The sequence below is a fragment of the Euprymna scolopes genome, chromosome 37, assembly GCF_053919585.1.
Source record: "Euprymna scolopes isolate OS-2025 chromosome 37, ASM5391958v1, whole genome shotgun sequence".
Classification (NCBI taxonomy): Eukaryota; Metazoa; Mollusca; class Cephalopoda; order Sepiida; family Sepiolidae; genus Euprymna; species Euprymna scolopes.
The window spans coordinates 32,471,000-32,615,178 of record NC_136518.1 but is presented as its reverse complement, the minus strand read 5'-3'; the positions used below and the strand labels follow the sequence as shown (position 1 = coordinate 32,615,178).

Below are 144,179 nucleotides of genomic sequence, written 5' to 3'. Positions count from 1 at the left end.
ATATGCAATCCCAGAAGGGCGCGCGTTCATTAGCCTCACAAATGTCGCTTGGGAATTTCTCATTCCGAATGGCATCACGCGATACTGGTATGCTCCCTCTGGGGTTACAAACGCCTATATTTGCTTTGCCTTTTCTGTTAGATGCACTGCCCAATATTCCTTCAGGACGTCACATTGTGTGATGTATTTGGCCGGCCTATTTTGTCTATGCAATCGTCCATTCGGCGCATAAGGTATGCATCTGCTTTAGTCACTGCATTTAATTTGCGGTAATCTGTGCAGAATCTCACCGTTCAATCAGGTTTATCAACCAGTACGCACGGCGATGCCCATTCACTTCGGCTCGGCTCTATTATCTCATGCTTTAGCATGTAATCTATTTCTGTTTTTATTATTTCTAATTTCTTCCGGCTTAAGCGATATGTGTGTTGTCTAATTGGTTTGGTTTCCTTTAGGTCAACGTCGTTCATTACTGTTTTTGTGTGCGTCTGTGCGTCGGTATATTCCATTAGTATTTCTTGTAACCTCTGCCCCTCTTCTAGTGGTAAATGTGCAAGTTTGCACCCCAAGTTTCCTAGTATCTCGGAATTCTTCAACTTGATAGGCGGGTCTGTCTCTATGTGAAGGTTTCCTTCCGGATACCCTTCATCTGTGGCTTTGTTGTGGCCTAACGCTACCAGTACTGCTTTTTCACCCGCTCTCCTGGAATATTTCTTCATCATGTTGATGTGACATATTTGTGATTTGTTTCTACGCCCAGGGGTAAATATTCGGTATTTTAGGGGACTTATTTTCTCAGAGATCGAGTATGGTCCTTGATACTTCGCTTTGAATGGTTGACCATTTATGGGTAGGAGGATTAACACTTCTTCCCCTTTCTCGAATTCTTTACTTACTGCCTTTCTGTCATATGTGGCTTTCATAACCCTCTGGCTATTCTCTAAATAAGTCCTAGCTAACTTCTGTATTTCAGCTAAGGTTTGTCGGACCTTAGTGACGTAATCCGCCATATTGTTCGGCATGGGTTCACTACTGACCCATTGCTCTTTGATCATTTTTAACGGTCCTCGCACTTGGTGACCGAAGACTAATTCAAATGGGCTGAATCCTAGTGATTCCTGGACTGCTTCTCGAGCTGCAAAGAGCACAAACGGAATCCCCTGATCCCACTCGGCGTTGTGCTTCACACAATAGCCTCTTAACATGGGTTTCAGAGTGGTGTGGAAGCGCTCCAGTGCTCCCTATGACTGAGGGTGATAAGCACTGGACGTTATATGGGTGATTCCCAACAGCTCTGTGACCTGCTTAAACAGTTTCGATGTAAAGTTGAAGCCTTGGTCGGTCTGTATAATTCTAGGTAGCCCCATTCTGGTGAAGAAATTTATTAGGGCGTCTGTCACTTTCTTTGTTGAAATATTGCGTAATGGGATCGCTTCGGGAAACCTTGTGGACGCACACATTATAGTTGATAAGAACTTGTGGCCTGTCTTCGTTTTGGGTAATGGTCCCACGCAGTTCACAATTACTCTACTGAATGGTTCTTCCACTGCCGGTATAGGTTGGAGTGGGGCTGGGGGAATATTTTGGTTAGGTTTTCCAGTCCTTTGGCACGTCCCACAGGTTCTACAGAACTTCTTTATATCTCCCACGATTTCTGGTCAGTAAAAGTGTCTGGTCAGCTTTTCTATAGTCTTGTTGACTCCTAGGTGGCCCGCTAACGGTATCTCATGCGCCACTTTCATAATATCCTCCCGATATATGTTGGCCACCATTACCTGTTCTCGCGTAATCTCTTCCGTCACTTCCATTGTCCTGGGAGCCTTCCATTTTCTCATTAACACTCCGTTATTAACGACGGCTTTTTGAGTTACGAGAATACTCTTCTCCAACTCGACAGAACAGGGATTTTAGATCGCCATCGTTCTGTTGCTCCTTGACTAGCACTCGCTGTGGCACGGATAAACCAGATTGGGGTGCTACCACAGGTCTCAGGTGTTTTCCATCCAACGACCTGTCGTCTGTTTTCCTTCTCTGTCGCTCTACTCCTCGTGGTTTCCCCTATGGGTATTTCATTTTGGTATTTAGCGATATCATTTTCCAATATCATTGGTAAGTCGTCGATTACCCCTATTGTGGCCCATCTCGAGTACCAGTCTGATATTAGGTGGACCTTAAATAATGGGACTGTCATCGGTTTGTTTCCTATACCCTTTAACGTAATCGATTTGCCTATAACTCTCACTGCTTCCTTGGGCATCTGTTTTCTTTTCACTAGGGATTGGGATGCACCCGTATCACTGAGAATGCTGATGGGTTCCCCTCACTCTCACTATCTACAGCGATATAGCCTCTTGATATGAAGGATTTATATGTCTTATCTACTCCCTAGGATATCGCCCCTTGTGGTTTGCCTGGGATATTCTGATTCATCTCAGTGAATCGTTTTACCTGGCATTTCACAGCTATATGACCCGGCTTTCCACAGTTGAAGCATACTATGGGTTTCACTTCCCGTCCCAGTACTGGTCGGTTGGTTGTGTTGAGGGGGTTATCTGATAGGTGCCCGCGAGTTGTCGTTGTTTGTACAACGCTCCCTGTCCTGTGAATGCATGTCCCTGGAGTTTTGCCCTGCTTCTCTTATGAATCAATACGTACTCGTCGGCCGACGTAGCTATATCGAGCGCCGTTTCGGCCTTTTTGTCGGCTAGGTGCATCCTCATGTGATCGGGTATACAGTTTTGAAATTCTTCAATCAACATGAGTTGTTTCAACCTGTCGAAATTACCATCTACGTTCTTGGCATTGCACCACAGATCAAAATAATTCTCTTTTAATTTAGCAAACTCTACATATGTTTGTCCCTCGCTTTTTCTTCAGTTCCTAAACTTCTGTTGGTAAGCTTGTGGGACGAGCTCGTACCCTATCAATATGGCCGCTTTCACTATCTCGTAATCGGCGCAGTCTTCTGCTGGAAGTGCTGCATACGTCATTTGGGCCTTACCGCTCAACGCTGTCTGCAAAAGCATTGCCCAGCATTCTCTCGGCCAGTTCATGTTTAGGGCGGTCCTCTCAAAATGTGCGAAGTAATCATCGACTTCTTCCTCCACAAATTTCTGGACTGGGCGCACCTGTTTTGTCATATCAAATCTGTTTCTGTCTTCGCGTGGCTGATGAGCTATATTCAGTTTGCTCATTCTCAGCTCTTGCTCGATTCGAGCTTTCTCTATCACCATTTTCGCCATTATTCTCGTTTTTTCTAATTCGACTTGATCAGACGTCATGGTCATCTTCTTCGCTGGTAATCCTTCCAGCGTTTCTTCCTCTAAGCTGTCATTATCTACCATGTGTTCAGCTATTACTCTTATCAAGTGACTTTTTCTCATAGCTCCCTAACCTCTCAGTCTAGTTTTTTTCCTATTATGATTAACTAATCTTTCTTGAACCTATATAACCTATCTGGGGGTGGATTTCCTATGAATTCGTCGATGTCCGTCATTCTGCTTTAATTATCAGTGTACAATGTTCGGGTATTCCAATGAGGATTATTATTCAAGCAAGGGGGTGGGTCACACTTGTTTGGTGTGTAACTGATCCTCCGGCGGTTCACTATGTGCTTGGTGAATACTGATTCTTCGAACGAGCCCCCATGTAACGGTTTGGGTCTAGCTCAGGGATTTGACGTGTATTGGGATCCTGGATAGAAATCCCGTGCCTCAGTAGCCCGGGGTTAGGAATTTCAAAGGAAAATTCTCCTCCCAAACGCACGTACCCACTTCACCGTCGTGTACATGAATTTTTTTTTTTAAAATGGCGGCCAAACATAACTATACTAGTAACCACGGGTTAGTGAATGTGTTGCTTGTGTAAATAATTCTTGCAGTGACAAAATAAGCTGTAATATTTGTTCGCAGCAGACTCGAATACACCTGTAAACAGTTGAATATTAAAAAAATTTAACTTCTTTAGGGTAAATCTTCGAGTAGTCCCCCAGTGCATTTTCACCTAAATCTTTATTGAAATTTTGTCCCATAGAAAAGAGGCTTTCAAAGATATACTTCAGATAAACGGCGTTGAATTTTGCGTTTATAGTTATAGAAAATAAAATTATTTTGTAATATTTAGCTTGCTAAATTCTATTCAAAGATTTTAATTTTTTTCTTTCCAAAATGCTATCCTGAACTTGTAATGTTATGACCCTTTAGGCTGTGATCATAGCGTAGTATCTGTTTACTGTGGCAAGCAGGGTTAATGGTCAAAACATTATTATTGTAATTGTATTTTTATTAATTGATTTGAGCGGCGGATGCTCGCTGTTTCAGTTACTATGATTAGAAGAATAAACAATTAAATTGCGGAAGAAATGATTGACGTGTGAATTGCAAAAGGAATGTGAAAATAGAAAATATATGTAAACATTATTTTGGGGTTTTGAATAAACAAATAACTAGCTGTGGATTAGGTTGGTCTGAGACACGTGATTAGGTGACGTAAGAGAACACGTGATGTAGTTAGTTTTGGAGAGATTCAGTAAGTTGAGGATTGACCACCAGAGCGGACATACGTCTAGACAGGGGTGAACAGACAGCTAGGGAGCGAGCTGTGAGAATAGAAAATGTAGACAAACTGCAGATCATGTGTAAACCATTTGAGACAACTGTAATAAATTTATATTATAAAAATATAAAGAGTTGTTTTAATGGTTTCACAAATAAGAACAAATGTCTCAATCGGATGATGCTGATCACTTCATGGTTCGTCACGGAGCAGCGGGAAAATACAGAAGAACTCTTCAAGAAAAAGTTATGAAGTATATATTATTCTTCCTATATATGAACTGTAAAAATATCCCGTGTGATAATTCTGATACAACATGATTCAGTTTACACGTCAATATCCTATCCTCCTCGCTATACAACATGCATACGATTTATACGTTTATTATTTGTCTGTTAAAAGAACAATATCTTACATCCACTAGATAACACATGACACGTTTTAATATATCATCTCCTCCAATATAAACCAATATGCAACCTATATTGATTTTGGTGTCCGTTGACCAGTTCGGATCGACGATGCGATATCGAACCTGGGCTGTGAAAAATACAACGTGTGAGCAGGTTCTGAAAATAGAATGGAGATTTCGTGTCAAGAAAAAAAAGACAAGAAAAATACATAAAACACAATAAAATGTCTGGAAAAAAAAGAAAATAGAAAGAACAATAGAAAAAAAGCAATACACACGTACAACCTTTTCACGAAGAAAGAAAAGAAAGACATACAGACACACAGATGTAAAACTTTATATATAGAAAATTGTTAAGAAAAAACGTTTATCGTATTAGAAATAAGCTCGTTATGAACAGAAGAAAAATATCACTTAATGTAAAAATTAGAAGGAAAAAAAAGAATTACGTTATTCTGTTTAAAACAATGGACCGATAAGAGAGAGAGAGAGAGAGAGAGAGAGAGAGAGAGAGAGAGAGAGAGAGAGAGAGAGAGAGAGAGAGAGAGAGAGAGTAAGAAAATGTAACGGGAGCATGTAGAGATGAAATTGTTTTGAATTGTGTCAATCATGATTGAAATATTTACACCGTAGCAGAAGTTTATAGAGGAACTGGCCATCGGTTGTTTTGAACTGGTTAAAAAAAAAAAAGAATTGATGCTCTTTTTCAGGTCAGAAGCAATGGACAGTTTCTGTAAATCGTGAACATTGTTTTTCCAGTTTTAACGGCATTTTTGAACATTTTTTTAAGGACTGAAGAAGGTTGTTTTATGTAATTACTTAGAAGTTGATGTTCATTGTTAAAAAATTTGTATTGATGACTGTATATTGTATTATATAATGTATAATTGTTGTTTTCCAGGAGTCTGCAAAATATTAATTAAAAAAAAAAGAAAGAAAAAAAATCAGAAGATTAGATTAAGATAAAATAGTCAGTCTAGTCAAATTAGAATTTTAAAAAGGGGACAGGATTAAATTTACGTAGGCGATTAACTATTTTTTTTTTTTGAAGAGATTCACAGGACCCTGCAAGGGGGCTTTTTAAATAGGTTTTTCGATTATGAAAAATGCCATTTTCACCGTCTGTATGTAGCTTAATTTAACTGACCGGTGTTACGGTTGAAAGATCATATTCTTCCCATACAATAAAGACGGGAGTACTGCAGGCCTATGGGCTTAAAAGGCTTGTTGTAGCTGCAACGAGGGTGCGCGAAAGAATGCACCCACATAGATTAAGCTTGCAGATGGGGCCGTTTGTGAGCCTCGGCTGATTGAAAATGCTCAATCTTGGGAGGAACAGAACTTCCAACACAAGAGCGGACGTGTAGTGGTGACGTGGCCACTATGTAGTGAATCTGAAGTAAAAGAATAATAATAAAAAAGATAGAATATATGCCGCCGATACGTAAGAGCTTTAGAAGTAAAATGTTCCTCTATTGTGAATTAAAGGTTTAGAGAATAACGCCTGTATAAAAGAAGTCAGAAATCTGTCGGATGAGATGTCAAACTTTTTTTTGAGATAAGGCGGGAGGCGCCTTGATATTGGAATTGGCATAGGATGGCTAAGTGACAGCTGTTAACGAACATGAGGTTACTTTACCCACATCCCTAAATGATGCCATATGGGCCGTGAAAAAGGGTCCGGCCGAATAAATTATTTAAGATAGGAGACATAGAAAACATATGTCTGCTCCGTATATTTATTGTAAAAAAGGATGAAAATATATTGAAAATGCATAGCGGAGATATTATCTGACATTTTTATCTGGCTCGCAGGTGTGAAGAATAAGGTGAGAATAGGGTGTATAGGAAAAATGTATGCTGTACATTTTTGAAAATAGGTGGGAAAGGAGTGTAATGTTATAAACCTTTAGGCTGTGATCATAACGTAGTATCTGTTAATTGTGGCAAGCGGGGTCAATGGTCAAAACATTATTATTATTGTTATTGTATTCTTATTAATTGATTTGAGCGGCGGATGGTCGCTGGATCAGTTATTATGATTAGAAGAATGAAACAAGAATAGAATAATTAAATTGCGAAAGAAATGATTGGCGTGTGAATCGCAAAAGGAATGTGAAAATAGAAAATATATGTAAACATTATTTTGGGGTTTTGAATAAACAAATAACTAGCTGTGGATTAGGTTGGTCTGAGACACGTAATTAGGTGACGTAAGAGAACACGTGATGTAGTTAGTTTTGGAGATATTCAGAGAGTTTATGATTAACCACCAGAGCGGACATACGTCTAGACAGGGGTGGACAGACAGCTAGGAGTGGGCTGTAAGAACAGAAATGTAGATAAACTGCAGATCCTGTGTAAACCATTTGAGACAACTGTAATAAATTTATATTATAAAAATATAAAGAGTTGTTTTAATGGTTTCAAAAATAAGATTTATACGTTTATTATCTGTCTGTCAAAAGAACAATATCTTACGTCCACTAGATAACACATGACACGTTTTAATATATCATCTCCTCCAATATAAACCAATATACAACAAACTCAGTAAAGCTTCCCTTTTACAGAGCCTTGTATTCTCGATACCTGCACTGGACAGAGAGAGAGAGAGAGAGAGAGAGAGAGAGAGAGAGAGAGAGAGAGAGAGAGAGAGAGAGAGAGAGGAGAGAGGGAGAGAGAGAGAGAGAGAGAGAGAGAGAAATCAGAAAAGGAGGGCAAGGTGAATTCATGGTCAACTATTCGGCTCGTGTGTTTTACAGGATTTTTTATTTCGTTCTTCTAAGCAAGACTACCATTTTATCCTTATATAGGCATATAAAAAATAAATCTAAAAGTGAAAGATTTTTTATTGGAAGGGGTAGTGCGTTTGCATAAAAAAAATACTTAGTTTCATAGTAAGAGTTTTGACACTACATATATTAATGGAAAACTAAATTTGATGCGTTTGGAGTTAAGCACAAAACCGGTGGGGATTCATTTTTTATTGAAATGTTGTCCCGTACAAGGCGGCTTTCAAAGATACATTTCAGATAACGGCGTTAAATATATCAATAAGAAATAAGAAAAAAAAAAACATTTTTCATATTTACCTTTCTAAATCTATTCAAAGATTTTTTTTCTTCCGTTTTTTACTCTTTCCGAAATGCTGTCTTAAACGCAGTAAAGTTTCCCTTCAACAGAAGCTTGTAATCCGGGTGCGTGGGCAGGACGGGCAGAAGGAGAGATAAAGAAAACGAAAAATCAGAAGATTGCGTCAAGGTGAACTCATGGTCAGATATTTTTTCTTTTACATCATTTTTGTTCCGTTCTACTAAGCAAGACTAAAAGTTTATACTTATATGGAAATAAAGAAACCTAAAACCGGAAGATTTGGGGGGTGGGCGTAGCGCATGTGCATAAACAAATATATAGTTTCATAGTAAGAGTTAATAATACAGATATTTAGTATAGACAATTAAATTTTATAAATACATAAAAATTAAGCACAAAACAGGTGGAGATTTATTTCTTATTGGAACTCTGTTCTCTACAAGGCGGCTTCAAAAGATACACTCCAGATAAGCGGCGTTAAATTTGGTGTCCTTTAGTCAACAATAAAATAAAAACATTTGTAATATTTACTATTTAACTTATATTCAAAGGTTTTTCTTTTTTCCTCGTTCCAAAATGCTGTCTTCAACACAGTAAATTTTTCTTTCTACAGAGTCTCGTATTCAGGGTTCGTGCACAGGACAGAGAAAGGGAGCTAGAATGTAAGTGAGAGAGAGAGAGAGAGAGAGAGAGAGAGAGAGAGAGAGAGAGAGAGAGAGAGAGAACAGGAAATCAGAAAAGGGCGTCAAGGTGAACTCATGATCAACTATTCTGCTCGTGTTTTATAGGATTTTATTTATTTCTACTAAGCAAGGCTACCATTTTATCCTTACATAGGAATACTTAAATAATAAACCTAAAAATGGAGGATTTTTTGAGGTTGTGTAGAGCGTTTGCATAACCAAATATTTAGTTTCTTAATATAAGTTTGCATAAACAAATATTTAGTTTCTTAATATAAGTTTGCATAACCAAATATTTAGTTTCTTAATATAAGTTTGCATAACCAAATATTTAGTTTCTTAATATAAGTTTGCATAAACAAATATTTAGTTTCTTAATATAAGTTTGCATAAACAAATATTTAGTTTCTTAACATAAGTTTGCATAACCAAATATTTAGTTTCTTAATATAAGTTTGCATAAACAAATATTTAGTTTCTTAATATAAGTTTGCATAACCAAATATTTAGTTTCTTAATATAAGTTTGCATAAACAAATATTTAGTTTCTTAATATAAGTTTGCATAAACAAATATTTAGTTTCTTAATATAAGTTTGCATAACCAAATATTTAGTTTCTTAATATAAGTTTGCATAAACAAATATTTAGTTTCTTAATATAAGTTTGCATAAACAAATATTTAGTTTCTCAATATAAGTTTGCATAACCAAATATTTAGTTTCTTAATATAAGTTTGCATAAACAAATATTTAGTTTCTTAATATAAGTTTGCATAAACAAATATTTAGTTTCTTAATATAAGTTTGCATAAACAAATATTTAGTTTCTTAATATAAGTTTGCATAACCAAATATTTAGTTTCTTAATATAAGTTTGCATAAACAAATATTTAGTTTCTTAATATAAGTTTGCATAACCAAATATTTAGTTTCTTAATATAAGTTTGCATAAACAAATATTTAGTTTCTCAATATAAGTTTGCATAACCAAATATTTAGTTTCTTAATATAAGTTTGCATAACCAAATATTTAGTTTCTTAATATAAGTTTGCATAAACAAATATTTAGTTTCTTAATATAAGTTTGCATAAACAAATATTTAGTTTCTTAATATAAGTTTGCATAAACAAATATTTAGTTTCTTAATATAAGTTTGCATAAACAAATATTTAGTTTCTTAATATAAGTTTGCATAACCAAATATTTAGTTTCTTAATATAAGTTTGCATAAACAAATATTTAGTTTCTTAATATAAGTTTGCATAAACAAATATTTAGTTTCTTAATATAAGTTTGCATAACCAAATATTTAGTTTCTTAATATAAGTTTGCATAAACAAATATTTAGTTTCTTAATATAAGTTTGCATAACCAAATATTTAGTTTCTTAATATAAGTTTGCATAAACAAATATTTAGTTTCTTAATATAAGTTTGCATAACCAAATATTTAGTTTCTTAATATAAGTTTGCATAAACAAATATTTAGTTTCTTAATATAAGTTTGCATAAACAAATATTTAGTTTCTTAATATAAGTTAGGCCAATAAAGATATGAGGAAAGAATATTAAATGTATTAATTTCCTAAAAAGTTAAGCACAAAACCGATGGGGATTCATTCCTTATTGAAATTTTGTACCCTACAAGGCGGCTTTCAAAGATACATTTTAGATAACGACGTTGAGGTTAGTGTCCTTTACACAGACAGAAAATTAAAAAAGAAAAAACATTTGTAATATTTACCTTCCTAAATTCTATTCAAAGATTGTTTTCTTTTTCCTTGTCTTCAACGCAGTAAAGTTTCGCTTTTACAGAGCAGGAGAGAGAGAGAGAGAGAGAGAGAGAGAGAGAGAGAGAGAGAGAGAGAGAGAGAGAGAGAGAGAGAGAGAGAGAAATAACAAGAAAGCAGAAGAAGGCGTCAAGGTTAACTCATGGTCAACGATTCGGCTCGTGTGTTTTACAGGATTTTATTTTCGTTCTACTAAACAAGGCTACCAGTGGAAGATTTTTTTTGGGGGGGCAGGTAGCGCGTTTGCGTAAACAATTCTTTCATTTATAGTAAGATTTAGGACAATACAGATATTAAGAATGGAATATTAAATTTAATAGATACAAACATTTTTAGCACAAAACCGATGGGGATTAATTCCTTATCAAAATTTTGTCCCCATTACAAGATACACTTCACATAACGGCGTTGAATGTAGCGTTTTTTAGTCAGCAAGAGTATTAGTATTAGAATTAATATTATCAATAGTAGAAAATTACCACACTGTTGCATTGTTTTTTCATTTCTTTCTTTCTTTTACACGCTTATTTATATCTTCTCTTTTTCAGGCGTTAATAGCGAGGACCGTGTATCGAATTCAACTTCAATCGCCACCAACGCTCGCAATAGTAACACAATAACCTCGTGACTGTAAACGACACTGTCCCTTCCTCTCACTCAAGCTTGTTTTTTTATGTAGTTTTTCACCGTGTCTCATTTGCCTGTGTGTCCTCTGTTTTCTCGTGATCTCGCGAGACCACAGTTTATAAAACATCAGGCGCCATCTTTTTTTCTCTTTTCCCACCCAATATTTCCTTGCAGCAAGTCTACCCCTCCAGCGTGACACCACTGCTAGCATGCACATCCACACAATGTACAAATACGCGGACGCTTGCTACTCTGGTGAGTATTACACTCCCTCCTGATCTGATTATCACACAGAGTACACTGCAGGGTTGGTCTCCTAGTCTGCTTACTTCTGTGAAGGGACACATTCATAGGTTCTGGTTCCGGTTCTGATTCAGATTCAGATTCAGATAAAGGTTCAGATTCAGATTCTGGTTCTGGTTTCGAGTCTGGTTCTGATTCTGTTTCTGACGCGTCAGATGAACTATAATCCTCACTCTCTGGTCTGTTGATTTCGTTCATCAGTAGCTCATCACTTGAGGATTCATTGCTCTCCTCTGTAGTTGTATGATGCACCTCAGAAGCCGGGCGAAGATCGCGCATATGGCGTGGCGTTCCGTTAACTAGGACCAACTGCTGGCTGATCACCGCAGAGATTCATCCTCGCTTGAATTTGGTGGTGCACCGGTTTCCATGTGGTCTCACCCAAACTGGATCCTCTACCTTATATTTGGCATGTCTTTTCTGGTTAACTGGCTGTGCAGCAACAATTCCCTTTAGTCTAACACGATATGTGTATATGGCATTGGCCAGCGCTGGTGTAGGTAATTTCTCATCCTTTGGCGTGACGTTATACCAATACATGGCCTCCGTAATGGTACATTGCTTTCTGGCAGCAATTCTCTTAATGCTACTATGTATCCTCTCAGCAATGCCATTCCCTGATGGCACATGAGCGCATTGCAGCCGTAGTCGGACGCCTCATTTATCTAGCAGCTGCCGAACTTGTTGGCTGCAAAAAGCAGCATCGTTATCCGTCAACATCTCTTCCGGCGCACCCCGTTCAAAAAAGAAGGATGACTAGATGCAAACAACACTTGCTGAGTCCTGTCTAATCATGTGTCGCCATACCGCAAAGTGTGTGAGTCCACAATCGATAAGAGTTAGAAAGGGTTTACCACTGTAATGGATAATGTCCATCACCATCCGCTGCCACACCTTCTTGACGTCCAATCGTCCTTTTCGCCATTGCTCTGATGCAGGATCAATAGACTGACATGCCTCACAGTGCATGTCAATCTGCCTGACATCTGCTTTTGTCACTGCTGGGTCCACACGTTTCGCAAAATACACTGTTCTTTTGACACCTGGATATCCGCTCTGTGCATGAATCTTCTGTATTTGACATGGGGTAATTGCGCCAATTGCAACTGCGTGAGATCGAGCAGTGTGCTCCACACCCATCTTGTTGGTCGGTACGATTACAATGTAATGTTTACAGCGTTACCCCACTGATAGTCCATACTCAGAGACCAGACTCTTCCGCATGTCTAGCTTTCGCCAGATCAACATCTCGCTGGCTGCCTTAGTGCGGATTCTTGTCCATCCTGAAAGTGTGTCAGACACCCAGTGGTAGACGCAGAGAGAATCCGTGTACAGGTGCAGTTTCTTCGATTGCCATTACAGTGCGAGATTTATTCCCTTTACAACAGCGTCCATCTCTGCTAAGTTGATGTGCTGAGCATCACTCACGGGTCGCAGCCAACATACATCTTCAAACACATTCCCTCCTTGCTCTAATGCGACTCCCAATGCCAATGAACTAGCATCGACCCACACATTTACGTGGTCTGCATCAACACATCATTTTCCACGGGCAGGGTCCTCCTTGTTGATTCTCTCCAGAGTCTCAGTTACCATCTGCCTTCTCAGTGGCACTAAGTTGCTGATATACACTCAGCGCCCCCAGCCAATCTCATGGGAATCACAGTGCGCACTCTCTTTACCTCACAGAGATTTCAGGTCAAGACCCTCTCAACCCAGTCAACGACAGATGTGGACCCATCAAACTCTAGAATCAGTTTCAGGTCAAACTTTGAGTCGGTCATTTTTCACAGCAATAGCCGGAATAGCTTGTATCCAATTCAACTTCAATCGTCATCAACGCTCGCAGTAGTAACGCAATAACCTTGTGACTGTAAACAACACTGGTCCTTCCTCTCATTCATTTATGCAGTTTTTCACTGTGTCTCATTTGCATGTGTTCCCTCTATTTTCTTGTGATCTCGTGATCTAGCGAGACCACAGTTTATAAAACACCACTTTTTTCTCTTTTCCCACCAAACACTTCCCTGTGGCAAGTCCACCCTTTCTCCGTCACGCCACGGCTCGCACGCACATCCACACAATGCACAAATACGCGGATGCTTGCTACTCTGATGAGTATTACAGACCGAACGATAACAGCAGTGAAACGAATGAAAAAAATCATCTTTCTATTCTTTTGATATATTTTATATATGCATAGTATCGTTTAGAAAGGACCTTTGTAATAAATAATGGACAAGGTTGCAGTATCATTTCATTAGTTTCTAGATCATAGCCCATCAAGGGCATAAAACGTGTTATTGTGCTTTAGAGACCAGATATAGTTAGTAAGGGACGTGAGTCTCTCTGAAGGCTTTGTTTTAAGAGACTGTTCTAGAGATTCTCCAACTAATAGGGTTCACATTAGCGCCTAAGCATACAGTTGAAAGAGGACTCGTTGGAGACGGCATAGAATTATTGTTCGATACAGTGAAATCGTCAATAACATAATCGGTACTATTACTATCAACGCTAATACAACTGTTATTCTGTTGTATGCCTTACTTTACCTTGTGGGTCCTTCGCAGTGTGTCCTAGTGTGGCAGGTCCCATCAATCGATTTCGTCGGTCTTAATTCCGCAACCGGGTTGACATGTTGCCTCTATCGATCTGTAACGCTAGAAGAAAGTCAATTTCATACATACAAAAGAAAAATAACTCAGCGCTCTATTCTATTGATTAAGTTCAAGAAAAAGATATACAAATATATGGTTATATACAATTGTCTACAGTTCAATGTTGATTTTGATCGACTCCGTTGAGTCGATAGGTAAATTTCTGTTGGTATTGCAGTGGGGATGTGTGGGAAGAGACGAGGAGCATTTGGCGATTCTAAACCAGTCGTTCTGTCTCAACTCTCAATAACTTCAGCATCAACTCCAACTAACTAACGGGTTCAACTCTGCGCCCCGTTCATATATACAGGAAAGGGGTGAAAACGATTGTGGATTTGCAGGCGGTTTTCTCATAACCGCTGGGGTCAAACCCATAACCTCGATCAGGGTAATCGTACCAACAGGCTAAACATCTCTCCTCTAACCTTGAGTCATCATTCGTTTGCATTGCAAACGAAATCATGTTTTCGTTACATGTTTTCTCAAAGTGACATTGAGTTGTCGCTTTTCATAAAACAATGAAACTTGCAAATCCAATCTTTCTCTCAGCAGGATTCTTTGCCGTCACCCCGGCTTATTATTCTTATTTGCACATAAGCAGTTCTAATGGATGTATATAGTTGATATATTACAAAATCCAAATATATAATATAGTGTTTTATATATATATATATATATATATATATATGTATATTTTACAGTATCCAAATATATTATATAAAATAATTTACTACTAAACTAAACTACACACTTTCAATGTATGTATTGATCATATATATATATATATATATATATATATATATATATATATATACAACATGTATAAATACATTTGAATCTAAAACTGCAACGCGAAATTTTTTTATAAATAAACGGGTGTTTATTTTTAAAAAAAATATATTTTCGAGTGAGACTCTTTGTCAATCTTTTTTTTTTCCTAATCTTTCTCGACATAATGTAGTGGAAGGTAGGTCGGTGAAGAGTCCACGTGATGTTGTTAACTGTGGGGATTTTATGAAGCCGGATAGGTGACGCAGGGTCAAGCATTTTGAAAATCTGGGTAGTTTTTTTTTTGTTTATATCTGTTAGAAGCGCTGAGTGAAATTTGAACAATAAAACATGTATAAATACATTTGAAGCCAAAACTGCAACGCGAAATTTTTTTTTATAAATAAACAGGTGTTTATTAAAAAAAAATCTCTTTCGGATTAAGACTCCTTTGTCAATCTTTTTTTTCCTCTTCTTCCTCGACATAATGTAGTGGAAGGTAGTTCGATGAAGAGTCCACATGCTGTTGTTAACTGCGGGGTTTTTATGAAGTCAGATAGGTGACGCGTGGTCGCGCATTTTTAAAATCTGGGTAGTGTTATATTGGTAGAGAGTTTGGTTGATATCGGTTGATAAATTAAGAAATAATCATAACGGAATAAGAAATAGTCTATTTTTATCTCTTAGGGAACGCCTACGGCGAACGGTGAATTCAAATTCAAATATAAATATGAAAGCATGCACCCCCTCGCCTTCGGCAAATGTGAATTTAAATTCAATAAATAAAAAAAAATAATAATAACAAATAAATAAATGCACTAGCGTTCGAGGCGTACACACACACCCCTTCCTCCCTCTGAAAATGCAATGCGTGAGAGAACCCACTATCAGCGAAGCTGATGAAAAGGGAAAGGGAGAGAAAGAAAAGGGGAAATCAACGTGGACGAATAAAGAAAGCAGTTTTTGCACTGAGCGTTTTTTCAACGTTGAAAAACGATAGCGTTGGTATAAAAAAATTCAGAGCCAAGGAAAAAAAAGATGAAAAGAAAAGAGACTGGGGAGAGCAGTGAACGGTGTCAAATGGACCGGTTGTTTTGTTTACGTTTGAGCGAATAATGAATCAAAAAAAAAAAAAAAAGGAAAAATAAAAAAAACCCGCGATCAGCAGGTGGTGCTCAGGAATGCCTAAAGTGCAGCGTAAACAGATTTCCCTGAAATAAACAGGAGTTGAATTCTTTCGGCTGAGAATGGACATCATGGAAAGTTCACCGCGAAGACATTAAAGATGAATAAGAAGGGGGTTGCAACGAACAAAAATATCGTAATGTGACGGGCGTCCCCATCCAAGAAGAAACCAAACAGGAAAAATCTCGTGAATGATGAACTTTGCGGAGACATTATGAAACACGAAAGTCCAATTGGATAAATTTAAGTGACTGTTATGATTTCCCCATCCCGATATCCCCGCTCCTTGTCCTTGGCCGAACTGTCATACCATAATGGAAATGGTATATATATTTCCTCTTATATTATTTTTGTTTGTTTGTCACCTTGTTTTCTTTTCTTTCTTTTATGATGTTTCTTTTTTATCATCCGACCTCACCCCAACCTATTGCAGTGTGATATTAAATTTAGGGATGTTGAATAAAATTTGTGTTTTAAGATTCTAGCGTTGTGTCATTCTTGCTTTGAGTTTGAATCATTTGGGACAAAATGTGCTAATGAGAACCTCAGACAACGTGTCAAATAGATCACAACTCGTGGCCGACACTTTACTTGTCATTATTTTATTTTTATTTTTATATTGTGTTACGGACAACGTAGGGTGAAGCGCTGACCTAGAGTCATAAGATACTTACCAGGGGACATCCACCCCGACTCAGCTTCATACCGGTCCATAACATAAATTGGGGGATCGACCGGGAATTTTTCATTGGCTCATAAAAAAAAAATTAAATAAAAAAAAATCCCTGAACGATTCACAAGGCAAGATGGCGAGCATAGAAAGTTTTCTAAAAGAGCCATCCCCGGATAGCCTTGGTAAACTCAAGAAAGAAGAGTTAATAAAAGTAGGGAAAAGTTTAGATTTAGAAGTAAAGGGAGCGATGAGAAAAACTAGAATAGGTAGAATTATCACGGAACATATGGTAGATAATGGGGTGTTTGAGCAGGAAACGCTGGAGGAATTGGCAGCAGAAATGGCAACTATTACTCCAGCCGAAGTAGAATTAGAGAAGGCAAAAATATCAGCTAGGATGGAGATAGAGAAAGCCAGGATTGAACAAGAAACGCGGATGAGTGAGCTAACCATAAGGCACCAAACAAACGAGAATAGACTGAATAGCTTCGACGTGACGAAACACGTAAGGCTGATCCCTAAATTCGTCGAAACTGAAGTGGACGAGTACTTCGCCCACTTTGAAAGGACAGCTCTTAATATGGGCTGGCCGAAGGAATGCTGGACCATGCTACTAGAAACAATGCTGTATGGGAAAGCACAAAGGTCGTACGCGGCGCTCCCAGCAGAAGACTGCACAGATTATGAAACCGTCAAGGCGGCGATTTTAAAGGCGTACGAACTAGTCCCAAGAGCATGCCAACAAAAATTCAGGGGGTTAAGGGTGAGCGAAGGCTAGGCCTATATAGAGTTTGCAAATCGAAAAGAAGCACTCATCAACCGTTGGTGTAGCTCTAAAGGTGTGGAGGGAGATTTTGAAAAATTGAAACAGCTCCTATTAATAGAAGAATTTCTAAACTGCGTCCCCGAACACATGAGGCTATACCTGGCCGAGATAGGGGTAGCGACAGTACTCGACATGGCTAAATTAGCGGACGAGTATGTCATCACCCACAAGGGTAGACCAGGATCGCATAAGCCTACAAATCCACGTAGTAGAGAGGCCTATCCACTCCATGAAAAACAAAGCGGTCCGCAAGTGCTTAGGGGTAGTCCGGCATTCTCAGCCAAACAACCGCTATTCAAACAGGAAGCCAGATCTATCACATGCTTCAACTGTAAGAAGCTGGGCCACATAGCTGCAAACTGTTGGGCGAGGCGAGGCCCGGAACAAAGTTGAAATCCCCCAGCTAAACCACAGTTGATGGTACACGCAAATGTAGAAGCGGCGTATAAACCCTTCACATAGAGAGGATACATTGCCCGAAACAAAAAGAGCCAGAGAAGGCCCATCAATATCCTAAGAGACACGGGTGCATCCCAATCCTTAGTGCTAAGGAACGACGTGCCCACGGGAATAAAAACAACCTCCAATAGGACAGTCAATAATATTACAGGCATAGAAGATAAGCCTATGAAAATTCCTCTAGTTAAAATTTACCTAGAATCAGATTTGATATCAGGCGAGATCATCGTGGGAGTCATTAGTAGCTTACCTATGACCGGCGTGGCGATGATAGTACATAACGACATTGCCAAAAGCTGAATCAAACCCTCGAGTCAAATGAAGCCTGAATCCATGGGGGAACTCAGAGCATCAAAAGATAAGGCATCGGCAATTGTAACGACGAGGGGAAGAAGAAAGAGAGGGAGAAGTCTACTACTAGGTCACTAGAAAGGAAGGGCCAAGCAAAAGAAGAGATAGGGCTGCGATCCAATCTATTAATACCGTAACAGGAACTAATTAGGGAACAACAAAACGATGTCGATTTGAAACCTCTGTTTAGGCGGATCGGAAATGAAGAATCCGATGGCAGGGCAGGACAATACTTTCTCGTATTAATGAGAAGGTTGAATACTCCCAGTTTGACGGAGGGGATAGACCGGAGTATGCGCGAGCAAGTGATAGTGCTGAAAGCGTACCAGGAGGGAGTGCTAAAAGTTGCACACGAGATACCATTGGTGGGTCACCTGGGTGTCACTAAGACGCACGAAAAGCTCACGAGACACTTCTATTGGCCAGGAATCATGGGGGACGTGAAAATGTTCTGTCGAACATGCAAGATATGCCAAGTGACAGGAAAACCCACCCAGAAGATTCCTCTCCACTCCAACCAATACCAGTAGTGGAGGAACCTTTCGGTCGAGTGATTGTCGACTGTGTGGGACCGTTGCCTAAAACTAAAGCCGGCCATAAATATATAATGACTATATGTGCGTCCACCAGATTCCCTGAAGCGATCCCATTGCGGAATATATCGGCGAAAAAGATAGTAGATACCCTGATAACTTTCTTTACAAAGGTGGGATTACCAAAAACAATCCACACCGACCAAGAATCTAATTTTATGTCAAAGATAAGGAGTGCTGGAACGCTTTCACGCCACACTCAAAACTATGCTAAAAGCATATTGTGTGGAACATGATAACGAGTGGGACAGAGGTATTCGCTTCGTGTTGTTTGCAACGCATGATGCAGTACAGGAATCACTAGGGTTCAGCCCATTCAAGCTAGTTTTCGGCCACCCAGTACGGAGGCCACTAAAACTAATAAAAGAACGATGGGTAAACGATGAGCCCATGCCGAACAATATGTCGGAATATGTGGCTAAAATGTGAAAAACCCTGTCAGAAGCGCGAGAGTTAGCCAGAGATCACCTAAAGAATAGTCAGAAAACCATGAAAGCCGCATATGACAAGAACATGATAGAAAGAGAATTCAAAGAAGAGGAGGAAGTCCTACTACTGTTACCCCTAAACGGTCAGCCATTTAAGGCCAGATACCAGGGACCCTATACAGTAGCCAAAAAGATTAGCTCCCTTAACTACCTAATAGATACTCCAGAACATAGAAAAAAGACGCAAGTATGTCATGTTAAAGTATGCGAAAGCATTTTAGAAGGACGGAAGAGAAAGCGGTGCTGATAGCACCACGTATCCAGGGAGAACAGGAACTGACCAGCGCTGAGGGGGAAGCCGGTGTGGCCAAGGACCCACCTAGGAAGTTAAACAACTCAGCGGTCTTGGGAAATTTAGATGCCAAATTTGCCCACCTACCGTCGAAGAAAGGGCAGAGTTTAAAAACAATACTCTCAGAGTACAGAGACTTATTCTCAGATGTGCTCAGGTGCACGAATGCAGCAGTGCACGATGTAAAACTGAAAGAGGATAAACCGATTAGACAACACCCATATCGCCTAAGTCCGAGAAAACTAACAGTTCTAAAGGAAGAGATAGACTATATGTTAGATCATGGGATAATAGAACCCAATCAGAGCGAGTGGGCATCACCGTGCGTGCTAGTAGACAAGCCCGATGGGACAGTGCGATTTTGCACTGATTCGATAATCAGTGCAAAATCGCACTCACCAAGGCCGACTCATATCCTATTCCCAGAATGGACGACTATATAGATAAAATAGGGCGAGCAAAATATATCACCAAATGCAATCTCTTGAAGGGGTATTGGGCCAGATACTATAGGAAGTTTTGTAGGGATTTTGCGAGCATCGCCGCGCCCCTGATGGAACTATTGAAAAAGCGCAGTAAATTCAGATGGTCAGTGGAATGCCAGGAAGCATTCGAAACCATAAGACGAGCTTTACTCAACCAATACTGAAAGCTCCTTCATTCAGTCAACCCTTTAGCTTAGCCATAGATGCCAGTGACAAAGGCATCGGAGCAGTGCTATTGCAACTGGGAGAAGACGAGCAGCTTCATCCAGTTAGTTTCTATTCAAAAAAGTTTAATGAATTCCAGAAATCCTATTCAACGAAAGAGAAAGAAGCATTAGCCTTCTTCACTTTGAGATATACGTGACCATAATCCGTTGGTCTACGTGAATAGGATGAAGAACAAGAATAGAAGATTAATGTCTTGAAGTCTTCTAACGGATATAAACAAAAAAATTACTCAGATTTTCAAAGTACACAACAACGCGTCACCTATCCGGCTTCATAAAAACCTAGCAACATCACGTGGACTCTTCATCGAACTACCTTCCACTACATTATGTCAAAGAAGAACAGGAAAAAAAAAAGATTGACAAAGGAGTTTTACTCCGAAATATATTTCTTTAAAAATAAACACCCGTTTGTTTTATAAAAAAAATTCGCGTTGCAGTTTTGGATTCATATGTATTTATACATGTTTTATTCTTCAAATTTCACTAAGCACTTCTAACGGATATAAACAAAAAAACTACCCATATATATATATATATATATATATATATATATATATATATATGGTAATTATATTTATATATTGAGGTAAATTCTAATACGGAATCTCTGATCAATTTCCTTTTATAAACACACATATGTACACGAATAGGCACGTATATATATATATATATATATATATATATATATATATATATATATATATATACATGTATACATGTATATATACAAGAACAAAATTTAAGACTGAAAATTATAATTTACGAGAAATTATTCTACAGGAAACTCAGAAATAAACATTAAGTATTTGTTAATCTGTGAAGTTTAAAAGAAATTATAATTAGGTCTTAATTTTCTATCTATCGATCTATCTATCTCTATATCTATCTATCTATCTATCTATCTATCAATCTTTCTTTCTCTCTCTGTCCCTCTCTCTCTCTATGTCCCCCTCTCTCTCTATGTATATATATACATATATATATATATATATTTATTTTGCATATATTTATATATATATATATATATATATATATATATATATATATATATATATATATAATCATGCTGTTTTAACCTTTAAAACTATATAAAAACCTTTTTAGGTTTTTATAATTCGTTGGTAAACTATCTAGTCAGTAAGTCATTTGATCACCTGCATCAACTTGTTTTCTCGAATTTACAATAGTCCTTATGTTATTTAAGAGATCATTGTCCTCTCTCCACCCGTTCTTTACAAGGGGAAGTTGGGAGTATCCATTCCATTAGCCGTTCTTACTATGAGGAGTTGGGGTGTGTATTCCGAGAGCTGTTCATAACATGAGGAGCTTAGGTGTTGAACAACAACAACAACAACAACAACAACAACAACAACCGTCCTTTATTTTTTTTTCACGGGATGGGGCACGCTTCCACAGTGTAACGCCGGCATGTGGGTTCTGCTAGTTAAAAATATATAAAAGTAAAAAATGTGTGTGTATATATATATATATATATATATATATATATATATATATATATATATATATATATATATACACAAACATTACTAATGTAGTTTTATATTTCATTTATTAATTATTAATATATACATATATATACACACACATATATATATATATTAATTATTAATATATACATATATATACACATATATATATATGAATATATATATACACACATTGCTAATGTAGTTTTATATTTCATTTTTTAATATATATTAATATATTGTGATCAGTTTTATACGATTCAAAAGCATCAGGATAACAAACAAATGCTTTATTTAATTGTTTAAATATTTTAGTTTTATCACAACCTCGTTTAATCATCCTTATTACTAAATTAGAAACTTAATTTTAAGATAACGCGAGCTATTCTCAGAAACTCAAACAATGCTTCCGTAAAACATATATGTGTTGGGTAGGTACTATTTTTTGTGAAGCGTATGAACTATTTGAAAAGGAAAGGAGTTTCTTTTCTCTTATATAATAAAATGATAGCAGAAATTCCACCCTGGACCAAATACTGCAGGTTTTCAACAAATGCCAAATACAAATTTAATATGTCTACACGATTAGTCACTATCTTATGTAACTTTAGAACCCCATTTTTTTGACACATTTAGTCATAATAAAATGTTACATTGCATCCTAGGAGTAACATCATCACAATCGCAGCATATTTAGAGGAATAAGTTCTTATTTTCCCGTATAGATATTTAGTCCTCCGACCACCACCAGTCAATACCACTGAGAATCGAAACCAAAACGTTCAGCTCACGATTTATTTTGCCTCTGCCGTCAATGACTGTGCTATAAAAGCATCTTTACTGCAAGGCTAAAAATTAAAACATGAACTAATAGCTACAATGTTATGCATCCGTAATGCCGATGTTCGACCTTCACGTGGCAAATTTCATTTTTTTTTTAATTTTTACACTTTTGCACCGATTTTTCCAGGCTAAAACCCAAATATAAAGTTTTGCATGGATTCAAATACCTTATATATGAAGATTCATGTCTGTAGACCAAAAACTCTTGGAGGAGTTTGGTAGGCAAAATTTATTTAACAAAAACATATACGTATACATAAATATATATGGAAACAATTTTGTGTTTTCTATAAACTTTTTACGAAAATATTATGCAAGTATAAATCATGTAGAATATCTGCATCAATATAATTATACGTAATAGTTAACTAAAGATGATTATCCCATTAGAAAACCGAAGCAACTAATAGGAAATTAATTAAAATGAATCTTTATGCAAATTAGCTAGATCTTTTGCTAGTGAATGCAATTCCATAACCCATATATAAGAAAATTGTATTTTCTTTGTAAATAAATAGAAAAGGGTTTTTAATATGAATATCAATGCACACAAAAGAAAAACGAATCCATAGGAGTATAGATAGATATATAAAGTGAAACCCTTGGTTAGTTCGGCCTAAATAAACTAGAAAACGATAGGCCCATTTTCTGTCATATTTTGCGATTGTGTTTTATTCTAATCAAAGTGTATTTTTATATATTCATAAGTAAAAAGATATTACAATATTAAAAAAAAACTTTTTTTCGGCATCGTTTCTTTTCGGTCGACTATTTTGAGATGACGAAAAATAACGATTCTGACTACACGTGCATATAAAACAAAATTTTTTTTTACAAATCGTTAAAAAAGTAAAACAGAAATTGCTAAATTCAAGTAATGAAACGTAACTGAAAATAAAATTATTTCGTACATTTGCATTTAATGAACCAGACGTAACTCAGCGTTCGGCTCGGATTTTTCCGGAAAACATCAACCGCTCGTTAACCTCTTAGCCACCGTCACCTCCATGACGTTGAGTTGAACTTTTACATAAAGCTCACGACTATCGTGCCTCAGGATTGTCTGGTCTGCATGAATTCCTCCCCGTTGATCACGCCTCTCCCTAAATTTCGACCTTTTCTCATCATGGGATGACGACAAGTTAGTAGTGTCTGAGGGACATGACTAATGGGGTTTTGGTAAAAATCTAGATGGAATCAGCATCAGCATCCATTGTTTTCTCTGCTTTTATGTGTGACAAACAAAGATGTTTTATGCGTGGAACTATGAATCAATAGAATAAAAATGGCAATGTTGCTTTTGTGTCATTTCTTTCTATATTCTGAGACAAATTTTCCCCAACTTCGCCTTCAATCGCTGGACCTGGGTGTCTCGATATCAAGTGTCAAAATCTGCAATCTTGCAGGTTTCTAAATATCTGTGAGTAACTTCATGTAGACACCAGACAAATCTGAAGCAAGGTATTCATGAGTAAAAGTCTGACTCGCTTAACAGCAACATCAGCATTCGTACTAATTGTGAAATACCATGTTCTAAAGTCTTTCTGTCACCCCTCCTCCTTTTCACCAGTAGATACATATTGAATAGGTCTAGTAGTTTGGATATAGAAGAAATTACGCAAGTTTACTTCTTTACTGAAATATATGTTTTTGTTTTCATTTTTTAATGTAATTAATTACGTTAAATGTCTATAAGCGAAAAACGTCTGAAAGGAAAAGTCCAGTTAGTTCCTCTAACAAAATAATCAAACGTTAATATACGACCATAGTTTAGTGGGAATTGAAAAATGGTGCTAAAAATAAAATCTTATCATGAAATGAAAAGTTAAACGACGTTTTAAACATTTCGAGGTTTTAAGTTGAAGTATATGCTTTAATCGCTTGCGAGTAAAGTAGAAAATTGTGAAATAATATATTTTTTAAATGGCTCACTACTTCAATTGTTATACACGAAGAAAAGAAATCAATAGAATAAAAATTACAATGTTGCTTTTGTGTCGACTTACAACCTGGGTGTGCCAAGTTCGAATCCAGTTTATTCCACAGAAATCATTTTCATTTCATGCAAATGTATATTTGATTGTTCTTCTGGCAGATGTTTCTGCAGGTCTAAAGACTTAGCCTGTACTGACATGTGTCAGTGCAGCAGCCAGTGCGAAAACGATGAAGATTCCCAAGCTGTGATGTATGAAAGTGATGTTGATGATGATGATTATGCATAGACTATGATCAAATACTTATGTTTAAGATGGTCGCACAAACATTCAAAGTTAAAAGGCATTTCAATAAAAATAACTGATTTAGTATCTGACTAACTGCCAGGGTTGTAAAGTTTTTAACCCATATGGTGGATTATGTGTTTCAATGATGGAGGGGGAAGTTAAAAAAGATGAAATGATAACTTGGACCATTGACTTCCTTGACACTGAAAATGTAGGTTTAGCAGTTAAAATCAGTGTTCCAGCTTATTTAGAGACCAAGATATGACAAAACGTACATCTTACGGCGGCCATTTTGTAAATCCAATATGGCCGCTATATACGCATCTGGGCAAATGAAAAAATTATTTTCTGATTCCCGAGACAAAAATCATTCCAAAAATGTATAGGTTTGCAAATCTCCAAAAAGTTCTCACAAAAGTTAAAATTGTGCCATAAGGAACCTGGCTAATTAAATCGCTTTCATTTCTGCTTTTGGTTTTTCTTTTAACGAACAGCTATATTCCTCCAACAATAAAAAACGACCCCTTTCCATGGTTTTGATCTCGACTAAAAATGGAAGAGGAAATACAAATCGAAAAAGATTATATACGTAAGTATATGCAGCTCCCATATGTATGCGAGTAAAAAAAGGTATAGATGACGTGTGTATAGATGTAACTGTTTTTTTAAATATGAGTTTGTGTGCGTCAGTGTTAAGGCTAGTGTGTGTGATAAAGAAAAAAAGTAGATTAAAAAAACGGATAATAAACAAAAATAGAAAATAAAACACATATGAGTATTCGGATGCGCATGAGCGTAAATGATCCTTTCTTTGTACATAAAATACAAATAAGACAAACATATATCAGGGAAAAGGGCGTAGAAATAGGGTAATCACCTAAAGGAAACTTTTGGGGTTAGGGTTAGGGTTACGTAAAAATGCCATCTAAGATTTAACATAATTTATGATATCGCAAATCAAACTCGAAATACTACTACTACTACTACTACTACTACTACTACTAATAATAATAATAATAATGATTGTCATATTGTCAGGTTTGAAAGTGGGGACAAGCTCCCAATCTCCTATAAAGTTCTCCCAAGGCATGCTTAATTCTATCATCTCTGATATTCTAGTCCTACTCCTGGCCTTCTCGTGTGGGTTAGTCACTAAGCTCTACGGACATGTGTGCTGACAGGAGGGAGTGCACCGTAAAACCAGCGTCTGGGTAGATAATGCTCGACAGTCTGGCAAGAATAACAATCTAGGAGAAAAAAAACTAGGCGATTTCAATGGTAAAATAAATAAATTACCGTAATTATGTGCAATCTAAAATTCACCAAACTTTTTATGAATGAAATATCAAATCAAAGTATTGAGAATAATGGTGTGAATGGAACTGGAACTTGTAAAGGGAAGGTTTATTTTGGAATAGCAAGAACCCGGTCGTCATCTTGCAACTGTTAGAATGAAATGAAGTAAAGAGATTAACAAGGTAATCAGGGAGTGCATGATGAAAATGGAAAGTCTATCAGAGAATACAAACAACGTATGTTTAGAGAATGGAAAGAACATTTGAATGAACAAAACAGCATTGTCTGATAGGGTCAAGGGCGGAGAGCAAGAACCCCTCTAAGTTACGTGAAACGGATTAGGTTTAGTGGCAACTTAGGAAATAGAGCAGTTTGATTTGTTAGTGATCAGGAGAGAGATAATTTAAGTAAAAAAGAAAAAAAGGTTTGTCATGCAAAACAGGTTTTGACCCTAACAGACTCGTAAATCGATACCCATTAACACCTAAAGATTTCTTAGGCATGCTCCTGATTATAACTCCTAACCCATAACTAAGCTTCTAAGTAAATACTTACTAGCCATAGTCCTATACATAGGTTTAAAGTAATCTATAATGAACAGCAAACTTTAATATCTCTTAAGAGATAGTATTGCAATAATTATTACACAAACTAAACCGGTACTCATTAAAATACAAACTTCCGGATATTAAGAGAAAGGCGAAGTCATTCTCCTTCGTTGAAGTCTGAAGGCAACTCAAATTGTCTAAAATTCCATGCATTCGTGTACAATGAAATATGCTACTTATCCATCCATCTATATTTAACTATACTTACAAAATACGCAATAACCTATATCTATCAGGTATAACTGTACTCCATATCAAATGTTCTCTTGTATCTATACTGAGCATATATCTTATCTTTCAGTCATATTAAATATTCAGTCTGGGCACCAAATAATAATTTCTAATAGCAAGTAAATCATACTTTAACATTTTATCCTAATTCTAAACTTACTAAACCATATCTAACCATACATTCCTAAATTTACTAAACCATATCTAACTATACATTCCTAAACTTACAAAACTATATCTAACCATACATTAACTCGTCTCTCTGTTGCAAATTTAGTTGTTTCCACTGCATGAATTTTTACCTATACCCTCTCCCAGTAAAAATGAAAATGGAAAGCATAGTAATGTCCTTTTTTAACCAGGTTTGAGGAGTGAAAATTGTCTGTAGATGTTAACCTAAATACCCGATTTTTTCAGGAGATATTAACCTAAATAACCAATTAATGTTAACTACCCATGTGGGGTCGCAGAAATACCTGGATTAGGACCCAGGCGCGGGGCAAACCCCCTCGGAGCTGATGGACCCGTAGATCTTCCCAGGTCATCCGTCTAGGAGAAGGAAAACTCTGAAGCTAAACCTAGGGGAGGGAGGCCTCTTCAGTCCTGGACGACAACCTTCTTAGAGCTGGTGACTCAAAAAATCACCGGTTGGCAAACGTAAACTGCTTAAGGAGAAGATAGGCTCTGTCTATCCCCCAGCTTTCATACTCTTTCTTTGCCTATTGGCCAGGCGTAGAGGTACTATCATAGGGACTCGTCTGAATCACCCAGTGGTTACCCTTGCTTCCTGAATAGGGCAATGAACGCCGCTTTTCCCCACTCCTGCCACATTCCATTCCCCTAAACTGGACACAGTGGGATGCTTCAGTGCCATATATGTCGGTGCAGTTGGGCTGGGCTGGCTTTGCCTAATGGATTGAGGGTACTGGATTAACAGTTCCTGGCTGCTGTTTCCGACTGATAGTACAGGAACCCTAACTCTTTGGTAGCGCTTAGAGCGGCTGCTCCATCAACAGTTGTATAATATCGGGATGTTTGTAGTGCCATGTCGCGCATGGAAAGGGACCCTGCACGCATCCCCGGTGCGCTTTCCTGAGCCCACAATCCTGTGGGTGAGGACAGCTGATGGTCTACTTGTATTGCATGTTTGGTATTCTGCACAACTACTTTTCAGCACCCCCTCACTCACTCACCCTAACTGAAACTTTTAAATAAAATGAAATGACAGCTCAAGCAAAAGTTACGTTTAAATCAGGACCAAACTCAAAGAAAACCAACCTACCTCCTCCCTTGAGGCTTGCATTTACTAATATCCGCAGGCTTAGAACTAACTTAGATGATGTTGAGTCATTTCTCCTTGTAAACACCCCGGATATCTTAGCATTAAGTGAAACTAACCTTCATTCCTCCATTCCCTCTAACCACTAACATGCCTGGTTATCTCCCACTCTACCATAAGGACTTGGACAGACATATGCATGGGCTTGGAGTCTATATTCGTAACACCCTCCCCCTGACTAGAGAAATAAAACTAGAATCAGACGACCAGGCCTTTATGTGCTTCAGACTAAATATGCAACACAATATTAGCTACTTGTATTTTCTCTACCGCTCTCCCTCAAACCAAGACGGTACCCTAATAAACAAAGTCTCAGACAGCATAGATATAGCACTCTCCCTCGATACTAGTGCACAAGTACATGTATTTGGTGACTTCAATGTCCACCACAGTAACTGGCTAGGATTCTCTAATCACACAGACGTAGCTGGGAGCACAACACATAGCCTCTCTATATCCCATTCCCTATCTCAGTTGGTTACATTTCCGACACGTTTCCCAGACCAGCAAGATCAACATGCCTCACTTCTAGATCTCTTTCTGACAACGGTTCCCGATGACTGTACAAAAAATCCCCACAGCCCACTCGGGAATGCTGATCACGCTGTGATATTATATATATGGTAGAAATTAGCCTAAATTCTCGCCCTAAAACTGAAGACCCACTACTCAAAACAACGAGGTATTACAAAAAGGCTGATTGGGAAGCCATCAGGGAGCTCATCAGAGATGCTCCATGGCAAAATATCTTTACTCTTCCAGCGGAACAGTGTGCAAATGAGACCACTGAATGATTCAAAACTGCAATTGAAGCACATGTTCCCACTCTCCCCAATGGTTTACTTCTGCTTGTGCAGCTGCCATTTGTCAAAGGCAGCATGCATTCCGCAGATTCAACCGACATAAGTCCAGCTCAAATAAACAGAAGTTCATAGAAGCTAGAAATAATTGTAAGAGAGTGATAGAGACAGCTAAGACAGATTACTCTGAAACCACCAGAAAACGCATCGAAACACAGAAATTAGGAATCTGGGATTTTTTGAAAATCTACAACAGCGTAGTAAATAAGGGACAGTCAACTATGCCCCCACTATCAAACAATCATGAGGTTGCTTGCACGGCAACTGACAAGGCTAATCTGTTTGCCAGTCGATTTGCCTCGACCTCCACACTGAACCCGGTACACCACTCCCTCCCTGATTTTCCTCTGCGGACAGACGCCACACTAGACGATTTGAAAATCACCCCTTCTCAGGTACATGCTATTATAAAAAACCTAGACACCTCAAAAGCATGTGGACCAGATCTCATCCCGGCTGTGCTATTAAAAAAATGCTCTGCCGAGGTTGCTCCAGTTCTCTCCAAACTTTAGAATAAATGCCTTAACGAATCTTGCTTTCCCGACTGCTGAAAAACCGCCTCTATGGTACCAGTCTTCAAGAATGCTGGTGAAAGAACTGACCCACTAAATTATCGCCCCATTAGCCTCCTCCCGCTTTTTGCAAAAATATTTGAGTCCTTAGTTAATCAAGCCCTAGTCCAGCACCTAACAGCTGCTAAACTCCTGACTGACAAACAATATGGATTCAGGCAAGCCCGTTCAACAGCAGATATCTTAACTGTAGTTTCTGAATGTATATACCGTTCATTGGACAAAACAGGGGAGGGTAGAGCGGTGGCCCTTGATATATCTAAGGCTTTTGACAGGGTATGGCACAATGGTCTTCTAAGGAAAATTAGATCATATGGAATCACTGGAAGAATTCATAATGTAATTAAATCCTTCTTAAGTAAGAGAAAAATCAAAGTTGTCCTCGACGGTCGTACATCTAAACAATATGACATAAATGCGGGAGTACCTCAGAGGTCTATCCTTGGACCTCTATTATTCCTGATATTCATAAATGACCTCCCTGATAAAATTGTTATAGAGATGGGTATATTTGCCGATGACACAACTCTCTATAACAGATATGAGGGGAAAACAAATGAACACATATCCAAGGAAATGGCAGAAACACTAAAGGATGACCTCCAATCTGTAGTGAAATGGGGACAAAAATGGTTGGTCACATTCAATTCTGCTAAGACTAAGCTTGTTTCCTTCAATAACTACAAGAAACCTTCTCTACCACCAATAGCAATGGCCAAGAATACATTGCCTGAAAGTATTTCTTTTAAACTCCTCGGCCTAATGTTTACAGGGAATATGAACTGGAATAGATACATTGAGAGCATTGCCAAGGCTGCTGCAAGGAAGGTTGGCTCCCTCTACCGTGCTAGAAAACTACTTACGCCTGACAGTATCCTATACCTCTATAAGGCCACCATTCGCCCATGTATGGAGTACTGTTGTCACATCTGGGCTGGTGCATCTGCTGCTTGTCTCTCGCTCCTGGACAGGGTTCAAAAGAGAGTCGCCAACCTGATAGGTCCTGAACTGTCATCTAGTCTTCAGCCTCTATCCCATCGACGAGATGTTGCATCCCTCTGCCTGTTCTACAAATACTTTAATGGTGAATGCTCTGACGAACTGCAAACACTTGTACCACCCTGATGTAACTACCCCCGACAAACCCGACAAGCTACTAAGTCTCATCCATTTACAGTAGAGATCCCTAGGTGCAAGAAAGCCTTTTACTCCAATAGTTTCTTCCCCAGAACTGCGGGTCTTTGGAACTCCCTTCCGGGATTCTGCTTTCCCAACTGCACTGATATGCAGAAGTTCAAGTGTTATGTTAACAAACATCTTTCTACTCATCTCCCTTCATAATGACTCTGCTAATTAAATCCCTGATAGTAGCCCCCTGCTTCAAAGTGGCACTGTGCCTTGTTTGGGGTGAAAATTGAATAAAAAAAAAAAAAAGAACTGGAGTAAAAAATGTTCAAACTAAATCTTAAATAAACCCAAGTGTGGCAATAACAAACCAATTAATATTGTAATCTGCATTGGCAATAACAATGGTTGGCGATAACAAACTAATTAGTATCATGATCTGCAACCACCAGACACTAGATAGTGATAAATAACTTATTAGTTTTGTGTTCTGCATCCACTGGATACTGGCTGGCGATAACTAAGTTATAAATATTGTGACCTGCATCGGCCAAACTGTGGCTGGTGATAATTTATTATTGTGATCTGTATTGGCCAAATTATGGCTGGCGATAACAAACTTATTGATATTGTGATCTGCATCGACCAAACAATGGCTGGCGATAACAAATTTATTAATATTGTGATCCTCATTGGCGAAACAATTGCAAGCAGTTACTAATAAATATTGTGATCTGCATCGACCAAACAATAGCTGGCGAAAACTAACTTATTCATATTCTGATTTGCATCAGTTAAACAAAAACTGGCATGACTCACTTATAAGTATCATGATCTATAACCACCAGACACTGGATTGTGATAACTAATTAGTATTGTATTCTGCACTTAACGGATACTGGCTGGCAATAAATAACTTATTAATATTGTGATCTGCACCGACAAAACACTTGCTGGCAATAACTAACTTATTTTCATCTTTAGCTGCTATACCCTGGCTGGCAATAACAATGTAGTATTGTTATCTGTACCGACCAGACACTGGCTAGCGATAACTAACTTATTATAGTGATCTGCACTCACCATACACTAGCTAGCTGTAATTAACTTATTAATATTGTGATCTGCAACCCACCAGACACTAACTTATTAGTATTTTTATCCGCAGCGATCAAATACTGGCTGGCGATGATTAACTTATTAGTATAGTTATTGCAAACGCTGTCTGGGGATAAATAACTAATTAATATTGTTATCTGTACCGACCAGACACTGGCTGGCGATAAATTACTTAATATTGTGATCTGCACCCACCATAATATAAATTACATATTCAATAAATTAATGCTTTTTTATGTAAAATTTAAATGTGATTAATAACTGAAATGCAACGCTTTTCAACTATGAATTGTTTTCTTTTAAATTTCTGATTTTTTTTAATCTGCAACTCACTGTCAGTCATTACTTATCATTTGTTTACATTTTGGTAGTGGGAAAACAAGTCAGTTGTAAAATCACAAGTTAAAAAATATATCCAACCTCACAAAAAGGGAGTGATAATAGTCTTTTAAAAAGTTATAATTATGATGGCCTATGAACTTTCACTATACACACTATCCCTCTTTGAAGCAAAACATCTATTATGCAAACTAAACAAAACACAACTGATAGCTGCTATGAAAGTTCAGATGACGCAGTACTCAAGGGTGTAGCAGAAATAGAACATAACGTTTTTGACGGAGGGCCTCTTCTCCATCGACTGATGAGAGAAAAGGAAGACATCTTGTTCAGTCGCTGACGACTATGCATGTTTCACAGTAAAACTCTATGGCAACACTACGATAGTATTTGATGGTTACATTGGGGGACCAAACACTAAGGATGTTACCAATCAGAGACGCCGCGAAAATTAAACAAGTAACAACGTGAACATTGCTGAAGGAATAGAATTTGTCGGGAAAAAGGATTTCTTTTCGAATGTAGAAAACAGTTTCTTATCAATCTCATTTCACAACATATGAAGGACAGAGATTGCCGCATAATACAATCAAAGGTGCAGATGTGGAGATTATTAAGGCAGCAGTGTCAATTTCATCCAAGAAAAAGCACTAGTGTCATTGGCGAAGATACAGATCTATTGTTGTTGTTACTTTATTATGCGTCAACCAGCGATGCGAGTAAGCTTTATTTCTATTCGGAAAAAGTAGTCCTGCAACAGTATTCGACATTAAGGTTATGAAGAAGTTGCTTGAATACGATGTATGCAGAAGTCTTCTGTTTCTGCTTGCATTCGTTCTACACAAAGCTCTTAAAGTGCTTTGCTAAGATGTTTTCCACACCTAATAAAAACATAGCTGAGATTGAAGACGCTGGGTGTAAATTGATGGTAGCATTGTTCGGATGCAAACCTGGACACAATCTGCAATGAGGTATTGTAGTCTCTGTCAAAAAGTTGGTTCAGCCAAAAGCTTTGTTTCACCTGAACGACTGCCACCGATCTCGAAGTCTCATACCTTTCAGAGTTACCTCCAAGTGATGCTTTGGATGGACAATGGTGAGGCTATGGACACTACTGAATGGTGCTGGGAATTTCAGAACAACAGTCTAGTTCCAGTGATGATACTTCACTTGTGCCAGAAACACTTCTGCAAATAATTCACTGCAACTGTTCTGATGGTTGTAGTACACCTCGATGCACTTGCAAAAGACACAAACTTATCTGTTCACGGGTATGCGGACCATGTCAAGAATGGCATTCTGACAATATGAGTGAGGAAGCAGTGTCTGATGATGAAATTAGTAACTATTGAACTTGGGGTGTAATTACTATAACTGGTCTTCTTTGTACATGTTAGAATCAGGATTATCTTCAAGGGAGATAAATAGGTCCGACGATAGGAAGCAATGCGATCACGTAATGCGTTTTTCTCGTTATCCGAAATTAAAAACGAGACTAACCCTCTTATGTACATGGCTTAAAATGTCTATCCGACGATTTGCCTTTTAGCATGTCCTCAAATCCAAAAAAACTTGCCCGCCATTTCTTTTAGTGACAAATCATAGCAGCTTAGATATATTAAATTCATACATATTAAGTTGAGATATATTCAAGTGATACATACTAAATTGATACGCATTACATGGCATTTCGTGCATCCGCATATTTTCTCCTTGACAACTCAATGTAAATCTATACTTTCCTCTATTATATTCTTTGTATTTTTATGTCGCTATTAACTAATATATTTTATATTACGTTGGCATTAGTAATACAACGCCAACATCTATAAATATACTTTAAACGTTATGATTATCATCTATACCAATAATTTTCATTTTTCTGGTCAAGTGTACATTTGATTCGATAAACACATTGTACAGAATAAAATAGTCCCCATCACGCCCAGAACTATTTGTGAATTGGATATCAAATATTCAAATTCATAAATACAAACGCATGTATCCGATAGTCGCCAATTTTACATCAGGGCGCGAAAATATATCTGGCTTTTTGATAGAGTTGTCGAGATAAAAGTATACAGCCAAACAATGGCTGGCGATAATTATTAATATTGTGATCTGCATCGACCAAAGAATGACTGGTGATAATTGTTAATATTGCGATCTGCATCGGCCACACAATGGCTGGCGATAACTAACTTATTAATATTCTTACATCACCCTCACCAGTAACAACAGAAAATGAGAGATATACAGGCAGACATAAATATTTCGGCTTTGTTTAACTTTGGCATCTCCGTTGTTCTTCAAGACTAAACATGGCGGTGTATGCGAAAAAAACGTCCACGACAATGTTTTAAGTCAAACGTTTCCCCGGTTTATTTGGAAATGAGATCTTTTCAATCGGCTTTTTGGGACATGAGATTTAATTATGAAAAAAACAAAAAAAAAAAAAAAAAAAAAACAGGTGTTTTTTCTTTTCAAGATATTTTTTTTCTCCATTTGAAATTTTATTCAACAATAAAATGATAAACCAATTCACAATAAAAAGTACAAAATTTATTTTTTGAAATTAGATTTTTGTGACGAGATTTTTACTAACGTATCTTTTTAAATTTTCGATATTGACTTCTCAAGAGATTATGAATATATTAAAAAATTCAATAATGCCAGCGATAGAACTGGCAACTCAGTGATGTGATTAAAGGAACGTCCTCTACAAATACACTGTGCACCATGAAATGGTTAGCATGACGTGGCCTAATCGCCAACCAACACACTTGTCCGAAGTGTACTGACCCATGTCAAACTATGAATCTTCAGAGCAGAAATGGGAGGCGCTTTATCGACGGGTATTGTTGGTCTTGCTTCAAATGCAAAAAGACCCCCTCCCCCAAAAAAAACAATAAATGTTAGAGCTGGTTCCTTCTTTGAAGGAAGCCATTTACGGTAACAAGAATTAATACAAGTTTTGCATTGGTGGTCATAAGGGTAACCACTAGAAAAAAAACTGGCGTCTCCAAGAAATCATTAGTTGATTGGTTCAATTACATTCGCGATATATGCGCAATGAGCATGCTGGAAAGTCCAGTACAATTAGGTAGTCCTGAACGAACAGTCGAAATCGATGAAAATAAATTCATGCACAGGAAACAACAACGAGGAAGATTCCGTCCAGGCCAGTGGGTTCTTGGCATGGTCGAACGAGAAACGAACTTGACAATGATAGTGCCAGCCGAAACGAGAGATACTGGAACCCTATTGCCAATAATTGCACAGTACGTTAGACCAGGCACACGGATTATGATAGATAATTGGCGTGCCTATAATGCATTACGGAACCATACTGTGGTAAACCATCAATATAACTTTATTGCTCCAAATAACCTTAGTATTCACAAAGATCGTGTGGAAGGTAGCTGGAGTCTTTGTAAAGTTAAAGTCAGGTCCATGGAGGGGACTAGTAATGCAAACTTTAATATTAATCTACAAGAATTCCTCTGGTGGCAGCGAATCAAAGACAATTATTTAGTGAAATCATTTATTAGATACGTTTTTTATAATGTTTGATTAAAATACATGAAACATGTAAAAAAAACATTTTCTTTAAAGAAATTAAAAAAAAATATGTTATAAAAAATCTATAAATCTATTTTTATGTATGCAAAAGTTTGTTAAAAAGTTTAAATAAACAAAGACAATTATTATTATGGGATGCGGTTTTATTTACGATGTTTGGCTAAAAGACATGAGAAATGTAAAAAAACAAAAAAAAACGTTTGGTTAAATAAATTTTAAAAAAATTATTATAAAAGATCTATAAAGTCTATTTTTTATGTAAATGTTTGTTAAAAAGTTTAAATAAACAAAGACAATTATTATTATGGGATGCGGTTTTATTTACGATGTTTGGCTAAAATACATGAGAAATGTAAAAAAAAACAAAAAAAACGTTTGGTTAAATAAATTTAAAAAAATTATAAAAGATCTATAAAGTCTATTTTTTATGTAAATGTTTGTTAAAAAGTTTAAATAAACAAAGACAATTATTATTATGGGATGCGGTTTTATTTACGATGTTTGGCTAAAATACATGAGAAATGTAAAAAAAAAACAAAAAAAAAACGTTTGGTTAAATAAATTTTAAAAAAATTATTATAAAAGATCTATAAAGTCTATTTTTTATGTATGTAAATGTTTGTTAAAAAGTTCAAATAAAGTTTTTAATGTAATTAAAAAAAACATTCCCTTTTTCTTTTTTTCTTTTTTTTTAAACTAACATTGCTGGGGACGTTTTTTTTTTTTACATACACCGCCATGTTCACAGTCTTGCAGAACAACGGATATGCCAAAGTTAAACAAAGCCAATATTTTTTTAGATATTTCACAAATAATTTATCTTAGTAAATCTGATTTCACACAATTTCTTTTTAGCATCATAAGTATTACTTTGCAACCCAGCGCTGTTGACTTTGCAACCATTATCTGCGTGAATTAGTGACTTTATTCGCTGCTTCGTTTTTTTTGGTAACGATCGATTGCAGCCGTGTCATTCGTACTTTGTTCTTCTGCATCAAATCCTTCATTTACAATGTATTTTCTGCCCTCTCCTGAGTTTGCTGTTTTCGTATGGTGTGATTCCTCTACTGCATTCTTTGACCATTCTTGCTCCTCCCCTTCGCCAAAAAAGACGAACACGACGGATCCGAAAATATAGACGGCGACGCAGTTTAGGAAAACACTCTGCCATTCTTGCTGGGTGCCCTGGATAGAAAAGAACAAGAAAACAACAATAATGTTAACGTCGAAGATGTAATTCTATAACAAAACCTTTGATATATTCATAAGCGAAGAGGATAAAGAAGACGAGTAATTTAACTTAATGAGAATTAATGGTTCCTTTCTACGTGATGCATTCGATTATTTTGCGACATTTCGATCACGCGAAGCATGCACTAGGGAGACTAATCAAGTGAACGGCCGTTTAATTCAAATGCGACACGAGTCAATAGTCATTGCTTTTTGACTCGGTATCCAAATAGCCATTTAAACTATTGTAAAGTAAATGTTTGAATAGAAAGATTAAACCTGTTTTATATAAATCGAACGAATTGTCAGTTGAATGACAAAATATATTGCACAAGTGTTATCTGAGCATTTCAGTGGCGATTATTTGAATATATGTTTAATATTTGACGAAGGGAAGTAAAGATTTTTGTTTGAGTTTTGCTTGCAATGAATGCGTGGTTCCCGACGCGTGACAAGAGCAGGACCACTTTTATTTCTGGTTTGCGAAAAAACACCTTCATTTTAATATACGCATAAACGTAACTGTTTTCATGAACTTAAAACTATTCTTGGTTTTCAAAACCATGTGAGTTTAACATGTTAGTTGAAACATAACCCCGTTACAATTTCATAATCAGGAAAAATGAAAAAAATTGGAAAAATAAATGTATTTCAGTTTAGGCTATTACCGCCGTTTAAATGATTGGATGTTTTCTCAAGAAGGACACGAGTCACGTGGCACGGTTAAAAAAAAAAAGTGTATAAAATACTTACATTCGGCGTCAGAATTAATGTTATGTAAGGCATTATGATCCCTGGTAGTTGTGAAAAAGCTAAGCAGATGCCCGATATAAGACTGGCAAATCTAAAACAAATATAAATAATAAGAATAATAAGGTCAAAGTTTGTGAAAGTCTGTTTTTCTTATTCGTTTCGTAAATGAGAATGCCACGTATTTGTAATGCATCTGCAGAGTTTTATTATAAAATTAGTTGCATTTGTCTTACGCAGTATTTTATAAGATTGTAATTTTTTGCAGTTTTAATCATGGCGTATATTTTCCTAAATGTCGCTTTCCTTTGTTCAAATTTGTTCTAAACAAAGAAAAGCGACTCTATTGACGAATGCATGATCAGGGCCCCTCAGAAGGTGTTCGGTCCCTTTGTTGTTAAGGAAATGCTTGTTGTTAAATCTTATGTCCTATTGAACTGTATCAATATGTATCGATGTGAGAAATATTGAACATTAACAGATGTGAGAAATATTGAACATTAACAGATGTGAGAAATATTGAACATTAACAGATGTGAGAAATATTGAACATTAACAGATGTGAGAAATATTGAACATTAACAGATGTGAGAAATATTGAACAGTAACAGACGTGAGAAATATTTAACATTAACAGACGTGAGAAATATTGAACGTTAACAGATGTGAGAAATATTGAACGTTAACAGATGTGAGAAATATTTAACATTAACAGATCGCATCAGTCTAGAAGGATTTCTCCATCACAGATGAAATACAGCATAAGAATACACACTCCATTTTGATTTTAGCCAAACTTGTATAAGCATTAATATTTAAAACAATAATGTAATGCAATTATAAATTGTTTACGCGAGCAAAAAACAAAAAACAAAACAAAAACACACACACAGCAGATGGGAATTTATTGATGCATAGATTATTATTAAGAAATAATGATATTCCTAAATTCTTCACAATTCTATAATATAGACATTAATATATATTAAAAGCGAAATGTTACGTAATGTATGCACCAAATGAAATGCTTAAAATCTACATTAATCTATATACGGTACGAGTGCAAATAGGAACGGAAGATACATATGAGAATGCAAACATAGAAGTTACAGAATGGATGAGAGAAATAAGGAATTGATGTAAAGGTCAAGTAGCGAATTCGGAGCGCATACAGAAGACAAAGAAGAAATAGGAAAATCAAATCGGTGTCATTTATCATTAGCACGGAGGATGAAGTCTGGCAGAGATCGATCTCAATACAAGGAGATAATTTTTTTTAATATTAATTATTATTTATAATTAATAGGATATTTAGCAGGAAAAACACAAATATGAAAACAAAAAACAGAAAGTGGAGAAACTTACTTTGGAGCAATGTCCAAATGGTTTACCCTAAATGCGACATCACTGAAAGAATTGATGGTTATGGAAAATGTTAATAAAACGATAGTAACAATTCGGTTTCTCTTGTCAAGGAAGCTGATACCAACTAACATAATTGCAGGAATCAGAAAACCTGTGAAAATAAAGAACATAATGATATGACTTTATTAAGTTATATTGGATTTGTTGAGGAAGTAGAATTAATATTTATTCTTCACAATATTTTCATTAGTATAGCTGTTATATACTTTTATTTTCATTAGTATATCTGTTATACACTTATATTTTCATTAGTATATCTGTTATATACTTATATTTTCATAAGTATATCTGTTATACACTTATATTTTCATTAGTATATCTGTTATACACCTATATTTTCATTAGTATATATGTTATATACTTATATTTTCATTAGCATATCTGTTATATACTAATTTTTCATTAGTATATATGTTATATACTTATATTTTCATTAGTATATCTGTTATATACTTTTATTTTCATTAGTATATCTGTTATATACTTATATTTTCATTAGTATATCTGTTATATACTAATTTTTCATTAGTATATCTGTTATATACTTATATTTTCATAAGTATATCTGTTATATACTTTTATTTTCATTAGTATATCTGTTATATACTTATATTTTCATTAGTATATCTGTTATATACTAATTTTTCATTAGTATATCTGTTATATACTTATATTTTCATTAGTATATATGTTATGCACTTATATTTTCATTAGTATATCTGTTATACACTTATATTTTCATTAGTATATCTGTTATACACTTATATTTTCATTAGTATATATGTTATATACTTATATTTTCATTAGCATATCTGTTATATACTAATTTTTCATTAGTATATATGTTATATACTTATATTTTCATTAGTATATCTGTTATATACTTATATTTTCATAAGTATATCTGTTATATACTTATATTTTCATTAGTATATCTGTTATACACTTATATTTTCATTAGTATATATGTTATATACTTATATTTTCATTAGCATATCTGTTATATACTAATTTTTCATTAGTATATCTGTTATATACTTATATTTTCATTAGTATATATGTTATATACTTTTATTTTCATTAGTATATATGTTATATACTTATATTTTCATTAGTATATCTGTTATATACTAATTTTTCATTAGTATATCTGTTATATACTTATATTTTCATTAGTATATATGTTATACACTTATATTTTCATTAGTATATCTGTTATACACTTATATTTTCATTAGTATATCTGTTATACGCTTATATTTTCATTAGTATATCTGTTATATACTTATATTTTCATTAGTATATCTGTTATGCACTTATATTTTCATTAGTATATCTGTTATATATTTATATTTTCATTAGTATATCTGTTATATACTTATATTTTCATTAGTATATCTGTTATACACTTATATTTTCATTAGTATATCTGTTATATACTTATATTTTCATTAGTATATCTGTTATATACTTACATTTTCATTAGTATATCTGTTATACACTTATATTTTCATTAGTATATCTGTTATACACTTATATTTTCATTAGTATATCTGTTATATACTTATATTTTCATTAGTATATCTGTTATACACTTATATTTTCATTAGTATATCTGTTATATACTTATATTTTCATTAGTATATCTTTTATACACTTATATTTTCATTAGTATATCTGTTATATACTTATATTTTCATTAGTATATCTTTTATACACTTATATTTTCATTAGTATATCTGTTATACACTTATATTTTCATTAGTATATCTGTTATACACTTATATTTTCATTAGTATATCTGTTATACACTTATAATTTCATTAGTATATCTGTTATACACTTATATTTTCATTAGTATATCTGTTATACACTTATATTTTCATTAGTGTATCTGTTATACACTTATATTTTCATTAGTATATCTGTTATATACTTATATTTTCATTCGTATATATGTTATACACTTATATTTTCATTAGTTTATCTGTTATATAATTATATTTTCATTAGTATATGTGTTATATAATTATATTTTCATTAGTATATCTGTTATATAATTATATTTTCATTAGTATATCTGTTATATAATTATATTTTCATTAGTTTATCTGTTATATAATTATATTTTCATTAGTATATCTGTTATATAATTATATTTTCATTAGTATATCTGTTATATACTTATATTTTCATTAGTTTATCTGTTACATAATTATATTTTCATTAGTATATCTGTTATATAATTATATTTTCATTAGTATATCTGTTATATAATTATATTTTCATTAGTATATCTGTTATATACTTATATTTTCATTAGTATATCTATTATACACTTATATTTTCATTAGTATATCTGTTATATACTAACACGTTGGGAAGACAAGGTTTAACATCGTATGTAGATGTGATGCAAACGCAATAAAACTAAAAATAATATCTATTGCAGACAGAACACGTATGCTGTGACAACAACAAGTATGACACCATCATTTCCCGGGGATAGTTACTTGGTTGAAGAACGTCATGGGAACGCAACCAGGTCCCCGGGGGAATAAAGGATATCAAACGATAGGCACATGGAAACATCAACGCAACGGGTCGAGATGTCGTCAACTATAACCGGCTGGCATGGGTCGCTTCTTGTGTCTTCATTGTGTCGTTACAAGCAACATTTCAATCGTCGGCATTACTGGCTGGGACCTCATGCTGAAATTGAACGCGTGTAAAAAAATAGCGAACAAAAGCATTTTTATAAAAAATATATAATTTATTTTTACGTTTAACACTGGCGAAACATTTCTTATAAAGACCAGTTGAAACCAGACGCGTGCAGCTAAACGGCTATCTCGCGTCCGCCGACTCTAGAATCCAAGCTTCAACTGTTTTAAAACAATAGAATTATATTTAATTCTCCCTTTCTTCAGAGAGAGAGAGAGAGAGAGAGAGAGAGAGAGAGAGAGAGAGAGAGAGAGAGAGAGAGAGAGAGAGAGAGATATTCATACATAACGTTTAAACATTGGTTTGTTTTTGTATCTCATAATGATACCTTTCGGGGTTGACCTTTCAAATCCTAGATTTGAAATCGTTTTGACTTAATTGAATATTAATAAACGACTGTCATTCAAACCCAGCCGACAATCTCTTACCTACCCAAACCCATAAAGCACCTGCTTAACACATCTGCACCTCGCAAGTACAGACAAGTTAGGCACAAGGTTCATTAATGTAGAAACCCCCAACTCCTCCAAAAGGAGCGCTCTCCATTGTGCCATACAAGTTGCACAAATCAGATTAATCAAAGGGCTACACGCCATAAGATGACGTAGGAATTTATTTTCGTGTTTCTGATAACGAACGAAAAGCAACAAAATTGTGTCTTTTCGTGCAAGAACGACTTAAATGTCCAAACTTTGAATTGAAACAGTTGCACGTACTTAAAAACGACAATCTTTTTCTTCCATACTTCTTTGCACTGGATTGTATTTTTGTTTTATTTTTCAAAGATTTTACATAATTTTCTTGTGAAAAATCAAGTGTGATTTCACTTTCTTGCTATATTGTTATCATTGACAAATTATCAAAAGCATATTACGGACGTTTTCGGCAACTTCTGTAGCATTCTCAACCAAATACAAAGTTATGAAAGCAAAGATGTGTTTGATTATGCCAAAGCAACATCGAGTGTTCTTGCTGATAGTCGATTTTCTAAATCGACTATTATTATTATTATTATTATTATTATTATTATTATTATTATTATTATTATTAACAAGTAAAATGTTAGACCATGAACATTATTATTTTGTTAAGTGTTATGTAGAAAAAGGTATACAGAGAGAATATTTGAAACAAGGAATGTTTACTAAAATGTTTAGGTTAATTTAGAAACAATAACAAGGAAAGGATGTGGTCGATACAAGCAGAGTGGGGTTTCAAATCCAGGGACAAAAACAATAAATTCCGTCAGAAAATGTGACTGAAGATCACTTGCTGGGTCCTTGTGCGATCGAGTGGCATAAGCACAAAGGAGTAGTTACATATATACAGAGTTAGAAGAGAGAGAGAGAGAGAGACAGTCAGTCAGTGTCAGGAGAAGGACAGAGGCGGTCCTCAGATTTAAGATAACTCCAAGTAGAGGAGTCAGAAATGGCGATAGTCACAACTTTTCAAAAGTTAAAAACACTCTGGAATAAAAAGTTGCCGAAAATAAAAACCCGAGGCTCTGTCATTTTCTTGGAAAGAAATTTATTGTAACTTTCCGTCAAACAATACCAGAGATGAACCAGATATGTTCTTAATTGGCCGAGTGTTGAAACCCACCAAATGCGTGTTATTCGTCCTTTATGGTGTAAAAGTATTTATGTATATTCTTGTCCCGTAATCAAAACTGTAATTAAATGTACATACACATAACGAACTCTAAATGCTTAACTAATTTCCAAGCTTAAACTAACTTTTGTTTAAAGCAATTATCGTAACAATTATCACCATCACCGTGCACCCTACTCACAGGAGAAATCACGTTACACGTGTACGGTAGAAGCTATTCTAATCCCATTGCTCTAGTCATTATACAAAAAATAATAATAAAGGTAATAACACTCCAAAATTTGTACTGAATCGACGAAAAAGTAACGAAAGATGGCCGTCTATTGCTGAAAATAGGAATAATTCTTTGCAACAACGCTGTAGAAATATAATCCAATCTAAACAAATATAATCCAATCTAAACAAATATAATCCAATCTAAACAAATATAATACAATCTAAACAAATATGATCCAATCTAAACAAATATGACCCAATCTAAACAAATATAATCCAATCTAAACAAATATAATACAATCTTAACAAATATGATCCAATCTAAACAAATATGATCCAATCTAAACGAATATAATCCAATCTAAACAAATATAATCCAATCTAAACAAATATGATCCAATCTAAACAAATATAATCCAATCTAAACAAATATAATCCAATCTAAACAAATATGATCCAATCTAAACAAATATGATCCAATCTAAACAAATATAATCCAATCAAAACAAATATAATCCAATCTAAACAAATATAATACAATCTAAACAAATATGATCCAATCTAAACAAATATGATCCAATCTAAACAAATATGATCTAATCTAAACAAATATGATCCAATCGAAACAAATATTATCCAATCTAAACAAATATAATCCAATCTAAACAAATATAATCCAATCTAAACAAATATAATCCAATCTAACAAATATAATCCAATCTAAACAAATATTATCCAATCTAACATATATAATCCAATCTAAACAAATATAATCCAATCTAAACAAATATAATACAATCTAAACAAATATGATCCAATCTAAACAAATATGATCCAATCTAAACAAATATGATCTAATCTAAACAAATATGATCCAATCGAAACAAATATAATCCAATCTAAACAAATATAATCCAATCTAAACAAATATGATCCAATCTAAACAAATATGATCCAATCTAAACAAATATAATCCAATCTAAACAAATATGATCCAATCTAAACAAATATAATCCAATCTAAACAAATATAATCCAATCTAAACAAATATAATCCAATCTAAACAAAGATGATCCAATCTAAACAAATATGATCCAATCTAAACAAATATTATCCAATCTAAACAAATATAATCCAATCTAAACAAATATGATCCAATCTAAACAAATATAATCCAATCTAACAAATATAATCCAATGTAAACAAATATAATCCAATCTAAACAAATATAATCCAATCTAAACAAATATGATCCAATCTAGACAAATATAATCCAATCTAAACAAATATGATCCAATCTAAACAAAGATGATTCAATCTAAACAAATATGATCCAATCTAGACAAATATAATCCAATCTAAACAAATATAATCCAATCTAAACAAATATAATCCAATCTAAACAAATATAATCTAATCTAAACAAATATAATCCAATCTAAACAAATATCATCCAATCTAAACAAATATAATCCAATCTAACAAATATAATCCAATCTAAACAAATATGATCCAATCTAAACAAATATAATCCAATCTAAACAAATATGATCCAATCTAGACAAATATAATCCAATCTAAACAAATATAATCCAATCTAAGAAAATATGAATGTAGATAAAATAAAAATGTTTACCTATGCATTGGAACATCTTTCGAACTCTGGCTGTTTTGAAGATATTCTTTTTTAGAACTGCGTCGGCCAAAAAGCTTACGGATATGTGAGCGAAGAAACGGCTGACGAATGGAACCATAGATATTATGCCATTCTGAAATGGAATGGTGAAAATACTGCGCTTGAATAAGTAAATAATTTAATATATGTATACAATCATAGCATTGTTTTTGATATTTTGTTAAACAGATTTGGTGTTTTCTGAGATGACAATCCATAGTAAATATATAGGAATGACATCAAGATAAATATTCATTCAATGATAAAAATGTATCTGAAAAAGGAATAACATTTTTCATACAAAAATGAATCCCACAAAAATAATTTACAAAAAAGCAAAAATGGTGTTCACGTGACCTCGCTTTCAACTACGTCTGCTGCACATCCAAATCATCTTGTGCGCTCCAAATTGCTTTTGGCGCCAAAGTAAAAATCACTCATTTCGAATGCAAAGACTGCGTATTTAAGAACTAGAACTTTCAATACTAAGACCGTTAAGCCTTCCCTCCCAAAACCATTGCTATTTTACGCTCAGCTTTCCTGTCCCTTTCTAAATATAGGCGAGTAAGTAAAAATTCTCAACTGACGCACACACTGTCACGCATATTGTCACCCATTGACAAAACTAACTCTCACAGAATCTCGAATTCTGCTGGATACCCCCTGTAGTAGCAGCTGCACGTGTTATTGTGAGGCAAGGGTTGTGCAATCCTCAGCACACCTCTCCTGAATCGGCACTGTTTGAGTCCAGTGGCAAGGAGAAGTCCAGGACGACTGGAAACAATGCCGAGATATTCGGAGAGCACATAGAGCACCTGAAAGTCCCAAATGGTCACTCATTTAGTACTGATCAGTTTCCACGCTGCTTAACTTTGGTGATGCAGCGGGAAATGGTGTGTCATCATGATTATGCCGTATTCACGTATGTAATACACTCCCAGGAAACAAACTATAAACACATCCACTTATTATTCAATTATTATTAATTTCAAACGAACCTCTGTCAAACCGTTAATTTTATATGCTGGGTATTTCTGCTCGCGCGGTAATAGAACTTCTCAAATGCATTTGTAATGTTAGACTGTATAATGCGTTAACTTTAGTCAAAATTGCCATTTCCTTTTTTATTGAATTTTTTTTAGATTATCGGTTATCAATAGTTATCGAAGTATTCTTATACAAATCCTATCTAAAAATACTGCACATAAATTACATTTGAATAAAAAAATTTTAAATCAGAAAATAGAAGCCAAGGAGTCCATAGGGAAACAACTCGAACACACACACACACGCACGCACGCGCACACACACACACACACACACACACACACACACACACACGCACACACACACACACACGCGCGCGCGCGCACACACGAACACACACACGCACACACACACGCACACACAAAAAGCTTCTTATTTATATATATAAAGTAGTTTGTGCATGTGTGTGTGTAAACTCTCCTATAGCCCAAACCACTAGATCGATCATGACCAAACCTGGCATGATGAAGGTCCCCTACCGAGGGATGGTATACATAATTTTCAAGGCCTATGTATAAGTTATAACCTATAGCCCATATATTTTTCAAGGTTAAGGTTAAAGATCACGGTCATAGCCTATGTATATATATTCTCCTACGGCCCACACCACCGAACTGATCATAACCAAATCTGACATGATGAAAGTCTCTGACCTAGGGATGGTGCACACTATTTTTTCAATATCAAGATTAAATGTTAAGGTCGGGACTTTGCTGTACCTTCAGATACTCGCATACAGCAAACATACCAGCGCAAAGTGCTGGTATGTTTGCTAGTATATACATATATATATATATATATATATATATATATATATATATATTTAGGCAGCATTTTTTCATTCAAGCAAATATTATTAAATTAAAGAATTATAAGACAAAATGTCTCCGTTGTATTTAATAATATTTGCTTGAATATATATATATATATATATATATATATAATGTAGTTTTAGCTATGTTTTACCTCTTTTCTCTTCATGTTTTAATTATCACTGTGGCTCTAAACATCTTTTCTAAGATGCAATAAATGTCAACAGATTAGCGAAACTACAGTCCATGCTGTTGCAATAAATGTCATTTTATGCGGATTTGTTTTGATATTTTAAGTAAAAGTATTTCATGAAAACACAAAAGTAATTTTTTTTTTAAAGATTTTCAAAATTACTTGCAAATCAAAGTGATGGATCAGGTCATTTTGAATACTAAACAGCAAGAAAATATAACTCAATCAAATAAAAAAATATTTAGGTCTAATCTAATTATCTTTTCTTGGTTATAATAACTTAAGTTTGCGTTGTCTTATGCAAACAATAAGATGCAAAACCCATCTCTCTTCAAAATCTTTGAATTTTTCTCAGATGGTCAGCATCTGATGATGCAAGTTGTTTCAAGTTGTTTTAAACCTTTTCTTGGTTTATGTTATCGCTTTTAATCTTATCTCGTGATAAAACAGCTGTTTAGGGAATCTTTTGTCCTCCAATGTTACCAAATGTCCAGTAGAGCGCATCTAATTTTGAACGATTTTCTTTTTAAGTCCATCATTAATCAACATCACCTTACAGTTACTTAACTTCTGTCCGACCAACAATACGGATGTAGGCAAACCCGTTCTACTGCAGATATCCTAACTGTAATTTCTGAACCTATATACCATGCACTGGCTTAGGCAAGGGTGGGAGAGTAGTAGCTTTTGAGACGATGGTTTTCTTATGAAAATCAGATCATATGGAATTACTGGACGAATACTTATAATTGAATCCTTCTTAAATAAGAAAATAATCCAGGTTGTCCTCGATAGTTGTATATAAAAAGAATATGATAAAAATACAGGTGTACCTCAGGAGTCGATCCTTGGACCTTTATTATTCCTGATATTCATAAATGACCTCCCTAATAAAATTGTCTCTGAGATGGGCATATTTGCTGACGACACCACGCTCTATATAATGCACACATGTCCAATATGATGGTGTAAACTTTAGAGGAAGACCTCCAGTCTGTAGTGGAATGAGAACAAAAATATATGGTAACGTTCAATGCTGCCAAGACTAAGTTCGTTTCCTTTAATAATTACAAGAAACCTTCTCAACCACCAATAGCTATGACTAATGATATGTTACATGAAAGTACATTGTTAAAACTCGGCTTAATGTTTAAAGGAAACATGAGTTAGAACAGATACATTCAGAGCATTACAGCAGCTACTGTAGCGACTCTGTCTATTGTGCTAAAAAGTTACTTATGCCTGAAAGTATCCTATACTTTGAGAAGGCCACAATTTGCCCATATATGGAATATTGTTGTCACATTTGGCTGGTGAATTTGGTACTAGTCCTTCACTCCTGGACAGAATTACAAAAGAGGGTCACCAATCTAATAGGATTAGGTCCCAAACTGTCAGCTAAGCTTCAACCTCTGTCTCATCGACGAAATGTTGCATGTTTCTGCCTACTTTACAAGTATTTTAATAGTAGATGCTCCGACGAACTACAAACACTTGTATATCCTCTCGACGCAAATACCCCTGAGAAACCTGACAAGCAGCAAAATCCCACCCCTACACAGTAGAAATCCCTAGATGTAAGAAAGTTTTCTACTCTAATAGTTTCTTCCCCAGAAATACTAGATTTCGAATTCTCTTCTGGGTTCCTGCTCCCCGACTTTACTGACATGCACAAGTTCAAATGTAACAGACATCTTGTTGCTCAACTCCCTACATAGTATCGCTGCAATTTATGTCCCAGATAGTAGCCTCCTACATCAAAATGGCACTTGCCTTGTTTGAGGTGAAAATGCAATAATAAAAAAAAAGAACTAGTGTTAGACATGAGCGTGTTACCTTCTTCAAATAAATCTTTGATGGGATCTTTCCAATAGCTTGAGGTGTCTTCTATATGTTGTCTAAGTCCTGGATAGTGGACAGCTATTGTTGCAAGAGAGCTCGCTAGGTACAGCATAGACATTGCGGCATTGTCTGAAACACGATTGAGTGGTGAGGATCAATTGGTGGAAGTGGGCTCAGGATACACCTTTTTTGGAAAGGAAAACTATTGGGGGCTGAGACGAGAGGGTGGAATTGACTTTGCAGTGCGTTCTGATTTGGTGAAGAGGATTGAACAGCCAAGCTGTGTAAGTGACAGAATTATGATGATGCGCTTCCCTCTTGCACACAGTAGGTATATGACGATTTTATCTGTGTATACCCCTACCATGGGTCATGATGAAGACACCAAATCTAAACATCAGGATTGGTTTGATGATAATGACTCTGAAATTACTCAACTCTTAAGTGCTAAAAATGAGTTGCACCATAAGAAGATGTCTGCCTCTCATGGAGGTCGAGAGTCCCTCTAACAGTCACTTAAAGTAAACAAGGGTATTCTCCAAAAGCGACTCCACCAAATGAAGAATCAGTGGTTGGCTAAACTCGCCAACCAAATCCAGATGGCTTTGATTGTAAAGACTTCAAACGCATGTACCATTTGCTTAAAAAAGCTTTTGGTCCTCAAACACTATCTACATCTCCCCTACTCTCAAGTGATGGAATTGCTCTTATAAAGGATCCTAACAAGATTCTCTTCATTGGACCGAGCATTATTCTGATCTCTTTGACAATCCCTCTAAGAAGTCATCAATGAATTTTTATTAAAACAGAAACTTATCCATGAAATGTCTGTGTTCCCATCTGAGAATGAAATTAAAGATGCAATCAAGGAAGTGAACGTTGGGAGGGCTCCAGGGCTTGATGGTATTCCTGTGGAAGTCCTCTTACATGGGGGTGATAAACTTGTTTATGAAATTCTTCATCTTATCACTGATGTCTGGAAGGGTGTTCCTGTCCATCAGGATTGAGTTGATGCAATTCTTATATCACTGTACAAGGGAAAGGGGCCCAGGACCGACTGTGGAAGTTATCGTGGGATAAGTTTGTTGGAAGCAGTTGGCAAAATATTTTCCAGAGTTCTACTCAATAGATTGTTAAAGTATATTTGTCTATCCGTCATTCCAGAAAGCCAAAGTGGCTTTCGTCCAGGCAGAGTAACCATGGACATGATCTTCTCTGCTTGGCAGTTGCAGGAGAAATGTACTGAACACTGTGTTCCGCTTTATCAGGTTTTTGTTGATTTGACTAAGGCTTTTGATACGGTGAACAGAAGTGCCCCATGAATAATTCTGGGTAAGTTGGGATGTCCACCTCAATTTCTATGATTACTCAGGAAGCTCCACACTAATATGAAGGCTTACCTGAACTTCAACGGATACCTATCGGAACCCATTTTAGTTGACAATGGTGTGAAGCAGGGTGATATCCTAGCGCCTACACTTTTTTCAATTTATTTTGCAACTATGTTATCGTATGCCTTTAGGGAATGTTCTCTAGGTGTTTATTTGTGTTTCAGAACCACAGGTAGGGTCTTTGATCTTCGTTTTCATGCTTCTACAAGGACCTTTCAGCACCTGGTTCGTGAACTGCTTTATGTGGATGATGCCGATCTCGTGGCCTATGGTGAGAGGGATATGCAGGGTATCATGGATCTGTTTTCGGGGGCCTGTGCGTCTTTTGGGCTTACTATTAGTCTTAAGAAGACTAAGGTCATGCTCACACGTCCACCCGGTAGTTTGTGTGTGGAACCAAATATTTTTGTCAACAACCAGAGACTTGCTGTGGTTGACACATTTGTGTATTTGGGTAGTACTCTCACCAGAGATGGAACCCTGGATGCTGACGTCAACTATAGGATACAGCGTGCCACTAAGGCTTTTGGTGGCTTAGAGAAGCGAGTATTGTCTGACAGGGGTATAACTATTCATACAAAGATCAGTGTCTATCAATCTTGTATTTTACCATCCCTGCTTTACGCTTCTGAGGCTTGGACAACTTATGGTAGACACATAAAAGTCATGGAGAGAGTGCACCAGAAATTCCTTTTCTGGGCATCAGGTGGAGCACTTTTATACCTGATATGGATGTTCTCATGCGGGCTGAAGTACCTTATATTGAGAAGTTGATTATACGCAACCAGATGAGGTGGGCTGGACATCTAACAAGGATGGACGACGATAGATTGCCAAAGTGCCTGTTCTATGGTGAAATTACAGAAGGAAAGCGTCCACAACATAAACCGAGGAAACGCTTTAAGGATAATATCAAAGATAAAGCTCTTGGTATTGACGTGTTCAGTTGGGAAAGTGCTTCCAATGATCGTAAAAAGTGGCGCTCCTTGGTCTATCATGGCTGTGATAGTTTTGAGAAGAAAAAATATGAGCATGCAAAAATGAAGCGTGATATCTGGAAGAAAAATCTGTCAGATATATCAGGTCTGTCGGAGGATTTCATGCAGAACCACACCTGTGATTTATGTGGTAAAATGACTTTATCCAGAGCTGGCCTAGTGAGCCACAAGCGTTCACATGGAGATAAATCTTTCTTTGATGGGGAAACCATTGCAGAGCACAGATGTTCTGTTTGCTCTGTGGTTTGTAAATCGAGTGGAGGCCTGAAGTGTCATATGAGCGTCAACCATTGAGCAGCACCAGTTCGTATCCCTCAAGCTCAGTTTAAGTGTGACCTTTACAACAGACCTTTGCAACAGACTGTGTAAGAGCGGAGTTGGTCTGAAGAGCCACCTTCGTTCCCATAGAAAATAGGAATTGATGAATCTTGATCACATCCCCACATGTATATATGTATGTGTGTATAAGTGTATATATGTGTATATAATTAAAAAAAGAACAAAGAAAAGATATATTTTAACAATACATGAAAATGAATGAGTAATCAGCAATAAAGCAAGGGAAAGATGGTCTTCTTCTGTCAAGAAGTTACAATCACCATATGTATATATATGTATATATATATATGCATATATATATATATATATATATGTATATATATGTATGTATATATATGTATATGTATATATATATATATATGTATATATATGTATGTATATATATGTATATGTATGTATATATATATGTATGTATATTAGACCTCTTCAAAATTTACCTTTTTCTTCAAACATATGGAAACTGATATTATTCCCATTCTCCAAGGTCTAAATTAGCTAAATATACCAGTTATTGTGATCTTGGACCTTGGCTATGCCTGCTTCAAGAGCCATGTAATTTTATTGTTGGCGTTTTTCAAAAACGCTGCAAAATATGGGATATTATGTCCTTATTTTCCTTGTAGCTTTCCAGAGGTTGATGCTATAGCATTGAAAGTTGTAACAAATGAAAGCTAATAAAATTTTCTTGCATATGGTAGTAAGCACAATAAAACACATGAACACCTGTGTAAATTTTAACTAATTTTAATGCACAAACAGCTGGGACACTACAAAAAATCAGTTTGGTAGTATGATAGCACTGCACTGACACATATATTGCGTAAGAAACTGTCAGATAGGATGTTACTAATACATGTATTATCACTTGTTCAATGTGGCTTTTTTGAAACTGTCAAATTTTTTCCTGTGGTACTCCACAACTTGTAGTAAGCAGCTTCTTTGCTCTGGGTCACTTGTGATCTGAGTTGCAAAGTCACTCATTAGTTTCACACCTCTCTCTGCCACATCATTGGTCACTTTCACTGACCTCACAAACTTCTGTGCATTCCTGTAGCTGTCATTGTCTTCCCAGGTGTCAGCAGGAGTAGTGAGCCAGTCACATTTCACTCGAAGAGCATCAAACAGAAAGTGAGACTGGCCCTACCAGGTCTGTGAGAACTGTAGCTGCATTGATGACAGAAAACACTGGCTTACCTTTCCTGTAACTCTCAGGTTTCTCTGTTTCTGACAGCTTAACTGCGAGCTTCTCTTTTGCAGACTTGGTCATGCTGGCATGTAAACTGAATAAGGTGAATGGCACTAGTTCCTGGGTCAGATACCAGCGGTGGTTGTTCATTTTCTTGAGAACAGAGGTTGCCAGTTCATAGTCATACTGCTTCTATTGTAGCATGGTCTTCATAAGCTGGAGGTCATGGATAGGTGCATCAGCTGCAGATGTGGTGGTCACCCAGTGGCTGGTGTAGAATAAGGCCAGGAACTTGTTCATCCTCTCCAGCTTGAAGATAGTGTCCGTGTTGTATTTTAGTTCCTTGGAAAACATGAGCATTTTCATACAGTAAATGTTCCTGGCCATCCAGCGGGCTTGGTGAATGTGCCCAGTGGATACATCGAGAAGGTTCCTCACCAAGCAGGATCAGGCACAGCTCTGCCACCTCTCTGTAATCTGCCCTCGGACTTACTTCCTCAAGGAAATTGCTTAAGACTGCAATTGTGCTTGTCTTCTTCTGTTTCAAGTCTTGTTCAACTAGGCCCAGAACTCTTCCAATTATTATCTCTGATATGTGATGGCGACAAACGAAGTACAATACCTTTTTGCCTAGTTTTTTCTTCAATAAGCTTCGCTGCACCCTTGTTGATGCCACTGTTGTTTGCTGTGGTATCAAATACCAAGCCTACAATGTTGTCTGTGAGACCCCATGCTTCTATCAGTTCCAATGTAGCATTACACTGTTGGATTCCTGTGGAACTTTCTATGAAGGGCACACCAAGCAGCTTCCCTTCTTCATACTATGGAGTACCAGAGACGAGCACTGCAAGACTTTCCACTGGGTATCTTTCACCAAGAACATCCCATAGAAGTTTTCCATCCCAGTGTAGTGTGCAGTAATCTGGCGGACTATCCTTGAAGTTATTCATGTAACTTTGGCACAAGTTATGACGAGTGTTTATCCTATTTCGTCTTGTAGTAGAGGCTGATATAACAAAGTCATCAAGATCTGCAAATCCTGCCTTCAACACTGCAGACACCATGGCTTTAGTCTGGTTGTCAGAGAGTGACAACCGATCTGCAGTGCTACAAATCTCTTCACTGGTCATAGCTGAGTGTGGAAAGTGTGAGGTTATCGTACTTGGTTTTGATGAACAGCTTATTGTTGTCTCAGTGTATTCTGAACCCTCACTAGTACCAGAGCCTTGACTGTTCACTGGGTCTTCATCACTTGAAATTTTCCCAACTTCTGCTGCTGCAGCAGTCACTAATGATAACATTCTCTCTTCTCTTTCTTCTCGGAAGCTTTTCTCTCTAGACTTCTTCTCAAACACCTTATCATGACCTGACATGTGTTCCAGGCGAGTGGTCTGTTGGTCCAAGTAGAAATTGACGTCCTCTTCCTTGGTCTCCTTTGTGAGCAGCCTGTTACTTCTTATCTCCTCCAATATCTAATAACTTGTCTAAGTTCTTCAGAAAGTTAGCTCGTTTCTCTTCCTCTGGTTTGTTATTTCTTCCCTTGTTTTTAACAATTTTCCTGTACTTTTCATGGAGGATCATGAAAGGGTTGACTGCATTTGGTCTAGTTAGTGTTTTAATCCTTGCCATATTCCAGAATGGCAAAACGACATCCACTGTATCATGGGCTAAAGACCTATTGTCACTGTTGGGATTATCATTCCTCAAATGCAGGAAATACTGGAACACCTGGCGATTAGTAGGAAGTTGAGAGCCCCTGATGCTAGAGCTGGGTTGCCCAATGAGATACACATCACTGAATGACCTTGTGGCAGGAGTTGCCACCTTTCTTCTCTTTTCAGTTGGTTCATCACGTTCACTTGTATCGCTGACCACTTTCCCACAGCGTAGTTGTCTTCCAGATGCCATGTTGTCAGCAGTTCACAAATCTTAACAAATCAGTTTTAACTTACAATCTGAAATGAAGAGATAAAACATACTTAGTGATAATAAATTATATACATGCATTAAGAGTAACATTTTTTAGATAAAGTTATGTATTATATGATGGCATCCTTTCCAAGCATAAAAATATATATGTTTGCGCATTAAAATTAATTAAAATTAACACAATGTGTTTACTACCATATGCAAGAAAATTTTATCAGCTTTCATTTGGTACCACTTTCAATGCTATAGCATCAACCTCTGGAAAGCTACAATGAAAATAAGGACATAATATCCCAAATTTTGCAGCATTTTTGAAAAACGCCAACAATAAAATTACATGGTTCTTGAGGCAGGCATAGCCAAGGTCCAAGATCACAATAACTGGTATATTTAGCTAATTTAGACCTTGGAGAATGGGAATAATATCAGTTTCCATATGTTTGAAGAAAAAGGTCAATTTTGAAGAGGTCTAATATATATATATATATATATATATATATATATATATATATATATATATATATATATATATATATATATATGTATATATATGTATATATACGCATATATATATGTATATATATGTATGTATATATATATGTATATATATGTATATATGTATGTATATATATGTATGTATGTATATATATGTATATATGTATGTATATATATATGTATATATATGTATGTATATATATGTATGTATATGTATGTATATATATATGTATATATATGTATATATGTATGTATATATATGTATGTATGTATATATATGTATATATGTATGTATATATGTATATATATGTATGTATATATATATATGTATATATATGTATGTATATATATATGTATGTGTCTGTCTCAACCAAACATTTTATTTAAAAAAAAAAAAAGTAAGCGTCTTTAATATGTCGGTTGAACTGTGTTTATATTTTGATTGTGTGTGTGTGCAATGCACACAGGGTGATGTGATGCGCAAGTGTGTTAGCTATAAGGCAGCGTCTTGGCTTACGCACCATCTCGCTCTCAGCAACCACCACTGGCTAGCCTTGCGCGAAACGAGAAGCCGAGTGCGTAAGTCTTCTCCTGTCAGTACACAGCCTCTCCATCATCAAGACCTCTGCTGTGCCTCCTCGTGGTCACACACGGTAACTGGTTGTCATGCGACTCCAGGCTGAATCAGTAGAGGATCTCGGAACAGTAGGGAGTCCCAGAGGGACTGTGCTACGGCCCACTGACGTGTGGACATGCCCTGACACATTACCAATCCCTATCCCAGCCATGGGTCAAATGGCCTCACTGCCTTGTGAGAGCCATGGAAATGGATAAGGCTAGGGGAGCAACCCCGACAGAAACGATGGAGTGGAGCCCCTTAGGCGGTTGGATGGCATACTTGCCTCCCTCCGGCAGCTCCTGCACCCTTGTTCGTCCCCAGCCGTCTCGACTATGTCTTGCCGTTGGAATTGGGCGGGCCAGGACGAGAGAGTGAGGCCGATGCAGCGCAAGTCCCCCTCACTATAATCCAAATCCAGCGCAAGTCAGGGTGTCAAACATTGCGTCAACACCAAGCCCTGTGGCGATGGGCAAGCGGCAAAGCAGCAGGTGTGGAAATCACTGGGAGCTGTAGCTGCAAACCTGCACACAGGCAGCCCAGAAACTGGTCGTACTCCACTCGACCGAAGCAGCGAGGGGGTGCAGGCAACTGGCTGGCTGACCGAGCAGTCCTTTTCAGGATCACTCTGCTCGCCTCCATGGCATGAGGACGGGGCGATAAAAGGAGCCCTAAACATAGCTGCTTCACCATCACCCCTGGCCAGCATACCGTGGCTGGCGGGGTTTCCCTCACAGCGGTCGAGACATGAGAAAGAAAGGGTTGGTGCTTACCTTAGCATCATGGAATGTCCGTACTTTGCTCGACAACACCAGAGCTGACCGTCCCGAGAGAAGAACTGCTCTCGTAGCAAGGGAGCTTGCCCGTTATAAGGTAGACATCGCAGCCCTCAGTGAGACTCGCCTCTCAGACAAGGGTCAACTGACAGAGTCAGGGGGCGGCTACACCTTTTTTTGGAGTGGACGCAGCGGCGAGGAGCGCAGAGAGGCTGGTGTGGGCTTCGCCATCAAGACTGAGCACGTGAGGAAGCTTGTTAGCATCCCGGACGGCATCAATGACCGGCTGATGAAGATGCAACTCCCGCTTAACAAGGCAAGAACCGCCACACTGATCAGCGCCTACGCACCAACCATGACTAACCCCAAAGATACCAAGGACCAGTTCTATGAAGATCTGGAAAGCCTCATCTCCGCTGCTCCGCAGAGAGAGAAGCTCATCGTCCTCAGCGACTTCAATGCCTGCGTTGGCATGGACCATTCCACTTGGGACCGGGTCCTTGGCCACCATGGAGTGGGCAAGTGCAATAGCAACGGCCTACGGCTGCTCAGCCTTTGCGCTGCACACGACCTTTCCATCACCAACACCATGTTCCGCCTACCCACCCGTAACAAGACGTCGTGGATGCACCCACGCTCCCACCACTGGCATCTGATTTACTACGTCATCATCAGGGCAAGGGACAGGAGAGACGTAAGATTGACCAAGGCTGTGTGTGGTGCCGACTGTTGGACAGACCACCGCCTGATCATATCCAAAATGTGCCTCTACATCCAACCCAAGAGGCGGCCTCAGGGCCAGAAAGTCACAAAGCGCCTTGACCTGGAAAAACTTAAAAGTCCAGATGTCATCCATGAGCTACAGGAAGCAATCAAAGACAAGCTATCTGTCCCCCTCACCATCTCGGACACTATCGAAGATCAGTGGACACACCTCAGAGACTCCACCTACTCCATCGCTCTCGAAATTATTGGACCAAAGCAAAAGAAGCACCAGGACTGGTTTGATGAAAATGACTCTGAGATTCAGCCCCTCCTGGAGGAGAAACGCCAACTTCTCCGTGCACATCAGAGTGACCCCAAGTGTTTTGCAAAGAAAGCTGCCTTCATCAACATCCGCAGCAAGGTGCAGGCCAGACTCCGCTCCATGCAGGATGCCTGGCTCAGCGCCAAAGCAGATGAGATCCAGGAGCATGCCGATAGCCAGGATATGAGGAAGTTTTACGATGCGCTGAGGGCTGTCTACAGTCCCCAGTCCTCTAGCTCCTCCCCCCTGCTTAGCTCCGATGGAACAACTGTCTTGAATGACAAAAAGCAGATTCTTGATAGATGGGCGGAGCACTTTAACAGTGTGCTAAACCGACCATCTTCCATCAACGATGAAGCCATTGATCGACTACGCCAGGAGCCTATCAACGAGGAGCTCGACATCCCACCCTCGTCAGAGGAAGTAAGCAAAGCCATCAAGCAACTTTCCTCTGGGAAGGCCCCCGGCCCCGACTCAATTCCAGCAGAAGTATATAAAGCTGGTGGACCTACACTGCTTTTAAGACTAACAGAACTCTTCCAATCCATGTGGGAGAGTGAAGAATTACCGCAAGATTTTCGTGATGCTACTATCGTTCACATTTACAAACGCAAGGGAAATCGTCAGATATGTGACAACCACCGCGGGATATCCCTTCTTTCCATCGCCGGGAAAATCCTGGCCCGCGTCCTTCTCAACCGCCTGCTGGTGCACCTTGAAGATGGTCGTCTTCCCGAGAGCCAGTGTGGCTTTCGAGTGGGCCGCGGGACGACTGATATGATATTTGCTGCACGCCAACTGCAGGAGAAGTGTGTCGAGCAGCACCGGGGCCTCTACACCACGTTCGTCGACCTGACCAAGGCCTTCGACACTGTTTGCCGAAATGGCCTCTGGCGGATCATGAAAAAATTTGGTTGTCCAGACAGGTTCATCGCCATTGTCAGGCAGTTCCATGAGGGCATGACCACTCGTGTCCTGGATGACGGCGACCCCTCAGAGCCCTTCCCTGTGACCAACGGGGTCAAGCAGGGCTGTGTCTTAGCCCCGACGCTCTTCAGCATGGTTTTCTCTGCCATGCTCCAGGACGCTTTCAAAGACAGTCACTCTGGCATTGACATCAAGTACAGATGTGACGGGGAATTGTTTAACATCAGGCAAATGCAGGCAGTCACGAAAGTGAGGGAAACCATCATCAGAGACCTTCTCTTTGCCGATGACTGTGCCCTTAATGCCCCAAATGAGATAGAGATGCAACGTCAAATGGACGAATTTTCCACCAGTTGTGACAACTTTGGTCTCACCATCAGTACAAAGAAGACAGAAGTTATGTACCAACCCGCCCCAAGAGATGCATACCATGAACCCGGCATCACTGTCAAAGGACAGAAGATCCATGCTGTGGAGCAATTCACCTACCTTGGCAGCACCCTCTCCCGCACCGCCAACATTGACATTGAGGTTAACCATAGGATCTCCACAGCGAGCAGTGCATTTGGGAGACTTAGAGACAATGTGTGGAAGAGGAGAGGCATTACACTCGCAACCAAACTGAAAGTATACCGAGCGGTCGTCCTGACAACCCTACTCTACGCCTGCGAAACTTGGACGCCATATAAAAGACATGAAAAACAGTTGAATGGCTTCCACCTCAGATGCCTCCGTAATCTTCTCAACATCCGCTGGCAAGACAGAATTCCTGACACAGAAGTCTTGAAGCGCGCGGGGCTCCATACCATCACCACCATAATCTGCAAAACCCAGCTCCGGTGGGCAGGCCATGTCTATCGCATGCACGACAGCCGAATCCCCAAACAACTTTTCTATGGGGAACTCAGCCAGGGAAAGCGGAATGCAGGGGGCCAAAAGAAACGATATAAAGACTGTCTGAGAACGTCCCTAAAAGACTTTGACATCAGCCCCCTGTCTTGGGAGAGTCGCGCTGCTAAACGTTCGGCCTGGCGTTGCATCATCAGCCTAGGAGCCGACAGGGCAGAGAATCAACGCATGACACACGACCAGCAGAAGCGCAAAAGGAGGAAGGAGAGAGCTGCCTGTTCACAGCCTGCCGATACTGCCTTCATGTGTCCAGAGTGTGGAAGAGTCTGCCGAGCACGGATTGGCCTCATCAGCCATCTCAGGACCCACAAACCCCTGACGCCAAATTGATTGATACCTTGGTCATCGTCGATTCCGACGGACGAGCAAGAAGAAGAAAGAAGAATATTTTGATTATCCGTCGCTGATTTTATTTGTGAAAAAATATTTGAATTTGTTTATATCATCGTCATTTACTATTCCAAAAGTGTCTGTCTCAACCAAACTTTTTATTAAAAAAAAACAAACAAAGCGGGAGACCAGTACCCGCATTAAGCTGGTCTGCAGTTTGACTTGTTGCTGGCTATCTTGCTCTTGCTTGTTGCTGGATGTCAACATTTTGAACCGAGAGAGAGATTTAGCTGTCGTACAAAGCTAAAACTCTGTAACATCATCTTTGTATAGATACTCCCTCAGGCATTTGTCTATTTAAAAAAAAAAAAGAAAAACAAGTCCTGTGGCGATAAAAAGCTGTGACGTGTGTACGCCTGTAATAGTGGATGCATGTAACAATTAATCTGCCGTCATTATATGTATCTATGTATGTATATGTGTATGTATATTTATGTATGTATGTGTGTGTATATTTATATATGTACATGTGAGTTTATATGTATTTATATCTATGTGTATATGCATGTATATGTGTCTATGTGTATATATGTTTGTGTGTACATATATACATTTATATATGTTTGTATGCATGTATGTGTGTATATGCATGTATGTGTATGTATGCACGTGTGTATGCATATGTACGTGTATGTGTGCATGTATGTGTGTATGTGTATGAATGCATATATATGGATGTGTATGTATATGTAGGTAAGTGTATGTATATATATGTGCATATGTGTACGTATATGTATGTGTAAGTATATGTGTGTATGTATTTGTATATGTGGATGTATATGTATGTATATGTGTATGTATGAATGTGGGTATGTATATGTATGTTTGTGTATTATGCATTGTGTATGTATATGAGTATATATGACCGTATGCTTATAGACATGTATGTATGTATGTATGCATGTATATATTTATATGTATGTATACCAATGACCGTCTTGTTTATGTTTGCATGTGTGTGTGTATGTATATGTATGTGTGCGTTCTGTGTATTGTGTATGTACGCATGTATATATGTGTGCGTTATGTGTACATATGTATGTGTGCGTGCGTGTATATATATGTATGTATAACAATGACCGTCTTTAGTGTCATGTCTGCTTGAGCATGTGAATTCGCTGGCAGGACTATATGTCATTTTCGGGCTCATGAACTTTCAGTGTCTGAGAGAGTGGCACTCGTTTGACAAGACTTGCAATCATCATATGTATATGTATGTTACATCCTCGCCTAGAAATCCTGATGATGTCCCCTGAAATAGGGACGAAACGTTGATTTTATTTTTGTTTTTACTCTTTTAGGCTTTTCCTTTTTATTCACATATATGTATGTATATATATGTATATATATATATTTGTATATATGTATGTATATATATGTATATATATGTATGTATATATATGCATATATGTATGTATATATATGTATGTATATATATGTATGTATATGTATGTATATATGTATATATATATGTATGTATATATATGTATATACATATGTATGTACGTATATATATGTATATATATGTATGTATATATATGTATATACATATGTATGTACGTATATATATGTATATATATGTATATATATATGTATATATATATGTATGTATATATATATATGTATGTATATATATGTATGTATATATATGTATGTATATATATATGTATGTATATATATATGTGTATGTATATACATGTATATATATGTATACATATATGTATATATATGTATATATATTTATGTATATATATGTATGTATATATGTATATATATATATATATATTAATGTCAGATCATGTCATATGCTACGTGTACGATGTAACCCAGTACTATCTGTCTCATGGTTGGGTCACAGGCGACTAAACTGGTTCCCCCACCAAAATGTTTGGTGAGGAGAGTGGCTAGTCTCCCTGAAGGATTAAAAACAAGACCTTCCAAAGGGCGAATGGACCCTTTTTCAAGGTCAACGGCCAACTAGCCCCGTGTGTGCTTGTGTGTATGTATGTGTGTGTTGAGGTGGAGAGGGCTCCTGTAAGCCATGGTGAAGGCAACCTTTCTAGGAGAAGCAAATCTCTGATTAAAAAACAATAAAGCGTAAGACCAGTACCCGCATTAAGCTGGTCTGCAGTTTAACTTGTTGCTGGCTATCTTGCTCTTGCTTGCTTGTTGCTGGATCTCAACATTTGTAACAGAAAGAGAGAGAGAGACTTATCTGTCGTACAAAGCTAAGACTCTGTAACATCATCTGTGTATAGATTCTCCCTCGGGGATTTGTTTATAAAAATGGTCCTGTGCCGATGGAAGTCATTTTTGGGCTCATGGACTTTAAGTGTCTGAGGGAGTGGCACTCGTCTGAAAAGACGTTGCAATCATCATATATATACATGTATATATATGTCTGTGTATATTTATGTGCATATATATATGTATATATTGTCTTTATATATTTATGTGTATGTATGTATATATACGTATGTATATATATATGGGTGTGTTTATGTATGTATATATATATGCATATATATGTATGCATATATATGTATGTATATATATATATGTATATATATATGTATGTATATATGTAGGTATATATACGTATGTATATATATGCATATATATGTAAGTATATATATGTATATATATGATATATATGTATATATGTATTTATATATATATAACTACTTAATTTACTCACATAAAATTAATATGCGAAAGTATAGATTTATGCATAAACTTTAAGTATTTACTTCAAAAGTGCTCAATACGTAGGTAGAGCTAGTTAGTAATTTATAGAATATATATGGCGATTAAGCTACACTGAATATTCCGCGTTTCATCCACTCTAGGATTCTTCAGTCTTATGCGCGATTTCTGTGGTTGTTTATCGTTTTTATATGCTCATCTTCTATTGAGATTTTAGTTAGCCAATCAGCTTTCTAGTATCCACCGCGCCCTTCCTATCAGCTAATGAGAATGCATTTATCGGCCAAAGGCCTATTTGACCTCTGGTTGACCTGTTCCTTTGTGTGTGTTCTATTTAGCCTGGATATTTAGCTTCTTGATCCTTTTTAAATCTAGGTTAACGTTTTTTTTGTTAGTTTATATATAAATATATATATCTGTACACACATATATATGCACATATATATACATATATATACATACATATATGTGTGATCATTTATGTATATTCATGTTTATTTAATTTATTTATTTGTTTATTTTCTATTGTTTTTTTTAGTTTAAAAACTATTTTGTATCGCTATCCTAGAGTAAATTTTATCTTGTGAACACAGTTGTTTGCTATTTCTCTTCTACAGTTTAATAGATGTTGGGGTTCTTTAAAGTACAGGATAGCAAATTTTTCATTAGGGCATAATCTACATTGGTCGTCTAGGTATCTACATGTGGTAGCTTGTCTTATTATTTTCCATTCGACTACCGGTGAATGTCCGCTTTCCTTGAGTTCCCCGTATTTATTTGCTAGTGTTGGTATATATATATATATATATATATATATATATATATATATATATATATATATATATATGTATGTATATATATATATATGTATATATATGTATATATATGTGCATATATATGTGTGTACACATATATATATATTTATATATAAACTAACAAAAAAAACACTAACCTAGATTTAAAACAGATCAAGATGCTAAACATCCAGGCTAAATAGAACACACACAAAGGAACAGGTTAACCAGAGGTCCAATAGGCCTTTGTCCGATAAATGCATTCTCATTGGCTGATAGAAAGGGCGCGGTGGATACTAGAAAGCTGATTGGCTAACTAAAATTTCAATAGAAGATGAGCATATAAAAACGACAAACAACCACAGAATTCACCCATAAGCCTGAAGAGTCCTAGAGTGGATGAAACACGGAATAATCACTGGAGCTTAATCGCCATATACATTTTATTACTTACTATATATATATATATATATATATATATATATAATGTATGTTTTAATCCTTCACGGAGACTAACCACCCTTTTCCAAAGGGCGAATGAACCCTATTTCAGGGTCAAGGACCAACTAGCACCATGTGTGTTTGTGTGTAGATATGTGTGTGTTGAGGTGGAGAGTGTTCCCATAAGCCATGGTGAAGGCAACCTTTCTAGGAGAAGCAAATCTCTGATTTAAAAAAAACATAAAGTGGGAGACCAGTACCCGCATTAAGCTGGTCTGCAGTTTAACTTATTGCTGGCTATCTTGATCTTGTTTGTTGCTGGATCTCAATATGTTCAACCGAGAGAAAGACTATACTGTCGTACAAAGCTTAGACTCTGTAACATCATCTGTGTATAGATACTCCCTCATATTTGTCTATTAAAATGGTCCTGTGACGATGGAAGTCATTTTTGGGCTCATGGACTTTAAATCTCTAAGGGAGTGTCACTCGTCTGACAAGACGTCGCAATAATCATATATGTATGTATATATATATATGTATATATGTATGTGTATATATATGTGTATATATATGTATGTATGTATATATATATATATATATGTATGGACTGTGTTTACATTTGACTCGTCATCGATTTTATTTGTGAAATAATGTGTGAAATTGTCCACATCATCATCATTTTCTATTTCAAAAGTGATAGTCTTATAGCGAAACTTCTTTTGTAAAAATAAGAACAAGATGTAAATCCGTGCCATTTTCTTTTAATCGTGCCCATCACCATCATCGTCGTCCTGATCATTGAGTATTTAAGACTTTTGGAATGTTCCTTCATGTGTATTATGTGTACGTATGTATGTGCATGTGTATGTATATGCGTATTTGTGTACTATGTGTGTATGTTTGCATGTGTGTGCACATGCATATGTATGTTGGCATACATCTGTATGTATGCTATGTTCATTTCCATATGTGTGTGGGATGGAGAGGGCTCCCGTGGGGCGTGGTGAGGGCAGCCCCTCATGGGCGTAGCGGATTTGATTAAAAAAAAAAAACAACAAAGCGGGAGACCAGTACCCGCATTAAGCTGGTCTGCAGTTTGACTTGTTGCTGGCTATCTTGCTCTTGCTTGTTGCTGGATGTCAACATTTTGAACCGAGAGAGAGATTTAGCTGTCGTACAAAGCTAAAACTCTGTAACATCATTTTTGTATAGATACTCCCTCAGGCATTTGTCTATTAAAAAAAAAAGTCGTGTGGCGATAAAAAAGCTGTGACGTGTGTACGCCTGAAATGCTGGATGCATGTAACAATTAATCTGACATCATTATATGTATCTATGTATGTATATGTGTATGTATATTTATATGTGTATGTATATTTATATATGTATGTGTGTGTATATTTATATATGTACATGTGTGTTTATATGTATTCATATCTATGTGTATATGTATGTATATGTGTCTATGTGTATATATGTTTGTGTGTGTATGTATATACATTTATATATGTTTGTATGCATGTAGGTGTGTATATGCATATATGTGTATGTGTATGTATGCATGTGTGTATATATATGTATGTGTATATGTGCATGTATGTGCGTATGTGTATGAATGAATATATATGTATGTATGTATATGTAGGTAAGTATATGTATATATATGTGCATATGTGTAAGTATATGTACGTGTATGTGTAAGTATATGTATGTATTTGTATATGTGTGTATACATGTGGGTATGTATATGTATGTTTGTGTATTAGGCATTGTGTATGTATATGGGTGTATATGAGTGTATGCTTATAGACATGTATGTATGTATGCATGTATATATTTATATGTATGTATGTATACCAATGACCGTCTTTTGTATGTTTGCATGTGTGTGTATGTATATGTATGTGTGCGTAATGTGTATTGTGTATGTATGCATGTATATATGTGTGTGATATGTGTACCTATGTATGTGTGTGTGCGTGTATATATATGTATGTATAACAATGACCGTCTTTAGTGTCATGTCTGCTTGAGCATATGACTTCGCCGGCAGGACTATATGTCATTTTCGGGCTCATGAACTTTCAGTGACTGAGGGAGTGGCACTCGCCTGAAAAACGTTGCAATCATCATATATATATATATGTACTAGCATGGATACCCAGCGTTGCCTGAGTTTACATGAAGTTCTGTTTGAAACATACCTGTATACTAATTATTTTCGTCATGGGCAACGTGAATACTCCCACAACAAAAATAAAAGAACGCATGAGAACACGTAAATGTAATCGCCCATAAAAAGAAGTACGTGATACTCTCTACCAGATATTTCAGCAGAAGGGCTACAAAGGGAAGAAACTATTTTCTGGATATTGAGCACTGGAAAGACGCCCCCCCTGCAAAGAAAAGATAATTAAAAATAAATCATTACAACTTTTGTTTCAATAAAAAATAGCAGTGAATGCCCGTGCGATCGCAAAACACAAAGAAAAAAAAAGAAAAAAAGATCTACCAAAAATTAATTCCAAAAACAATTGAATGACATTTTTCGTCACTTTATATTTCTAATGTAATCCCCACCCCCAAAAAAAAATTGAATTTGTCATATTTTTGGTTTCGTTCTGTTTATATAATTGTTAGGTGAAAGTACAGAATGGTTTCATAAAAATTAATTAAATTTATCGTTATTTTATGTTTTAAATGTAATTCTTGGCCCCCACCACAAAAAAAAAACTAAAAGTTTTTGTATTTGTCATGTTTTGGCCCCCCACCTCGATCGCCAAACTTGAAAAAATGTTAGAGATGACATGTTTCGTTGAAGACTTTGTGGCCAAAAAGTGGGTGCTCATTTTTTGTTAAATGTATATAGAAAAGTTATCTCCCACGCTAAAATGGTATTTTTTTTTTCAAAATTTTTTCTTTCATATTATTTATAAAGTCTGCTTAAACGTATTAGGCCACAAAAAAGAGGTCTTAATTTTTTTGATAAATGTCAAGTTTCTTTCCAACTCCCCCCGAAACTTTAAAATGACGACTTTTAATGGTTTTCCGTGGTGCTGAAAACGAATATTACGTCTAAATCTGGGGAAGATAAGTAGTTTTCATGATATGAAGAAATTACTTTTTCAAAAAGTGGGGGATCACTTTCCCATATAAATTTAACGTAAAATGAGCACCCACTTTCTGGTCACCTAGTAATTTCTTCATATCATAAAACAAATTTAACTGTGATATTTGTTTTCAGCACTCCCGAAAATTGGCGCTGTTTTTTTTTTGCTAAGAGATGCGTTCATTTTTTCATTTCATAATTTAGGACGCTAATTATGCTGTTAGTAAGTTTACAAAAGCACACTTTCGCTCTTTATTCATTATAGAACTTATATAGTTGTTAACAGGTGCCTCTGCAGTTTAACATTTCACAAAAATTCTGTTTACATTAAGAGGCGGTTAAGTAAAGTACAGGAGCACCTGATAAAAACTATATAAATTCTATAATTGAATACCCACCTAAAATTAAAAAAATATATATATTTTTGTAAACCGCTCGTGTAAGCTTACTGACAGCATTATTTACGTCCTAAATTATGAAAACATAAATGAATCTCTTTGTAAAAAAACAGCGCCGGTTTCGGTGGTGCTGAAAACAAATATCACAGTTAAATTTGTTTTATGATATGAAGAAATTATTAGGTGGTTTGAAAGTGGGTGCCCATTTTATGTTAAATTTATATAGGAAAATGATCCCCCACTTTTTGAAAAAGTAATTTTTCATATTCTGAAAACTACTTATCTGCCCCAAATTTAAATGTGATATTCGTTTTCAGCACAATCGAAAACCATTAAAAGTCGTCATTTTCAAGTTTTTTGAGGAGTTGGGAAGAAACTTGACATTGACCATCTTTTTTACGCTGGGTCACATAAAAATTGAGCATTTTTAATTTAAGATATTAAATAAATTATAAAGAAAATCTGTTTCGCAGGCAATTAAACACACTTGCTATGGTATAATTATTATAATAAATCTTGGGCAAAACCGATCAAATTTTATAAACAAAAAGAGCAGAGGATGATGGATTTTGTTCACATGTGTCTCTAACTAACTCTGCCCTCGTGAGGATGCAAGTACATGAGGACATTAGTTTTTATTATTTTTCTTTAACAAATAAAAAAGGTTACTTAAAAATTAAGAATAAGCGAAAAAAAATTTCCTCCAAATTAAAAATAAAAATAATAATTCAGCTTAGAATAATATTTCGAAATGAAAACAAATATTTAATAACGTGCTCCGTTTCAATTAAACTATCACAGTTATTTCCCCTTTTGGTTTTCTGGTTTTTGGTTTGAAAATAAAATGGTTTCAGATTTCAGATAAAATCAGTTAAATCAAGTATAACTTGAAATTTAAATAAACTAAATAATTAATTTTTTTAATTAGTACAGTTGAAAAAAAAAGCTATTATGTCGAATAAGTAATGTCATCGAGGTAATTATTTAAATAGATTTAATTTAATGTGATATGTTAATGACTGTAACTCAATAATGTAAACGTGGTTTGAAGAATGCTATATATTGAAAGTCGGTATACAATATAATGTCCCCTTTGACAGAAGTAGCCTAACATGGGCATTAATATTTCTTGACCAGGAGAGGTATACACACATTTGGCCTTTATATTTCTTTTGTCATTGGGAGTTGTACACACAGACACACACACACACACGAACGCTACTATTTTATATATATAGATATATATGTATGTATATATATGCATGTATATATATGTATATATATATGTATATATATACATATATATATGTATATATATGTATGTATATATATGTATATATATGTGTATGTATATATGTATGTGTATATATATCATATATATGTATGTATTCATATATATATATATATATATATATATATATATATATATATATATATATATTCTATTCGAGTATGTCTGAAAACACATTTTGATAAAACGCTAATGATTTACTTATTGCAGTTGGATAATAGACAGTAAAAGTCCCAAATGATTTTTTCAGATTTTGCAATTTATATGTTGGCAAATAGCAAACAGAATCCTGAACAGAAGCGTGCGCTCCATCCCAACTATTATCAATGGACCTGAGGTAATCTCGTCAGCATCAGACAAAGCCAAACTCTTTGTCAAGAACTTTGCAGCTAATTCTACCCTTTGCGACCAAGGCCGCCAACCCCCAATATTTCCTCCTGTATCAGAAAACACGCGATGTGATATACGTATATCTGTACGTGATGTTGCCAAGCTAATCAAAAACCTTGATTCCAGTAAAGCAATTGGCCCTGACGGTATTCCAATTATAGTACTCAAAAAACTTCAACCTGAACTAGCGCCCATACTTACAAAACTGTTTAAACGTTGTCTTAAGGAGAATAGTTTCCCATCTCCCTGGAAAATCTCATCAGTATGCCCTGTATTTAAGAATTCAGGTGATCGCTCATCCCCCTCTCAGTACAGGCCAATAAGTCTCCTGTGCGTCATGAGTAAGTTGCTAGAATCTGTGTTAAATACAGAAGTAATCAACCATCTCAACAAAAATAACCTTCTTAGTGACACTCAATATGGTTTCCGTTCTGCTAGATCTACAGCAGATGTGCTTACAGTTATATCGCATAAGATTAGCAAATCTCTCGACGGTGGCAATCTTTCTAGGGCAATTGCTCTTGACATATCTAAAGCCTTTGATAGGGTATGGCATAAAGGTTTACTTCATAAGATCGCTAGTTATGGTATAGCTGGAAATGTCTTCTCAATTATGAAATCATTTCTTTCTGATAGGTTCATAAGAGTAGTAGTTGAGGGGCAAAAATCAGAAGCTCACAGTATTAATGCCGGTGTCCCTCAGGGGTCACTCCTGGGCCCAACTCTTTTCCTGATTTACATTAATGATCTTCCAAATCACATCCTTACATCATTCATAGACATTTATGCTGATGACACTACCATTTATGGTTGCACATCTACGACAGTAAACGACCAAGTTCTCTCCAATTCTCTCTCCTCTGATCTTGAGCACGTAGTACAATGGGGAAAGGAGTGGCTGGTTACTTTTAATGCATCTAAAACCAAGCTTCTCTCTTTACATCATCAACATTCTAATCCACATTTGGCATCAATTGAAATGAATGGCTCTCGTCTTCAGGAGGCCTCAAGTTTTGACAAGCTTCTGGGCTTGACCATTACTTCTGATCTTAAATGGAACACGTACATCAAATCTGTTGCCAAGGCCGCTGGAAAAATGGTGGGATCTTTCTATCGATCCGGTAAATATCTCACTGCTGATGCTATTCTCTATCTATATAAGAGCCAGGTACGTCCAAAGATGGAATACTGTTGCCACATCTGGGCAGGAGCTGCTAGAAAGGACTTGTCCTGCCTTGATAGAGTTCAAAATAGACTTCGTAGCCTCGTAAGAGATGTCCTTTTCTCCTTCTTGCAACCTCTATCTCACAGAAGAGATGTTGCGAGTTTGTCTCTGATGTATCGTTATTTTCATGGAAAGTGTTCGACTGAGCTTCAATCTATGGTCCCCCCTCGCCAAACTTTCACAAGAAACACTCGTCTAACTTTAAACACTATCAATAATTCCCCCCACTCTTTATCTGTGCCTAAACCTAAACGTAGATTCCATGAACAAAGCTTCTTTCTTAGAACTGCACGCCTGTGGAATTGTCTTCCGTTTTCCTGCTTTCCGGCTGACTACAATATGGTTGTGTTCAAGTCTAAAGTAAATAAGTTCTTGATGAGCCGTTCCATATAAGTTATCAAATTTACCAAATTTTCATTACTAATGATTACTATATTGTCCAATTTCTACTGTAAACTCTTTAACCCTTATCCTTGAGTGGCCTCTGGGCCTTGATAATGGGGTGATGCCTATGTAAAAAAAAAAAAAACCCAACGCATATAAAAAAATTAACGCATTTAAAAACAACGCATATAAAAAATTTAACGCATTTAAAAACAATGCATATAAAAAGTTAACAATGCATGTAAAAAAGCCAACGCATTTAAAAAAAAACAACACATATAAAATGATAAAAATATGAAAAGTTACAAATAAAATCCTAAGAAAAAATATTGCAATAAAAATATTGAGAAATAATTCTCAATATGTAAGAAAAGTATATTTCTTTATTACCTGTCTTATATCGTAGCCGAGTACATCTCGCATGTATTTCGGAAGCATCACCTGAAGTACAATATTTCCCCAGGAATTGCAGATAGCTGCAATGAAAATACCCCACACCGGAATTGATGTAATTATCTTCACCCATGGAGTACGTATTATCTGTGTAAAAATTAATAATAAATAAAATGGCGGGATTTACATTTGGAAATGAAACAAGGAAAATAAATAATAAACCATTATTTTTGATATAAAATGTATAAAAATAACATATGTAAATATAAAATATATAAAGTTACGTATGTATATATGTTTATATATTTGTATGTAAACTAATTAACCAATCATTATTAAACTAATTAACCAGTCACTATTATCAATTTTGGAACACAGCTGTTAAGCGTAAGGAGTTATGAGGTGATCCAGATTTACTTTTATTATTATTTTATATTTATTTTTTATGCAAAAAAAACGAGGTTAATAGGGAAAATTGAGTTGCCTCCGATTTGTATGAAATTTTAACAATGTATATTTGACATCAATTATTCACAAATTTTTAGTATTATTAGAATATTTTAAAAGGTTTTAGTATTATTAGAATATTTTAAAAGGTTTTAGTATTATTAGAATATTTTAAAAGGTTTTAGTATTATTAGAATATTTTAAAAGGTTTTAGTATTATTAGAATATTTTAAAAGGTTTTAGTATTATTAGAATATTTTAAAAGGTTTTAGTATTATTAGAATATTTTAAAAGGGAGCATAACATGAGTACAACTTGCATTTCAAAATTAAAATTTTCCGATTCGTAATTATTGGATACCAATTACACAATATTATTGGACACCAATTACACAATATTATTGGACACCAATTACACAATATTCTCTGAATTTCAATTTCTTAAATTTTAGACATTTTCTAGACCTAAAATTACATGATCCATTTTGATAAAAATTGGAATCGGAATTCTATGCAAAAAGTTTAGTATCGTTTATCTTGACTTCAATCACCATAAAAGGAAATAAAATTGGTGCAAAAAATTTTTCTTTCGGGAATTATTATTATCAATCTTGATACAAGTGTTCTTAAAGAACATTTAAAATATAAATTATTTTAATATTTAAAATATAAATTATTTCAATATTTAAAATATAAATTATTTTAATATTTAAGATATAAATTATTTTAATATTTAAAATATGAATTATTTTAATATTTAGTATATAAATTATTTTAATATTTAAAATATGAATTATTTTAATATTTAGTATATAAATTATTTTAATATTTAAGATATAAATTATTTTAATATTTAAAATATAAATTGTTTTAACATTTAAAATATAAGTTATTTTATAATTTAAAATATAAATTATTTTAATATTTAAAATATAAATTATTTTAATATTTAAAATATAAATTATTTTAATATTTAAAATATAAATTATTTTAATATTTAAAATATAAATTATTTTAATATTTAAAATATAAATTATTTTAACATTTAAAATATAAATTATTTTAATATTTAATATATAAATTATTTTAATATTTAAAATATAAATTATTTTAATATTTAAAATATAAATTATTTTAATATTTAAAATATAAATTATTTTAATATTTAATATATAAATTATTTCAATATTTAAAATATAAATTATTTTAATATTTAAAATATAAATTATTTTAATATTTAAAATATAAATTATTTTAATATTTAAAATATAAATTATTTTAATATTTAAAATATAAATTATTTTAATATTTAAAATATAAATTATTTTAATATTTAAAATATAAATTATTTTAGAAATGCTTTTTTATTCCGATCATTACATTCGGTTTTAACCGAAATATCGGTGGTTCGAGTTCATCTAGAGACAGTTTTTGTTTAAATTTTATTACAATAATTGCTAAAGACAAAAAATCAATTTTTGACAAGTATTTTTTGAACAATTATTGATTTGCTGTGCAATTGGAAAATTTGTTCAACTGAAGCAAATGTTTCGTTTTTCAAACGGACAATTTTATGCAGATTTCATTGAAATCTAGACATTTCTACAGTAAATTTTGTAGCAGTAACAGAGAGATTAAACTTCATATTCATGGAAAAAGTTGAATGGCTTTCTTATAAACACTGTCATGCACATGAGATCGACCTTAACAGATGAATATTGTTTTACGAAAAAACATATTAATTAAATCTTTGTGTTCATTTTTTTATTCGATAATTATATTCATTTTACCACATTGACTAATAGTTGTACGGATAAATACAAAGATAATTACTTTTCACTAAAAAAATGAAAGGACGCAAAAACATTTTTTATATTTCAGTCACGTAAATTAGAAATGAAAGTAAAAATAAGGAAAGTTTCTGTGACGTCATTGCTATATATAAATAAATAAATAAATATATATATATATATATATATATATATATATATATATATACACACACATATATATATATATATACAGTGATGATCATATTTATTGGCACGGTAAAATAAAAGTTAAATTTTGTCTAATAAATTCTAAAAAAGGGATTAAATTAAAGAAAATAACAAAGTATATTATGTATTTTTAACTGGCCTTTCCGATGCAGCAATCGGATTTTAGAAAAAATAAATAACAAAGGAACAGCAAACATAATTGCAAAAAACCCTTGTTCAAAATTATTGGCACGATTTATTTAATAATCAATTGTATAGCCTTTGGCCTTGATTACCTTCCTCAGTCGCTTTTCATAGTTTACAACCAAGTTGTTGCACTCTTCAGTAGTAATTTTAGCCCACTCTTCCTGACAATAATCCTCCAATTGAATAAGATTCTTAGGCTTCCTTTGCATTACCCTCAATTTTAATGTTCTCCATAAATTTTCAATTGGATTAAGGTCTGGGCTTTGTGATGGCCACTCCAAAACATTAATATGATTGTCCTCAAGCCATTTCTTAGTCAGTTTAGCCGAATGCTTTGGGTCATTATCTTGCATGAACCACCAACGACGACCAAGTGAGAGCTCTTTAGCAGAGTCTTTCAGGTTTTCATCCAATATTTTAACATAATCTTCCTTTTTTATGCTACCTGTGACCTTAACAAGTCGCCCTGGTCCAGAGGCAGCAAAGGATCCCCAAAACACCAAACTGCCTCCACCGTGCTTCACTGTGGGTATGGTGTTCTTAGGCAGGAAAGCTTCGCCAGATTTTCTGTAAATATAAGACACTTTATTATGGCCAAATAACTCTATTTTCGTTTCGTCAGTCCATAGAACACGTTTCCAGAATGCAACATCTTTATCAATATGACGTTTTGCAAAGGCTAGCCTTGCTTTCAGGTGCATAGGCTTCAATAAGGGAGTCTTTCTCGGACGACATGCTTTTAAACCAGCTCTCTTCAAAACTCTACCAACTGTATGTCGAGATACATTCACTCCAGAGGTGCTCTGTTCATCAACAATCTCCCCAACAGAGATCCTTGGGTTTTGTTTTACTTGTCGAACAATTTTCCGTTCATCTCTTGGGGAAAGAATCCTTTTTCTCCCTCTACCCTCTAAACTCATAACGTGGCCTTGCGATTTGAACTTGTTTATTATGGCTCTAACAGTGGATTTGGGAAGGTTTAGCTTCTTTGAAATCTTATCATAGCCCTCCCCATTGGTATGGTATGCTACAACAAGCTTCCTGACGTCTTCGCTGTGTTCCTTAGTTTTAACCATGGCGATTGAAAATTATAATTTAGTCACTTATAATAGTTTAAATAAATCGCTATCTAAAAATTATCTGAAAAAAATTATTCACTGAATTAGCGTTAAACAAGCATAATATGGCTATAAAAAAGTTCAGAAAGCACGTAAACCGGAAATTGATTGATATTATACTGATACTAAAAGAAAAACAAAGCCGTGCCAATAATTTTGAACAAGGGTTTTTTGCAATTATGTTTGTTGTTCCTTTGTTATTTATTTTTTCTAAAATCCGATTGCTGCATCGGAAAGGCCAGTTAAAAATACATAATATACTTTGTTATTTTCTTTAATTTAATCCCTTTTTTAGAATTTATTAGACAAAATTTAACTTTTATTTTACCGTGCCAATAAATATGATCATCACTGTATATGTGTGTGTGTGTGTGTGTGTGTGTGTGTATCTATTAAAATAAAATAAAAATACCAGCGATGGTTAACGTTATGTTGTTTTGAAAGAAGAAAAACCGAATGAAATTATGAAATAATCAACGTTTCGTCCCTATTTCAATATTTAATATTTAATATCCTGAAGATGTCCTCTGAAATAGGGACGAAACGTTGATTATTTCATAATTTCATTCGGTTTTCTTTTTTCAAAACACCATACATATATATATATATATATATATATATACATATATATATATATATATATATAAAAGTGAACGTGTCTGTGTGTGTGTCTGTCTGTCTGTGTGTCTGTGTACATTTCCCTACGCAATAACTCTGTCATTTTTTAGGCTACAGACTCGAAATTTGATATACAGGGTACTGAGATGTGGAAAAATCCATGTGATCGGTTTTCGGCCAGAAATTTGGCTGGTAAGGGGTCAAAGTTCAACGATTTGACCTTTGAGATATCTACCAAACTCCTCCGACAATTTGGGGTCTAAACACTTGAAATTTTAGATATAGATTCCTTGGACATTGATCTAACTTAAAAACATTATTTGAGCCCAAAACAATAAATGTTAAGAGGTCATAATAGGGGCAAAGTTAAAAAATTGACCATTTTTTTTTTTTTGCTCAGCATACACCTCCAAACACCCGGGCAACGCCGAGCCGAAATGCTAGTCTTCTTAAAAGTGAACGTGTCTGTGTACATTTCCCTACGCAATAACTCTGTCAATTTTAAGTCTACAGACTCGAAATTTGATATACAGGGTACTGAGATTTGCGAAAATCTTTGGTAACCGTTTTCGGCAGACATTTGGCTGTTAAGGGGTGAAAGTGCAACGATTTGACCTTTAAGAAATCTACCAAACTCCTGCGCCAATTTTTGGTCTAAACAATTGAAATTTTAGATGTAGGTTCCTTGGACATTGATCTAACTTAATAACTTGATTTGAGCCAAAACAATAAATGTTAAGGGGTTATAATAGGGGTTAAAGGTAAACAAAACAAAAAATGACGTCTGCGGTCTGTACCAATTTACTCAGAAAATTTCTGGTCTAAACATTTGAAATTTTACATAAAAGGTATTCAGAGATAGGGCAAGCTTTTTAATCGGTTTTGGTCGAAAATTTGAGCTACAAATATATAAATCTATGTATGTATGTATGTTTGCATGTCTGCCTAAAACTTTCGACAGATTTTCACAAGATCAATATCGTATTGGAGCTCGATCCTTCAGACTACAAATATCTAAAAATTGGCTAAAAACATTAATTTCTTCACCCTCAACTGGGCACTTTTCTACAGGGAGGATCGCTTTTCTCGCCAATATTTTAGAAAGTCATACCCTCTTTTCAATTGTCTAGCCTTAATTTAAACCTACGTCACTTCCGGTTTAGCGGTGGTCGTAACAGCAAAGACGTCACGTTTTTCCCCTTCTTTCCTTCTTCACGGTACGGGTTCGAGCCTGCCTTCCTACTACCACTTTTTTTTTTTTGCTCAACACACACCTCCAAACACCCGGGCAACGCCGGGCTGAAATGCTAGTAATATACATACATATATATATATATATATATATATATATATATATATATATATATATATATATATATATATATATATATATATATATATATATATATATATGGAATTTAATGTTTGGCTTGCTGATTGCATGAATCCCTATATATATATGAGAATGAGAGAAAACTGCAGTAAAGAAAGATGGTTCATATTAAGTGAGTTCAATTGTTGGGGCTACGTACGTTTCTGTTCGTATTTCCAGTCGTGTTCCTTTTAATCATGCGTTTCTCTTTTTCACTGATTCGCGGATGAGAATCGGGTGAATTAAACGCACCAAAACACCAGAGAATAAGCCACACGACATTCAAAGAGCCTGTTGTAATCACCAGTAAAAAAGAAACACAAAGAAAAGAATTTAATGCTGCAAACAAAAACAATCGCAGTCAATGCTGGCGTCCCTAGATAACGCAACCCTCAATTAATTTCCAAGTATAAACCGGCAAATATATCGGAAACAGAATGACAATAAACATCGACTGGAAACTGTTTATTTTGATTAAAAAACAATATTACATCTAAAATTAATCAGAGCGGAATAAAGTATTTGAAAAATGTGAGACTGAAGCACTGGATCACACATACAGTGGGGCGAAGTACAACTTTAGACAACTTTGAGGATGTGTAAAATGTACAGATATTCCAAATATATGAGGGTTTTTTTTAAGTTTTATTAATAATATTTTTATACATGGAAATATTTTTATTAATAATATTTTATACATGGAAATATTTTTATTAATGATATTTTATACATGGAAATATTTTACTTAATAATATTTTAATAGATGGAAATATTGTTATTAATAATATTTTTATACATGAAAATATTTGTATTAATAATATTTTTATACATGGAAATATTTTTTTTAATATTTTCATCGATGGAAATATTGATATTAATAATATTTTTATTAGTGGAAATATTTTTATTCCTTATATTTTTATTGATGTAAATATTCTTATTAATAATATATTTATAGATGGAAATATTTTTAGTAATAATATTTTTATACATGAAAATATTTTATTAATAATATTTTTGTAGATCGAAAATATTTTTTATTATTAATATTTTATAGATGGAAATATTTTTATTAATAATATTTTCATACATGAAAATATTTTTATTAATAATATTTTTATACATGGAAATATTTTTATTAATAATAATGTAATAGATGGAAATATTCTTATTAATAATATTTTTATAGATGGAAATATTTTTGTTTATAATATTTTTATAGATTAAAATATTTTTTATGAATAATATTGTTATATATGGAAATATTCTTATTAATAATATTTTTATAGATGGAAATATTTTTATTAATAATATTTTTATAGATGGAAATATTTTTATTAATAATATTTTTATAGATGGAAATATTTTTATTTATAATATTTTTATAGATGGAAATATTTTTATTAATAATATTTTTATACATGGTATTATTTTTATTAATAATATTTTTATACATGGTATTATTTTTATTAATAATTTATTTATAGATGGAAATATTTTTATTAATAGTATTTTATAGATGGAAATATTCGTATTAATAATATTTTTATTAATGATATTTTTATAGATGGAAATATTTTTATTTATAATATTTTTATAGATGGAAATATTTTAATGATTATATTTGTATAGATGGAAATATTTTTATTTATAATATTTTTATAGATGGAAATATTTTTATTAATAATATTTTTATAGATGGAAAATTTTTTATTAATAATATTTTTATACATGGAAATATTTTTATTAATAATATTTTTATACATGGAAATATTTTTATTAATAATATTTTATAGATGGAAATATGTTTATTTATAATATTTTTATAGATGCAAATATTTTTATTATTAACATTTTCATACATGAAACTATTTTTATTAATAATATTTTTATAGATGAAAATATTTTTATTAATAATATTTTTATACATGGAAATATTTTTTATTAATAATATTTTATACATGGAAATATTTTTATTAATAATATGTTTATGCGTTGAAATATTTTAATTTATAATATTTTTCTACATGGGAATATTTTTATTAATAATATTTTTCTACATGGAAATATTTTTATTAATAATATTTTTCTACATGGAAATATTTTACTTAATAATATTTTAATAGATGGAAATATCTTTATTAATAATATTTTTATATATGAAAATATTTTAATTAATAATGTTTTCATACATGGAAATATTTTTATTAATAATATTTTTATACATGAAAATATATTTATTAATAATATTTTTATAGATGGATATATTTTTATTTACATTATTTTTATAGATGGAATTTTTTTTTAATAATATTTTTATACATGAAAATATTTTTATTAATAATATTTTTATAGATGGAAATATTTTTATTAATAATATTTTTATAGATGGAAATATTTTATTTATAATATTTTTATATATCGAAATATTTTTATTAATAATATTTTTATACATGAGAATGTTTTTATTAATAATATTTTCATACATGGAAATATTTTTATTAATAATATTTTCATACACGGAAATATTTTTATTAATGATATTTTCCTAGTTGGAAATATTTTTATTAATAATATTTTTATAGATGGAAATATTCGTATTAATAATATTTTTATTAATAATATATTTATAGATAGAAATATATTTGCTAATAATATTTTTATACATGGAAATATTTGTATATATAATATTTTTATAGATGGAAATTTGTTTTTAATATTGATTTCATGGAAATAATTGTATTAATAATATTTTCATACATGGAATTATTCTTATTCATAATATTTTTACAGATGGATATATTTTCATTAATAATATTTTTATAGATGGAAATATTTTTATTAATATTTTCATCGATGGAAATATTGATATTAATAATATTTTTATTAGTGGAAATATTTTTATTCCTTATATTTTTATTGATGTAAATATTCTTATTAATAATATATTTATAGATGGAAATATTTTTAGTAATAATATTTTTATACATGAAAATATTTTATTAATAATATTTTTGTAGATCGAAAATATTTTTTATTATTAATATTTTTATAGATGGAAATATTTTTATTAATAATATTTTCATACATGAAAATATTTTTATTAATAATATTTTTATACATGGAAATGTTTTTATTTATAATATTTTTGTAGATCGAAAATATTTATATTTATAATATTTTTAGGTGGAAATATTTTTATTAATAATAATTGTTTACATGAAAATATTGTTATTAATAATATTTTTATAGATGGAAATATTTTTATTAATATTTTTATAGATGGAAATATTTTTATTGGTAATATTATCATACATGAAAATGTTTTTATTAATAATATTTTTATACATGGAAATGTTTTTATTTATAATATTTTTGTAGATCGAAAATATTTATATTTATAATATTTTTTAGGTGGAAATATTTTTATTAATAATAATTTTTACATGGAATTATTGTTATTAATAATATTTTTATAGATGGAAATATTTTTATTAATATTTTTATAGATGGAAATATTTTTATTGGTAATATTATCATACATGAAAATGTTTTTATTAATAATATTTTTATAGATAGATATAGTTTTATTAATATTCTTTTCATAGAACGAAACGTTTTTTTTAATAATATTTTTATACATGGAAATATTTTCATTAATAATAATGTTATAGATGGAAATATTCTTATTAAAAATATTTTTATAGATGGAAATATTTTTGCTTATAATATTTTTATAGATTGAAATATTTTTATGAATAATATTGTTATACATGGAAATATTCTTATTAATAATATTTTTATAGATGGAAATATTTTTGTTAATAATATTTTATAGATGGAAATATTTTTATTAATAATATTTTTATGCTTGGAAATATTTTTATTAATAATATTTATATAGATGGAAATATTTTTATTAATAATATATTTATACCTGAAAATATTTTTATTAATAATATATTTTAATAATATTTTTATAGATGGAAATACTTTTATTAATTTATTCATACATAGAAATATTTTTATTAATATTTTTGACATGAAAATAGTTTTATTAATAATATTTTTATAGATGGACATATTTTTATTAATAATATTTTTATACATGGAAATATTTTTATTAAGTATATTTTTATAGATGGAAATATTTTATTAATATATTAATACATGGAATTTTTTTTATTAATAACATTTTTATGAATGGAAATATTTAAAAAGCATTTAAATATTCGTAAGTTTGATTGACTATCCTTTAATTCGACGCACGCAATACCTGCTTTCGCGATGGCAAGATCGGCTAACATGTTAGTTTTTTTTTCACCTTCTTTCCCTCGTTCGCATTACGGGTTCGGGCCTACCTTCTACCACTTTTTTTTAAAACCTCACCTTCTTAGCCTCCTTCGCGTTATGGGTTCCAGCCTACTATCACTCTTTTAACACCTCTCTCCACCCTGTGTTTTTCCCCTCCTCACCGGTTGCTTTTTATTCCCATCCTTACTACACCAGCGCAACACACTCGATTACTCCCGCTAGTTTATTATGAATAACTGTCTAGTTATAATGTTATAAGATCAAATTATTTAGTTTTTAAGCGGCTTATAGCTTTTTTATATGACTAGCGAGGGTACGTGCTTTGCCGGCTTTGGAGAAGTGGTGTAGTAAGGATATTGAGCAAAGGATAGGCGTAAAAAAGAGCATAGCTACCAGATAATAAAAAATCGATAAAAAAAAACGAAAAAAAATCACTTAAATAATTCTGATAACTTTTTTAAATCGTGGGAAAAAACTGTACGTTACTTGAGCGCCAACGTGATGGAAAAATAAAAGAAGGAATAATAAAGGAGAAGCGAACAAAAAACAAAAAATATGGCATAAATAATTGTGTTTAAACGTTAAAACTCTTTTTTTGAAAATCGGAAAAAAGCCCTTACGTGGGCGCGAACATGAAAGCAGAAGCTAACGACGCGACCTCGATATCAACTGCGCCACCATGCCATTTCCAAACTGACATCGTTGTTTTTTCTATTTAACCAATGCAAAAAAAAGAACGCTATACGCGCATGCGTGGTTGTCTAAGCGTCTATCTTCTCTCTCTCTCTCTCTCTCTCTCTCTCTCTCTATATATATATATATATATATATATATATATATATATATATATATATATATATAAGGCAAAATGTGAGTACGTATGTTTTTATGTCTGCCAAAAACTTTCGACAGAGCTGACGAACACTGAAAAAATAGATATCGTTTGAAACGTCGGACTCTCGGACGACAAATAATCGAACATTTGTCCAAAATATTAATTCTTTTACCGTCAACTCGGTCGTTTTATACAAGAAGAGGGGTCACGTTTTCGTCGACATTTTTGCAAAGTTAATCACTCCTTGCAATGAACAGCCGTTAGTGGTTAGGTCCCATTCTTAATTTACGAGACTGTATACATGCTCTCCACTTCCGGTCGGGTCATGTAGACATCGGCTAAGACATCCGAAGTTTTTTTAACGGATCATTTACTAGTCCTGCACAACTAATTTTAGCATTGAATCATTTTCTATTATGAGTCATGAATTAGTCATCTCTTCCTGATTTCTGTAATTAAATTTTATACCCTCTGAAAATCACGATATATATATATATATATATATATATATATATATATATATATATATATATATATATATATATATATATATATCCAACTGAACCAAAAACACTTATCTGTTGAATACAATAACGAGGGACTGTTTTCCAGCTGAGTACAATAAAGTCCTTATAAAAGTCCATTTCTAACAAATTCTTGTCGAGCTCCCCACTTGAATAATCAATTACAATAACGTTTAACCGTTTAACTGGTTTCCCATCCTCTCAAGTTGTTATTAATCGCCGACTGTCAATCTCATTAACCGTCATCTTTAAGTGGCATTCATACCTTGACAGCGGTTAGTTATTAGCATACAAAATATAGCATAAAATTCTAAATATTCAAAATTTATTCAATAGAATTTCAAATATTTGATTACAGTAAATAGATATTCGAAAACGTCTTAACCTTGTACACACGTTTACTGCATGACATCACACGGACTCTTATGCTAATCTGTTTTTAAGGAAGAGTAATTGAAACTAATCCACTGTTTTCTTCTCTAAAAATGTTTTATAATAATTTCATGAATATTCTATCTTGTAGTTTTTATTGTTTGGGAATTTTGCTTAAATATAATTTTTATAATAAACAAAACGTGGTATCACATTAATTACTCAGTAATAAAATGAGGTTGTTTGCTTAAAACACTTGTATCATGCGGTGTTTTTAGAAAAACTTCTATTCACTCCAAATAAGGCAGATTTCCACTGACACGTAAGATGCTACCGTGAATTAGCGGCCATATTTAAAAGAGCATCCTCCGTGGAGAGTTGTACAGCGAAATATTTGTTCACGTTATATTTAAATTTCTGCATGTTGGTACAGTCAGGAAAACAATGAGCGAGGAAGGAATTCACTTATTTATAACGAATATAAAGTGCATCAAGTTCATCGGAGCATATTCAATTGAAGTACTTCTAAAACAGGCACAGGTATATAACATTGTGGCGCTAGGACAGAATCGCTCTGTGGGCGAAAAACGGTGTAATTTATTTTTTGCTGGGCGTTAAGAGAGTTTTCATGTTCCGACACATCTAAATGCCGTAACACGGCGAAACAGCATACCTGTGTGCATGTTTATACTTTGGAATAAGATTATTGAATCAGAGATGTTGAAAGAGGCATAAACCAAGAAATACAATGCCAATTGGTCCTTTCTTACCAAATCCGTAGAAAATCAATGGCCACCCGCCTAGCAACGATGTACTGCACAGATACCCGGATGCACCAAATGCGACAATATTTCCGATGTCAGTCCCTGAAAACATCAAATATATTCATTGTCAAAAAAGCAATGTGATATTAAAAGCGTTGCCAGCATCAAAACATCTGAAGCTCGTTTGCACGAATTAATACACGTTCGAGAAAGATGTGATTAACATCTTAAAAGATGTAATTAACCTCTGCCAGAACACAAGATCAAATTTTCATCATGGAGAAGCTATTGGAGAACACATCGAAATTCAGTGTGATGTCTTCGTAATCAAAATCTTTACTGTTAAATACATTTTTCCATGAAAATATTTTTTCTTCTTTATTCTTATTGTCTAATCTACAGCTCAAATTAATAGAAAGTTCGTTTTTGAAGAATGGATTTAATAGCTTATACTACACATGAGACCGACCCGCCTAAAATATAGTCGGACGATTAATACAAAATATTTATTTGGTCGTTTGATGACTGTCCTTTTTGGGGGAGGGGGAATAATTGGAGAACGTGACTTACACAAGTGACGGCGTCTCTGTCTAACCTGTCGAGTGACAGAATCAACGAAAGAAAGAGAAAGGTAAAACGTTCGTTTGTAAGCTATTAGAGCAGTGACGGCTGTAAAATAGACAAATTGGAAAGCACACAGCGAAATTTTGACAGCCGCGAGAGAAGGAACGGTGAAAATTACAGTTGCTGCTAGGAGTTGGCAAGAAGGAGTTCGCACAAGAATTTATTTATTGATATACTGTATTCTTTTCACTCACAACATATGATTAAAACGTGTTGATTATTGAAATTTAGAATGTATCACGTTTATCATAGTATTAAATATTTAATTCTTTAGAACGAAGATTAAAATAACATGTTGAAAAAATATACTTAAAATGTACGTTTTAGTCTTTTACCATATTTTATCATAATCAATATCGTCATGAGCTGTCTTGTATATATATTAAACAACTTGGGTGAACCGAGGGTGTTTGTAGATGTCTTGCTTTTTCAACAAAGTTTTTAACGTTATCTTTATTTCCATATTAATGTTTTTCATTTCTTATAAATGCTGCCATCAAAATTATACTTTAAGTATCAAAATGATATTTTAATTATCAAAATAATATTTTAATTATCAAAATGATATTTTAATTATCAAAATGATACTTTAATTACGAAATGATATTTTAATTATCAAACTGATACTTTAATTATCAAAATGATGCATTAATTATCAAAATGATATTTTAACTATCAAAAGTATATTTCTATTATCAAAAATATACTTTAATTATCAAAAAATATACTATCAAAAGGATACCTTAATTATAAAAAGGATACTTAAATTATCAAGATGATATTTTAATTATCAAAATAGTACTTTAATAATCAAAATGATATTTTAATTATTCAAAGGATACTTTAATTATCAAAAGGATATTTCAATTGTCAAAATGATATTTTAATTATAAAAAGTAGACTTCAATTATCAAAATGATACTTTAATTACCTAAATGACATTTTAATTATGAAAAGGATACTTGCATTATAAAAAGGATACATTAATTTTCAAAATGATACTTTAATTATCAAAAAGAATATTTCAATTATCAAAATGATATTTTAATTATAAAAATGATATTTTAATTATCAAACGGATACTTTAATTATCAAAATGCTACTTTAATAATAAAAAAGGTAATTTAATTATCAAAATAATACTTAGATTATAAAATTATACTTTAAATATCAAAAGAACACTTTAATTATCAAAATGATATTTTCATTATCAAAATGATACTTAATTATGAAAAGAATATTTTAATTATCAAAAAAAAATTTTAATTATCAAAATGACACTTTGATAATACAAAATGACACTTTAATTATCAAAATGATATTTAATTATAAAAAGGATATTTTAATTATCAAAATCATACATTAATTATCAAAAGGATACTGTAATTATATAAAGATATCTTAAATATCAAAATGATATTTTTATTATAAAATTTATATTCTGATTATCAAAATGACACTTTAATTTAAAAAGAATACATTAATTATCTAAAAGATAACTTCTTTATTAAAAGGATAATTTAATTATCAAAATGGCATTTTAATTATCAAAATATTATATTTTTATTATCTAAATTACACTGTAATAATCAAAATGATGTTTAATTATCAAAATGACACTTTAATTATCAAATTGATATTTTAATTAGCAAAATGATACCTTAATCATGCAAATAATATATTAATTATCAAAAGGATACTTTAATTATCAAAAGGATATTTTAATCATCAAAATGATATTTAACCTATCAAAATGACACTTTAATTATCAAAAGTATACTTTAATTATATAAAAAAATATTTAATTATCAACAGGATACTTTAATTATCTAAATGGCACTTAAATTATCAAAATGATATTTTTATTATCAAAATAATAGTTTAATTATCAAAATGATATTTTAATTATCAAAATGATATTTTAATTATCAAAATGATACTTAAGTAATCAAAATGGTACCTTAATTATCAAAAGGATACTTTAATTATAAAAATTGATACTTTTCTTAGCAAAATAACACGTTAATTATAAATATTATTCTTCAAATATCAAACGGATACTTTAATTGTAAAAATGATATGTAAATTATCAAAATGATACTTTAATTATCAAAAGAATACTTTAATTATCAAATGGAAACTTTAGTTGTCCAAATGATATTTTAATTCTCAAAATGAAACTTTGTTAATAAAAATGACACTTCAATTATGAAAATGATATTCAAATTATAAAAAAGGATATTTTAATTATCAAAATGATCCTTTTATTATCAAAAGGATACTTTAATTATCAAAAGATATTTTAAATATCAAAATGATATTTTCATTATAAAATTGATATTTTGATTATCAAAATGACACTTTAATAATCTAAAGTATACTTTTATTATCAAAAAGATAATTTAATTATCGAAATTATATTTTAATTATCGAAATGACACTTTAATTATCAAAATGATATTTAAATTATCAAAAGGATACTTCAATTATCAAAACGATATTTAAATTATCAAAAAGATATTTTAATAATCAAAATGACACTTGAATTGTCAAAATTACACGTTAATTATCAAATTGATATTTTAATCATAAAAACTATACTTTAATTATACAAATAGATAATTTACTTATCAAAAGGATACGTTTATTATCTAAATGACATTTTTTTTATCAAAATGATATTTTACTTATCAAAATGATATTTAAAATATCAACAGTATACTTTAATTATCTAAATGTTACTTTAATTATCAAAATGATATTTTTATTACCAAAAAGACATTTTCATTATCAAAATGATATTTTAATTATCAAAAATATACTTTCATTATCCAAATGATATTTTAATTATCAAAATAATATTTTAATTATCAAAATGATATTTTAATTATCAAAATGATACTTCAATAATCAAATGATATTTTAATGATCAAAAGGATACCTTAATTATCAAAATGATATTTAATTATCAAAAGGTACTTTAATTATCAAAATGATATTTAAATACTCAAATTAGATACTTTAATTATCTAAATGATACTTTAATTATTAAAAGGATATTCTTATTTTCACAATGATACTTAAATTATCAAAATAATATTTTTCTTATCAAACAGATACTTTAATTATCAAACGAATACTAAAAAGTATCATAATGATATTGTTATTATCAAAATGATATTTTAATTATCAAAATGATATTTTAATTATCAAAAGTATACTTTAATTATCAAAATGATACTTTAATAATCGAAATTATATTTAAATTATAAAAAAATATTTAAATTATCAAAATCGCACTAAAAGGATACTTTAATTATTAAAATGATATTTTAATTGTTAAAATGATCCTTTATTATCAAAATAATATTTTAATTATCAAAATGACTCGTTAACTATTAAAATGATACTTTACATATCAAAACGATTCTTCAATTATCAGAATGATATTTTAATTATCAAAAAGATACTTTAATTATCAAAACGATATTTTTTTATCCAAACGATATTTTTATTATAAAAATGATACTTAAATTTCCAAATTTTACTTTTATTATCAAAAAGATATTTTAATTATCAAAATGAAAATGATACTTTAATTATCAAAATGATATTTTAATTGTCAAAATTATACTTTAATTATGAAAAGGATACTTTTATCATCAAAATGATACTTTAATTATCAAGATTATACTTTAATTATCAAAATGCTTTTCAATTATCAAAATGATATTTTAATTATCAAAAGAATACTTTATTTATAAAAATGATATTTTGACTATCAAAATATTGTTTAATTATTAAAACGATACTTTGATTATCGAAAGAATACTTTTATTATGAAAAGGATACTTTAATTATCAAAATGATATTTTAATTATCAAACGTATAGTTTCATTATCAAAAGGAAATTTTAATTATTAAAATGATATTTTAATTATCAAAATGATACTTTAATTATCAAAATGAATACTTTTAATATCAAAATAAATACTTTCATAATCAGATCATTACTTTAATTATGAAAAGGATACTTCAAATATGAAAAGGATAGTTTATCATAATGATATTTAAATTATAAAAATGGTATTTAATTATCAAAATGATACTTTAATTATCCAAATGACACTTCAATTCTAAAAATGATACTTCATTTATGAAAGGTATATCTAAATTATCAAAAGGATACTTTAAGTATATAAAATGATACTTTAATTACTAAAATGATATTTTAATCAAAAAGAGGATACTTGAATTATAAAAATGATACTTTAATTGTAAAAATAATACGTTAGTCATCAAAAGTGTACTTTAATTATCAAAATGATATTTAAATTATCAAAAGGATATTTTAATTATCAAAAAGATACTTTAATTATCAAAAATATACTTTAATTATCAAAAGGTGCTTTAATTATCAAAATGATATTTAAATTATCAAAAGGATATTTTAATTTTAATTAATTAAAGATACTTAAATTATAAATATGATACTTTAATTATTAAAATAATATTTTCTTTACCAAAATGATATTTTAAATATCATAATGAGACGTTAATTATCAAAATTATACTTTTATTATCCAAAGGATTCTTTAATTATCAAAATAATATTTTAATTAATTATATTTTAATTTTTAAAATTATATTTTAGATATCAAACTGATACTGTAATTATCAAAACGATACTTTAATTATCAAAAAGATTCTTTAATTATCAATAGAATATTTTAATTATAAAAAGTATATTTTTATTATCAAAATGAGATTTTTATCATCAAAATGATATTTAAATTATCAAAAGGATACTTTAAGTATCCAAAGGATTCTTTAATTATCAAAATTATATTTTAATTATCAAAATGGTGCTTTAATTATTAAAGGATACTTTAATCATCAAAAGGATACTTTAATTATCAAAATGATACTTCGATTTTCAAAATGATACTTAAATTATCAAAACGATATTTTTCATTATTAGAAGATACGATATTTTAATCATCAAGATGATATTTCTTATTTAAAAAATTACACTTAAATTTAAAAAGTATACTGTAATTATCAAAAAGATATTTTTATTATCAAAATGGTACTTTAATTATCAAAATACTTAAACTATCGAGATGATATTTTTTATTATCAAAAGTATACTTTAATTATTAAAAGTATTTTGTAATCATCAAAAGGATACTTTAATTATCAATATGCTACTTTAGTTATCAAAGGGTATTTTAATTATCAACATGATACTTTAGGTATTAAAAGGATACTTAAATTATCAATATGATATTTTTATTATTAAAATGAAATTTTTATAATTAAATTAATACTTTAATTATTAAAATGATATTTTAATTATCAAAATGATATTTTAATTATCAAAATGATATTTAATTTTCAAAAAGGTACTTTAATTATCAAATTATATTTTAATTATCAAAATGATACTTTAATTATCAAAATGATCCTTAAATAATAAAAATGATATTTTAATTATAAAAATGATATTTTAATTATCAAAGTGATATTTAATTATCAAAAACATATGTAAATTATCAAAACGATACTTTAATTATCAATATGATATTTTAATTATCAAAAGGATTCTGTCATTATAAATTTATATTTTAATAATTAAAAGGTTATTTTGATAGTCAAAATAATACTTTAATTATCAAAATGATAATTTATGATCAAAATGGATATTTTAATTATCTATATGATATTTTAATGATCGAATAGATACTTTAATTATAAAAATGGTATTTTTATAATCAAACAATGTTCAATTATGAAAATATTATTTTAATTATCAAAAAGATAGTGAAATTATAAATAGGATACTTTAATTATCAAAACGATATTTACATTATCTAAAAGAATAATTTAATTATGGAAATGATATTTTAATTATCAAAAGGATATTATAAGTATACAAATGACACCTTTATTATAATTGATACTTCAATTATCAAAAGGATACTATAATTATCAAAATTGTTTTAAAAGTATACATTAATTATACAAAGGATTCTTTAATTATCAACATGATGTTTTAATTATCAAAAGGTACTTTAATTATCAAAATGATATTTGTGTTATCGAAAGGATTCTTTTATTATCAAAAGGATACTGTTATTATCAAAATGATATTTTAATTATTAAAATTATATTTTAAGTATAAAAATGATACTTTAATTATAGAAAGTATTCTGTAATTATCAAAAAGATACCCTAATTACCAAAAGGATACTTTTATTCTCAAAATGAAATTTTAATTATCTAAATGATACTTTCAATATCAAAAGTATACTTTAATTATCGAAATTATACTTTAATTATCAAAATGATATTTTAATTATCAAAATGAATCTTTAGCTATCAAAATTATACTAAAATTATCAAAAGGATTCTTTAATTATCAAATTTATATTTTAATTATGCAAATGCTATTTTAATTATGAAAATATTATAAAAATGATATTGTAGATATCAAAATGATACTTTAATTATCAAAAATATACTTTAATTACTAAAAAGATTCTTTAATTATCAAAATGATAATTTAATTTTCTAAAGGATACTTTAATTATCAAAATGATATTTTAATTATCAAAAGGATCCTTTTATTATCCGAAGGATTCTTTATTTATCAACTGATATTTTAATTATCAAAAGGAACTTTAATAATCAAACGGATACTTTAATTATCAAAATGATACTTTAATTTTCCAAATGATACTTACATAATTAAAATGATATTGTAATTACCAAAAAGATACTGGAATAATCAAAACGATATTTTAATTATCAAAATGATACTTCAATTTTCAAAATGATATTTTAGTTATGAAAAGGATACTTTTATTATTAACAGTAGTTTTTAATTATCAAAAGGATACTTTAATTACCAAATGGATGCTTTAATTACAAAAAGGACACTTTAATTATAAAAAGGATACTTTAATTATTGGAAGGATATTTTAGTTATCAAAATGATACATTAATTTTCAAAAAGGGACTTTTATTATCAAAAGAATATTTTTATTCTAAAAATGATACTTTAGTTATGAAAAGGAAGTTTTGATTATCAAAATGATTTTTTTATTATCAAAGTGATACTTTAGTTGTCAAAAGGATACTTTAATTATGAAAATGATATTTTAATTTAAAAAATGATATTTTATTATTGAAATGATATGTTTATTGTTAACATATATACTTTAATTATTAAAATTATACTTTAATTATCAAAATGATACTTCAATTATCAAATTGTGACTTCAATTACCAAAATGATATATTTATTATCAAGAGGATACTTTAATTATCCTAATTATATTTTAATTATCAAAAGGATACTTTAATTATCAAAATGATGCTTTAATAATCAAAATAAAAATTTTATTTTAAAAATGATATTTTAATTATCAAATAAATACTTTAATTATCCAAAGTATATTTTAATCATTAAAATGATATTTTAATTAGCAAAAAGATATGTTAATTATCAAAATATTACTTTAATTATGAATATTATATTTTAATCCTCAAAAGGATACTTTGATTATAAAATTATTTTTTATTATTAAAAGGATACTTTAATAATCAAAATGATAATTTTATTATGAAAATGGATACTTTAATTATCAAAATTATATTTTTACCGAATGGATACTTTAATCATAAAAATTATACTTTAATTATCAAAAACTACTTTAATCATCCAAATGGAAGTTTAATTATCAAAAGCATATATATATATATATATTATCAAAATATTATTTTAATTATAAAACAAACTATTTTAATTATCAATAGGATACTTTAATTATCAAAATGATATTTAAATTATCAAAAAGAATATTTTAATGATAAAAATGATATTTTAATTATCAATAAGATATTTTAATTATACAAATGATACCTTTATTATAAATGATACATAAATTATCAAAAGGATTATCAAAATGGTACTTTATTTAAAAAGTATACATTAATTATTAAAAGGATTCTTTAATTATCAAAAACATGCTTAAATTACCAAAAGGATACATTGATTTTTAAATGCTACTTTGATTATCAAAAATATACTTGGATTATCAAAAGGATTCTTTAATTATCAAAATGATATTTTTTATTATAAAATGATATTTTTATTACCAAAATGATATTTTAATTATAAAAATTATATTTTATTACCAAAATGATATTTAATTGTGTAAATGATATTTTAGATATCAAAATGATACTTCAATTATTAAAAGGACACTTTAATAATGAAAACACTCTTTAATTATCAAAATGATATTTTAATTATCAAAATGATACTTTAATTATGAAAAGGATACTTTAATGATCAAAATGATACTTTGATTTTTAAATCATACTTTAATTATAAAAATGATATTTTAATTATCAAAAAGATACTTTAATTATCAAAACGATATTTTTATTATAAAAATGACACTTTAATTTCTATATTTTACTTTTATTATCAAAAAGATACTTTAATTATCAGAATGATTTTTAATTATCAAAAGGATACTTTAATTGTTAAAATTATTTTTAATCGTCAAAATGATACTTTAATTATCAAAAGGATACTTCAATTATCAAAAGGATACTTTAATTATTTAAAAGAATATTTTAGTTATCAGAATGATACTTAAATTATCAAATGGATACTATATTTATCAAAAGGATATTCTAATTATAAAAATGATACTTTAATTATAAAAAGGATATTTAATTATTAAAATGGTATTTAAATTATCAAAATGATACTGTTGCGGAGACGCCTACTAATTAACATAGGCGGGTGAGTGAGATATATAAAGGTATCAATCACCAATACCGGGAGAGTCCGGCAACGACCGCCAAACAGGCAAGACGCCTATGCTGCCTCCAAAAAATATGTATATCACTTTTCTTCCTTATATATTATTGTATACCTTTACTGTTATGTTCTAGTTAATTATTTGTGCAGACACAACAGTGGCGACGGGAATATGAAAAAAGACGTACGCGGGATAAACCCCAATATTTAAACGCAACAGCGGCGTCGAGAATTCGAAAAAAGATTTACGCAGGATAAAATCCACTATTAAAACGCAACACCGGCGTCGAGAATTCGAAAAAAAGATTTACGCAAGATAAAATCCACTATTTAAACGCAACAGCGGCGTTGAGAATTCGAAATAAAGAGGTACGCAAGATAAGATCCACTACTAAACTCAACATTGGTGTACGAAAAATACGTACTCGAAGAAAAAATATCTACTGTTGAACACATCAGTAACATCGAGGATTTGGGAAAAGATTTACACGAGAATTCACTGTAGATATAGCGACAGTATTCGAAAAATAGTTTACGCGGAAAGTCATCATGGTCGAAAAAAAAAAGCAAAACAAAAGAGAAACAAACGAAAGTAACTTCAAAAATTTGTCCAGCGAAGATTTACTCAAAACAAAAGTAAAACAAACGAAAGTAACTTCAAAAATTTGTCGAACGAGTTATTCGAACACTGGATACTTGAAAGCAAAATACCAATAACCATTTCAAAGTGACTACGAAAGTCAAAGAAAAGAAAAGGGTGTTTCGCTAGTACACCGTGAACAAATTTATGCAAAAAGGAGAAAAGTGATATTTTTTTTCAGTTGTACCAAGAAAGGATTTTTTTCTTGTACATAATCAAAACTTAACGGATTAAGAGAAAAAAATAAAATACATTTTTTGTTATCCCTCAATACAAAAAAGGAAAAAGAAAAGTTCAACACAAAAAATAAAATATCGATAGAATTCAGTTCACACACACACACACACACACACACACACACACACACACACACACACACACACACACACACACACACACACACACAAAGCGAACCTTAGTTAGTTCGTAGTTATTGTAAAAAGAGCATCCTCCTCCGAACTCCAGGTCGAACCGGGACGGGCCCCAGCCACCCTGTCCTGGTTGAGATCTTCCGGATGGGCATGCCTCCGGTGTTGGGATAAACCGCGACCAGAAGCAAACCCACGTCCACACGGGCACACAAAGGGGGAACGATTGCCATCACTATCCGACCCAGTCAGTCGGTCGCTGAGGGTAGCAGAGTCCACGGAGCCAGGGGGTTCCGTGTTTACTTTAGATACTTTTTTAGGAACCGCTGCTATACCCTCCCGACGGGAGGTCAACCCACCGGGAGGGTTCGTTACACCCTCAGCCGTCTGGCCTCAACTGTAAAATAGACTGATTTAGTAAAATAGGCTGATTTTTCTAATCTTTGAAATAAAAAAACAAGATGGAGGAATTTGCTAAAATAATGGCACAGGTCATGCAGAATCAACAGATCTTACAAAAAGAACAGCAAAGTCTATACGCAGAAAGAGACGAAAGACAAAATGAACGACTCATAAAATGCCTCGAAAGGCAGGAAGAAAGGTTCGCGCAGATGCAACTTGAACAGAAAGAACTATTAGAAAGATTAACAGCTAATTCCATACAAGAAAGTAATACAACCTTCTCCAACACAACACTTGTTAACAGCATAGATGTGTTCACATACGTACCGGAAGAGGATAAAACTTTTGATGCGTACTTGAAGAGGTATGAAGATATTTTCGAAACAGATTGCGAAAACTGGCCAAATGGAAAGAAAGTAAGTTTGTTACTTCGAAAGCTTGGTACCAGTGAACATTGCAAATTTGTTGATTTCATATTGTCAAGGAAACGAATCAGTTAGATTTCGCTGAGACCGTAAAGCTTCTTAAGGAGTTATTCGGACCGAACATGTCTCTTTTCCACAAGAGATGGTCATGTATGAATCTTAAGAAAACTGATGAGCAGGACTACCTGACATACGTGTCAGTAGTAAACAAAAGCTACGACAACTTCAAATTATCGGAACTCACGGTGGACGATTTCAAATGCTTAATCTTTGCACAGGGTCTAGTATCCACAAAAATTCAGAGATCCGAAGACGCGTTCTCTCAAAATTAGAGACAGAACAAGACCTGACATTGCAGAAATTAGCAGAAGATTGCGAAAGGGCAGTATCACTAAAAAAAGATTCCAGGGATATAGAAGAAGCAGGAGTGGCGTACATTAGGAAGATTAAAAAACCTTTCAGAAACTCAGGACAAAGAAATTTTGAGACTAGTCAAAATTCCAAAAATACCCAAATTATAAATTCTCAAATTATTATAACTACAGAAAACGAAATTACGATAATAGTCAATATAATAACGACAGAAACGAAATTGCGATAATAACCAAAGGGATTATAAAAAGACAGTATCAGATAATAATTGCAGAAGATGTGATAAAAAACATTTGGAAAAGGATTGTCCTTACAAAAAGATCAGGTGCTACAAGTGCGATAAAGTTGGACATAAGAGTGTTTGCTGCAGAACAAAAAATAGAGTACACCAAATGAGAACAAACGAGAAAGGGAAAAATAATTTACGAAAATATGTATCAGTAAATATTTTCGACAAACAAGTGAAATTTCAGCTTGACTCTGGATCGGATTTGTCGTTAATAAACGTCAACACTTGGAAAAAGTTGGGTAAACCGACTCTTCAAAAATTAAGTAAAGGTGCACGAACAGTGACAGGAGACGAAATAAAATTCGAAGGAGAGGTCATCCTGCCCATTAATTTAAATGGCACGACGAAGAAATTGAAAATCTTCGTAATTAAAGAAAGCGAGAACTTACTGGGAATTGACTGGATTGAAAAATTCAAACTTTGGGATAAACCAATGAACGCTTTTTGTAGAAAAATAACCAGTTGCCCCCCAACATCAGAAAATATTAAAAACGATTTAAAAAAGAAATTCCCAGAAATATTTACTACTGGACTGGAAGATGCAATAAATTTAAGGCTTCGTTCGAGCTAAAAAAAGGATGCAACACCGGTGTTTAAGAAAAAACGGAACGTACCATTCACCGGTTTAGACAAAATAAATAGCGAACTAGATAGACTCGAAAAAAACAGGCATCTTATTGAAAATCGAAACTAGCGTCTGGGCAGCCCCTATGGTGTACGTAAAAAAAAGTCGGAACAAATTCAGGACACTACTTCCGGCAGAAAGGCTTACTCTCATATAGAAAAAGAGGGGTTAAGCATCATTTTCGCGGTGACGAAATTCCACCGTTACCTGTACGGGAGACACTTTATACCGGAAACAGATCACAAGTCTCTAGTTACAATTTTCGGTTCAAAAAAGGGCTTGCCAGTATATACGGCAAATCGCCTACTCCGTTGGGGTACGATCTTACTAAATTATGACTTTCAAATAAAGCATCTAGATTCGAAAAAAATAGGTCATCCGGATGGCCTATCAAGGCTTATACCGAAAATAGAGGAAACCATTGAAGAGTCAGTAATTGCAGCTATACGTTCCAATTATGAGGAAAAAAACATGGTGGCGAATATAATAAAAGAATTACCAGTCATGTTAACCGATATAAAAAGGGAGGCTGAAAATGACGATGTCATCACAGACATAAAGAAAAAAATAAGGGAAAATGATGAAAAAACGCAAAGCATATTTTCCGTATGCAATGAAGTTTTATTATATGGTAAAAGAGTTGTTATCCCGAAAACCTTGCAGAAAAAGATCTTACGTGATTTTCATACAGGACACCCGGGTATAAATAGGATGAAGGCACTTATGCCGAGTTACGTTTACTGGCGTAACATGGATGTGGATATTGCACTAACAGTAAACAAGTGTAAAGGTTATGCGTTAGCCGCTAAGGCACCACCAATAGTCCATAAACCTTGGAAAAAAACTGACCATCCATCGTCACGCATTCATATAGACTTGGCTGGACCAACCGAAGGACAATACTACTTAATCGTAGTAGATAGTTTTTTCCAGATGGCCTGAAGTAAAGCGTTTCAAGAACTCAACGACAAATAACACAATAAGTTTTCTGCATGAAATATTTGCACGGTTTGGTGTGCCAAGCATTATAGTCACAGATAACGGAACACAATTTACATCAAGTGATTTCAAGGACTTTTGTGACACTTTTCAGGTGAAACATATAACTACACCACCATTCCACCCTTGCTCAAATGGATTAGCGGAAAGGTTCGTAGACCCGATAAAACGTGCACTTAGAAAATCAATAGGTACCCCGACGGATAAAGCATTACAGCAATTCCTGCAAATATACAGGATAACTAAGAACCCAAATACACCGTCGAAATTATCGCCAGCAGAACTAATGTTTGCTAGAAAAATAAAATCACCATTTGATAAATTAATACCAAAGCAAGCAATCGTCCATCAAACTACGCACACACCACGTAAAAGGTTTAAACCTGGTGATCGTGTATATTTTAAATGTATGAAAACTAATATTTCATATTGGGAGTTTGGCACGGTAGATAAACGGATCGGCGACTTAATCTACATGATAAAAGGCCCAAAATGGATACACAAAAGACATCAAAATCAATCGAGAAAACGTCATATAAAAGACAACGAACATGACAAACCTGATGAAAAGGAAGATCCAATTGATATACTATACGAAGCGTTTGATATCGAACCACCACAAACCATGCCCGAACCGAGAAGATCGGGAAAGAAAAGAAAGTTTACAGAACCAATTATAATGAACCCCAAGAGGAAGAGATATTGAAATCTACACGACTTCAAATCTTGGGAGGGGGGGTGTTGTGAAGACGCCTACTAATTAACATAGGCGGGTAAGTGAGATATTTAAAAGTATCAATCACCAATACCGGGAGAGTCCGGCAACGACCGCCAAACAGGCAAGACGCCTATGCTGCCTCCAGTAAGACATGTAACACGCCACCTGCCGGAATATCTCCAACTGAAGTATATCTGAAGACATGTAAATATGTATATAACTTTTCTGCCTGATATATTATTGTATATCTTTACTTTCCGTGTTCTTGTTAATTATTTGTGCAGACACAGCAGATACTTTAGTTATCAAAAGGACACTATAATTGTCAAAATGATATTTTAATTATCAAAATGATATTTTAATTATCAAAATAATATTTTTTTATACAAATGATACTTTAATTATTAAAAGACTTTAATTATTAAAATGATGCTTTAATTATCAAAATGATATTTTAATCATCAAAATGATATTTTAATCATCAAAAGGATACTTCAATTATCAAAATTATGTTTTAATTATCAAAAGAATAGGTTAATCATAAAAATGATGCTTTAATTATCAAAATGATATTTTAATTATAAAATGATACTTTAATTATCAAAAAGATAATTTTATTATCCAAATGATATTAAAATCATCAAAATAATATTAAAATTATCAAAATGATACGTTAATTATCTAAATGATACTTTAATTATGAATATGATATTTTAATTCTTCAATTATAAAATGATATTTTAATTATCTAATGGATACTTTAATCATAAAAATGATACTTTCGTTATAAAAATGATACTTTAATTATCAAAATAATAATTTAATTATCAAAATAGATAATTTAATTATCAAAATGGATAATTTAATTATCAAAATGATATTTTATATATCGAATGGATACTTTAATTATCAAAAGGATACTTTAACTATCAAAATGAAATTTTGACTACTAAAATGGCATTTTAATTACCAAAACTATACTTCAATTATCAAAATAATAGTTTACTTATCAAAATGATACTTTAATTATGAAAACGATATTTTAATCATCAAAATAATACTTTAATTATAACTGATACTTAAATTATAAAAGGTATACTTTAATTATCAAAAGTATTCCTTAATTATCAAAATGATATTTTAATTATCAAGAGGATACTTAAATTATAAAAATAACATTTTAATTATCGAAATGGTACTTTAATTATCAAAAGGATTGTTTAATTGTCAAAACGATATTTTAATTATGGAAATGATATTTTTGTTATCAACATGATAATTTAATTATCAAAATGATATTTTAGATATCAAAATGATACTTTAATTATACAAAAGGATACTTTAATTATCCAGAGGCTTCGTTGATTATCAACATATATTTTAATTATTAAAAGGATACTTACATTATCAATATGATATTTTAATTAAAAAAAGATACTTAAATAATCAAAATGATAGTTTTAATAATCAAAAGGATACTTCAAGTGCGCAAAGGATTTTTTAATTATCAAAATGATATTTAAATTATCAAAATGATAATTTAATTATCAAAACGATATTTTAATTATAAAGAGGATATTTAATTATCAAAATGATACTTTAATTTTCAAAATGATACTTCAATTATCAAAATGATATCTTTATTATGAAAAAAATACTTTAATTATCAAAACGATATTTTAATTTTGTAAATGATATTTTTATTATCAAAATATCGCGTTAATTTTCAAAAGTATACTTTAATTTTCAAAAAAATACTTTAATTATCAAAATGATAATTTAATTATGAACAGTTTAATTCAATTACCGGAAGAATATTTTATATGTCTAAAGGATACTTTAATTATGAAAATTGTATTTTAATTATCGAAAGGATATTTTAATTATCATTCGAATACTTTAATTATCAAAATGATTCTTTAATTATTTAAAGGATATTTTAATTATCAAAATTATACTTTTATTATCGAAAGGACACTTTAATTATCAAAATGGTATTTTTATTATCAAAACAATAAATTTATTATCCAAAAGATACTTGAATTATCAAAATGATATTTTTATTATCAAATGTATACTTTAATTATCAAAAAGATTATTTAAATTATCAAGAGGATACTAATCGAAATGATATTTTAATTATTAAATGATATCTCAATTATCAAAATGGTACTTTAATCATCAAAATGATATTTTAATTATTAAAATGTTACTTTAATAATCTACATGATATTTTAATTATCAAAAATGATACTTTAATCAAAAGAAAATTTTAATTATAAAAATGATACTTTGATCATCAAAAGGATATTTTAATTATCAAAAAATTATCAAAATTATACGGTAATTATTTAAAGGACACTTTAATTATGAAAATGGTATTTTAATTATTAACATTTGTTATCAAAAAGATACTTTACTTATCAAAATAAAATTTTAATTATTAAAATGATACTTTAATCTTTAAAATGTACTTTAATTATTAAAATAATACTTTACTTTTCAAAATGATACTTTAATCATTAAAATAATATTTTAACTATTAAAATCATATTTTAATTATCAAAAGGATATTTTAAGTATAAAATTTATATTTTAATTATAAAAAGGATTATTGTATTATCAAAATAATATTTTAATTATTGAATATATTTTTATTATTAAATGATAATTCAATTATCAAAATTATACTTTAATTATCAAAAAGATACTTTAATTATTGAAATGATATTTTTGTTACTAAAAGGATAATTTTATTATCGAAATGATATTTTAATTATCAAAAGAATACTTTAATTATCAAAACGATTTTTTATTATAAAATGGATACTTTAATTATTGAAAGGATATTTTTATAATTAAAAGGATACTTTAATTATTGAAAGAAGGTTTTTAATATCAAAAGGATACTAACACTAACATCTGAGCGCACTAACATCTGAATTATGTCTAACTCACTATGACACAAAATTAAATATAGTCGTTGCTAGTGACGCTAGTTCCTACGGCATAGAAGCATGCATTCAACATATCATGCCTAATGGATCTAGAAAGCCGATAGCTTACGCTTCGAGAACGCTGCTTCCAACAGAGAAGGCGTATTCACAGATTGAAAAAGAAGCGTTGAGTATAATCTTTGCAGTGACTAAATTCCACCGATATTTATATGGTAGACAATTCATACTTGAAACCGACCATAAACCATTAGTCACAATCTATGGATAAAAAAAAAAGGATTGCCTGTATACACCGCAAATAGAGTGCTGCGCTGGGGTACGATCCTAGTGAATTACGATTTCCAGCTACAACATCTAGCATAAAAAAGGATTTGCCATGCGGGTGGACTTTCAAGACTGATACCACAGAAACATAATTTGGAAGAATCAGTGATTGCAGCAATTCGAACAAATGTCGAAGTGAAAAATATGGTAGCAAACATCATTAAAGAACTACCGGTAACATTGTCGGACATTAAAAGAGAAGCCGATAAAGATGAATACATAAATGATATAAAAGAAAAAATTATAAATGACAAAAAGTTTCAGGAAATTTTTTCCATATGTAACGATGTGTTATTATATAGCGAGAGAGTAGTAATACCTAAAACGTTGTAGAAGAGGATTTTGAGAGACTTCCACAGAGGACATCCAGGGATAAATCGGATGAAGTCTCTAATGAGAAGCTACGTATACTGGTGTAACATGGACGTCGACATAGCTACAACAATAAATAGATGTGAAGGATGCCAGTTAGCGGCAAAATCCCCAACTATAGTACACATACCTTGGCCGAAAACCGACCACACATTGTCGAGAATCCACATGGACATCGCTGGTCCAGTAGGAGAAAATTACTACTTAATTGTAGTAGATAGTTATACAAAATGGCCTGAGGTAATGCGTTGCAGAAATCCAACAACGAACAACTCAATAGGATTCCTACACGAGTTATTTGCACGATTTGATGTACCAGACACACTGGTCACTGACAATGGAACTCAATTCACATCCACAGACTTTAAGGAATGTTGTGACACGTTCCAAGTAAAGCATATTACTACTCCACCGTATCATCCACGATCAGTAGGCCTCGCGGAGAGGTTCGTGGACACGTTAAAACGAGCGTTGAAAAAATCCATTGGGATACCAACGGAAAAAGCTTTGCAACAATTTTTGCTAATATATAGGATAACACTGCACCCTAATACCCCGTCAAACATATCACCAGCTGATTTGATGTTTGCCAGAAAGGTGAAATCAGCGTTTGCTAAACCATTGACAAGACAGGCAATTGTCCGAAACACTACACACATGATAAGAAAGAAATATAACTCGGGAGATCGAGTATATTTCAAGTGCTCAAGAAATAACACTTCTTGCTGGGAATGTGGAGTAGTGGATAAACGCATTGGTGATTGTACATACATGATTAAAGGTTCACAAAATATATATAAAAGGCACCTGAACCAAATAAAAAACACCACATTCAAGATGGTGATTATACAACAGCAGACGAAGAGGAGGAAACCATGAACATCATATACGAATCCTTTAATTTGGAACCGCCTCAATATACACCTGAACCCCGAAGATCAGGTAGAAAAAGAAAGTTTAATGAACCATTAATGTTAAATCCCAAGAAAAAAAGATATTGAAATCTGTGCGATTTCAAATCTTGGGGGGGGGGGGGGGTTGTGGTGGCACACATTCATTTGCATATGTGGATAGTAATTACCCATAAATAGGAAGACTCAGTTCGGCTGAGTGTGTGTTCACCAGAAGCCACAGAAGGCCGGCGAGAGCAGATATGTTTCTCCAGCAAAGACTCTCTTATTTGACACCATTATGTAAATATCCTGTAAATATACCTTTTCCTAATACACTTCTTATTTGATCTACCTTTGTTTGTTGAGTCGTCATTTGTATTGCTTTCTACGTTACTTGTTTCAACCTGCAAACTTAACCGTGACGACGAGGATGAACGTCAAATATAACAGTTTGACGAAGAAATGGAAAGAACTCACTAAAAAAAAAGTACAACGCAACGGTTGACCTTTCAAAGGAATACAAGTTTTGACGAACGAAATAGTCGTAAAAACGGATTTTACGCTAAAGAGAAGTTCGACTCAAGCGGAAAAAATGAATAATTCAGCGAACATTGGAAAACTGTAAAATATTTTCCTCGCGAAGTACAACACTAAAAGAAAGAAACGGTTGTTTCCCAAATTCCAAGAACAAAAACTACATTCAGGTTTAAAAAAAAGTAACCTCGATTAATAGTATTTTATTTACTAAAATACTAGTCGGAAAAAAGAGATAAACCAAAACCTTTAATTGCAGTCTCAAAGAAAAAAAAACTTGAACGTGGCAAAAAAAAAAAAAAAAAGCGACGATTTACGCCGTTTCCCGTGGAATCCATCTTAAAAAAAATAACAAACTGTAAAAGTGAATTTTTGTAAAACGACAAAAGACTCGTATTACTATATTATTTTTTACTTTAATTATAAAAATGATTCTGTAATTATCAAAATGGTATTTTAATTATCAAATTATTTTTTAATTACTGAAATGATAAATAACATGTTAATTATCAAAAGCATACTTTAATTATCAAAATGATATTCTAATTATCAAAATGATATTTAAATAATCAAAATGAAATTTTAATTATTAAAATTATATTTAAATTATCAAAAGGATACTGTAATTATCAAAATGATTTATAACAAAATAATATTTTAATTATCCAAATGATACTTTCATCATCAAAATTATGAAATGACACTTTAATTATCAATATAATATTTTAATTATCAAAATGATATTTTGATTATAAAAATGACACTTTAATCAAAAGGATACTTTAATTATCAAAAGGATACTTCAATAATCAAAATAATATTATAATTATTAACATCATATTTTAATCATCAAAAAGTTACTTTTATTATCAAAATTATATTTTAATTATAAAATATATTCTTTAATTATCAAAATGATACTTTAATAATCATAATGATATTTTTATTATCAAAAGAATACTTTAATTATCAAAATTATATTTTATTATTAAAATGGTACGTTAATTATCAAAATTATATTATAATTATCAAAATTATATTTTTTTATCCAAAATTATATTTTGATTATCAAAATGATACTTTAATTATCAAAATGATATTTCAATTATTAAAATGATATTTTAATTGTCAAAATAATATTTTAATTATCAAAGGGATACTTTATTTATTAGATTGATACTTTGATTCTCAAAATGATTCTTCAATTAGCAAAAGGATACTTCAATTTTCAAAAGGATACTTTAATTATCAAAATGATATTTAAATTATCAAAATGACACTTTAATTATCAAAGTGACACTTAAATTATCAAAAATGACACTTTAATCATCAAAATGATATTTTAATTATCAAAAGGATATTTTAATCTTGAAAAGGATATTTTAATTACCAAAATGATATTTTCATTATCAAAAAATACTTTAATTGTCAAAAGATATTTCGATTATAAAAATGATATTTTAATTATCAAATTGATATGTTGATTATGAAAAGGACACTTAAATTATCAAAATGGTATTTTCATTATCAAAACGATACATTTATTATCCAGAAGATATTTTAATTATCAAAATGATCTTTTTATTATCAAAATATACTTTAATTACCAAAAAGATTATTTAAATTATCAAAAGGATACTAATCGAAATGATATTTTAATTATAAAAATGATACGTTTATTATCGAAATGATATTTTAATTATAAAATTATATTTTTTTATCCAAAATGATATTTTAATTATTAAAATGTTACTTTAATAATCTACATGATATTTCAATTATCAAAATAATACTTTAATTATCAGAATGAAACTTCAAATATTAAAAGGATTCTTTAATTATCAAAATTATATTTAAATCATCAAAATGATACTATAATTATTAAAAGGATACTTTAATTATCAAAAGGATAATGTAATTATCAAAATGAGTTTTCTAATTATCAAAATTACACTTTAATTATCCAAATTACACTTTTATTATCAAAATTACACTTTTATTATCTAAAGGATATTTTCATTCTTATAAGGACGTGTTAATTATCAAAATGATACTTTAATTATCAAAAGGATACTTTGTTACATGATAAGGGCTGTCCCCTTTTCATGTAAGTATAAAAAAAAGAGAGATTTAGTTAAAATGAAAATGAAATAGAATAGACGAAATTCGAACCTCGTAATTTAGGTTTAGAAATAGATTACGAGAGAGAATTAGCAGTGGAATGTGAAAATAAACCATTGTTTAGCTTAGAGATAAAATAGTTTCAAGAAAAGAATGTGCGTTATTAATTCTGTTATGGAAATTCAATTGAAAGAATGCAACTACAAGATAATTTAATAAACATGTTTTTAACCTATTGGAAATATAGGTTACTGAGAATATAGGTTAAATTCCTTTTGTAAACAAAGGAAAAAGTTTTGGACACGCATGTCCAGAACACGTGAAAGAAGACACATGTTTTAACATGTGTATGACGTCATGGAAAATGGGAAGTTCTAGATATAGTTAGAAATTTTAGAGTTAAGAGAGAGAAACTGGGAGAGAGTCAGAAGAGAGTTTGACGATAGTCTGCAGTTGGGATTTGAACGTCTAGAAGCGAGACGGTCACTTTTGAAACTTAGAATGTGAAGCTTTGAATTCTTGACTCAGAAAACCACGACCGGTCGGGAGAAGAAATAAACCCATCATGTGTTTTTATAAACGTCGTCTTTGTGTTGTAATTCTACCAAAAGGTAAAGTGGAAATTGTTATATGTGTCTCTTGTATATCATGTGGTTTAAAATGTCTTGACATACACATCTCATATCTACAATGTGAACTCTACATCTCATAGCAACACTTCTAAGTATGAACATTTTATAAATATGAATATCTTTATAACACTAAACATCACTCTTACAACAACATCCCTCAACAACATCACTTGTAATACAACATCTCTCTCTAAGACTCTCTAAGCATCACTTTTAACAAAGAACAATAATGATAATAATGAAAAACCAATTATATAACAACTTTAATTATCAAAAGATATTTTAATTATCAAAATATTGTAATTATCAAATTGACATTTTAATTATGAAAAGGATAGTTTAATTATCCAAATGATATTTTTATTGTCACAAGATACTTTAATTATAAAAAGTATATTATAATTATCAAATGTTATTCTAATTATCAAAATGATATTTCAATAATCAAAAGTATACTTTAATTTTCAAAAAATAATTTTAATTTTCAAAATGATACTTCGATTATTTAAATGTACTTAAATTATCAAACTTATATTTTTATTATCAAAATGATCCTTTAATTATCAAAAGGATATTTTATTTATAAAAAGGATACTTTAATTATTGAAAGATATTTTAATTATCAAACTCTACTTTAATTATCAAAAGGATATTTAAATTATCGATATTATACTTTAATTATAAAATTGATATTTTTATTATCAAAAAAATACTCTCATTATCCAAATAATATTTTAAATACCAAAAGTATACTTTAATTATTGAAAGCCTATTTTAATTATTACAATGATATTTTGATTATTTAAAGGATTATTCAATTATCAAAATTATACTTTGATTATCAAAAGGATATTTTATTATCTAAAGGATAATTTAACTACTAAAATGATATTTGAATTATCAAAATGACACTTTGATTATCAAAAGGATTCTTTAGTTATCTAAAGGTTACTTTAATTATTGAAATTATTACTTAATTATCAAAATGATACTGTAATTATCTAAAGGATACTTTAATTATCAAAATGATATTTCTATTATCAAAATTATATTTTGATTATCAAAGGGATATTTTGATTATCAAAATTGTACTTGAATTTTCAAAATGCTAATCCAATTATCAAATGCATACTTTAATTATAAAAATGGGAATTTATATTTCAATTATCAAAAGGATATTTTACTTATCAAAATGTTACTACAATTATCAAAATGATACGTCCATTATAAAAGGGATATTTTTTTTATTATAAACAGGATACTTTAATTATCAAAATACTATTTTATTATCAAAAGGATACCTTTATTATCAAAATTATATTTTCATTATCAAAAGAATACTTTATTAATTGAAAGGATATTTTAATTATCAAAATGATATTTTAATTATCAAATGGATATTTTAATTATCAAAATGATACTTTAATTATCAAAATAATACTTCTTATAAAAACGATACTATTATTATCAAAAGGATACTTAAATCATCAAAAGAATACTTAAATTATCGAAAGGATACTTTCATCATGAAAATGATATTTTAATTATCAAATAGATATTTTAATTATCAATAGTGAACTTTAATTATCAAAATGATATTTTAATCATAAATGTATACTTTAATTATACAAAGTGATAATTTAATAATCAAAATGATATTTTACTTATCAAAATGATATTTAATTACCAAAACGATATTTTACTAATCAAAAGGATACGTTTATTATTAAAATGATATTTTAATTATCAAAAGCTTACGTTAATTATCACAATGATTCTTTAATTATCAAAATAATATTTATTTATCAAAAGGATACTTTAATTATCAAAATTATACTTTCATTATTAAAATGATACTTTAATTATCAAAGTGATACTTTTATTATGAAAAGGATATTTTATTATCAAAAGCATACTTTAATTATCAAAATTATACTTTAAGTATCAAAAGGATTCTTTTATTATCAGAATGATATTTTAATCATAAGTTTATACTTTAATTATACAAAGTGATACTATAATTATCAAAATTATATTTTAATTACCAAATGATATTATAATTATCAAGATGATATTACAATTATCAAAATTATACTTTAATCATAAAAATGATACTTCAATTATCAAAAGGTACTGTAATTATCAAAATGATATTTTAATTATCCAAATGATATTTTAATGATCTAAATTATACTTTAATTATCAAATGTATACTATAATTATCAAAATCATTCTTTAATTATCAAATTGATATTTTATTATCAAACGGATAATTTTCTCATCAAAATGATATTTTTGTCCAAATGATACTTCGATTATCAAAACGATATTTTAATTATCAAAAGGATTCTATTATTTTTAAAATGATGTTTAATTATGAAAATTATATTTCAATTACCCAAATTATATTTTAATTATAAAAATTATACTTAAAATATCAAAATGATACTTCAATTATCAAAAAGATACTATAATTTTCAAAAGGATTCTGTAATTATCAAAATTATATTTTCATTATCAAAATGATATTTTTATTATCAAAATGATATTTTAATTATCAAAATTGTATTTTGATTATCAAAAAGATACTTTAACCATCAAAAGTATATTTTAATTATCAAACTAATACTTTAATTAATAAAATGATACTTTAATTATTAAAATGATACTTTAATTATCAGAATTATATTTTAATTATCAAACTAATACTTTAATTAGTAAAATGATACTTTAATTATCAAAATGATGCTTCAATTATCGAAAGGACATTTTAATTATTCAAAGGATAGTATAATTATCAAAATGATACTTTATTATCAAAATGATATTTTAATTATCAAAATGGTACTTTAATTATCAAAAGGATAGTTTAATTATCAAAAGTCTAATTAAATTATCAAAATGATATTTTGATTACCAAAAAGATACTTTAATCATCAAAATGATATTTTTATTATCAAAATGATTTTTTAATTATCAAAATGATATTTTAATTATCAGAAGGATATACTTCGTGACGGTGTATTTTTCTATTAAATCAACAAATTAGTTCATTCGTTGAGTTTATATTTACAAATGCCGAACGCCGAATGGCAATGGCATGGTAACAATTTAGCGTTATCAATGGCACGAGTATTTCACGTGCATATTAAACGATTTATTAAATTTTTTCACGTGTCAAAATAGTCATTGTCTTACCTGAGAAGGTCACTGTAGCCAATTGTGTTCGCTCATGCTTAGGAGCCCAAATTCCCCAAAAACCTCGAAAACCTGGAGTTGATAGACCCTTAAAAATGTAAAAAAAAGGACAATCGATTATTGAATGAGAAAGTGATCCAAATAGTTAAATCGACTCCCACCCTGACAGCTTCTGTCTTATTCATGAGTTGCTTCATCAGAGTGTTGCTTCAGCAGAGAGCCACAACTAATCATTTTAGTTTCAAACTTTTAGCTGTCACAACCATTATTTTATGATACGGTTTTTATTTAATAGCTATACCAAAGCGAAGTGTATTCGTTACAAATAGATCTAATAATTTTATAAAAGAATTAGAGGTAAAAATGCTTTAATCAAATTAGCCATAGCCATTTACACCAATTTGTTTTTATTAAATCTTTAATGGCCACAGGATACCGTAATAATTATACATCTCAAAATCCTACATATAAAACTAGAAACCTGACAAGATAGAGAAGTAGTTAAGCGAAACAAAGCTGAACTGAATAAGACTACATGACCTGATGTTCTTCTATCCTTGTCTTTGAAGTATTTGGCCATGCGAGAATTTTCTACTTTTTACGCAACAATTTGTTTTTTTTATTGTAAGCTGGTATTTCAATCTTCACAAGTTTGGTAATAGACAGTAGACAAAGGAGTACCATCGTACATGGTGCTTCTCCTTTCATTCGCTGGTGGTTAAATCGGTTTTGTATTCCTCATCTGATTGCATATTTGAACTGATTATTGTAGATGGTTGATGGCATCTTGTATTTTGGGTGACATCACATTTTGTATGACTTATTGTTCTTATATTCTATAGAATGTGGTGTGTGACATCATATTTTTGTATGACATATTGTTCTTATATTCTATAGAATGTGGTGTGTGACATCATATTTTTGCATGACATATTGTTCTTATATTCTATAGAATGTGGTGTGTGACATCATATTTTTGTATGACATATTGTTCTTATATTCTATAGAATGTGGTGTGTGACATCACTTTTTGGTATGATATATTGTTCTTATATTCTATAGAATGTGGTGTGTGACATCACTTTTTGGTATGATATATTGTTCTTATATTCTATAGAATGTGGTGTGTGACATCATATTTTTGTATGACATATTGTTCTTATATTCTATAGAATGTGGTGTGGCATAAATTTTATTTATGACATATTGTTCTTATATTCTATAGAATGTGGTGTGTGACATCACTTTTTTGTATGGCATATTGTTCTTATATTCTATAGAATGTGGTGTGTGAGATCACTTTTTTATATGACATATTGTTCTTATATTCTATAGAATGTGGTGTGTGACATAACATTTTTGTATGACATATTGTTCTTATATTCTATAGAATGTGGTGTGTGACATCACATTTTTGTATGACATATTGTTCTTATATTCTATAGAATGTGGTGTGTGACATCACTTTTTTGTATGACATTTGTTCTTATATTCTATAGAATGTGGTGTGTGACATCATTTTTGATATGACATATTGTTCTTATATTCTATAGAATGTGGTGTGTGATATCATATTTTTGTATGACATATTGTTCTTATATTCTATAGAATGTGGTGTGTGACATCACTTTTTTGTATGACATATTGTTCTTATATTCTATAGAATGTGGTGTGTGACATCACTTTTTTGTATGACATATTGTTCTTATATTCTATAGAATGTGGTGTGTGAGATCACTTTTTTGTACGACATATTGTTCTTATATTCTATAGAATGTGGTGTGTGAGGACACCTCTCAACATATATAAAGAACGAATTTTTAATCGATAAACGTTAAATTTGGTATATAGGTAAATCAGATACGTAGAAAACATTTTAATCAGTTTTTATCGGGGAAAAAGAACCTCTAAGGGGTAAAAATTCAAGAATAAGTACGTGGGAGTCATCGAAGTTTTCTCTGTTTTCTAAGTTTTTCACGGTTGCGCATGCGTGAATCGTTCATATTACAGATTGCTTACGCTGAAAACACCGTTTTAAAGATTGGCTGAATGGTAATCGTACTTGCCTCACTGTCTTTATGTTTTGATTCCGATCTCAGCTCGAGTAATTTTTTTTATTACAAGAAGTGAACTGTTTAGAAGAAAAAAATATAATACTCGCATGTACATGCCTCAGGTTATTTTCGCTTTTTAAAGGAATTTAGCCATACGGTATTTCTGATTATAATAAAGAAGAATTTTGCAAGCATTAAAATATAATAGTTATGCGTATTTTACGATCAGGCAACGCCAGGCAGCCTGCTAGTAAATCTATAAAAGCGAGAATGTGTGTGTGTGTGTGTGCGTGTGTGTGTGTGTGTGTGTGTGACAACAATTCTCAACCTATATACTCAACGAATATTTTATCTACTTGATTGACTTGAACTTTGATATAGGATATTCAGACAGGTGGAACACTTTTTAATCGGTTTCATCCGGAAAAAGGGCTTCTAAAGGATCAAAATTTTAAAAATTATTATGTGGGAGTCGTCGAATTTTTCTCTGTTTGCTAACTGTTTCACGATTGCGCATGCGTGAATGGTTCACATTCCAGATTCCTTATGCTAAAAATAGTCCATTTGAAAACATTTTTTTAAAGAGCGTGTCACGGCGGCCGAATGGTAATTGTGTTTGATTCACTGTCTTAAGGTTTCAATCTCAGCTCGACTATTTTTTTTACTCACAAGAAGTGAACTGTTTAGAAAAAACATAATACTCGCATGCACATGTCTCAGTTTCTTTCCGTTTTTTACTTCATTTTTTTTTTTTAATTTAACGTTACGTTTAATACTTATAGTATTTCTGTTTACAGGGTGAACAGAAAGTTCTTGGACCAATTCAGAAGTGGTTTATTAATAGAAAATTACAAAAATATAAATTAAACATGAATGAAAATTATAAGTTAGGAAACCAAGAATAAATTCAAATTATTTATTTTCAATGTGATGTCCCTTCCTTTCGATTAGACGTGCAATTCTCTGTCTGAAGTTACCAACCGAGGCACGCAGCGTTTCCTGAGGTATTTTAGCCCATTCACTCAGAAGAGATGTCTTCAAAGCATCAACACTTGGATGAACAACAGAACAGACCTTTGCCTCCAACAAAGACCACACAGAAAAATCCATGGGATTCAAATCAGGCGATGCAGGAGGCCACATCTCCTTACTCCAGAATCTTGGAAAATTACGTTGGCACCAGTTCTGAGTTTTTCTGGAGGTGTGGGATGGTGCTCCATCTTGTTGGAAGGTGAAATGCTGATCTTTGAAGTGTTTCTTCATCTCTTCAAATGCAGGAACCAAAATATCGTTAATGTAGCGATCTGTGTTGATGTTAACCCCCTGCTCCACGAAAATCAGAGGCGAATTCCAAGATTAGCAAACTGCAGGCCACATCATGAGGGAAGACGGCTTTTGTCGGCGGAAAACTATTCTCACGGAGTCATCAATGTCTGACGTTCTAATTGTTAAGAGTCGCTTCAATTGTGAAGAGTTTTTCATCAGAAAAAAACGATCTCTCGCTCTGCCGTGCCAGCCTTCAGTTCTCCAAGAAGAATCTTTGCTCTTTCAAGTCTCTTGTGCTTTTGGGCAGGTGTGAGGTACTGTCTCTTTCTCATCTTGTAGGGGACAACTGGAGATCGTTTTTTACGATTGTTCTCATCGAGGTCACGCTCACATTCATGTCTTTAGCCATTTGTCTTGCAGATCTCTTCAGGTTCCTCTTTACCCTCTCTCGGACAGCCTTAATCACCTCCTTTGTTCGAGCAGTGCGAGGTCTTCCACTCCTAGGACGGTCTTCAGATGTACCAAGTTCCTTAAATCTGTTCACAACATGGTACACGGTGGATTTAGCCACTTTCAAGAGATTAATAATCTCTGAGTTTGTCCTTCCCGCGCAATGAAGTTGAATTATGGCCTCTCGTTTGCTCATTTTTCTGAAAGTTTAAACAAAATTATTTTAATATTTTTGTTGAAAATAGTTAGATCAATAGTGAGACTAAATACTTACTTTATTCGAAAAGAGAAAAAGTGATTTTAACAATATTTAATTTCAAAACTAAAAATGGTCCAAGGACTTTCTGTTCACCCTGTATAATAAAGAAGACTTCTGCATTAATTAAAAATATAATATGTATGCGTATTTTAAGTCGAGGGAAACATCAGGCGCCCTGCATGTTTCTCTATAAAAGTAGGAATGTGCGCGCGCGTGTGTGTGTGTGTGTGTGTGTGTGTGTGTGTGTGTGTGTGTGTGCGTGCGTGTGTGTGTGTGTGAGACGACGATTCTCAACTCATATACTAAACGAATTTTTGATCTACAGACTTAAATTTTGATATGTAGGGTATTCAGACATAAGGAACATTTTTAATCGATTTTCATCCGTAAAAAGAGTTGTTATGCGGTCAAAATTGAAAAATGTGTACGTGAGTGTCATCGAATTTTTATCTGTTTGTCAACTGTTTCATGAATGCGCGCGTGTGAATTGTTTACATGACAGATTCCTTATAAGAAGGTTTGAAAACACTTTTTAAAGGGTGGTCCAAGCTGGCCTCATGGTTATAGTACTTAACTCACTGTCTTTATGATTTGGTTTCAATCTCAATTCGAGTATTTTTTTACTTACGAGAAGTGATCTGTTTAGGAAAAAAACATAATACTCAGATACATATGTCACAGTTTCTGTATGAATAAAAATATAATATTTATCCATATTTTACGACCGGGCAACACCAGGCGGCCTGCTAGTTAATAGATAAAAACAAAATTCGATCGAAACCGTTAATATCCTACCTGAACGAGTCCAACTATAGTTCGGAGAGTAATCACGATGTATATATGATTGATGATTCCCAAAGGTATAAGCAGGGTGCTGATTGCATTCGTTGTCATGGAGAGTCCAATCACGATTTTGTGGCCTACTCTCTCTGTGATGTATCCGCCAATAACTGTCGAGATGAAGAAACCATAGAAATAAGCCGAAAGTACCAGGCTTTGATTTTCACTGCTCCAGTCCACTCTAAAAGGACCCGTCTATAAAATAAATGTATAGATTCAGTATCGCTACGACGGTTAACAACATCCTGCAAATTATGATACAACATTTGTAAGAGAAAATACTCCTTGCAGACAAACTAATAATCCATTTTGGGATAAGTATATACTCAGCAAATAAAATAAAAAGCTACACTGAATTAGCATTTAAATTAATAACGAATTACAAAATCAATAGAAAAAAACATTTCAATGCTACACATGTCAAAATAAGGTCAACTGTTAAATTGTCACATTTATAAATGAAGTGTGTAACACTCAATCAAAAGAGAAGGAGATCAAGTCATGTTTTATTTGAAGGAGGCTCGACCAATGAAAGCATTTATCCGCGATGAAGAAACAAGAACATCTGTTATTGGTCAGTAATCTAGACTACACATTGCTTAGATATAAAAACAATCGCTAACAAATATTCATGCCCTTAATCTGATGATTTCCCGAGAGGATAAAATATTGACTCCTCTGTGTAGCTTATTTAGCATAAATATATTACCATACAATTACTACAAAGCTCTATTCACGTATTGAGCTGTGTTGAAAGAAAATTTATGCAATAAATTATAGCACCTTCTAGTATTAATGTATATACATGAAATAACAAATTATATATATATATATATATATATATATATATATGTGTGTGTGTGTGTGTGTGTGTGTGTGTGTGCGTGTGTCTGTCTGTATATGTGTAAAGGATAATCTCGTAAACTAATGAACGGATCATTATGAATTTTAGAATATAAATTAATCTATATTCAATGACAGCCCCTTCCACAATGCTCACAAACACACCTAATATAACACTGGCATAAAAGACTCCCCAAGACTAACCCTCCTTCTCAATACTTCATCCACTCAAAACTATGTAAAATTCAGTATACAAATTTACAGACGGTAAAGAAAGAATGAATACTTTGGTGTATATGCATAAGCTGATGCTATGAAAAACTAGAAAACCAGATAAATACAACCAGAATCTTCAGATAAGACATTCAAGTAGAATTCTGAATAACAAATAAATATACTGATGACAAGAGATTAAAATAGGAAAACTCAAAACAACAGAGGGCACTACATACCCAATTCAAGAAGATATAATCGTTAAGGGCATTTAGCAAACGTGATATCTATAAATACATAGGAGTCCTGGGAATAGACGTTATCAAATAAACAGAAACAAAAGACCAGATTGGGACAGAATACCAGGAAAGAACATGTTTAAAATCAAAAGTATCTGATAGAACTCGATAAGAGGAATACATATCTGAGTATTATCTCTAGAAATATATTCTGGATCCTTCATAGGCAGGACAACAGACTGCAGAACTAATGATCATGAAAAATGCCCTAAGCCTAAAATATGGTACTTGTACTGTATGAGCCATTTTTCTATTTAACACAATGTACGAATTATTCGCTTTTTACGAAGAAATATATTACTGCTTATAAACGCTCTTAACTTGCAGGCAGGAGAGAATTGTCAGTAATGTCTTTTGCTTCGGTTATCAGAAAGTTTCGGGTGTTTTAAAACTAATCCTCACTAAGCAAACCCTATCAAAAAATAATCAACATTTAATTTTGAAAAGCTAAACGATACTTTTGTCTATTCGAAACCACACAGCTGGTTGGATGTTGCACTGAAACACGTACTTATTTTCTACACCCTCCAGGAGAACAGAATTAAGTACAAGTGTTACAGGAAAAGGACATCCCCCTTTCGTGTAAATAAAAGAACATTAGATAAGTTGAAAATGAAATAAGGATAAGCCGAGACTCGAACCTTGTCAGCTAGATTCAGAAATAGATTAAGAAATTGGAATGTTAGAATTTCACTATTGTTAAATTCCATATAAAATAGATATTGTTTGTATTGTAAAATGAATTAATTGTTCATTCTTTTATCAAAACTGAATTAAAAATGTCCACCAAAAAGAATGAACAATACAAATTAAAATATATTGTAAAAATATAGGTTAGTTGATAATCCTTTGTTTGCAGAAATGTGTTTCGGACATACATGTGCTTAGCCATGTGAGTTGGTTACGTTTTGGAATCACACATCTGACGCCACAGCAGAAAGAGAATTCGCAATAATAGGATCTATGATTAGCAGATGAGCAGTCGGGCAGTCAGGTTCGAGCAGTCAGCAGAGTCGGTCAGAAAGAGCTGACATGGTCAGAGGAGGGTCCGCTCAGAGGCGAAGTTTAACCATGTAGAACCAATGTGAATTCCTGACGTAAAATCATTCGACCGGTCAAATGAAATAAAGAACATCATCGATTTTTATAACTGTTGTCTTCGTTTTGTCATTCAGCAATTGAAGGTAATGTGTTAATCTTAATATGAACTTTGGAAAACCCTTCCAAGTAATGTGTCCCCCTCCTCCACAATAAGTAATGATTCTCCCCTCCGATATAAAAATAACTGATGTTATAAGAATCCACAAAACTGTAATATGTATGTCTTCTTTCCCTTATCACCGTCGTTAGTCCCGTTATATATTAACCCCAATATGGACCCCTATACAACACAAGACCGATTTTAATACGAGAATAAACAGTTCCCTCAAAAAAAGGCACTATACATTGGGGCAAAAAATTGTCTCATTTTAGAAAGATTTCTCCTACACTGATTAATATAAACAGTTGGATATTCACTACAAATTGATTAACATGGATTCGTCTGTTTAGCATTTTGTTTAGATTTCGTTATCGTTTCTGATTTATATATTATTGTTTTTCTAAGACCGTAACTTCAGTCATATTTTATTCATATGTCTTACTGCAGTCAGTGCTTTGGCTTACTCAAAAGTGAACTAGCAACTAGTTGGACTTATGAAATGGCGAATCCAAGCAAAAATATACCTTTATAATGTGTTTAACAGAACTCAATGATCTAATACATAAAAAGCTATATGTATGTCTGTCTGCCTGCATGTTTTTAAACTCTATCTCGTCCGAAACTGCTAGAGGCCTCAAATGATTGAATTTTTATGAACCATTTATGGGTCTTTAGCCGATTAAAATAGTTTTTATAGGGTAAAAAAAAATCGTTATACATTTTATATATTCATCTCATTTTTAATTTTTAATTTGTAATTAGTTCATATGCGTGTCACGTCGGTGCGGTTGTAACGTCACCAGCTTTGAATGCTACAGTTTTGCTTTTGGTTTCGATTCTAGCTGATATCATCCAAATACTTATTTTTTTAACTTTTGAAATCACGACTCTATAATAATATATACGAAATCTTGACAACATAAAATGTCATATTTAAGCGTATTTTACGCCCGGGCAAAGACGCCCCCCCCCCCCCGCTATTGTCTATTATAAGTATCGTCTACAAGCAGGTAATCTTGGTATTGCTTGGAATGAGGACAGTTGTATATTGATGTTCTTAACCCTAAAGACATACATTACATTTTTTTAATTTTTTTAAATCTTTATCATTTCTAAGTTTTAAATAAAGAATGAAATGAAGTAAATGATTATCTTTGCTGTTTATTGATTAGAGAAAACACAAATCGAACAATATTATTGCAAAACTCTTTAAAACAATAACGATGACCACCATTGGATTTGTTTTTAGATTTCATCTCTGGAAAGAGAGACATAATTTTACATATATATATATATATATATATATATATATATGAGAGCGAGAGAAACAGACAGTAGACAGACAGAAACGCAGTAGATATATTGCCCACTTAGACGAGTTATTCGAAATTCAATGGCTGAAATAGTGCTTACCTTGTTATACTCTATTGCTGTTTTCTGATTACTATCCATAGTTATTCTTTCCCAGCTGGCATTTTGTTCGCCGATTAGATCTGAATTATTTTGCGGTAGGATGCACACCATCGCCATACTCATACTTTGACGAATGGCGAACTGTACTAAGCGACCTGAAAAGCAAATATAAGCCAATATCCAGCGACATGACGTATACTTTTCGCAAAACGTTTCTGAGTAGCTCGGCTCGTTTATTTCCTGTTTTACCTGATCCGAGTTGACGCATTTCATTTTGGTCGAATCTGTCAAAGAACAAGAAGGAAACGAGTAAAATCCTTAACAAATCGAATGGTAAATCATTCATGTTTGTGTGGCATAAAAGAAAAGAACCCGGATTATAATGAATAACATAACATCATCGTTGTGCACATGTATTTTGCATAGCGTGTGTGTGTTGGCTTTGATTAGTGTGTATGTTCTTGTTCTTCATATATTGGCTTGTTGCATCGGAATCTACATGGTATATACACACCATACGTATGTATATTTCATACGTCCACGTACACACGCAATAAACATACGCACACACATAATAAATGTATTTATACAAACATTGATGGCTACATATGTGCATAAATGTTTCTGCAATCACCCACATTGGGGGATTACGTCTTCAGGCCAAGAATTACCGTCGAGAGTTATAAATAAATTTAATATACCTGCTCTGTTCACGCATTCAGCACTCTTTGGTAGACACATCTTGTTTCATTGGATGTACTTCTAGGAAACTAAACTCTACTGGCTATATATATATATATATATATATATATATATATATATATATATATATACTTTAAGAATTAAAAATTTAAAATATTAAAAAAAGCAAATTTTCGTAACTCCATGGAACAAGGAAATAATTTCCTTTATCTTGTATCTCTTGTGCAAACAATATATATATATATATATATATATATATATATATATATATATATATATATATATAATTACAACTAAACTTATTGTTTGACAAAGGAGTACAGAAAAATATTAAAGTCTTTTCCTAACTTTAATAATCTTCTGTACTCCTTAACTCAACATTATGCCACATTTACACTGCACATGTTATCGGAATCTACTGGGCTGATCTGGCTGAAATTTGTATGGACCTCTGTTATAACAAGATGTAGCGAACTAAGTACGATTGTATGCGTACAGTACACAGAGACTAATAGATATTAATATGGATGAGTATTTAATGCCAAAATGAGCGCAAATCTAATCATATTCAACCATCAATTTGACGTAAAGCATTTTCCCCCACATTCAATATAGCAAGCAATACATACATTAGTGTACATCTCTCTCTCTCTCTCTCTCTCTCTCTCTCTATATATATATATATATATATATATATATATATATATATATATATATATATATAATTTTACTATAATAATTAAATACCTACAGACACTAGTGTTTCATCCTTTCGGGAATCTTCAGTGCAGGGTGTCACGATTAATACCAGTCGAACGATTATATATATATTACACCTTGTTTTTAGAAATTAATATATGATTTTGGTGATTCTATGTGTATGCGGGTTTTTATATATGTGAATGTGTGTGTATTTGTATCTGTGTGTAAATTTTTACACGCGTGTGTATATATATATATGTGTGTGTGTGGGGGTGTGTGTTTGTTTGTTTCTATGTCTGTATGAGTGCGTGCATATGTGTTTGTAGTTTAAGTTTTAATATGAAATGTTATAGTTGACGCGTTGATGAAAGACGCCCTGACCTCTTTCCTTCTTGTATTAAAAAAACATTCTGTCTAACAGTTTATCTTAGTGAATTTAATCATAGTTTTGAACCCGTCTGAAGACGGTTAATATCGTCGAAACGTAGATTAATCCGCGTTTGTTTTTTTCTGATGTTTATATAATTTCACACACACACACACACACACACACACACACACACACACACACACACACACACACACACACACACACACACACATAACTAAAATTGAAAATATACATATCATCTTTATAGAAGAAACTATGGAGATAATGGAAAGCTACACAATAAAAAGCAATATAGTTAATTTCATCTTTCAAGTTTTTAATGAATAAAATCTCCCTGTGTTAAAAGTTTATTCAGTCAGAATTTGTTGTGACTCACATAAGATAATCATAGTTTAATTTGTTTACGAGGGTGGTTTCTTTTACCAAATCTGTGCTGGTTATTGCCATCTATCCATTAGATAATGCAGGTACACGGGTCCTGCTAGTTTATTTTATGTTGTAATGTGGAATTAATCATAAATTAAAGTTAATACAGTTAGGATTGGCGAAAAAACTTTCGCATTTATTCATTTAGATAACATTAATGACATAATTTTTTTTTTATAAACTATGCTTTTTTATATATTTTGTTGCCTTTTATCTCAAAAGTAAAATCATGTCCTTCAAAAATAATCAAAAAGAAATTTATTGTCGCTAAGGAAGAAGAGGGAGAGAGAAAAGAAAGAGGGGGAAAGAATTCTTTCTAATTGTTTAAAAAGAGCCCTCATCAGAGAGAGAGAGAGAGAGAGAGAGAGAGAGAGAGAGAGAGAGAGAGAGAGAGAGGAGCAGCTTCCTTCTTTCTATGAACATTATTTATCGATATTCTTTCGAGATAACTAAGAATTATTAGATTAATTTAAATTATCTCCCTAGTTATGTAAAAGAACGATTTCTATAATTAATTCTTCCTTAAATAAAGTACTTCAATTAATCCCTGTTAATATCGACGTAACATATTGCAGGTATAGAGGGAAAACAGGGCGATAAAATTACAAATTAATATTATAAAACTTCACAAATACCTCCGTTGATAATGTAACATTAATGCGGGCGTGCATCAGGGCTCGATCTTTGGACCACTATTATTCCTGATATTCATCAAGGACTTCCCCAATAAGTCCGAGATGGGTATATTAGCTGCTGATACAACGCTCTTGGATAGTTTCTAAAAAAGAGTTCTGAACTTGATAGGTTCGACTTTGTCTACTAGGCTTCAACCCTGTGCTATCATTGCAATGTTACATCCCTGTGCCTGTTTTCAAGTATTTTTACATAGGCATAACCACTTGTCAAGGTCAAGAGGCCACTCAAGGATAAGGGTTAAAGAGTGTACAGTAGAAATTGGACAATATAGTAATCGTTAGTAATGGAGATTCGGTAAATTTAAATGGAATGTGCTCTGATGAATTCGTTGCACTTGTGCCCCCTCGATGCACATATCCCCAACAAACCTGCTTAGCAACAAAATCTCACCCCTTCCCTGTTGAGGTCCCTAAATGATAGAAAGGTATCTACTCTAATAGTTTCTTCCCTCAAACAGCTAGACTTTGAATACTCTTCCTGCTAACTGCTTCCCTGGCTGTACTGATATGCAGAAGTTTAAATGTAACGTAAACCAACATCTTGCATATATTTCCTAGGCATGGTCCCAAATAGTAGTCCTTTACGTGTAAGTGCCGATATACCTTGTAAAAAAGACTCCACATACAAAATGCTACATCTATATATCTATAACATTCAGAATGTGTATGTGAGTGTGTGAGAGAGAAGGGATACTTCTCAACCTATATACTCAACGATTTTTGTATCTACAGACTTGAAATTTAGTATGTAGGATATTCAGACACGTGGAAACCTATTTAGTCAGTATTTATCCTAAAAATAGGTTGCGAAGGGGTCCAAAAAGAAAAATTGGGTGATCGGATTTATATCTGTTTGGTAACTGTTGCACGACTACGCATGAATGAATCGTTTACATTATGTTTAAAATAAGTAGGTTTCAATACACGTCTTAAAAACTGTATCAAGTTGGCCTAATGGTTATTGTACTTGAGTCACTGTCTTTAGGCTTTGGTTTCGGTCTCAGCTCGAGTATTTTTTTATTAAAAAGTAATGAACTGCTTAGAAAAACATAGTACTCGCATGCCCATGTCTCAGTGAGAAGTAGTGAAATTATTTTAATAGTTACGGCTGCTGTAATGATGAAAACAAAAATGAATATACATTAGTAGTGAAAATAATTTTAATGAAGAAAATGATTTTAATAAAAAAATAATTTTAAAATGAAAATAGTTTTCATAAAAATAATTTTAATGATAAAATAATTTTAATGATAAAATTATTTTAATGATGTATATAAGTTATAATAATAAGGATAATTTTAATAATTAAAATAAATTTTATAATAAAAATAATTTAAAAAAGAAAAATAATTTAAATAAAAAAATAATTTTAATGATAAAAATAATTTTATTAATAAAAATCATTTTATTGATGCAAATTAATTTATTAATAAAAATTATTCTAATGATAAGAATAATTTTAACAGTTTAATAATAAAAAATAATTTAAATGATAAGAATTATTGTAATAATAAAAACTAGCAGAGCCGGTGGAAGGTCCATAGTAGCAAACAATAGAATGTCCTTCAATAGAATAATCGGTGTAATATCTTTTTCGATCAAACGGTGAATTCAAAAATAAATATTTGTGTAGACGAATATAGAGAACTGCTTGAGATATATTATTACAAGAAATAGAACTATAGTAAGACATCACTTTTTCTAGAGATTATAATTTAATCAAAGTAACTTGTAAATCAGTTAATAACTATGTCACAATCTTTTCTTAGTAATCTGATAATTTGGCGTGTAAGGAATAAGATTTGATAGAAACATGTTACAATTTTTCGTAGTCGTAAGAAAATAGATGGAATCAGTAAGGAGTGTGATTGGTGGGATTTGGTTAAAGAAAAAATGCAGGATGTTGACAGATGAAATGGCAACACTTGCATATATATATATATATATATATATATATATATATATATATATATATATATATATATATATAAATGTAATTCTTGGTTCGTTCAAAATCGATAAAACCATGTTTCTACATTACCAATTTATTTGAAATTTTCAGACAACCCATCTTTAGAGTCGAGGGATGTTTCCATGTTATTAAAATAAATTAACATCGCCAATTAAAAAATATTAAATAAAATAAAAATAGTTTTTGTAAGCCGATAGTGCGTATCTGTCTTGCTGGTAGAACTGAACTCCGTTTCAATTCATTTAATACACCACGATTTGACGAAACGAATTAGATTTCATTTTCTGCTTACTCGATAAGTAAAAAAAAAAACAGAAGTCATTTGTTTATCTTCCAAATTTTTTAATTAAATTTCTTTTCTTTATTATATCAGGAAAAAAAAGTTGAGTTGAAGCATAAAAGACGAAGTGTTCTTTTTTTTAAACAGTTCTTTCGATATAAAAAATATGAACTTTTTTATTATTAAAACTATAAATTGTTAGGTGAAAGTACAGTTTTTTTTTCCAAGAAAATTTACGGATTCGTAACGTGCTTAAATAATATTTGGTGCTAATGCAGACAGTGATCCGCGCTATTTTTTAAATCGTATTTCTAAATTTAATTAAAGTTTTATTATGTTTTTCGTTCAATTGTAAGGTTAAAGTACAGATTAGGTACAAAACACCCTCCCCTCCCATGTTAAGAATGGCTTTTTAAATAATAGCGTTATTATTTCAGCACGGATCACTCTCTGCATGGGTACCGTACTTTCACCTAACAATTTAATAAACAAAACATGGTACTTATGCAGAGAATGTACCGTGCTAAAATAATATTATTTAGAAAGACATTCTTAACATGGGGAGGGCGTTTTGTAACTATTCTATACTTTCACCTAACAATTTAATAAAGAAAAGATGGTACTTACGCAGAGAAGGTACCGTGCTGAAATGTTATTAAGAAAGCCATTCTTAACATGGGAAGGGGAGAGTGTTCTGTAACTATTTTATACTCTCCCCTAACAATTTAATAAACAAAAGCGGGTACTTATGCAGAGAAGGTACCGTGCTGAAATAATACCGTTATTATTATGAAAGCTATTCTTAACATGGGGAGGGAGTTTTGCATCTATTCTATACTTTCACCGAACAATTTAATAAACAAAAATAGATAGTACCTATGCATAGAAAATACCGTGCTGAAATAATGTTATTTAGGAAGACATTCTTAACATGGGGACGGTATTTTGTAACTATTCTGTACTTTCACCTAACAATTTAATAAACAAAACATGGTACTTATGCAGAGAAGCTACCGTGCTTAAATAATGACGGTATTATTTAGAAAGCCATTCTTAACATGGGAAGGGAAGAGTGTTCTGTAACTATTCTGTACTTTCACCTAACAATTTAATAAACAAAAGTTAAACTTAAGCAGACAAGGAACAGTACTGAAACATTAACATTATTATTTAGAAAGCCATTCTTAACATGGGGAGGGAGGATGTTTTCTAACTATTCTGTACTTTCGGTGCTCATGCAGAGAGTGATCCGCGCTATTTTTTAAATCGTATTTCCCCGTTTAATTAAAGTTTTATATGTTTTTATTCAGTTAAAGTACAGAATAGGTACAAAACACCCTCCCCTCCCAATGTTAAGAATGGCTTTTTAAATAATAACGTTATTATTTCAGCACGGATCAGTCTCTGCATGAGTACCGATTAATGTTTTGTTTTTTGCTTTTTTTACCGGTGTTTTTTTGTTTTTATTTTTAAGAAAACCTTTTTTAACAAAAATTGAAAGTACACTTTTTTCTGTTTTTCTTTCACAGAAGTTGTATTTATATAAAAAAAATATGAATGCTTTTTTCTTTATTAAAGAAATTGGGTACTCATGCACTTATTGATCCGTGCTGAAATAATAACGTTATTATTTAAAAAGCCATACTTAAAATTGGGAGAAGAGGGTGTTTTGTACCTATTCTGTACGTTAACCTTACAATTGAATAAAAAAAAACGGTAAATTTTTAGATTAGGTCCACCTCCAAAATGTTCTTTTAAATGACGACTTGCATAGGTTTTCGACTATGCTGAATACGGAAATCGCATTGAAAACTTGCAGAAGTAAGTAGTTATCGAGATATAAAAAGTTGCATAATGCATTATAATCTCTGGCGGCCATCTTTTTACGCGCCTGCGCGCACGTCATAAACAAATCTACGCGCGTAACAAGGATGGCCGCCAAAGAATACAATGCATAAAACAACTATTTATATCTCGATAACTACTTATTTCTGCAAAATTTCAATGCGATTTCCGTATTCAGCATAGTCGGAAACCTATAGAAGTCGCCATTTCAAAGAAAATTGTGGAGGTGGACCTTATCTAAAAAATACCAAAAAAAAAACAAACATATACAACTTTAATTAAACTTGGAAATACGATTTAAAAAATAACGCGGATCAGTAAATGCATTAGCACCCATTAATCAACTAACATGACCTTATTGCCAAATAAGCTCCGGCTACAATGTTGAACGCGCTGTTCACGTTGTTTTTTTTTTGTTTTTGTTTTTTCAAGTTGAATTTAACTTTCACAATATCTTTTTATATTTTTATAATTTCACGATATCTTTTTTATTGATAACTTGTTAGTTGAAAGCACAGAATAGTTACAACCCCCCCCCCCCTGTGGCAAGAATATCTGAAAAAAAATAAATAAAAGCATTAGGTACTCACGCAGAGAGTGATCCGTGCTGAAATAATAACGTTATTATTTAAAAAGCCATTCCTAACATTGGGAGGGGAGGGTGTTTTGTATCTATTCTGTACTTTAAACTTGCAATTGAATAAAAAAAAACATATCATAAAACTTTAATTAAACTTGCAAATACGATTTAAAAAGTAGCGCGGATCAGTAAGTGCATTAGCACCAGAAATTGTTAGGTGAAATACAGAAAAGTTTCTGCAAAAAAAAAAAAACGTTATTTTTCAGCCATTCTTACCAAGGGGAGAGGATGGTGCTTTGTCACTATTCTGTGCTTTCAACAAACAATTTATTAAAAACTCACAAGGTAAATTTTCACATTAGGTCCACCTCCACAATTTTTAACATGGGTAGGTTGAGGGTGTTTATTCCGAAAGCCGTTCTTAACATGGGGAGAATGGTGGTATTTATTCCAAAAGCTGTTTTTAACAGACGAAAGACAGGTAAAAGGTTAAAACACGTGGTTAGGCATGGGTGTTGTTTATTCAGAATGCCGTTCTTTATATGAGGAGGGAGTGTTTATTCATAGCCACCAATGAATTATAGTGCATAGTACAGGTCTTTATATCTCGAAAACTACTTGCCTCTGCAAAGTTTAATGAGATTTTCTTATTCAGCATAGTCGAAAATTGTGGAGGTGGACCTAATGTAAAAAAATACCCCTCAAAGATATCGTCAAATTTAAATTTAAGCTCGGTACCAAAAATAAAATTAGACAGAAAAATACCCCCTTTAGGTTTGTACTTGCACAAAGACTTGAAAAAGTTGTCAACAAAAACAAATATATAACAAGTAAATATTTTAAAAGGCAAGATATTACTTTTCTACCTAATTGGATAATTTTTAGTGTTTTTATTGGGTTTGTACTACTGCACATATAGATTCGAAAAAGTTATCAAAAAATAAATGTGTAACAAATATTATCAAAGGCAAGATATGTTACTTTATTACCAAAATGGATAATATTTTAGTTTTTCTTAATGTAAAATGTAAATGCTCGAAAAACACAGCGTTTACTGCTATATTTGAATATTACAAATGGCAGCAGACTCTGTGTTAAACATGTTAAATTTGGGAAAATGAGTTAAAACTAAAAAACTATACAAAATACTGTTAAAACCACCATATATTGAGTGAGTTCCTGACAGTATTTTGTATAGTTTTTTACTTTTAACTTATTTTCCCAAACTTAACATATTCAACACAGTCTGCCGCCATTTGTATTTTTCAAATATACCGATAAACACTACATGTTTTCAGATCGATTAAACTTTTTCACTAAATAAAAACACTAAAATCTTATCCAGTTAGGTAGAAAAGTAACATCTTGCCTTTGATAACATTTATTTGTTATATTTATTTTTCGACGACGTTTTATTCACTGTAACGTTTAGTCGGCTCGAAAAACAGTGTTTATCAGTGTATTTGAAAAATATAAATGGTGGTGGACACTGCTGATGATGTTAAGTTTGGGAAATTGATTTAAAAATAAAAAAATATATACAAAATACTGTCAGAAGTCAGAAACCCACCGAATATGTCAGCCTATGTCACGATAACATATAATCAGTGGGTGTCTCACACTGTTTTGTATAGTTTTTTAGTTTTTAACTGATTTTTCCAAACTTAACGTATTCAACAGAGTCGGCGACCATTCGTCTTTTTCAAATACATCGATAAAAACTGAGATTTCGAGCCGATTAAACATTTTGCATTAAATAAAAACACTAAAAAATCATCCAGTTATGTAGAAACTTGATTTACCTTACCTTTGCTTTCATTTATTCGTTTTTGGACAACTTTTTCGAATCTGGGTATAGTAACCCCCCACCCACCCAAATATTAATTAAAAACTCACATTTATGAATACAACAACAACAAAAAAAAACTATTTAGTGTTTCAATGTTTTAGCAACGTTCAACTTAATCCACTTAATGTTGGTCGAGCCTAAGCTATGATTGACGGTAACTCCCGAGAATCCGGATCCAATTCTGCAAGAGTATCATTTTTTTTTTTTTCGCCATTTTTTTTTTACTTTTTGGAGTGGATTGCTGTACTAAGAATATAAAAAAAACATGCATTTTCTCTTTTTATTAGAATTAAACATTACACCAAATTGAGCCACAGCAACGCGTGGCAGGGTACAGCTAGTATATATATATATATATATATATATATATATATATATATATATAGTATATTGAAGAAGCCCGCATATAGTATATTGAAGAAGCCCGCATAAATCGGGCGAAACGTTGAGTATCCAGGTCCTTCCACCTCCATTTTATTTCATATATATATATATATATATATATATATATATATATATATATATATATATATCATAAGACAAATATTCTTAATTCATTATGGGATTGAATGTCTGAATTTGTAAGATGACATAAAGTGCTTTTTAGATCGTAAATTGCGCCAGCCATTTCCGGGTGTGACTCCTTATAGCCCCCCCCCCATCTCTTAAATATATATGAAATAAAGAGATGCTTCAGCCATTACCGGAAGTTCATCTCTTAAAAATATATATGAAATAAAGTGATCTTCTTATACCCCTTCCGTTCCCTCCACCCGCTTTCACAATAATATGGGGAGAAATAATGTATTAGTACAATATTCTATCTATATATTAGAAAAGCCATACTACTCGATGATTTCATGTGATTTTCCATTTAAAACCTTTTTATAGACTTTTCTGTTTTTTCATATCGAAACTATAGAGAGTACCGGTACTATAGAAAGTATCAGTAATATAGAAAGTACGTTATTTTTTTTTGTCGATTACTGTACAAGTACCTTATTTCTTATTTAAAAATGAAACTACTCCATTAGTTTACGTAATTTTAGGTTGTGCTAACTTTTCCGTACGTCACGGCTAAGAGTTTGTTTTTATATGGGTGCTATACAGCAGAAGCACCGTATTTATTATTTAAACGTTATACTACTCGATAATTTGACGTTACGGCTTAGTTTGTTTTATATACGGATATTACATGTTAACTATTACTAAACAAAGAAAAAGGAAATAATGTTTAGCATACTTGCAGTGTGAGGAAAAAACGAACATTATTCCCCCACCCTGTCTAAAAAAAAAACTGGCGATGGTGTTTGTGGCGACCGTGTTGACGGTTGATGCTATTAGTGATATGTACCGACCACACACTAGCTAGCAATAACTAACTAATGGCGGTGGCAGTGGTAGTGGTGGTGGTTGTGGTGGAAGTAGTGGTGGGGCGATGGTGATGGTTGTGGAGGGAATTTTCATAATTAATCAGAAGTGACTTTTCAGAGCATTTTCTAATCTTAAAATATTTTAACATTAAATATAGTAGTAAAAAAAAACGAAACATTTTTTTAACAATTAATCAGAAATGGGGTTTCCAGTGAATATTTGTAATTAATCAGATGTGAACTTTTCTGTGAATTTTTGTAATTAATCAATTGTGACTTTTGTAATATTAAAACTTTGTAAAATTATACTATTTGAAAAACGAAACATTTTTTCTTACAATTAATCAAAAATTACTTCTCCGTGGCATTTTTATAATTAATCAGAAGCGATATTTGAGAGCACCTTTGTAATGTTAAAACTATTTTAGGAAACATTTGTAATGTTAAAACGTTTTAGGAAACCTTTGTAATGTTAAAACTTTTTTAGGAAACCTTTGTAATGTTAAAACTATTTTAGGAAACCTTTGTAATGTTAAAACTATTTTAGGAAACCTTTGTAATGTTAAAACTTTTTAGGAAACTTTTGTAATGTTAAAACTTTTTAGGAAACCTTTGCAATGTTAAAACTTTTTAGGAAACCTTTGTAATGTTAAAACTTTTTAGGAAACATTTGTAATGTTAAAACTATTTTAGGAAACATTTGTAATGTTAAAACTTTTTAGGAAACCTTTGTAATGTTAAAACTTTTTAGGAAACCTTTGTAATGTTAAAACTTTTTAGGAAACCTTTGTAATGTTAAAACTTTTTAGGAAACCTTTGTAATGTTAAAACTTTTAGGAAACCTTTGTAATGTTAAAACTATTTTAGGAAACCTTTGTAATGTTAAAACTTTTTAGGAAACCTTTGTAATGTTAAAACTTTGTTACATTAAATAAAGTAATTGAAAAGCAAATCATTTTTATTAGGGTTTTCCTTACCAGCAACACCAATTTTTTTTGCTATATTTCACTTTCCTTTTAAGGGATGTCAGAATGATAAGGGCCGAAGCAAATCATCGTATGAGTATGTAAATAATCGTAAATTAAATGTAATAATGCACATTAACTTTAATTAAAAAAAAAACTATTTTAACAGTAGAAAATTTTATAAAATAAATTTAATAGTGAAAATTTAAATGATGAAAACAATTTTAACGATTAAAATAATTTTAATGATTAAAACAATTTTAAAGATTAAAATAATTTTAACGATTAAAATAATTTTAATGATTAAAGCAATTTTAATGATTAAAATAATTTGAATAATGACAACAGCTTTAATGATAAAAACAACAAAAATATTTTAAACACTTCTTGTGGTATATGAATTATCAATGAAAATGTTTATTTCTGGGATAAGAAATTGTTTGTTTCGTTTCAATAATTTCGGTTCACTTTTACATTGGTCTGTTCAACTGAATTTTATAAACGTTCGACTCGATTCGTGCATCACATCACAAATGTCAAATGTGGTTTTCTTCCCATTACAGGCATTATTATATTTTTTATTTAAAATGTTTCTTCATTTAAGATTGTAAAAAAATGATAGCATAAAACCATTTTTCTTGCATATAAATGTATTTTATCGAATTATACTGTAGAAACCAGGGATACAGCATTAAAAATTAGTAACAAAATACAGTACAGTATATAATACACACATATATAATCCAATAACATTAGCAATTACACCGTAAGGCGGGGCAAATGCCGTAGCCAGAGGCCTGAACAATATCGTATTCCACATCGTGTTCTGAAAAAAAAAAACGTATCCTAAGGCCACCGTATCTACCAGGCTAGAATTGGCATAGTAATTTCAAAACATCGCTTGATGATCATAAAGCAATGTTTAAAAGAAATAGAGGTCACAACACTACTTTTTGACCTCGACACCATCAGTCAAGGTATTTGCTGACAAGAGGCATCGTTTCTGCGTATAATTGTCAATAAGAATCCCATTAGATTGGCCCGTTTAATTTTCCAGTTTACTTCGAAGCAATCATCTTTCAAACAGAATCAATGTTAAACGAAAAAAATGTGATTTACCTTCGATTCATTTTGAATGTTTGATCCGTTACAAAATATTTTCAGATCCTCTTGACATTACTAAGAAAATATTCAAAATAATTCTTTTTTAATCAATGAAAATATATTAAAATCTCCATGATTAAAATTACTATTTTTAAAAATTTACTTGACCCTACGACCTCCTCTCTATCACCACGAATCTAGCCTGCTCTCGGCCTGCCAAGGCAACAAGTCCTAAAGAAACTTCTTGATGTTCTGATATATCCGCAAATATTTTTCTTTTTAATTTACCACACGAAAACATTTTTTTAAATAGAGCAACAAAGTAATATTAAATTTTTTAAAGTGTATGTCATTTAAAAAATGAAATGTTAACTTATGTATATATTGAATTTATTTCTGTGTGATTATTATACTAAATAGAAGGTAATGAAACTTTGTGTTTTCGAAAATTACTTATTTGATGATATTAGGGTTGGGTTTCTTTTAGTAAGTGGCCATTGTACTTTTTTATTGTAGCCATTATTTTAATGAAATAAACTTTTATTTTTGTTCATTTAATTGGATATTAACAGGGCGACCCAGCGTTGAATAAGAAAACTTATGCTCTTTTCATCCAGCCAACAAAACATAGTGCGTTCTTTTCTTATCCGTTGTATTTCCTGTTTTTGTTTTTTTAATTTTTTTATTTTGGTGGTGACATTTACTTTTTAAAAAATTGGTAAATAGATAATGTTCAATCACTTCGAAGCATACCCGGCGTTCCTTGGAAATGAATTGGGATGACTATACACTCCTGATCCCACAACTGAATCTGGTGATTAACATTTCTGTTCTTCTTTTTTTTTTTTTAATTTCGCTAATGTTCAGAGTATAACTAAAATGTCGGATACGAACATTTGATATCGGAAGAAATGTTGTCGGCAGATCTGCAACAACAAAATCTGATAAATTCTGATATACCGGTTTAAATGGATGTTTGCAACTTGAAACACTTCACATATTGAATGAATTTTGTTTTTATTCTTTTTTGCTTGGAGCAAAGTGTAGTATCTGTTTTATTGCCACTCTTCATCTTCTCTATCCTTTGAGAGTCAAGAAGGAATCCCTCTCGACTAAGGCATTTAAATATTTGTCCAAAGTACTATTTTTAGGAAACCTGAATTTTGCTCACATTAAAAATCCGACTCTATGTCTAACTCTGCCCTCGTGGGAAGCAAACAATGAGGACTGCAATTATCAGCTGGAAAAATTAAGTTTATTTTCATTTGTACACGTAATCTAACCCGACCGATTCGATTAGAAGGAATATAGACTAAAATGAAACCGCGGCGTTGGATTGAACGACAACCTTACTGTCCCCAAATTGCATTTTCCCTGCTTATTTTTGACATGCTCTTTTAAATTTTTGGTGGAATAAGTAAAGTGATAAATTAATATTCAGTAAATTTATAATCTTTAACTTTCCTCGGGGCAAATCCAGCATTTCCCCAATGTCGACACTGCGTACTCTCGCCTCAATTCTACTCTGGATTTGAGAAAAATAAAAGTTGTTTCAGTCTAGAAGAATTTCTCCTTCTCTGACCGAGGAGATAAAAGGTGACGTTTACCATCAAAACAGAACAAGTTATGTATTATTTTATAGATATCAAACGCTAGCGGAAATATCACCGTTTTGATCAAAATACAGTCATGTAGTTTCAGAAAAGAAATGATTATTTAGGAGGAATCTTTCCAGGAGGAGTTCATGAACAAACGAACAAACTAAGCAGGAATTTCATAAAAATGATTTCTTAGCAATTTAATAGAATGAAGCAAAGTAAATTCGATTCATTGAAAGAAAATTGAACGTCGGTAAAGTAATTCTTATAGAAATAAATGGTTGGTTAAAAATAAATGTCTCTTGCCTTTTGTTTCGCTTAATGAAGAAATAAAAATCCGAATGGGTTTTGAGGTGCGACCTGTTTCTCATGTGATTTCGAAGTTGAAATGCTGTGTTGACCGACTATACTGACCACAACTGTTTCACGAAAACACTAAAACCTCGATTAATTAAAATAAAATAAAACAAGCGTTGCTGACGAACACATTAACCAGTTTTCGACAGGAGAGATTAGGACTAATAAATGCGTACGTTGTATACATGATATTGAGAGATGCATGTCTTCAAATATTATTACAATTATAATATATAAGCACATCTATAATATAATATTATATTATAATATATAAGCACATCTATAATATAATATTATAATATAATATATAAGCACATCTATAATATAATATTATAATATAATGTATAAGCACATCTATAATATAATATTATAATATAATATATAAGCACATTTATAATATAATATTATAATATATAATCACATCTATAATATAATATTATAATATAATATATAAGCACATCTATAATATAATATTATAATATAATATATAAGCACATCTATAATATAATATTCTTATATAATATATAAGCACATCTATAATATAATAATATAATGTAATATATAAGCACATCTATAATATAATATTATAATATAATATATAAGCACATCTATAATATAATATTATAATATAATATATAAGCACATCTATAACATAATATTATAATATAATACATAAGCACATCTATAATATAATATTATAATATAATATATAAGCACATCTATAATATAATATAATTTATAAGCACATCTATAGTATAATATCATAATATAATATATAAGCACATCTATAATATAATATTATAATATAATATATAAGCACATCTATAATATAATATAATATAATGTATAAGCACATCTATAATATAATATTATGATATAATATATAATCACATCTATAATATAATATTATAATATAATGTATAAGCACATCTATAATATAATATAATTTATAAGCACATCTATAATATAATATCATAATATAATATATAAGCACAGTTATAATATAATATTATAATATAATATATAATCACATCTATAATATAATATTATAATATAATATATAAGCACATCTATAATATAATATAATTTATAAGCACATCTATAATATAATATCATAATATAATATATAAGCACAGCTATAATATAATATTATAATATAATATATAAGCACATCTATAATATAATATAATGTATAAGCACATCTATAATATAATATTATGATATAATATATAATCACATCTATAATATAATATTATAATATAATGTATAAGCACATCTATAATATGATATTATAATATAATATATAAGCATATCTATAATATAATATTATGATATAATATATAATCACATCTATAATATAATATTATGATATAATATATAAGCACATTTATAATATAATATTATAATATATAATCACATCTATAATATAATATTATAATATAATGTATAAGCACATCTATAATATAATATTATAATATAATATATAAGCACATCTATAATATAATATTATAATATAATAAGCACATCTATAATATAATATTATAATATAATATATAAGCACATCTATAATATAATATAATAATATAATATATAAGCACATTTATAATATAATATTATAATATAATGTATAAGCACATCTATAATATAATATTATAATATATAATCACATCTTCTTAATATTTTGGATTTTCTTATTTAAATTGTGTTTCTATCGACTCTTCTTCTCACTAATATTGATATTTATTTCGAGTTAAATTACGTTTAAGCCGATTAGTTCTTTAACCTTCCAATTTGTTGTTCATTCACAGTGATCTTTTTTAATCTACATTGGTGTTTCTTGCGGGCTTTAATTCGATAAATTAATAATTTTTACGTTTATTAATGAACACTCGTACATAGAGTATACCATGAGCCATTGCATGAAGCGTGATACTTATAGACGTTGCATTCACATACAGAACCCAAAAAGCCTATTTCTGATGACTGTTCATTTTTGTGTTGTTTTTTTTTTGTGTGTGTTTCTTTCTCTGTGGTTGTTTTGCAAGTTTCCTTATGTCTATAATTTCACTTTTCAATGTTCAATTGAGATCTGGTTAAAATATAAGTAATATAGTTAAGTAGCAATAACCCTTTTGAAAAGCTGGTTCTTAAGGAAATTCCAGTTCGTATATTATCACATGCTTGAAGTTGGAGTGGGGGTGATGCAACAACTCTACATTTATTGCAAGTAATTCAATTATGCTAGAATATCCGTCACAAAAACCATTATTGTATGGAATATTTTAAAAACTAGATTAAGCACACAGATTTATTTTCTAATAGCGTCCTATGAATTTTTAACAAAATGATTTCTAATAGTGTCCTATGAATTTTTAACAAAATGATTTCTAATAGTATCCTATGAATTTTTACAAAATGATTTCTAATAGTGTCCTATGAATTTTTAACAAAATGATTTCTAATAGTGTCCTATGAATTTTTACAAAATGATTTCTAATAGTGCCTATGAATTTTTAACAAAATGATTTCTAATAGTGTCCTATGAATTTTTAACAAAATGATTTCTAATAGTGTCCTATGAATTTTTAACAAAATGATTTCTAATAGTCTCCTATGAATTTTTACAAAATGATTTCTAATAGTGTCCTATGAATTTTTACAAAATGATTTCTAATAGTCTCCTATGAATTTTTAACAAAATGATTTCTAATAGTCTCCTATGAATTTTTAACAAAATGATTTCTAATAGTCTCCTATGAATTTTTACAAAATGATTTCTAATAGTGTCCTATGAATTTTTAACAAAATGATTTCTAATAGTGTCCTATGAATTTTTAACAAAATGATTTCTAATAGTGCCTATGAATTTTTAACAAAATGATTTCTAATAGTCTCCTATGAATTTTTAACAAAATGATTTCTAATAGTCTCCTATGAATTTTTACAAAATGATTTCTAATAGTGTCCTATGAATTTTTACAAAATGATTTCTAATAGTCTCCTATGAATTTTTAACAAAATGATTTCTAATAGTGCCTATGAATTTTTAACAAAATGATTTCTAATAGTCTCCTATGAATTTTTAACAAAATGATTTCTAATAGTCTCCTATGAATTTTTACAAAATGATTTCTAATAGTGTCCTATGAATTTTTAACAAAATGATTTCTAATAGTGTCCTATGAATTTTTAACAAAATGATTTCTAATAGTGTCCTATGAATTTTTACAAAATGATTTCTAATAGTCTCCTATGAATTTTTAACAAAATGATTTCTAATAGTGTCTATGAATTTTTAACAAAATGATTTCTAATAGTCTCCTATGAATTTTTAACAAAATGATTTCTAATAGTCTCCTATGAATTTTTACAAAATGATTTCTAATAGTGTCCTATGAATTTTTAACAAAATGATTTCTAATAGTGTCCTATGAATTTTTACAAAATGATTTCTAATAGTGTCCTATGAATTTTTAACAAAATGATTTCTAATAGTCTCCTATGAATTTTTAACAAAATGATTTCTAATAGTGCCTATGAATTTTTAACAAAATGATTTCTAATAGTGTCCTATGAATTTTTACAAAATGATTTCTAATAGTGTCCTATGAATTTTTACAAAATGATTTCTAATAGTGTCCTATGAATTTTTAACAAAATGATTTCTAATAGTGTCCAATGAATTTTTACAAAATGATTTCTAATAGTGTCCTATGAATTTTTAACAAAATGATTTCTAATAGTCTCCTATGAATTCTTAACAAAATGATTTCTAATAGTGCCTATGAATTTTTAACAAAATGATTTCTAATAGTGCCTATGAATTTTTAACAAAATGATTTCTAATAGTCTCCTATGAATTTTTACAAAATGATTTCTAATAGTGTCCTATGAATTTTTACAAAATGATTTCTAATAGTCTCCTATGAATTTTTAACAAAATGATTTCTAATAGTATCCTATGAATTTTTAACAAAATGATTTCTAATAGTGTCCTATGAATTTTTACAAAATGATTTCTAATAATCTCCTATGAATTTTTAACAAAATGATTTCTAATAATCTCCTATGAATTTTTACAAAATGATTTCTAATAGTGTCCTATGAATTTTTAACAAAATGATTTCTAATAGTGCCTATGAATTTTTAACAAAATGATTTCTAATAGTCTCCTATGAATTTTTAACAAAATGATTTCTAACAGTGCCTATGAATTTTTACAAAATGATTTCTAATAGTGTCCTATGAATTTTTACAAAATGATTTCTAATAATCTCCTATGAATTTTTACAAAATGATTTCTAATAGTGCCTATGAATTTTTAACAAAATGATTTCTAATAGTCTCCTATGAATTTTTAACAAAATGATTTCTAATAGTGCCTATGAATTTTTAACAAAATGATTTCTAATAATCTCCTATGAATTTTTAACAAAATGATTTCTAATAGTGTCCTATGAATTTTTACAAAATGATTTCTAATAGTGTCGTGTGAATTTTTAACAAAATGATTTCTAATAGTGTCCTATGAATTTTTAACAAAATGATTTCTAATAGTGCCTATGAATTTTTAACAAAATGATTTCTAATAGTGCCTATGAATTTTTAACAAAATGATTTCTAATAGTCTCCTATGAATTTTTAACAAAATGATTTCTAATAGTGCCTATGAATTTTTACAAAATGATTTCTAATAGTGTCGTATGAATTTTTAACAGAATGATTTCTAATAGTGCCTATGAATTTTTACAAAATGATTTCTAATAGTCTCCTATGAATTTTTAACAAAATGATTTCTAATAGTGTCCTATGAATTTTTAACAGAATGATTTCTAATAGTGTCCTATGAATTTTTAACAAAATGATTTCTAATAGTGTCGTATGAATTTTTAACAAAATGATTTCTAATAGTGTCGTATGAATTTTTAACAAAATGATTTCTAATAGTCTCCTATGAATTTTTAACAAAATGATTTCTAATAGTGTCGTATGAATTTTTAACAAAATGATTTCTAATAGTGTCCTATGAATTTTTAACAAAATGATTTCTAATAGTGTCCTATGAATTTTTAACAAAATGATTTCTAATAGTGTCGTATGAATTTTTAACAAAATGATTTCTAATAGTGTCGTATGAATTTTTAACAAAATGATTTCTAATAGTGTCGTATGAATTTTTAACAAAATGATTTCTAATAGTGTCGTATGAATTTTTAACAAAATGATTTCTAATAGTGTCGTATGAATTTTTAACAAAATGATTTCTAATAGTGTCCTATGAATTTTTAACAAAATGATTTCTAATAGTGTCGTATGAATTTTTAACAAAATGATTTCTAATAGTGTCCTATGAATTTTTAACAAAATGATTTCTAATAGTGTCGTATGAATTTTTAACAAAATGATTTCTAATAGTGTCCTATGAATTTTTAACAAAATGATTTCTAATAGTGTCGTATGAATTTTTAACAAAATGATTTCTAATAGTGTCCTATGAATTTTTAACAAAATGATTTCTAATAGTGTCGTATGAATTTTTAACAAAATGATTTCTAATAGTGTCCTATGAATTTTTAACAAAATGATTTCTAATAGTGTCGTATGAATTTTTAACAAAATGATTTCTAATAGTGTCCTATGAATTTTTAACAAAATGATTTCTAATAGTGTCGTATGAATTTTTAACAAAATGATTTCTAATAGTGTCCTATGAATTTTTAACAAAATGATTTCTAATAGTGTCGTATGAATTTTTAACAAAATGATTTCTAATAGTGTCCTATGAATTTTTAACAAAATGATTTCTAATAGTGTCCTATGAATTTTTAACAAAATGATTTCTAATAGTGTCGTATGAATTTTTAACAAAATGATTTGTAATAGTGTCGTATGAATTTTTAACAAAATGATTTCTAATAGTGTCGTATGAATTTTTAACAAAATGATTTCTAATAGTGTCGTATGAATTTTTAACAAAATGATTTCTAATAGTGCCGTATGAATTTTTAACAAAATGATTTCTAATAGTGTCGTATGAATTTTTAACAAAATGATTTCTAATAGTGTCCTATGAATTTTTAACAAAATGATTTCTAATAGTGTCGTATGAATTTTTAACAAAATGATTTCTAATAGTGTCCTATGAATTTTTAACAAAATGATTTCTAATAGTGTCCTATGAATTTTTAACAAAATGATTTCTAATAGTGTCGTATGAATTTTTAACAAAATGATTTCTAATAGTGTCCTATGAATTTTTAACAAAATGATTTCTAATAGTGTCCTATGAATTTTTAACAAAATGATTTCTAATAGTGTCGTATGAATTTTTAACAAAATGAATTCTAATAGTGTCGTATGAATTTTTAACAAAATGATTTCTAATAGTGTCGTATGAATTTTTAACAAAATGATTTCTAATAGTGTCGTATGAATTTTTAACAAAATGATTTCTAATAGTGTCCTATGAATTTTTAACAAAATGATTTCTAATAGTGTCCTATGAATTTTTAACAAAATGATTTCTAATAGTGTCGTATGAATTTTTAACAAAATGATTTCTAATAGTGTCGTATGAATTTTTAACAAAATGATTTCTAATAGTCTCCTATGAATTTTTAACAAAATGATTTCTAATAGTGTCCTATGAATTTTTAACAAAATGATTTCTAATAGTGTCCTATGAATTTTTAACAAAATGATTTCTAATAGTGTCCTATGAATTTTTAACAAAATGATTTCTAATAGTGTCGTATGAATTTTTAACAAAATGATTTCTAATAGTGTCCTATGAATTTTTAACAAAATGATTTCTAATAGTGCCGTATGAATTTTTAACAAAATGATTTCTAATAGTGTCGTATGAATTTTTAACAAAATGATTTCTAATAGTGTCCTATGAATTTTTAACAAAATGATTTCTAATAGTGTCGTATGAATTTTTAACAAAATGATTTCTAATAGTCTCCTATGAATTTTTAACAAAATGATTTCTAATAGTGTCCTATGAATTTTAAACAAAATGATTTCTAATAGTGTCCTATGAATTTTTAACAAAATGATTTCTAATAGTGTCCTATGAATTTTTAACAAAATGATTTCTAATAGTGTCGTATGAATTTTTAACAAAATGATTTCTAATAGTGTCGTATGAATTTTTAACAAAATGATTTCTAATAGTGTCGTATGAATTTTTAACAAAATGATTTCTAATAGTCTCCTATGAATTTTTAACAAAATGATTTCTAATAGTGCCGTATGAATTTTTAACAAAATGATTTCTAATAGTGTCGTATGAATTTTTAACAAAATGATTTCTAATAGTGTCCTATGAATTTTTAACAAAATGATTTCTAATAGTGTCGTATGAATTTTTAACAAAATGATTTCTAATAGTGTCGTATGAATTTTTAACAAAATGATTTCTAATAGTGTCGTATGAATTTTTAACAAAATGATTTCTAATAGTGTCGTATGAATTTTTAACAAAATGATTTCTAATAGTGTCGTATGAATTTTTAACAAAATGATTTCTAATAGTGTTCTATGAATTTTTAACAAAATGATTTCTAATAGTGTCCTATGAATTTTTAACAAAATGATTTCTAATAGTGTCCTATGAATTTTTAACAAAATGATTTCTAATAGTGTCGTATGAATTTTTAACAAAATGATTTCTAATAGTGTCGCATGAATTTTTAACAAAATGATTTCTAATAGTGTCCTATGAATTTTTAACAAAATGATTTCTAATAGTGTCGTATGAATTTTTAACAAAATGATTTCTAATAGTGTCCTATGAATTTTTAACAAAATGATTTCTAATAGTCTCCTATGAATTTTTAACAAAATGATTTCTAATAGTGTCGTATGAATTTTTAACAAAATGATTTCTAATAGTGTCCTATGAATTTTTAACAAAATGATTTCTAATAGTGTCCTATGAATTTTTAACAAAATGATTTCTAATAGTGCCCTATGAATTTTTAACAAAATGGTAAATCAAGTTAAAAATAGCAAACAAGGAATCATCGGAAAAAACTCAAAGATATCTTTTTAGATTCACGTTTAACTATTATCTATTTATTAAATATTGGTATGGTTTATATTTGCTATTTTTAACTTGATTTGGCAATTTGTTAAAAAATAATAAAATACTATTAGAAAATAAGTCTGTTTGCTAAATCTAGATTTTGAAATATTCCATGCCAATAACGGTTTTTTGTGGTGGATATGTGGCGTGATATACTAGCAGTTCCGCCCGGCTTTGATCGAAGAGGATGAGGGTAAGGTAGAGAGGATGAGGGAAGGGGGGAAGGTTCGGTCTGGGCGAGCAGGCATGTGCATATTAGACTTTCTCCTGGGGAAGGAATTGTGTGTTAGGTCTCGGTCATTGTGCTGACCTCTTAATTTTAGGTTCAAATGAGGAGTATATATTCTTGTGATTTTTCGATTGGAGTGGGGATGGGATGGGTGGATATGCTATTTTTAGGCGATATGGGGGATTAGTGAATAAGTGGGGTGAAAATGGAGACAAGTAATAATCTAAAATTTTAAAATGCTTGAGAGATTATTAATTTAAGTGAGTTAAAAGTTGGGTGTGTTCATGTAATGGATAAGTTTATGAGGACGGTATGGATAACGTTAATTTAGTTTAATTTAATTTAATTTGTGGGGGAGTTGCTCGTCGGTTAGGGGTTTAATTTTCATATTGATGGAAGGGGTTGCTGAGTTTTATTATTATGAGAATTTATTTAAAAGTAACTTCATGTGCTGATATACAGTTTGGTCGTTACACTTGTTATCGTAGTGCAATCTGGTTTAATTAAATTTATTTAAAACGCATATATTTCTGTTTGGAGGCGATCTATGGGTTTTGCCTCTTAGATTTGAGCGTGATTAACCTCTAAGATCTTCAAAAATCATAACTTTGCTATATTTTAATCGCTTCTCTGCTTTTTCTTTTCGCCCATAAATATAACGCAACGCAATTTTATTTTAATAATGCACATTTTCCATTATTTTATCCCTTTTTAATCACAAAATCCTCGATTCTACTTCGGAAAAGCGAGGATGGAAATGGTGTCAGATGACTCTCTTTCCCTTTTTTTCGTTTCTTTCGATTCCACTTTTTCATCTTTTTAAAATACGTGTTTTACGTGTTATACTTTGAATCATGAATTATAAAAATCTTCTTTTCATGATTGCAATATTCAAATTCTGTACCCATCTAAAATTCATGATATATAAAATTCATGATCTATAATTTTCATGATATCTAAAATTCATGATCTATAATTTTCATGATATCTAAAATTCGTTACGTATGATTTTCATGATATCTAAAATTCATAATCTATAATTTTCATGATATCTAAAATTCATAATCTATAATTTTCATGATATCTAAAATTCATGCTATATAATTTTTATGATATCTAAAATTCATGATGTATAATTTTCGGAATGTGAGATATTAACATGCTAACCTAGCGAATCGTCCCAATGCGCGTGAACATTTAACCAGGTCCAGAGTCATTTATCCGGCAGCCGTTAAAAATATCACATAAGATATTTAAAAACGAGAGAACTTTGAGAGAAATAAGCAATCCAACTGAATTCGTCACCAACCTTTCCATTGGGTTAAATCCATATGAGGAATGTTAATTCACATATGATCACCTCATGCCATCCACGGTATTCTCTTAATTCTGTTTCCTCCTTTTCTTTTTATTGTTTTTTACTAAAGAAAAACACATACGATTCGCAAAAACTGGAGTCAAATCCATGGCTTGCAAAAATTAAGTCAAATTCACGATTCTCAAAACATGACAATCTCGTTTTGTAGGGTTCCCTCGTGGGGAGATGCATACTTTCAACTCGAGTTGCACCAAGTTCCTAATTTTATTTCCGTTCGAAATAAAATATTTTTTCATTTCTCTCTGTTAATTTCGTCTAAACTTGAGGCCTTATGCTATCTAATTCAGAAGTAGGAAAGTTCTAATATTTGTAAAATTCTTGTCTAGACAGTTGGTTCATTTCAATACACTCTTTTTATGTTTCTTGCCTCTGCCTTTTCCTGTCCGTCAGGCATTACGCATTTCAACGCGATTCATTTTCGCTTCTGTCTTTATTCCCGGTGACGCTAAAACGAGGGGAATTCTTTTCATCTCCACTGCCACAGAAATGGTTTCTTTTCCTCGAGCCGGGTCTTACACCCGCCTACACGTTAAACGAAAAGGGTTAATTTGCCAAATTCGATCGTCTTAAAGTTTCCAAAGCTCCATCTGCTTATGTGACAAAGCGAAAAAAGACAAAGACGGCATCTGATTGCAAGGTGATCTGGTGACACCCGGTATTAGGAACTTTACAGTGGCTGCTTGTATAAGAGTAATATATGACGTGTCTGTTCGATGGATTAGTAGCATAAAAAGGAGTGCGGCTGCAAAGTAGTAGTAATAAAAAATATGAACTGGGTGTCATGAGCTAAAATCGAAACCAAAACATTTAGCGCTTAAAATTTAATCGTTATCGTTTGAACTATTGTTAGATGGGTAAAAATAATGAAAAATCAACCGAATTTAATGTATAATTGTATTTTTACACATGTGTAAAACTGAACTTTAAGTCAACTTAAGCTTGCCAAGTTCCAAGTTTTTCAATTTTAACCCCTAGCAGCTATTTTCACCGTTTTTTTATATGTAAAACAACGATCCACAAAAATGTAATCACTTGGCCCATCTCGCGCCGGTTATCAAAAATAGAAACAGACTAACAGAAATCGTGACTTTTATAAATTAGATAGCTAAACCCTACACAACGTGATTCAAAGGTAGATAACTCGGTCCAAAGTAATAATTAAAATGATGAACTATCTCCTTATT

The 144,179-nt window shown here is 31.6% G+C and overlaps 2 protein-coding genes across 7 annotated transcripts in view; both read right to left on the bottom strand.

Moving 5' to 3' along the window:
- The window catches only part of LOC145261122 (cationic amino acid transporter 2-like), a 180,234-nt gene extending 166,181 nt beyond the window's left edge, over positions 1-14,053 (bottom strand). The window contains exons 1-2 of one of the 3 annotated variants that reach the window (XM_080119366.1): positions 10,491-14,053; positions 8,062-8,154 (exon numbers count right to left, since the gene is read on the bottom strand). The gene's annotated coding sequence lies outside the window, so the exon portion shown is untranslated. The remainder of the gene's footprint in view (positions 1-8,061; positions 8,155-10,490) is intronic. The other 2 variants (XM_080119367.1, XM_080119368.1) reach the window with 2 other exon arrangements.
- Positions 14,054-23,013: 8,960 nt separating this feature from the next.
- Positions 23,014-133,404, bottom strand: LOC145261123 (putative transporter slc-17.2). Of its 4 annotated transcripts, none has more exons than XM_080119370.1 (11): positions 133,246-133,404; positions 118,458-118,741; positions 114,444-114,683; positions 109,620-109,707; positions 84,294-84,389; positions 77,639-77,769; positions 71,736-71,885; positions 45,689-45,821; positions 39,442-39,592; positions 38,080-38,170; positions 23,014-37,281 (listed from the first exon to the last, which is right to left on the bottom strand). In XM_080119370.1, the coding sequence occupies exons 2-11, from the start codon at positions 118,728-118,730 to the stop codon at positions 37,021-37,023; spliced, it is 1,614 nt and encodes a 537-aa protein (XP_079975496.1). In that variant the 5' UTR covers positions 118,731-118,741; positions 133,246-133,404; the 3' UTR covers positions 23,014-37,020. The 4 variants fall into 4 exon arrangements, with proteins under 4 accessions (XP_079975496.1, XP_079975498.1, XP_079975497.1 ...); XM_080119372.1 differs by lacking the exon at positions 133,246-133,404 and adding an exon at positions 131,357-131,623; XM_080119371.1 differs by lacking the exon at positions 133,246-133,404 and adding an exon at positions 129,143-129,256.
- Positions 133,405-144,179: the final 10,775 nt, after the last annotated feature.

Bases quoted from the DNA above. Each gene is read 5' to 3' on its own strand.
- LOC145261123 (XM_080119370.1), bottom strand. From the start codon at position 118,730: ATGAAATGCGTCAACTCGGATCAGGTAAAACAGGAAATAAACGAGCCG. The intron at 114,684-118,457 runs GTAAGCACTATT...TTTATTTTATAG, and splicing joins CAGCAATAGAGTATAACAAG to ACGGGTCCTTTTAGAGTGGA. The intron at 109,708-114,443 runs GTAGGATATTAA...TACATTTTTAAG, and splicing joins CTATAGTTGGACTCGTTCAG to GGTCTATCAACTCCAGGTTT.